The sequence below is a fragment of the Tachyglossus aculeatus genome, chromosome 4 (assembly GCF_015852505.1).
Source record: "Tachyglossus aculeatus isolate mTacAcu1 chromosome 4, mTacAcu1.pri, whole genome shotgun sequence".
Lineage (NCBI taxonomy): Eukaryota > Metazoa > Chordata > Mammalia > Monotremata > Tachyglossidae > Tachyglossus > Tachyglossus aculeatus.
The window spans coordinates 42,777,281-42,921,459 of record NC_052069.1 but is presented as its reverse complement, the minus strand read 5'-3'; the positions used below and the strand labels follow the sequence as shown (position 1 = coordinate 42,921,459).

General features: G+C 46.2%; 3 protein-coding genes across 6 annotated transcripts; all 3 read left to right on the top strand.

The window, feature by feature from the left end:
• Positions 1-6,649: 6,649 nt before the first annotated feature.
• LOC119926693 (guanylate-binding protein 1-like) lies at positions 6,650-35,134 on the top strand. The gene is made up of 11 exons (XM_038744990.1): positions 6,650-6,768; positions 13,418-13,629; positions 15,754-15,881; positions 16,954-17,063; positions 17,267-17,463; positions 17,806-18,048; positions 20,128-20,405; positions 25,570-25,782; positions 28,242-28,344; positions 34,528-34,721; positions 34,894-35,134. Exons 2-11 carry the CDS (start codon positions 13,437-13,439, stop codon positions 35,017-35,019), a joined length of 1,785 nt encoding a protein of 594 aa, XP_038600918.1. The 5' UTR covers positions 6,650-6,768; positions 13,418-13,436; the 3' UTR covers positions 35,020-35,134.
• Positions 35,135-52,031: 16,897 nt separating this feature from the next.
• LOC119927233 (testis-specific serine/threonine-protein kinase 6-like) lies at positions 52,032-53,256 on the top strand. The gene has a single exon (XM_038745772.1). It carries the CDS (start codon positions 52,172-52,174, stop codon positions 52,985-52,987), a length of 816 nt encoding a protein of 271 aa, XP_038601700.1. The 5' UTR covers positions 52,032-52,171; the 3' UTR covers positions 52,988-53,256.
• Positions 53,257-70,975: 17,719 nt separating this feature from the next.
• On the top strand, positions 70,976-132,843 carry KYAT3 (kynurenine aminotransferase 3). 4 transcript variants are annotated; one of them, XM_038745769.1, is made up of 14 exons: positions 70,976-71,173; positions 75,991-76,091; positions 83,538-83,596; positions 84,535-84,679; positions 89,360-89,509; positions 95,801-95,887; positions 96,669-96,794; positions 96,890-97,010; positions 113,564-113,640; positions 119,250-119,339; positions 124,677-124,863; positions 128,552-128,625; positions 129,098-129,159; positions 131,989-132,843. In XM_038745769.1, exons 2-14 carry the CDS (start codon positions 75,993-75,995, stop codon positions 132,059-132,061), a joined length of 1,350 nt encoding a protein of 449 aa, XP_038601697.1. In that variant the 5' UTR covers positions 70,976-71,173; positions 75,991-75,992; the 3' UTR covers positions 132,062-132,843. The 4 variants fall into 4 exon arrangements, with proteins under 4 accessions (XP_038601697.1, XP_038601695.1, XP_038601698.1 ...); XM_038745767.1 differs by having other exon boundaries at positions 129,073-129,159; XM_038745770.1 differs by lacking the exon at positions 75,991-76,091 and having other exon boundaries at positions 129,073-129,159.
• The last annotated feature ends 11,336 nt before the right edge of the window (positions 132,844-144,179 follow it).

Genomic DNA, 144,179 nt, shown 5'->3' with positions numbered 1-144,179 from the left:
AGAGCTAAGAGAGTCGCAAAATCTTTACTCTCTCTACAACCTCAAGATTAGGCTGTGGGGTTAAGCCGTGGTTGTTGGCAATCACCACTTTTTTATTCTAAGTGGCCCCTGCTGGGACGATATCTGCACTAAAAAAATTGAATGGAGATGTGAAATCATTATTTTGTAATTCAGGAGACACCCTGATTCACCCTCTTCTTCCTCTTCCTTCATCTTTGTGGCCTTTATTGAAAATCCCCTGGGATGTAAGACTTATTAAAGAGGAAAGTACAAAAGAAGCACAAGGCGTGTTGAGAGTAAGCAGCCTGAGGGATAAGAGGAGAACCGTGAAGCCGAGGTTGGATAATGTTTCCAGGAGAAGGGGGTGGGCGACAGTGCCGAAGGCAGCTGAGAGGTCGAGGAGGATTAGGATGGAGTAGAGGCCATTGGATTTGGCAAGAAGGAGGTCAGTGGGGGCCTTTGAGAGGGTGGTTTCTGTAGAGTGAAGGGGATGGGAGCCAGATTGGAAGGGGTCAAAGGAGAGAACTGGAGAAGAGGAACTTGAGACAGCGGGTGTCGACAACTGGCTCAAGGAGTTTGGACAGGAATAGTAGGAAGGAAATGGGGAGATCTGTTTTGTTGTCTGTCTCCCCCTCCTAGACCGTGAGCCCGTCGTTGGGTAGGGACCGCCTCTATCTGTTGCCGAATTGTACTTTCCAAGCATTTAGTACAGTGCTCTGCACACGGTATGTGCTCAATAAATACGATTGAATGAATGAACCAATGAAAGATAACTGGAGGGAGCCACGGAGTCAAGGGAGGTTTTTTTTTTTCTTAAGATAGGGGAGACATAATAATAACGATGACGTTTGTTAAGAGCTTACTATGTGCAAAGCACTGTTCTAAGCATTGGGGGGGATACAAGGTGATCAGGTATTGTTTCGTTGTCTGTCTCCCCCTTCTAGACGGTGAGCCCGTTGTTGGGTACGGACCATCTCTATACGTTGCCGACTTGTACTTCCCAAGCGCTTAGTCCAGTGCTCTGCACACAGTGCTCAATAAATACGATTGAATTAATTAATAAATATGAATCAATGAATCAGGTTGTCCCACGTGGGGCTCACGGTCTTAATCCCCATTTTACAGGTGAGGTAACTGAGGCTCAGAGAAGTTAAGTGACTCGACCAAGGTCACACAGCAGACATGTGGGGAAGTAGGGATTAGAACCCGTGACCTCGACTCCCAAGCCCGGGCTCTTTCCACTGAGCCGCGCTGACATGTTTGAGAGCAGTGGGGAAGAAGCCATTGGAAAGTGAACAGTTGAGAAGCAGCGTGACAATGGATACAGCACGGGATTGGGAGTCACAGGGTGGTGGGTTCTAATCCCGCCTCAGCCACTTGAAGCGGTGTGGCTTAATGGAATGAGCACGGGCTTGGGAGTCAGAGGACTTGGGTTCTAATCCCGGCTCTGCCACTTTCACTCATTCAGGGACTGGGAGTCACAAGGTGGTGGGTTCTAATCCCACTTAAGCCACTTGAAGCAGCGTGGCTCGGTGGAAAGAGCCCGGGCTTTGGAGTCAGAGTTCATGGGTTCAAATCCCGGCTCTGCCAATTGTCGGCTGTGTGACTTTGGGCAAGTCACTTCACTTCTCTGGGCCTCAGTTACCTCATCTGTAAAATGGGGATGAAGACTGTGAGCCCCCCGTGGGACAACCTGATCACCTTGCAACCTCTCCAGCACTTAGAACAGTGCTTTGCACATAGTAAGTGTTTAATAAATGTCATTATTATTATTGTTATTATTATTATGCAATTGTATATGTTGAGCACTTACTGTGCGCAGAGCACTGTACTAAGCATTTGGGAAGTACAATTCGGCAACATATAGAGACAGTCCCTACCCAACAACGGGCTCACAGTCTAGAAGGGGGAGGCAGACAACAAAACAAATAGGTGCTAATGCCATCAGAATAGGTAAATAGAATTATAGATATACACATCATTAATAGAGTAATAATTATGTACAAATATACACAAGTGCTGTGAGGAGGGAAAGGGGGTAGGGCAGGAGGGTGATGGGAAGGGGAGGAGGAGCAGAGGAAAAGGGGGCTCAGTCTGGGGAAGCCTCCTGGAGGAAGTGAGCTCTCAGTAGGGCTGTGAGGGGAGGAAGAGAGTTAGTTTGGCGAATGTGCGGAGGGAGGACATTCCAGGCCAGGGGAAGGAAGTGGGCCGGGGGTCGACGGCGGGACAGGAGAGAACGAGGCCCAGTGAGGAGGTTAGTGGCGGCAGAGGAGCGGAGGGAGTGGGCTGGGCTGGAGAAGGAGAGAAGGGAGGTGAGGTAGGAGAGGGCGAGGGGATGGAGACCTTAGAAGCTAATAGTGAGGAGTTCTTGTTTGATATTGAGGTTAATAGGTAACCACTGGAGATTTTTGAGGAGGGGAGTGACGTGCCCAGAGAATTTCTCTAGAAAGATCATCCAGGCAGAAGAGTGAAGTATAGATTGAAGTGGAGAGAGACCGGAGGATGGGAGATCAGAAAGGAGGCTGATGCAGTAATCCAGTCGGGATAGGATGAGAGATTGAACCAACGATGTAGTGGTTTGGTTGGAGAGGAAAGGGTGGATCTTGGTGATGTTGTGGAGGTGAGACCAGCAGGTTTTGGTGATGGATTGGATGTGAGGGGTGAATGAGAGAGCAGAGTCGAGCATGACACCAAGGTTGTGGGCTTGTGAGACGGGAAGGCTGGTAGTGCCTTCCACAGTGACGGGAAGGTCAGGGAGAGGACAGGGTTTGGGAGGGAAGATAAGGAGCTCAGTCTTGGACATCTTGATCTTTAGGTGGCGGGCAGACATCCAGATGGAGATGTCCTGAAGGCAGGAGGAGACACGAGCCTGAAGGGAGGGAGAGAGAGCAGGGGCGGAGATGTAGATTTGGGTGTCATCTGCGTAGAGGTGATAGTTGAAGCTGTGGGAGTAAATGACTTCACCAAGGGAGTGAGTATAGATGGAGAACAGAAGAGGACCAGTCTGCTGTGTGACCCTGGACAAGCCACTTTCATTCATTCAATCCTATTTATTGAGCACTTACTGTGTGCAGAGCACTGTACTAAGCGCTTGGGAAGTACAAGTTGGCAACATATAGAGACGGTCCCTACCCAACAACGGGCTCACAGTCTAGAAGGGGGAGACAGACAACAAAACAAAACATGTGGACAGGTGTCAAGTCGTCATAACAAATAGAATTAAAGCTAGATGCCCATCATTAACAAAATAAATAGAATCGTAAATATGTACAAGTAAAATAAATAGAGTAATAAATCTGTAAAAGCATATATACAGGTGCTGTGGGGAAGGGAAGGAGGTAGGGCCGGGGGTGGGGGGATGGTGAGGAGGAGAGGAAAAATGGGGCTCAGTCTGGGAAGGCCTCCTGGAGGAGGTGAGCTCTCAGTAGGGCTTCGAAGGGAGGAAGAGAGCTAGCTTGGCGGATGTGCGGAGGGAGGGCATTCCAGGCCAGGGGGAGGACGTGGGCCGGGGGTCGATGGCGGGACAGGCGAGAACGAGGCCTAACGGTGACAAGGTTAGTGGTGGCAGAGGAGCGGAGGGTGCGGGCTGGGCTGGGGAGAGAGAGAAGGGAGGGGAGGGAGGTGGGGGCGAGGTGATGGACAGCCTGGAAGCCGAGAGAGAGGAGTTTTTGCTTGGTGCATAGGTTGACTGGCAGCCACTGGAGATTTTCGAGGAGGGGAGTAACATGCCCAGAGCGTTTCTGCACAATGATGATCCGGGCAGCAGCGTGAAGTATAGACTGAAGTGGGGAGAGACAGAAGGATGGGAGATCAGAGAGGAGGCTGATGCAGTAACCACTTAACAACTCTGTGCCTCAGTTACCTCAACTGTAAAATGGGGGTGAAGACTGTGAGCCCCACGTGGGACAACCCGATTACCTTGCATCTACCCCATTGCTTAGAACAGTGCTTGGCACATAGTAAGCGCTTAACAAATACCATTATTATTATTCTCTGTGCCTCAGGTACTTCATCTGTAAAATGGGAGTTAAAGTTATGAGCCTGATGTGGGACAGGGACTGTCTCCAACCCAATTTGATTGTACCCCCACCCCCCCACCCCCACCCAGTGCTCAGTACAGTGCCTGGCACGTAGAAAGCACTTTCCAAATACCACAATTATTACAAACCGTAATCATTATTATTGTTACTGAGATGACTCCTTGGGGAAGATAACTGTCTTCATAATGGCCCAAAGCAATGTTTATGTTGGAAAGGTCAAGACAGAACATAATTTGGGGGTCGGTCAATGTCTCTGTAAACTTGAGGGCCTGGGCCCCTTTGCTTTAATCCACTCCTGCTCTTGGGACAAACAGGGTAAAAGTGGAGCAGATGAGACTGATGCATTTTGCTGCTGAGGATAAAAAGTCACTCCATCGAACCATAAGGATGCAGCATAAAAATTCCGTTTAGGGTCCCGCACTGTCCCCCTCATCTTTTTTTTTAAAAAAAATCATATTTGTAAAGCACTTACTGTGTGCCAGGCACTGTACTAGAACTGAGGGAAAAACAGGATAATCAGGTTGGACACAGTCCCAAACAGTCCATGGTATTTATTGAGAACTTACTATGTGCAGAGCATTCATTCATTCATTCAATCGTATTTATTGAGCGCTTACTGTGTGCAGAGCACGGTATTAAGCTCTTGGGAAGTACAAGTTGGCAACACATAGAGACGGTCCCTACCCAAAAACGGGCTCACAGTCTAGAAGGGGGAGACAGACAACAAGACCAAATATGTGGACAGGTGTCAAGTCATCAGTCATTATGTTGCCAACTTGTACTTCCCAAGCGCTTAGTGCAGTGCTCTGCACACAGTGAGCGCTCAATAAATACGATGGAATGAATGAGTGAATCAGAATAAATAGAAATAAAGCCAGATGCACATCATTAATACAATAAATAGAATAGTAAATATGTACAAGGTACAGAGCACTGTACTAAGCACTTGGGAGAGTACAGTACAATAGAATTAGTTGGCAGAGAACGTGTCTGCTAATTAGCTAATTAGCAGACACGTTCTCCGCCCATAGTGAACTCATAATGTAGAGGAGAGGCAGAATGTGTACACATATATATTTTTGAATGGTATTTTTGCTAGGTCCCGTACTAAGGGCTGGGGTAGATACAAGCTGATCAAGTTGAACACTGCAGTCCCTGTCCCACATCGGGCTCACGGTCATAATCCCCATTTTACAGATGAGGGAACTGAGGCACGGAGCGGGTGGGTGACAAGGTCACACAGCACGTATGTGCTGATGGTGGGATTAGAACCCAGGTCCTCTGACTCCTTCATTCATTCATTCAATCGTATTTATACTCCCAGGCCCGTGTTCTAAAGTGCTTAGCACAGTGCTCTGTACACAGTAAGTGCTCAATAAATATGACTGACTGACTGACTGACTTTCCACCAGGCCACAGGGCTTCTCGTCCAGGTAATTATTCCACAGAATTGGTGAGATAACTTCTCCCAGTCAAATCTAACAGACCACAGGCCTTGCCGTATTCGAAACCCTCCCAAAAGCCCATTATCTCCAACGTGCCTTCCCTGATTAATTCTCATTTTCTCAAGTCGTAGAAACTCATTAGCCGTCCCTAGTATTGATGTACTTATCCTCAGCACTCACCTACATCTTCTAGACTGTGAGCCCACTGTTGGGTAGGGACCGTCTCTATATGTTGCCAACTTGTACTTCCCAAGCGCTTAGTACAGTGCCCTGCACACAGTAAGCGCTCAATAAATACGATTGAATGAATGAATGAATGAATGACTCTACATATGTTTATTCAATTGTACATTCGATTATTGGACTGTGAGCCCACTGTTGGGTAGGGACTGTCTCTATATGTTGCCAATTTGTACTTCCCAAGCGCTTAGTACAGTGCTCTGCACACAGTGAGCGCTCAATAAATACGATTGGTGATGATTATTGGGTTTTAATCCCGGCTCTGCCGCTCGTCTGCTATATGACCTTGGGCAAGTCGTTTAACTTTTCCTCAGTTACCTCATCTGTAAAATGAGGATCAAGACTGTGGTCCCCACGTGGGATATGGACTGCGTCCAACCTGATTATCTTGTGTCTACCCCAGCCCTTAGTAGAGAAGCAGCGTGGCTCAGTGGAAAGAGCACGGGCTCTGGAGTCAGAGGTCATGGGTTCGAATCCCGGCTCTGCCATGTGACCTTGGGCAAGTCACTTAACTTCTCTGAGCCTCAGTTACCTCATCTGTAAAATGGGGATTAAGACCGTGAGCCCCACGTGGGACAACCTGATCACTTTGCATCCCCCCAAGCGCTTAGAACAGTGCTTTGCACATAGTAAGCGCTTAACAAATGCCAACATTATTATTATTATTATTATTACAGTGCCTGGCGCATAGTGAGTGCTTAACAAATAGCATTTACAACAAATCGAAACAAAAAAAGATTATTCTGTCTCCATTTTATCCCTTTATGTTTCCCTGCATGTTTCCGCAGCAAAGTGGTAGTCCTTGTACTGTTCTCTGACAGAGCACACGTCAATTTTGCTTTCAGTTTCCCTTTCCGTTCAAGTATAATTAGGGTTCAGATTAGAAATCTTGAAAGGACTCGCAACAGAGGAGCAGTCCAGCTGATAGAACGAATGCTCTCTAAGACCCAAAACAAAAAAACCCCATCAGCAGTGTAAAAGGAAGCAAGAGGAGCAAACACCCATTTTGGAAAAAGACCAGTGACAACGAACAGGTGGAGCGGGTAGGAATTGCTTTCAACTTTCTCTGAAAAACTTTCTAACCCTGAGGCTTTCCTTTCTCCTTCTGCCACCCAACTCCCCTATTTCCTCTCATCATCATCAATCGTATTTATTGAGCGCTTAATGTGTGCAGAGCACTGTACTAAGCGCTTGGGAAGTACAAGTTGGCAACAAGTTGCCACTCTCTTAGAGAGACTGGGGGTGTCTTGAGCACATGGAGCAGAGGGAGGGAAGGGACCCCAGTTCAGTAAAGAGAAGCAGCGTGGCTCGGTGGGACGAGCCCGGGCTTTGGGGTCAGAGGTCATGGGTTCGAATCCCGGCTCCGCCAACTGTCAGTTGTGTGACTTTGGGCAAGTCACTTCACTGCTCTGGGCCTCAGTGACCTCATCTGCCAAATGGGGATTGAGACTGTGAGCCCCCCCCGTGGGACAACCTGATCACCTTGTAACCTCCCCAGCGCTTAGAACAGTGCTTTGCACATAGTAAGCGCTTAATAAATGCCATTAATTCATTCATTCAATCGTATTTATTGAGCGCTTACTGTGTGCAGAGCACCGTACTAAGCGCTTGGGAAGTACAAGTTGGCAACATATAGAGACGGTCCCTACCCAACAGCGGCCTCACAGTCTAGAAGGGGGAGACAGGCAACAAAACGAAACATATTAACAAAATAAAATAAATAGAATAAATATGTACAAGTAAAATAAATAAATAGAGTAATAAATATATACCAACATATATACAGGTGCTGTGGGGAGGGGAAGGAGGTAAGGCGGGGGGGTGGGGATGGGGAGGAGGGGGAGAGGAATAATTTATTAATAAATAATAAATGATAATAAATAAAGAGTTGGGCTTTTAGGATTGATGCCATTAGCTCTTGGCTATGAGAATCATTGCGCAAATGGAAAAGGATAAGCCCAGTAAATGTACTTCCCTTTCTTTCCTCAGATCTGTAGCCTGACCTCTCTGTCTTTTCTGGTCGATTACTGTCCCACTTCCCAGTCTTTTTCGGGGAAACATCATAAATCACCATAAAAGGAACCTAAGAAACGATTGGTGGCCGATTTTTGTTAATCGCTTACTATGTGCTGGGCACTGTACTGAGCGCTGGGGTAGATACAAACTAATCAGATTGGATACAGTCCCTGTCCTACATAGGGTTTACAGTCTAAGTAGGAATGAGAACAGGTATTGAATTCCCATTTTACGGCTGAGGGAACTGGGGCACGGGAAATCAATCAGTCAATCAGTCAATGGTATTTATTAAGTGTTTACTGTGTGCAGAGCACTTGGGAGAGTACAATACAACAGAATCAGCAGACTTGTTCCCTTCATTCATTCAATCATGTTTATTGAGCGTTTACTGTGTGCAAACGGTACAATAATGGTGTTTGTTAAGCGCTTACCATGTGCCAAGCCCTGTTCTAAGAGCTGGGAGAGAAACAAGGTAATCAGGTTGTCCCACCTGGGACTCGCAGTCTTCATCCCCATTTTACAGATGAGGAACCAGAGGCACAGAGAATAATAATAATAATAATAACAATAATAATAATAATAATAATGATAATGGTGGTATTTGTTAAGCACTTACGAGCGAAGGAATGTTTTGTTCATACATATTTAATCTATTTTATTTTGTTAATATGTTTTGTTTTGTCATCTGTCTCCCCTTTCTAGACTGTGAGCCCGCTGTTGGGTAGGGACCGTCTCTAGATGTTGCCAACTTGGACTTCCCAAGCGCTTAGTCCAGTGCTCTGCACACAGTAAGCGCTCAATAAATTGAATGAATGAATGACCTTGGGCAAGTCACTTAATCTCTCTGGGCCTCATTTTCCTCAACTATAAAATGGGGATTCAATTCCTGTTCTCCCTCCTACAGGGATTATGTCCCACTCGATTAATTTGTTTCTACCGCAGTGCTTAGAACAGTGCTTGACACATAGTAAGTGTTTAACAAATACCATAGTTATTATTGCTTTAGAAGATATGTTCCTTCAAAACATAGAAAACCCAATGATATGTGAAGAGGTAGAGGCGGGATTAGATTCCCAGGCCTATGCTCCATCCATTAGGTGACACTGCTTCCCAGAAGAGTGGTACACACCTCCACCTTCTAGACTGTGAGCCCGTTGTTGGGTAGGGACTGCCTCTATATGTTGCCAACTTGTACTTCCCAAGCGCTTAGTACAGTTCTGTGCTCACAGTAAGCGCTCAATAAATGCGATTGAATGAATGAACGAATGCAAAGCACTGTACTAAGCACTTGTTCCTTGCCCCCAACAAAATAAGAGGTAGAGGCGGGAGAGACCATAACAACGATAATGGAAGAACCATTAGAAAAGTTGCGGACTATGGCAGAGAACAGGACGTTCTGGAGAAAGCATAACCATGGAGTCGCTATGAATTGGAAACGACTCGACGGCACTTAATAATAATAAAATGCACCTGAATCTGTTCCTCATGAACATGTTGATACCCACCCCATCCCCACCTCCACAGCACTCGAGTAGATTTCTGCTGCTCCCCAATCTAATTGTTTTTAATTCATTCAGTCGTATTTATTGAGCGCTTACTGTGTGCAGAGCACTGTACTAAGCGCTTGGGAAGTGACTGTCTCCTCCACCAGACTTTAGCTCTTTGAGAGCAGGGCTAGGGCCTTACCACTCTTCTGGGAAGCAGTGTCACCTAATGGATGGAGCATGGGCCTGGGAATCTCTACCTCTTCACATATCGTTGGGTTTTCTATGTTTTGAAGGAACATATCTTCTAAAGCAATAATAACTATGGTATTTGTTAAACACTTACTATGTGTCAAGCACTGTTCTAAGCACTGCGGTAGAAACAAATTAATCGAGTCGGACATAATCCCTGTAGGAGGGACAACAGGTATTGAATCCCCATTTTATAGTTGAGGAAACTGAGGCCCAGAGAGATTACGTGACTTGCTCAAGGTCACACAGCAGGCAAGAGGCATTGGTAGGATTAGAACCAGGTCCTCTGACCCAAGGCCCATGGTCTTTCCATTAAGCCATCCTGTTTAGTTGTCTTAAGTAGACTGCTGCAATTTTGCCCGTTCAGGAAATCTGTCATAAATCTAGAGCCATCTACCATCTGCAAAGGTGCTGTAATACCTGTCTCCTGCAATGTGCAGAATTTCTTGATTTCGTGGCAATCCGAATACACTTGGACATCTTCTTTGACAGAATTTGACAAGAGCTTGGAAAAGTGTGGTGGCAATGTGGATCGATCAGTCAATCAATCGCATTTATTGCGATTTTAGACTGTGAGCCCACTGTTGGGTAGGCACTGTCTCTATATGTTGCCAACTTGTACTTCCCAAGTGCTTAGTCCAGTGCTCTGCACACAGTAAGCGCTCAATAAATACGATTGACTGATTGATTGATTGATTGAGCACTTGCTTACTGTGTAACTTACTTACTGTGTGCCGAGCATTGTCCTGAGTCCTTGGAAGACTACAACAGAGTTGGTAGGCACAGTCCCTGCCCACAGTAAATTTACAATCTAGAGGGTGGAGAGAAGCAGGGGGATTGTACAGATATTGTGAAGGTAGAACCGACAGGGTTTGGTGACACAAGGAACGTTAGATTTAAATAAAAGAGATGGGTCAAGGATAATGCCAAGATTATGTGGGTTTGTGACATAGAGAGGATGGTGGGAATGTCTAGAGTAATGGGAAAGACAGAGGGAGAAGAGGATTTGGGTGGAAAGATGAGTTTTTTCTGGACACGTTAAGTTTAAGGTGTCTGTGGGACATCCAAGTAGAGAGATCCGGAAGGCAGGAGGAAATGCACGAAAAGGAGAGAAGACAAGTCTGGAGAGGTAAGTTTGGGAATCATCTGCTCAGAAATGTAGTTGAAGCCACGGGAGAGAATGAGTCCTCCAAAGCAAGATTCCTCCAAGACGCCTTCCCTAAATAAGCCCTCCTTTCCTCTTCTCCTTCTCCTTTCTGTGTCACCCTGACTTGCTCCCTTTCTTCATCACCCCCTCCCACAGCCCCACAGCACTTAGGAGTACATCTGTAATTTATTTATTTATATTAATGCCTGTCTCCCTTCTCTAGCCTGTAAGCTTGATGTGAGCAAGGAATATGTCTGTTCGTTCGTTTGTACTCTCCCAAACGCTTAGTACAGTGCTCTGCACAGAGTGAGTGCTCAATAAATACAATTGAATGAATGAAGGAAATGGAGTGGGTGTAGGTGGAGAGCAGAAGGTGTCTCAGAACTGAGACTGGAGGGATTCCCATTGTTAAAGGGTGGGAGACAGAGGAAGAGCCTCTGAAAGAGCGGCCAGAGAGATTGGAGGAGAAAAAGGAGAGGACAACGTCAGTGAAGCCGAGGTTTCCGGGAGAAGGGGTTGGTCACGGTGTCGAAGGCTGCTGAGATGTCGAGGAGGATTAGGATGGAGTAGAGGCCATTGGATTGGGCGAGAAAGAGATCACTGATGACCTTGGCGAGGGCCAGATTGGAGGGGGTCAAGGAGAAAATTGGAGGAGAGGACGTGGCGGCAGCAGGTATAGTCTTCTGGCTCAAGGGATCTGGAGAGGAATGGTAGGCGGGAGGCGGGGAGATAATCGGAGAGTGCAAAGGAAGTTTTAGGATAGGAGATACGTGGGCATGTTTGAAAGCAGAGGGGACGGAGCTACTGCAGAGTGTGTCTGAAGATGGTGTCAGGGATGGAAGAAAGGAGGGGGCAAAGGTTTTGAGGTGTGAAGGGATGAGGTTGGAGACACGACTGGAGGGCTGAACTCTAAGAGAAGGCAGGAGATCTCCTCAGTAGACTTTATTGAGTGCCTACTGAATGCTGTGAGCTCATCACTCTTTTATTGTTGCATTGTACTTTCCCAAACACTTAGTTCAGTGCTGTGCATATAGTAAGCGTTTAAAAAATATGATCGAATGGATGAATGAGTGCAGAGCAATGTACTAAGCACTCGAATAGAGTACACTATTACAGAGATGGTAGACGCGTTCCCTGCCCGCAACAAGCTTTCAGTCTAGAGAGGGAGGCAGACGATAATGGAAATAAATAAATCACAGATATGAACAGAGGTGCCGTGGGGCTGAGGGTGGAGTGAATAAAGGGTGGAAATCCAAGTGGGAGGGTGTCACAGAAGGGAATAGAGAACAGGAAGCAGCCTGGCACTGGCCTGGGAATCAATCAATCAATCAATCAATCAATTGTATTTATTGAGCGCTTACTATGTGCAGAGCACTGTACTAAGCGCTTGGGAAGTACAAGTTGGCAACACATAGAGATGGTCCCTACCCAACAGTGGGCTCACAGTCTAGAAGGGGGAGACAGAGAACAAAACAAAACATATTAACAAAATAAAATAAATAGAATAGATGTGTACAAGTAAAATAAATAAATAAATAGAGTAATAAATGCATACAAACATATATACATATATACAGGTGCTGTAGGGAAGGGAAGGAGGTAAGGTGGGGGGTGGAGAGGGGGAGGAGGGGCAAAGGAAGGAGGGGGCTCAGTGTGGGAAGGCCTCCTGGAGGAGGTGAGCTCTCAGTAGGGCCTTGAAGGGTCAAAAGGAACTGAGCTCTAATCCCACCTTTGTCACTTGTCTGCTGTGTGAATTTAGGCAAGTCACGTCTCTGGGCCTCAGTCACCTCATCTGTAAATCGGGCATTAAGATTGTAAGCTCCAGCTGGGACATGGACTGTGTCCAATCTGATTTATAATAATAATAATAATAATGGCATTTATTAAGCACTTACTATGTGCAAAGCACTGTTCTAAGCACTGGGTAGGTTACAAAGTGATCAGGTCGTCACAAGGGGGCACTCACAGTCTTAATCCCCATTTTTACAGATGAGGTAACGGAGGCACAGAGAAGTGAAGTGACTTGCCCAGAGTCACCCAGCCGACAATTGGCAGAGCTGGGATTTGAACCCATGACCTCTGACTCCAAAGCCGGTGCTCTTTCCACTAAGCCACGCTGCTTCTCCAATACAAGATTTATCTTGTATCTACCCCAGCAATTAGTACAGTTCCTGGCACGTAGTAAGCTCTTAACAAGTACCATTAAGAAAAGACAAAAAAAAAATCATGACCGCATCATCGCTGTGCACAGAAATGCATGGGGATCATAAAATAGAAATAAAGATGCAGCCACCCCCTAAAAGATCTAATTTAACAGAAAGTGACGAGGGAAGAGACTGTAGACTAACGTTGATGGAATAATATTTTGCATTTCCTACACAAAAAGCGACGCCTATTTTGACCCTTGCACTCTCAGAATTGAGAGGCATAAGGCACAGGAGGAATATAATAATAATAATAATGGTATTTTTAAGTGCTTACTGTGTGCAAAGCACTGTTCTAAGCACTGGGGAGGTTACAAGGTGATCATGTTGTCCCACGAGGGGCTCACAGTCTTAATCCCCATTTTACAGATGAGGTAACTGAGGCACAGAGAAGTGAAGTGACTTGCCCAAAGTAACACAGCTGACAGTTGGTGGAGCTGGGATTTGAACCCGTGACCTCTGACTCCAAAGCCCGGGCTCTTCCCACTGAGCCACGCTGCCAGAATATGGCCTGGGAATCAATCCCGATCAGCGGGGAATGAAGCGTTGGCAGTGTTTCCCAATCGGAGCATCTCCTTTGTGTTTCCAGGCGACACGTCCCATCAGTCATGGCCACCAAGCTGATCATGCCCGCCCCAATATGTCTAATCGAGAACTCCAGTAGTGGCCAGCTGGTGGTGAATCCGAAGGCCTTGGACATCCTGTCCGGCATTTCCCAGCCGGTGGTGGTGGTGGCCATCGTGGGCCTGTATCGCACTGGGAAATCCTATCTGATGAACAAACTGGCCGGGCAGAAGAAGGGTGAGTAGCCTGCTCGGAGCTACAGCTTTCTCCCACTCAGAGATCTCCCGAAGAGCCTCAGTGAGCAGGGAGACGAAGAGCGACAGGCAGTTTCTCCTTACCCTGGGTCTTCTGTCTTACGCCGTCGAGTCGTCTTCGACCCATGGCGACGCCATGGGCGCGTCTCTCCCAGGACGCCCCACTTCCATCTGCAATTGTTCTGGTCGTGGATCCCTAGAGTTTTCTTGGTAAAAATGCAGAAGTGGCTTATCACTTCGAGAAGCAGCGTGGCTCAGTGGAAAGAGCCCGGGCTTTGGAGTCAGAAGTCATGGGTTCAAACCCCGGCTCCGCCACTTGTCAGCTGTGTGACTTTGGGCAAGTCACTTAGCTTCTCTGTGCCTCAGTTACCTCATCTGTAAAATGAGGATTAAGACTGTGAGCCCCCCGAGGGACAACCTGATCACTTTATAACCTCCCCAGCGCTTAGAACAGTGCTTTGCACATAGTAAGCGCTTAATAAATGCCATCATTATTATTATTATTATTATCACTGCCTCTTTCTGAGTAGTAAACTTGAATCTTCACCCTTGATTCTCCGCCTTGCTGCTGCTGCCCAGGATAGGTGTGTTTTAACTTTAGCAGATTGCCTCCCCCTCGCCAGCCACTGCCCAAGCTAGGAATGGAATGGGTAGGCTTCTGCATGATTCTCCCTCCTGTAGCTAATAATAATAATAATAATAATAATAATAGTAATAATAATAATGGCATTTGTTAAGCACTTACTATGTGCAAAGCACTGTTCTAAGTGCTGGAGGGGATACAAGGTGATCAGGTTGTCCCACGTGGGGCTCACAGTCTTCATCCCCATTTTATTCATTCATTCAATCATATTTATTGAGCGCTTACTGTGCGCAGAGCGCTGTACTTAAGCGCTTGGGAAGTACAAGTTGGCAACATATAGAGACGGTCCCTACCCAACAGCAGGCTCAATTTTACAGATGAGGTCACTGAGGCTCCAAGATGTTAAGTGACTTCCCCAAGGTCACACAGCAGACATGTGGCGGAGCCGGGATTCGAACCCATGACTTCTGACTCCAAAGCCCATGCTCGTTCCACCGAGCCACGCTGCTTCTCTAGTTGAGACTGGTAGAGTAATGGGAACTCTCCAGAAGTGATTCTGAGAGGGGTCCCTTGGTCTCAATTTTCATTAATAATTATGGCATTTGTTAAGCACTGTATTAAGCACGGGGGTAGATTCAAGACAATCAGGTAGGATGCAGCCCCCGTCCCACATGGGACTCACAGTCTAAGTAGGAATAGGATTTAATCCCCATTTTACAGATGAGGAAACTGAGGCCCAGAAAAGTTAAGTGACTTGCCCAAGGTAATAGAGCTGGGATTAGACCCTGTGATTCCTAGGCCTGTGCTCTTTCCACCAGGCCGTGCTTCAGGAAGAGTCAAGGCTCTCTTCCACTGAAGAGAGGAGAAAATGAGGCAAAGACGAACTGGATAACTCTTGGGTAGCACTTGAAGAGCATTATGGGGGCGGGAGGGGTATTTTTCTAGAGAAAGAAGAGCGACAGGCAGTTTCTCCTTACCCTTGATCTTCAGTCTTATGCCGTCGAGTCGTCTTCGACCTGTGGCGACGCCATGGGCGCATCTCTCCCAGAACGGCCCACTTCCATCTGCAGTTGACAAAGTCATTGGGCAACTGTGCAGTTGGGCAAGTCACTGTCCTTTGAGTTGGCAACCAAAATTGTAGACAGAAGAATTTTTCCTCGTGGCCTCCAAGGTTCATTCCATTGTTCCAGTGGCAAATAAACTCCCCTGGCCCCATAGTACGTCTCAGATCTTATCTTACGATCAACCATATTTTTCTCCCCACCACAGGATGGGGTGTTTCTCGGGTACTATCAGCAAAGATTGACAACTCACAGTCACCCAACGCCCATGTGGCTTCATTATGCATGCAGCTTTCCATTTTCTATGGAAATTTTCCATTTTCCATTCCATTCCATTTTCCATTTCCATTTTCCATTCTCTATATGTTGCCAATTTGTTCTTCCCAAGCGCTTAGTACAGTGCTCTGCACATAGTAAGCGCTCAATAAATACGATTGATGATGATGATGATTTTCCTTTGCAGGCTTCTCTCTGGGCTCCACGGTGCAGTCTCACACCAAGGGAATCTGGATGTGGTGTGTTCCTCATCCCACAAGGAAAGACCTCACTCTGGTTCTGCTGGACACCGAGGGGCTGGGAGATGTGGAGAAGGTGAGGAAGCAGGAGGCCATCACTCCATTTCTGGCTAAACCCCTTCCTCTAAGCCGCAGCCCAGTCTGGACTCTGGTGAACTTCTTTAGATTTAGGCTTCCTTAGGAGTGACATTTTCTCGTGCTGGACATTGGATCTAGATGAACTTTTTTGCCCTAGTTATATTTTTTCATGATATTTAATAATGATAATAATAATAATGGTTACTGGAGAAGCAGCGTGGCTCAGTGGAAAGAGCCCGGGCTTTGGAGTCAGAGGTCATGGGTTCAAATCCACCAATCGTCAGGTGGGTGACTTGGGGCAAGTCACTTCACTTCTCTGGGCCTCAGTTACCTCATCTGGAAAATGGAGATTAAGACTGTGAGCCCCCCATGGGACAACCTGATGACCTTGTAACTCCCCAGCACTTAGAACAGTGCTTTGCACATAGTAAGCACTTAATAAATGTCATTATTATTATTATTATCATTATTAAATGCTTACTTTGTTCCAAGCACTGTTTCAGGAGCAAGCGTAGATACAAGGTAATCAGGTTGGACACAGTCCCTGTTCCACATTCATTCATTCAATCGTATTTATTGAGCGCTTACTGTGTGTAGAGCACTGTACTAAGCACTTGGGAAGTACAAGTTGGCAACATATAGAGACAGTCCCTACCCAACAGCGGGCTCACAGTCTACATGGGGCTCCCAGTCTTAATCCCCATTTTACAGATGAGGTCACTGAAGCACAGAGAAGCAAAGCGACTTGCTAAAGTCACACAGCAGATAGATGGTGAAGCCGGGATTAGAACCCAGGTCCTTCTGACTCCCGGCCCATGCTCTAACCATCAGAGAACGCTGCTTCAACATAAAGCAAACCAAATGGACATTACCCAGAGTTACTGACACAAATTTAGTACATTACCAGAAAAGGTCCATTCATTTTATTTCCCTCAATCGGAATCCCGGGCTTTTTACTCCTGACCCATCCTAGTCTAACAGACCATCACCCACAAGCATTTGTTCTAGGGGTCTGGGAAGTGCTTGGGCGTGGTATTTGGTCACATCCAAAGGTTTGTTCTGCTTTGCAGGAGGATCCCAAGAATGACACCTGGATCTTTGCCTTGGCCGTTCTGCTGAGCAGCACATTCGTATACAACAGCATGGGCACTATCAGTCAGCCGGCCATGGACCAGCTCCAGTATCCTTTCCGTGTTTTCTGGGAAATCACCGAGGCCGGAACGAAGGCTGACTCACTCTCCCCGCGTGTCCTTCTCCTGAGTCGCTTTAACTGAGAGCGAGAAGCGGAGTAGAGGTGGTGAGGGATACAGAGGGAGCAGAGGATGGAAAGAGGGATGACAGGACGTGGCTTTTTCTCTCCCTTTTCCTTAGCTGGGTCCCCAGCTACGTGTCAGAGCTGACAGAACACATCAGGACCAGAGCTGAGCCCAGTCTCGATGGGGTAGACGGCTCAGTGGAATTCGTGAGCTTCTTCCCAGACTTTGTGTGGACTGTGCGCGATTTCATCTTGGAGCTGAAACTGAACGGTCACCCCATCACTGAAGACCAGTACCTGGAGAACGCCCTTAAACTAAAGAAAGGTCCTCGGGTCGTGGGTGGGATTCTCAGATTCGGTAGCGAACCTCAGGAAAGGAATGAAGAGGGCTCAGCTGTGGCCACAGTGCTCTTTTATTCTGAGAAAGGAGTTTGTCTGATCTGGGAACGCTTATAGCCAGAAGTCTGGACTCCCCTATTACTATTTCGTGATCTGGGAATCATCCCAGTTCCACTGTTTCTGTTTTTCTCTGTCTCATAAACGTGCCCCGTAAGGGATGTGAAAGTATGTTGGATGAGACCTTAAGAAATGCAGGAAATGGACAGAGCTTGAATCCGGGCTCCCACCTTGCTTTAATTTTACAGGCTTCCTGTTTCTCCTCCCTCAGGGACCGACGAGAAAACCAAACTGTTTAATCTTCCCCGGAGGTGTATCCAGCAATTCTTTCCGACCAAGAAGTGCTTTGTCTTTCCCCAACCGGCAACTGGGAAAAATCTCCTTAAGCTTGAGGAGCTCCGGGAAAATGACCTGGAATCTGAGTTTGTGGAACAGGCAGAACGCTTCTGCTCCTACATCTTCCAACATGCCGAGGCCAAGACGATTCAGGGGGGCATAGTAATCAACGGCACTCGTAAGTGTCCCTAACCCCAAGGCTTTTTAATATCATTATTACTACTTCAACCTATTATGAAGCATTGGCATAGAGACGAGAGAGACCCAGTTGTACTCTTTCCTATTGGGTTTTAGGACTAGAAAAATCATGACCTAGCCCCTCTTTTCATCCTGCTGACTTCTTCTGAAATCTGTGTGAAGACAACTGATATCTCTTCTAAATTCATTCATTCATTCATTCTTTCCATCGTATTTATTGAGCGCTTACTGTGTGCACAGCACTGGACTAAGCGCTTGGAAAGTACAATTCGGTAACAGATAGAGAGGGTCCCTTCCCAACAATGGGCTCACGGTCTAGAAGGGGGAGACAGACAACAAAACAAAACCAGTAGACAGGTGTCGATACCATCCAAATGGATAGAATTATAAGATATATACACATCATTAGTAAAATAAATACTGTAATAAATACGTACAAATATACACAAGTGCTGTGGGGAGGGGAAAGGGGAGGGCAGAGGGAGGGAATGGAGGCGATGGGGAAGGGAGGAGGAGCAGAGGAAAAGCGGGGAGTTCAGTCTGGGAAGGCCTCCTGGAGGAGGTGAGTTCTCAGTAGGGCTTTGAAGGGAGGAAGAGAGCTAAATCAATGCCAGATTGGTAACTCTTCCAATCTTTTCTCCCACTCCCTTCTGTGTCACCCTGATTTGTTCCCTGTATCCATCCTTGTCCCTCAGCCCCACGGCACTTATGTACGTTATCAGTAATTCATTTATTTATATTAATGTCTGTTTTCCTCTCTAGACTGTAAGCTTGTTGATTGATTGACACTACTAAGCGCTGGGGCAGGTACAAGCTGAACAGGTTGGACACAATCCATGTCCTACATGGGGCTCACAGTCTTAACCCTTATTTTACAAATCGGGTAACTGAGGCACAGAGAAGCGAAGTGACTTGCCCGGGGTTACACAACAGACACCTGGCGGAGCTGGGATTGGAACCCAGGTCCTTCTGACTCCCAAGTCTATTCTCGGTCCCCTAGGCCCTGTCATGTGCAGAGCACTGTGCTAAGCACTTGGGAGAGTTCAGTACAATAGAGTTGGGAGACACGATCGCTTCCCTCCAGGAGCTCACAAACTTGTTGGGGAGATTAGGTATTTATGGCTTTTTTCGTCCTCCACCAAGTCTGAGAAATAATCATTACAACTGAGGTATTTACTACATGCTTATCAGTGGTATTTGTTTTATTTTGTTAGTTTGGTTTTGTTCCCTGTCTCCCCCCTTTTAGACTGTGAGCCCACTGTTGGGTAGGGACTGTCTCTATATGTTGCCAACTTGTACTTCCCAAGCGCTTAGTACAGTGCTCTGCACACAGTAAGCACTCAATAAATACGATTGATTGATTGATTGATTGGTATTTATCCAGTGCCTACTGTGGACAGAAGACTACGCTAAGCACGTGGGAGAGCACAGTATAACATTAAACGGACACATTCCCTGCCCACAGTGAGTTTACAGTCTAGAGAAGAGCTAAGCAGTGTTGTAAGCACTAGGAGATATACACGGTCATCCGACCAGACGCAGTCCCTGTCACAGTCTAAGCAGAGGGAGGACGGACGTTTAGTCCCCGTTTTACGGATGAAGAAACTGAATCACAGAGAAATTAAGTGACTTACCCAAGGTCACACGGCAGGGAAGAAGCGGAGCTGGGATTAGAACCCAAGACCTGCGTTCCTTCCACTAGACCACCCGGCCGTGCGTGCATCCCTCTTTACACGTACAGCTCCTCATATAGAGTCCCTGCACCTTGTAGGTCTTCAGTGAATATGAATCACTTGCCAACTTGTTGCCAACTTGTACTTTCCAGGCGCCTAGTCCAGTGCTCTGCACACAGTAAGCGCTCAATAAATACGATTGATTGATTAATCGAATATTTATATAAATCAGGGTTCCTGAGCATCGTGAAGATAATACTTTTTTCTCCGAGCGAACCTCTGAGGAACGTGAGCCGTGGGCCTTCTCTCTGAGGATGTCAGCCCTCCAGTCAGACCAGGGAAATTATACCCATCCCCCTGACTTTCTCGTTTATCTTCATCTGCAGGGCTGGAAAGCCTAGTGATGACGTACGTCGAGACCATCTCCAGTGGCGAGGTGCCCTGCATGGAGAACGCGGTGTTGGCCCTGGCAGAGATCGAGAACTCGGCCGCCGTTCAGAAGGCCATAGCCTGCTACGAGGAGCTGATGGGTCAAGTGAAGTTACCCACAAACACACTGCAGGAGCTGCTGGACTCGCACGAGGCCAACGAAAGGAAAGCCATCCAGCTCTTCATGCAGCATTCCTTCAAAGATGAAGGTCACAAATTCCAGAAGGAGCTAGGGGTAATTTTCCTCTTCCCGCGCAGATGATTAGGGTCTGTCCGGGGAGAAGGACGGGGTGGAGAGGGGAAAAGAAAACTCTTCTTGGGAAAGTAACTCTTCCGCGACTCCATACGGAGGCGTTGAGAGAAAGAGAGTTCGGGGATCACAGCTCTGGGCTAAGCTGCCCTCTCCACACTACGTGCGTGAAAAGATAAAAACCAAGCGCTTAGTACAGTGCTCTGCACACGGTAAGCGCTCAATAAATGCGATTGAATGAATATGGAGCATAAGGCCTTGGGGCTGGCCCGGGATCAAAAAAAGAGGGGGGAGAATCTGACGGTGAGTGGGTTTTTATTTAATAATAATAATGATAATGATGGCATTTATTAAGCACTTACTATGTGCAAAGCACTGTTCTAAGCGCTGGGGAGGTTACAAGGTGATCAGGTTGTCCCACGGGGCGCCCACAGTCTTCATCCCCATTTTACAGATGAGGGAACTGAGGCACAGAGAAGTTAAGTGACTTGCCCAAAGTCACCCAGCTGACAATTGACGGAGCTGGGATTTGAACCCATGACCTCTGAATCCAAAGCCTTTCCTCTTTCCACTGAGCCACGCTGCTTCTCTAATTTATTTGCTAAGTGTTTAGTATGTGTCAAAAACTGTTCTACGTACTACGGTAGATACAAGATGATCACGTTGGACACAGTCCCTGCCCGACATGGGGCTCATAGTCGAAGTAGGAGGGAGAACAGAGATTGAGTCCCCATTTTACAGATGAGGAAATTTTGAGGCTCAGAGAAGTTAAGTGACTTGTCCAAGGTCACACAGCAAGGAAGTGGCGGAGCTGGGATTAGAACCCAGGACTCCAAGGCCTGCGCTCCTGCTACTAGATCCCGCTGATCCTAGGTTAACTCTAGAAGTCCAAGTGGAGTCCTGATTCAGTTTTAGGGGTTCCAGCTCAGCCACATTTCTGGTATTTCTGAACGCAGATGAGGAATAGTTCATTCATTCATTCAGTCGTATTTATTGAGCACTTACTGTGTACAGAGCACTGTAGTAAGCGCTTGGGGAGTACAAGTTGGCAACATATAGAGATGGTCCCTACCCAACAGCGGGCGTAGGTGCACTGGGCTACGGGAGTTGAGGGAAAAGATAAAATGATGTTGTTGTGCAGAAGGGAGTGCTGGATTCTGGCAGGCAGGGTGAATTTGGGAGTGTCAGAAGTCAGCCCCAAATCTGGACTACTACCACAGATTCAATAGTATTTATTGAGCGCTTACTGTGTGCAGAGCACTGTACTAGGCACTTAGGAAGCACAAGTTAGAGCTTTGAAGGGAGGAAGATTAAGATTAAGTTGACTGCCGGGGCACAGATAATAATGTCAATTAATTATGGTCCTTCCTCTCCCCCTCCTCCCCCTGTCCATCCCCCCCGCCTTACCTCCTTCCCTTCCCCACAGCACCTGTATATATGTATATATGTTTGTACGTATTTATTACTCGATTTATTTTACTTGTACATAGTTATTCTACTTATTTTATTTTGTTAATATGTTTTGTTTTGTTCTCTGTCTTCCCCTCCTAGACCGTAAGCCCACTGTTGGTTAGGGACCGTCTCTAGATGTTGCCAACTTGTACTTCCCAAGCGCTTAGTACAGTGCTCTGCACACAGTAAGCGCTCAATAAACACGATTGAATGAATGAAAGAATATGGTCCTGGCTAAGGGCTTACTATATGCCAAACACTGTTCTAAATGCTAGATACAAGTCGATCGGGTTGGCTACGGTCGCCGTCCCATGTGGGGTTCACACTCTTAATCCCCATTTTACAGACGAGGGAGCTGAGGCCCAGAGAAGTGAAGTGACTTGCCCAAGGTCACACAGCAGACATGTGGTGGAGGTGGGAATAGAACCCAGGTCCTTCCGACTTTCAGGCTCGTGCTCTATCCGCTAAGCCATGCCGCTTCTTAGTCAGCTTATAATGTTAGGGACAGAAGAAGCTGACCTTAGGGGTGATTCAGTGCCATGGGGGTTGGGGGGAGTGGATAAGATGTGAGGAACAGGGAAAATTCAATAATCCTAAATGAGAAGCTACTCTCTGCTGTCAGCCAACCGATCCATCAGTGTTATTGATCAATCAATCAATCAATCATATTTATTTAGCGCTTACTGTTTGCAGAGCACTGTACTAAGCACTTGGGAAGTACAAGTTGGCAACATCTAGAGACGGTCCCACCCAACAGTGGGCTCACAGTCTAGAAGGGGGGATGGATATTGAAGCAGGGTGGCTATGAGAAGCAGCGTGGCTCAGTGGAAAGAGCCCGGGTTTGGAAGTCAGAGGTCATGGGTTCAAATCCTGGCTCCGCCACATGTCTGCTGTGTAACCTTCCCAGACTGAGCCCCCTCCTTCCTCTCCCCTTCCTCCCCCTCCCCATCCCCGCCTTACCTCCTTCCCTTCCCCACAGCACCTGTATGTATGTATATATGTTTGTACATATTTATTACTCTATTTATTTATTTATTTATTTTACTTGTACATATCTATTCTATTTATTTTATTTTGTTAGTATGTTTGGTTTTGTCTCCCCCTTTTAGACTGTGAGCCCACTGTTGGGTAGGGACTGTCTCTATATGTTGCCAATTTGTACTTCCCAAGCGCTTAGTACAATGCTCTGCACACAGTAAGCGCTCAATAAATATGATTGATGATGATGATGATGACCTTGGACAAGTCACTTCACTTCTCTGAGCCTCAGTTATCTCATCTGTAAAATCGGGATGAAGACTGTGAGCCCCCTGTGGGACAACCTGATCACCTTGTATCCCCCCCCCAGTGCTTAGAACAGTGCTTGGCACATAGTAAGTGCTTAACAAATGCCATTATTATTATTATTATTTATTGAGCGCTTTCCATGTGCAAAGCACTGTACTAAGTGATGGGGAGAGTACAGTACAATAGAGTTGGTAGACATGATCCCTACCTACAAGAAGCTCACTGTCTAGAGGGGGAGATGCACATTAAATATATTTCAATTAGGGGAAATGGGAGAGTATAAGGATATGTTTCCACTGAGCAGCGTGGCTCAGTGGAAATAGCAAGGGCTTTGGAGTTAGAGGTCATGGGTTCAAATCCCGGCTCTGGCAATTGTCAGCTGTGTGACTTTGGACAAGTCACTTATCATATCTTCTTATGAAATCTCTCGCTCCATCCCTTCTCCCCTCCTTAACTTCCATCTTCAACCGCTCACTCTCCACTGGTTCCTTCCCCTCTGCCTTCAAACATGCCCATGTCTCTCCCATCCTAAAAAAACCCTCTCTTGACCCCACCTCACCTTCTAGTTATCGTCCCATATCCCTCCTACCATTCCTTTCCAAACTCCTTGAACGAGTTGTCTACACGCGCTGCCTAGAATTCCTCAACAACAACTCTCTCCTCGACCCCCTCCAGTCTGGCTTCCGTCCCCTTCATTCCACGGAAACTGCCCTCTCAAAGGTCACCAATGACCTCCTGCTTGCCAAATCCAACGGCTCATATTCTGTCCTAATCCTCCTCGACCTCTCAGCTGCCTTTGACACTGTGACCTTCTCCTCAACACGCTATCTGACCTTGGCTTCACAGACTCCGTCCTCTCCTGGTTCTCCTCTTATCTCTCCGGTCGTTCTTTCTCAGTCTCTTTTGCAGGCTCCTCCTCCCCCTCCCACCCTCTTACTGTGGGGGTTCCCCAAGGTTCAGTGCTTGGTCCCCTTCTGTTCTCAATCTACACTCACTCCCTTGGTGACCTCATTCGCTCCCACGGCTTCAACTATCATCTCTACGCTGATGACACCCAGATCTACATCTCTGCCCCTGCTCTCTCCCCCTCCCTCCAGGCTCGCATCTCCTCCTGCCTTCAGGACATCTCCATCTGGATGTCCGCCCGCCACCTAAAGCTCAACATGTCGAAGACTGAGCTCCTTGTCTTCCCTCCCAAACCTTGCCCTCTCCCTGACTTTCCCATCTCTGTTGACGGCACTACCATCCTTCCCGTCTCACAAGCCCGCAAACTTGGTGTCATCCTCGACTCCGCTCTCTCATTCACCCCTCACATCCAAGCCGTCACCAAAACCTGCCGGTCTCAGCTCCGCAACATTGCCAAGATCCGCCCTTTCCTCTCCATCCAAACTGCTACCCTGCTCATTCAAGCTCTCATCCTATCCTGTCTGGACTACTGCACCAGCCTTCTCTCTGATCTCCCATCCTCGTGTCTCTCTCCACTTCAATCCATACTTCATGCTGCTGCCCGGATTATCTTTGTCCAGAAACGCTCTGGGCATGTTACTCCCCTCCTCAAAAATCTCCAGTGGCTACCAATCAATCTGCGCATCAGGCAGAAACTCCTCACCCTGGGCTTCAAGGCTGTCCATCCCCTCGCCCCCTCCTACCTCACCTCCCTTCTCTCCTTCTACTGCCCAGCCCGCAACCTCCGCTCCTCCACCGCTAATCTCCTCACTGTACCTCGTTCTCGCCTGTCCCGCCGTCGACCCCAGGCCCACGTCATCCCCCCGGGCCTGGAATGCCCTCCCTCTGCCCCTCCGCCAAGCTAGCTCTCTTCCTCCCTTCAAGGCCCTGCTGAGAGCTCACCTCCTCCAGGAGGCCTTCCCAGACTGAGCCCCTTCCCTCCTCTCCCCCTCGTCCCCCTCTCCATCCCCCCATCTTACCTCCTTCCCTTCCCCACAGCACCTGTATATATGTATATATGGTTGTACATATTTATTACTCTATTTATTTATTTATTTATTTATTTATTTTACTTGTACATTTCTATCCTATTTATTTTATTTTGTTGGTATGTTTGGTTCCGTTCTCTGTCTCCCCCTTTTAGACTGTGAGCCCACTGTTGGATAGGGACTGTCTCTATGTGTTGCCAATTTGTACTTCCCAAGCGCTTAGTACAGTGCTCTGCACATAGTAAGCGCTCAATAAATACGATTGATTGATTGATTGATTGATTCTCTGTGCCCCAGTTACCTCATCTGTAAAATGGGGATTAAGACTGTGAGCCCTCTGTGGGACAACCTGATCGCCTTGTAACCTCCCCAGAGCTTAGAACAGTGCTTTGCACATAGTAAGCGCTTAATAAATGTCATCATTATATGTCCTTATTGATGCCTACCCTCCCCTTCTGCCTTTGGTTTCACTACAGACCCATCTGTTAGGAAGACGGGATGACTTCGTGAAGCAGAATGAAAAAGAGTCAACCAAACGCTGCGAGACTTTGCTTCAGAATATTTTCAAGCCTCTGGAGGAGGAAATAAAGAATGGATCCTTCATCAAACCGGGAGGATATAACCTCTTTCTTCAGAAGAAACAAAAACTAAAGCAGCAATATGAGCGGGAGTCAAGAAAGGAACTACTGGTAAGCCCTTTCTTGAAATTGTGGAATTAAGGCCTTGGAACTATCATTCTTTAATCCGAGTTCCATAAGGGCCTGGCCTGTTTATAAGGATATAAACTTATCCTTATACTCTCCCATTTCCCCTAGTTGAAATATATTTAATGTGCATCTCCCCCTCTAGACAGTGAGCTTCTTGTGGGTAGGGATCATGTCTACCAACTCTATTGTACTGTACTGTCCCCATCACTTAGTACAGTGCTTTGCACATGGAAGGGTACTGGCCTTTTCCTAGCAAGTGCTCAGTTAAAAGTCCAATAAACCAAAGTATTGATTGTTTCTGGCCTGGTGGAGTAGCTGGGGATGGACAAAAAATGCTCATCCATAGCTGCCGGGGCCATGCTGATGCTGACAAATGGTTTATTGCGTGTGTGCTTTTTATTGATATTTATTAAGCACTTACTAATCAATCAATCGTATTTATTGAGTGCTTACCATGTGCAGAGCACTGTACTAAGTACCAGGTAGTAACACAATACAGCAGAATTAGAACAACAGAATTCTAGACTGTGAGCCCACTCTTCTAGACTGTGAGCCCACTGTTGGGTAGGGACCGTCTCTATAGGTTGCCAACTTGGACTTCCCAAGCGCTTAGTACAGTGCTGTGCACACAGTAAGCGCTCAATAAATACGATTGAATGAATGAATGAATTAGCAGAATTAGCTAATTAACCGAATTAGTAGTCATGTTCCCTGCCCATAATGAGCTTATTCATTCATTCAGTCATATTTTTTGAGCACTTACTGTGTGCTAAACACTGTCCTAAGTGCTTATTATTCACATGAATAAATTGATAATTTATAATATATAATTTAAAGATATGTACAAAAGTGCTATGGGTTTGGGGGTGGGGTGAAAACCAAATGTCACAAACCCATAACCTTGACGTTATTCTTGACTCCTCTCTCTCTCTCAGTCAGCCACATATCGGTCCCACCTTCACAACATAACTAAAATCCACCCTTTCCTCTCAATCCAAACTGCTACCACGATAATGCAATCACTCATCTAGATTACTACAGCAGCCTCCTTGCTGACCTCCCAGCCTCCTGTCTCTCCCCACTCCAGTCAATCAATCAATCAATCAATCGTATTTATTGAGCGCTTACTGTGTGCAGAGCACTGTACTAAGCACTTGGGAAGCACAAGTCGGCAACATATAGAGACAGTCCCTACCCAACAACGGGCTCACAGTAGAAGGGGGAGACGGACAACAAAACAAAACATGTAAAAAATCTTTTCAAGGTGGACTCTGAGGAAATCCCAGGTTTCTCTCTGTCACATTTCATTCAATCAATCGTATTTATTGAGCGCTTACTGTGTGCAGAGCACTGTACTAAGCGCTTGGGAAGTACAAATCAAAGTGAGGAAGGCAGATACAATACAGTCGGATGGGGCACCGGCCCTGTCCCACATGGGGCTCTCGCTCCTAATAGGGAGGGAGAACATTATCCTTTTTTGCAGATGAGGAAACAGAGGCTCAGAGAAGCCAAGTGACTTTCCCAAGGTTACATAATAATAATTATGGTATTGGTTAAGATCTTACTATGTGCCAGGCACTGTACTGAGCGCTGGATTATTCATTCATTCATTCATTCAATCATATTTATTGAGTCCCACATGGGGCTCACAGTTTTAATCCCCCTTTTACAGATGAGGTAACTGAGGCTCAGGGAAATTAAGTGATTTGCCCAAGGTCACACAGCAGACATGTGGCGGAGCCAGGATTCGAACCCATGACCTCTGACTCCAAAGCCCGTGCTCTTTCCACTGAGCCACGCTGTAGTGAATAGAGCAGGGCCTAGGAGTGAGAAGGTCTTGGGTTCTAATTCGGCTCCGCCACTTGTCTGCCGTGTGGCCATGGGCAAGTCATTTCACTTCTCTGGGCATCAGTTCCCTCATTTGTAAAATGGGGATTAAGACTGTGAGCCCCATGCAGGACAGGGACTGTGTCTAACCCGATTTGCTTGTATTCACCCCAGCGCTTAGTACAGTGCCCAGAACATAGTAAGTGTTTAACAAATCCTTTAGAGAAGCAGCGTGGCTCAGTGGAAAGAGCATGGGCTTTGGAGTCAGAGGTCATGGGTTCGAATCCTGGCTCCGCCACATGTCTGTGTGACCTTGGGCAAGTCACTTAACTTCTCTGAGCCTCAGTTACCTCATCTGTAAAATGAGGATTAAGACTGTGAGCCCCACGTGGGACAACTTGATCACCTTCTATCCCCCCCAGCGCTTAGAACAGTGCTTTGCACATAGTAAGCGCTTAACAAATACCATTAAAAAAAATTTAAAAATTTTAAAAAATCCCACAATTATTATCATTACTTGTTTAAGGGACACCTGAAAACCCAGTCGTGAAAGTCTTTTCTTTTACCCTACGTCACTATTTCTCATTTTTAACTGGCTGCTTTCCTGTCCCCAGGCTGAGGAGACTCTTCTAAAGTATCTGCAATCCACGGAAGATACGGCAAACGCAATATTACAGATGGATCAGTCACTCTCAGAAAAGGAAAAGATGATCAAAGGTAAAAAATACATAAAAGGCACGTAGGAAGCAGCATGACTAGTGGAAAGAGCCCAGTCCTTGGAGTCAGAGGACCTGGGTTCTAATCCTGTCTCCACCACCTGTCAGCTGTGTGACCTTGGACAAGTCACTCCACTTCTCTGTTACGCAGTTACCGCCATCTGTAAAATTCATTCATTCATTCAGTCGTATTTATTGAGCGCTTACTGTGTGCAGAGCACTGTACTAAGCGCTTGGAAAGTCCAAGTTGGCAACATCTAGAGAGGGTCCCTACCCAACATCGGGCTCACAGTCTAGAAGGGGGAGAATGAGGATTAAGACTGTGAGATGCATGTGGGACGGAGACTGTGTTCTCTCATATCTACCCCAGAGTTTAGTACAGTGCCTGGCGCATAGTAAGTGCTTAATGAATACCATAAAAAACGGCACTGGATCTAGGGAGGATGCAGGAATCCAGAGGGCTTATTCATTCAATCGTATTTATTGAGCGCTTACTGTGTGCAGAGCACTGTACTAAGCGTTTGGAAAGTCCAAGTTGGCAACATCTAGAGACAGTCCCTACCCAACAGCGGGCTCACAGTCTAGAAGGGGGAGACAGACAACGGAACAAAACATATTAACAAAATAAAATAGAATAAATATGTACAAGTCAAATAAATGGAGTACTAAATCTGTACCAACATATATACAGGTGCTGTGGTGAGGGGAAGGAGGTCAGGCGGTGGGGTGGTCTCTCACAAGGTACTTAAGTTTTCCGTACTTCACGTTCCACGGCTGTAAATTATAATGATCTCGTTGGCGGGGACTGTGTCTCTTTATTGTTGTACTCTCCCAGGTGCTTAGTACGATGTTCTGCACACAGTGAGCACTCAATAAATATGATTGAATGCATGAATGAATAAATGCCTGTCTCTCCCAACCTCACAGGAATGTTGTGAGGATAAACTGAGCTGACTAATGTGGGAGTGCTTTAGAAAATAATTACCATATTATTAGGAAAGGGGCAGTAGACGACTTTGTAGGTCCTAGGATTTTTGTTCACCGTGACTGGATACACTTGGGCACCTTTATAATTCTTCCCAGGGAAGACCTCTTAACATTCCCCCAAAACATGTGCATTCAGGTGTCTAAGAATGATGGTACTTCTTGTTGTATTGTACGCTCCCAAGTGCTGTGCACACGGTAAGCACTCAATAAATCCAACTGAATGAAAATGGTATCTGTTAAGCACCTATTAAGCTACCAGTGGTCACTCTGCTGTCCCGATCATATTTCTAAAAAAAGGGTCCATCCCAATCAATCAATCAATCAATCAATCATATTTATTGAGTGCTTACTGTGTGCAGAGCACTGTACTAAGCGCTTGGGAAGTACAAGTTGGCAACATATAGAGACAGTCCCTACCCAACAGTGGGCTCATAGTCTAAAAGGGGGAGACAGAGAACAAAACCAAACATACTAACAAAATAAAATAAATAGAACAGATATGTACAAGTAAAATAAATAAATAGAGTAATAAATGTGTACAAACATATACACATATATACAGGTGCTGTGGGGAAGGGAAGGAGGTAAGATGGGGGGATGGAGAGGGGGAAGAGGGGGAGAGGAAGGAAGGGGCTCAGTCTGGGAAGGCCTCCTGGAGGAGGTGAGCTCTCAGTAGGGCCTTGAAGGGAGGGAGAGAGCTAGCTTGGCGGATGGGCAGAGGGAGGGCATTCCAGGCCCGGGGGATGACGTGGGCCGGGGGTCGACGGCGGGACAGGCGAGAGCGAGGTACGGTGAGGAGATCAGCGGCGGAGGAGCGGAGGGGGCGGGCTGGGCTGGAGAAGGAGAGAGAGGAGGTGAGGTAGGAGGGGGCGAGGGGATGGACAGCCTTGAAGCCCAGGGTGAGGAGTTTCTGCCTGATGCGCAGATTGATTGGTAGCCACTGGAGATTTTTGAGGAGAGGAGTAACATGCCCAGAGAGTTTCTGGACAAAGACGATCCGGGCAGCAGCATGAAGTATGGATTGAAGTAGGGAGAGACACGAGCATGGGAGATCAGAGAGAAGGCTGATGCAGTAGTCCAGACGGGATAGGATGAGAGCTTGAACGAGCAGGGTAGCAGTATGGATGGAGAGGAAAGGGCGGATCTTGGCAATGTTGCGGAGCTGAGACCGGCAGGTTTTGGTGACGGCTTGGATGTGAGGGGTGAATGAGAGAGCGGAGTCGAGGATGACACCAAGGTTGCGGGTGTCATCCTCATCCCACCGCTCCTCACTGCTCAAGAATCTTCAGTGGTTGCCCACCGGCCTCCATACCTAACAGAAACTCTTTAAGTCACTGTATCGGCCCGGCCTCTCCTCCCTTACCTCACTGATCTCCTATTACAGCCCAACGAGCCCACTTCATTCCTGCAGTACCAACTTACTCACTGGGCCTCCATCTCCTCTATCTCGTCGCCAACCCTCTTTCCCACATCTTCCCTCCTCTTTCCCACATCTTCCCTCCTCTTTCCCACATCTTCCCTCTGGCCGGGAACTCCGTCCCCCTCCCTCTATGCCAGATCAGCCCTCTCCCCATCTTCAAAGCCTTATTAAAGTCACGTCTCCTCCAGGAGGGCTTCTCTGATTAAGTCCTCTTTTTCCCCAGCTCCCCTTCCCATCTGGGTCATCTCTGCACTTGGATCAGTGACCTTTGGGCTTTGGTATTTGCCCCACCCCAAACGCTACGGCACTTATGCACATATCTATAAATTATATTTTGTAAAATATGTGGTGTTCATTATAATAATATTAATATTTGTTCAGCACTTACTTTGTCCCAAGCCCTGTTCCGAGCACAAGATAATCATGCTGGACACAGTTCCTGTCTCACATGGGGCTCACAGTCTAGGTAAAGAGTAGTAGGATTAAGAGCTCAATAAATACGTTCGAATGAATGAATCAATATCAAAAGTGACTTGCCCAAGGATACGCAGCAGACAAGAGGAGGAGCGGGGATTAGAACCCAGGACCTTCTGAGTTCCAGCCCTGCTCTGTAATCACTAGGCCACGCCGATTTCCTCCTAACAATCCGTGGTCTGTTCCCTTCTAATACCCTGCGGTGTTTGCGAGTTTGCAGCGGTTGCCATTTCGCCTTTGAATATTGCATAGATGTGGTTCTGTTCTGCAGGCATTTTCTTCCTCTCCATCCCCCCCGTCTTACCTCCTTCCCTTCCCCACAGCACCTGTATATATGTATATATGTTTGTACAGATTTATTACTCTATTTATTTATTTATTTTACTTGTACATATCTATTCTATTTATTTTATTTTGTTAATATGTTTGGTTTTGTTCTCTGTCTCCACCTTCTAGGCTGTGAGCCCACTGTTGGGTAGGGACCGTCTCTAGATGTCGCCAACTTGTACTTCCCAAGCGCTTAGTACAGTGCTCGGCACACAGTAAGCGCTCAATAAATACGATTGATTGATTGATTGATTAGTCCCCATTTTATGGATGAGAAAACTGAGGCACAGAGAAGTTCATTCATTCATTCATTCAATCGTATTTATTGAGCACTTACTGTGTGCAGAGCACTGTACTAAGCGCTTGGGAAGCACAAGTTGGCAACATATAGGGACAGTCCCTACCCAACAGCGGGCTCACAGTCTAGAAGGGGGAGACAGACAGCAAAACAAAACATATTAACAAAATAAAATAAATATAATAGTAAATAATAATAATAATAATGGCATTTATTAAGCGCTTACTATGTGCAAAGCACTGTTCTAAGCGCTGGGGAGGTTACAGGGTGATCAGGTTGTCCCACGGGGGGCTCACAGTCTTAATCCTCATTTTACAGGTGAGGTAACTGAGGCACAGAGAAGTTAAGTGACTTGCCCAGAGTCACACAGCTGACAGTTGGCAGAGCCGGGATTTGAACCCCTGACCTCTGCCTCCAAAGCCCGGGCTCTTTCCACTGAGCCACGCTTCTTCCCACAATATGTCCAAGTAAAATAAATAGAGTAATAAATCTGTACAAACGTATATACAGGTGCTGTGGGGAGGGGAAGGAGGTAGGGCGGGGGGGGGATGGGGAGGAGGGGAGGGAGAAGTAAATGACTTGCCCAGGGACACACAGCAAGAGCAGGGATTCGAACCCAGGTCCTCTGATTCCCAGTGCTCTTTCCACTAGGCCATGTTGCTTCTCATGTTTATTACATTTATCATGGTAAATGTATCTATTATATATGTATATTATGTTTTCCTTGTTTATCATGGTAAATGTATCTATTATATATATATATTATGTTTTCCTTGTTTATCTTAATGTCTGTCTCCCCCTCTAGACGGTAAACTCATTGTGTGAGGGGAACATATCAGCCAATTCTGATATACTATACTCTCTACTGGGTTTTATCCCTGCTCTTGTTATCTCAAGTTCTCAGATTGCTTAGTACAGAGCTCTCTCAATAAATATCATTGTTGATGCTGATTATGTGGGGGTCAAGTAGCTCCGTAAGTACTAGGGTTTTTGTGTACTCCAACTGTGCACCGTGTGTACTGTGTGTACTGTGTGCTCTGCACACGGTAAGCGCTCAATAAGTACGATTGATTGATTGATTGATTGAACTTGATGTCTTTGGGCTCCTCAGAATTCTGTCAGGAAAAGACCTCTTCTTCAATCCTACCGCATTCCACTGTCTTCTAGTTCCCTATTTTCTAGAGAAGCAGCGTGGCTCAGTGGAAAGAGCCCGGGCTTTGGAGTCCGAGGCCATGGGTTCAAATCCCTGCTCTGCCAATTGTCAGCTGGGTGACTGTGGGCAAGTCACTTCACTTCTCCGGGCCTCAGTCACCTCATCTGTAAAATGGGGATTAAGACTGTGAGCCCCCCGTGGGACAACCTGATCTCCTTGTAACCTCCCCAGCGCTTAGAACGGTGCTTTGCACATAGTAAGTGCTGAATAAATGCCATTATTATTATTTTCTGAGGGAATTCCGTAAGGTCTGTCCAAAGAAGGCTCTTTCTTATTAGTACTTGTTAAGCGCTATGTGCCAGGCACTGTGCTAAGCACTGGGGTGGATGCAAGATGATGGGATAGGACACAGTTCCCGTCCTACAGAGGGTTCAGTCTGAATCCCCATTTGACAGATGAGGTAGCGGAGGCACAGAGAACTGAAGAGGCTTGCCCAAGTTCCCAAAGCAGACAAGCGGTGGAGCCAGGATTAGAACCCAGGTCCTCCGCGGGGAACATGTTTACCAGTTCTGTTGTACTGTACTCTCTCAAGCACTTAGTACAGTGCTCTGCACACAGTAAGCACTCAATAAATGCCATTTATTGATTGATTGGGCCTAGACTAGGCCCCCCTTTTCCTCTGCTCCTCCTCCCCTCCCCATCGCCCCAGCACCCTTCATCATCAATCGCATTTATTGAGCGCTTACTGTGTGCAGAGCACTACTAAGCGCTTGGGAAGTACAAGTTGGCAACATATAGAGACAGTCCCTACTCAACAGTGGGCTCACTTGTGTATATATGTACATATTTGTTATTCTAATTATTTTATTAATGATGTGCATGTATTTATAATTCTATTATTTGTATTGATGCTATGGATGATGATTTACTTGTACCTGTTTTGTTGTCTATCTCCCCCCTTCTAGACTGTGAGCCCGTTGTTGGGTAGGGACCGTCTCTGTTGCTGAATTGTACTTTCCAAGCGCTTAATACAGTGCTCTGCACATAGTAAGTGCTCAATAAATATGATTGAGCATTGAATGAATGTTTCCACCAGACCACGCTGTTTCTCGACAGATTGCTCCGTCCAAGGAGGAGCTATAGAAAAATGAAAAGGACGGGAGCCAGACAGGAACGAGTTTGTGTTTCTGATGAAGCTGTTGCATTTTTATTACTCTATTTATTTACTCTATTTATTACTCTATTACTCTATTTATTTATTACTCTATTTATTTATTATTACTCTATTTATTATTATTCTATGTATTTATTTTACTTGTGCATATCTATTCTATTTATTTTATTTTGTTACTGTTTGGTTTTGTTCTCTGTCTCCCGCTTCTAGCCTGTGAGCCCACTGTTGGGTAGGGACCGTCTCTATGCGTTGCCAACTTGGACTTCCCAAGCGCTTAGTACAGTGCTCTGCACACGGTAAGCGCTCCATAAATACGATTGATTGATTGATTTTTCTGCTTTCTCCCTTCAGCGGAGAAGACCAAAGCTGAGGCCGCAGAGCAGTCAGTCAAGCGGTTACAGGAAATGCAAGCGAGGAGTCAGCAACTGCTGGATCAGAAGGAGAGAAGTCACCAGGAGCATATGACACAACTGACCCAGAAGTTGGAAAGGGAGAGGGAGCAGATTCTGGCACAGCAAGAGAAGGCCTTAAATTTAAAATTAGAGGTAATCGCAGTCCATCCTCAACCCGGCGATTGGCCGAGAAAGGGGAGAAACCCGGTCCCGGTTGAGGGTGGTCGGACTCGGTTCGTGGTGAGAGACCAAAGGGCCATTCCGCTGGGCTTTTATCTCTGCTCTCCTTATCTCGGGGTCTCAGATTCCTTTCCTGTTCCCACAGGAGCAGGCGAGATTAATGCGGGATGGGTTCCAAAATGAAAGCCAGCGACTACAGGAACAGATTCAGCACCTCCGGATGCAGACCCAGAACAACAGTCGACCCAGATCAACTTGCATCATCATCTGAAGATCTTTGATCAATAGTACTCTCATGCGCGCGTCACTCTCTGTCATTGTCTGAAGGTGTTTTATCGATAGTACTCTTACATCTGTCGCGAGCCCTCGGTAATAATAATAATAATAATGGCATTTATTAAGTGCTTACTATGTGCAGAGCACTGTTCCAAGAGCTGGGAGGTTACGAGGTGATCAGGTTGTCCCACGGAGGGCTCACAGTCTTCATCCCCATTTTACAGATGAGGGAACTGAGGCCCAGAGAAGTGAAGTGACTTGCTCAAAGTCACACAGCTGACAAGTGGCAGAGCCGGGATTTGAACCCCTGACCTCTGACTGCAAAGCCCGGGCTCTTTAATAATAATAATAACAATGATGGCATTTATTAAGTGCTTACTATGTGCAAAGCACTGTTCTAAGCGCTGGGAGGTTACGAGGTGATCAGGTTGTCCCACGGGGGGCTCACAGTCTTCATCCCCATTTTACCGATGAGGTAACTGAGGCCCAGAGAAGTGAAGTGACTTGCCCAAAGTCACACAGCTGACAAGTGGCGGAGCCGGGATTTGAACCCCTGACCTCTGACTCCAAAACCCGGGATCTTTAATAATAATAAATAATGATGGTATTTGTTATGCGCTTACTATGTGCAAAGCACTCATCTGTCAAATGGGGATCCAGACTGAACCCTCTGTGGGACGGGAACTGTGTCCTATCCCATCATCTTGTATCCACCCCAGTGCTTAGCACACTGCCTGGCACATAGCGCTTAACAAGTACTAATAAGAAAGAGCCTTCTTTGGACAGACCTTATGGAATTCCCTCAGAAAATAATAATAATGGCATTTATTCAGCGCTTACTATGTGCAAAGCACTGTTCTAAGCGCTGGGAGGTTACAAGGTGATCAGGTTGTCCCACGGGGGGCTCAAAGTCTTCATCCCCATCTTACCGATGAGGGAACTGAGGCATAGAGAGGTTAAGTGGCTTGCCCAAAGTCACCCAGCTGACATGTGGCGGAGCTGGGATTTGAACCCATGACCTCTGACTCCGAAGCCCGGGCTCTTTCCACTGAGCACCTTCTTGGACCAGGGGAGCCACGGTGACACGCAGTAGACGTCCAACCGCACCTCCGATCACCAAGGTTACCGTGGAAAGTTTTTATTTAGTTTTACCAGCGTGCGAGGGAGCGACACATAGGCACACTCACTCCACCACCCAAGGGTCATCATCATCATCTTCAATCGTATTTATTGAGCGCTTACTATGTGCAGAGCACTGTACTAAGCGCTTGGGAAGTACAAATTGGCAACATATAGAGACAGTCCCAACCCAACAGTGGGCTCACAGTCTAAAAGGGGGAGACAGAGAACAAAACCAAACATACTAATACCAGTCAGTGGTCAAAGGAGCCCGTTGGGCCGACGCTTCTTCCTTCTGCTTCCGAGTGCTGCCATTTTCCACTGTTTCCGGGTGCTGCTCTCCCGCTACTCTCAGCGTGCTTCCTTCTCGCATCTCTGCGTGTCCCCGGGCTGCCTTCAGGCCCCCCTGCATCTCACCCTGCCTCCACCTACCCCTTTTTATCTGCCTTAGGCGTCGCCGTTGTGGCTCGACCCGGCAGCCACTGACTAGCCCGGATCCATCGCTGGATAGAAAGCAGCGTGCCTCAGTGGAAAGAGCCCGGGCTTTGGCGTCAGAGGTCACGGGTTCAAATCCCGGCTCCGCCGCTTGTCGGCTGTGGGACTTCGGGCAGGTCACTTCACTTCTCCGGGCCTCAGTTACCTCATCTGGAAAATGGGGATTAAGATTGTGAGCCCCACGTGGGACCACTTGATCACCTTGTATCCTTCCCGGTGCTTTGCACATAGTAAGCGCCTAATAAATGCCGTTGTATTATTATTATTATTATTGTATCCTCCCCAGTGCTTAGAACGGTGCTTTGCACATAGGAAGTGCTTAACAAATACAAAAATTAATTAATTAAAAGGGAGAGGAGGCCACGTCTCCCTCCATGCTCCGCCCCGACAGACCTGCAATCACCTGTCTTAGGTAGAGCCCAAAAGTGCCTTTGCCAGTCTCTTCCTTCTTGTCGTTGGCGGGATCACAGTCAGGGAGCTTGTGTAGGCTCACCACAACATTCACGTTACCCTGCGTCCTAGTGGGTAGAGTGTGGGCCCATGAGTCAGAAGGTCACGGGTTCTAATCCCCCCTCCGCCACTTTCATTCATTCAATCATATTTATTGAGCGCTTACTGCCTGCAGAGCACTGTACTAAGGGCTCTCTCTCTCTCTTTCTCTCGCTCAACCATGTAACCGCTAATAGCAAATAAACGGCAACCAAGCTTTGAACCTCTGGCTGACTCTTCCTGGTATGAACGCGCGGGCCGCGTCCGGAGACATCCGAAGACCCGGAGAGGTTGCTCTCTCCCGATTAACCGGCGGCGGAGCCCATAAAGGTGTCACAGAAGGCGAAGAAGCTGACCGAGTGACCGAGGCGACCGAGCCACCGGGCCCCACGTCCCCAGGAATCCAGCAGAATTGCCTCCTCACAACCTCATCTTCCGATCCAGCGTGCGGAGAGGCTTTGGCTGCGTTCTCAGGGTCTCCCCACACCCGGGGGCCTCCTTGGGCCGGGGTGTCCCGCCCCCACGGAGGGACCTCCTAGTGGGCTGGTGACCGGACAAGTGGCATCCGTCCTGAACCCAGCGCTCCCGGTTTGGTGTCCACGGTCTTCTCTGGAAAGACGAGGTCTCTGAGAAGTGAAGCGACTTGCCCAAGGACACACAGCTGACAAGTGGCAGCACCGAGCCGGTTCTGAAGAGAACAAATTTCCTTCTGACTCCCAAGCCCGGGCTCTATCTACTAGGCCTCGCCACATATAGACCGTCGACGGGCAGCCGAGAAATGTGTCGAATGTGTTCGGCCCACCTGTCCGGATTTCAGCACACCTGGTCAGGCACTGTTACCTGTAGGAATTTTTTGTGCTTACCATGTGCCAGGCACTCTACTAATCGCTGGGGTAGAAACCAGCTAATCACATTAGACTTAGTCCCGGTCCCATCTGGGGCCCACTGTCTTCATCGCCATTTCACAGATGAGGGAACTGAGGCCCAGAGAAGTGAAGTGACTTGCCCAAGGTCACCTACCGCCTACCTGTACTAAACACTGGAGTAGAACCAAGATCATCGGGATCCACATGGAGCTCACCTTCTACGTAGGTGTTGTGGGCGGTGAATGTGTTTGTTATACTGTATTCTCCCAAGCGCTTAGTACAGTGCTCTGCACTCCTCAAAAACCTCCAATGGCTACCGATCAATCTGCGCATCAGGCAGAAACTCCTCACCCTGGGCTTCAAGGCTGTCCATCACCTCGCCCCCCGCCTACCTCACCTCCCTTCTCTCCTTCTCCAGCCCAGCCCGCACCCTCCGCTCCTCCACCGCTGATCTCCTCACCGTACCTCGCTCTCGCCTGTCCCGCCATCGACCCCCGGCCCACGTCCTCCCCCGGGCCTGGAATGCCCTCCCTCTGCCCATCCGCCAAGCTAGCTCTCTTCCTCCCTTCAAGGCCCTGCTGAGAGCTCACCTCCTCCAGGAGGCCTTCCCAGACTGAGCCCCTTCTTTCCTCTCCCCCTCGTCCCCCTCTCCATCCCCCCGTCTTACCTCCTTCCCTTCCCCACAGCACCTGTATATATGTATATATGGTTGTACATATTTATTACTCTATTTATTTATTTATTTATTTATTTTACTTGTACATTTCTATCCTACTTATTTTATTTTGTTGGTATGTTTGGTTCTGTTCTCTGTCTCCCCCTTTTAGACTGTGAGCCCACTGTTGGGTAGGGACTGTCTCTATGTGATGCCAATTTGTGCTTCCCAAGCGCTTAGTACAGTGCTCTGCACATAGTAAGCGCTCAATAAATACGATTGATTGATTGATTGATTGATTGGAAAGCACAATTCAGCAATAGAGACAGTCCCTGCCCACACCGGGCTTGCTGGGTGACCTTGGATAAGTCACTTTACTTCTCTGGGCCTCAGTTACCTCATCTGTAAAATGGGGATTAAGACTGTGAGCCCCTTGGGACACGGACTCTGTCCGACCATATTACCTTGTATCTATCCATCTTCCCCCTCCTAGACTGTGAGCCTGTTGTTGGGTAGGGATCATCTCTATATGTCGCCAACTTGTACTTCCCAAGCGCTTAATACAGTGCTCTGCACACAGTAAGCGCTCAATAAATACGATTGAATGAATGAATGAATATCCCAGTGCTTTAAGACTGTGTGCCCCAGGTGGGACATGAACTGAGGCCAACCTGATTACTTCGCCTCTACTCCAGCACTTAGAACAGTGCCTGACACATAATAGGTGCTTAGCACATACCATAAAAAATACAGGAAAAAGTAAAAATTCCCCTCTCTTGGTACTGCAAGTGAATACTTGATGACACTCATCTCCACAATGTCCAGGGAGACCTTCCTCTATCAGTCAGTCAATCATTGGTATTTACTGAGCACTTACCATGTGCAGAGCACTGCACTAAGTTCTTTCATTCATTCATTCATTCAATCGTATTTATTGAGCGCTTACTGTGTGCAGAGCACTGTACTAAGCGCTTGGGAAGTACAAGCTGGCAACTTATGGAGATGGTCCCTACCCAACAGCGGGCTCACAGTCTAGAAGGGGGAGACAGAGAACAAAACAAAACATATTAACAAAATAAAATAAATAGAATAAATATGTACAAATAAAATAAATAGAGTAATAAATACATGCAAACATATATACAGGTGCTGTGGGGAAGGGAAGGAGGTAAGGCGGGGGGGATGGAGAGGGTGTGGAGGGGAAGAGGAAGAAGGGGGCTCAGTTTGGGAAGGCCTCCTGGAGGAGGTGAGCTCTCAGTAGGGCCTTGAAGGGAGGAAGAGAGCTAGCTTGGCGGATGGGCAGAGGGAGGGCATTCCAGGCCCGGGGGAGGACGTGGGCCGGGGGTCGACGGCGGGACAGGCGAGAATGAGGCCTAATGGTGAGGAGATTAGTGGCAGAGGAGCAGAGGGTGCGGGCTGGGCTGAAGAAGGAGAGAAGGGAGGTGAGGTAGGAGCGGGCAAAGTGATGGACAGCCTTGTAGCCCAGGGTGAGGAGTTTCTTGAGATAGTACTACATAAAACAATCCCCCTTCTAGACTGTGAGCCCACTGTTGGGTCGGGACCGTCTCTATATGTTGCCAACTTGTACTTCCCAAGCGCTTAGTACAGTGCTCTGCACACAGTAAGCGCTCAATAAATACGATTGAATGAATGAATGAACAATCTAACAGACACATTCCCTGCCCACCACGAGCTTCCCGTCTAGGGGCCTCTAGTTGTTGAGCTGATATGAAACAGCGGTGAGCTCCTGCAGCCGACCCACTTCTCCGGAACCGAGGACTTCAGGCGATGCTAAGCGAGCGTTCAGCGTGAGGACGCGCGACCATGGTGCCCCGTGGCACAGGATGGGCACTGAGGGGCTACGATCTCTCTGTGCCTCTCTGGATCATTCTGTGCCCGCAGGAGCTCCCTAGTAAAGATCTGTAGTATTTCCATATTGGTCTCCGTGTGGTTTGGGTTATTCTTGCGGGTGCCCATGGAACCCCAACCTAAATAATAATAATAACAATGATGGCATTTATTAAGCACTTACTATGTGCAAAGCACCGTTCTAAGCGCTGGGGAGGTTACAAGGTGATGAGGTTGTCCCCCGTGGGGCTCACAGTCTTCATCCCCATTTTACAGGTGAGGGAACTGAGGCCCAGAGAAGTGAAGTGACTTGCCCAAAGTCACACAGCTGACAAGCAGCGTGGCTCAGTGGCAAGAGCCCGGGCTTTGGAGTCAGAGGTCATGGGTTCAAATCCCAGCTCTGCCACTTGTCAGCTGGGTGACTTTGGGCAAGTCACTTCGCTTCTCTGGGCCTCAGTTACCTCACCTGTAAAATGGGGGGTGAAGACTGTGAGCCCCCCATGGGCCAACCTGATCACTTTGTAACCTCCCCAGCTCTTAGAACAGTGCTTTGCACATAGTAAGTGCTTAATAAATGCCATTATTATTGTTATTATAAGTGGTGGAGCAGGGATTTGAATCCATGACCTCTGACTCCAAAGCCCACGCTCTTTCCACTGAGCCACGCTGCTTCTCATTCTCACTGCTTCTAAACCCACCACCCCTGAGGTGAATGGGCAGTGGAGATTGGTGGGAGGTGGGGGGAACGATTAATACACTACCCAGCACTTAGCACAGTGCTTGGCTTCTCCCTGTAGACTGTAAGCTCGCTGTGGGCAAGGAACGTGTCTACCATTCTGTTATATCGTACTCTCCCAAGCACTTAGGACAGTGCTCTGCACATAGTAAACACTCAATAAATTTGATTGATTGATTGATATAGTAAGTGCTTAACAAATCCTGCAACAGTCTACAACAGTTAGAGAAGCAGCGTGGTTCAGTGGAAACAGCCCAGGCTTTGGAGTCAGAGGTCATGGGTTCAAATCCCAGCTCTGCCACTTGGCTGTGTGACTTTGGGCAAGTCACTTAACTTCTCTGTGCCTCAGTTCTCTCATCTCTTTCTCTGTCTCTGTTTCTCTGCCCCCCCATCTCTCTCTCTCTCTATTTCTTCCTCTGTCTCTCTGTTTCTCTGCCCCCTCTCTGTTTCTCTCTCTCTCCATTTCTATTTATTTTATTTTGTTAATATGTTTGGTTTTGTTCCCCGTCTCCCCCTTCTAGACTGTGAGCCCACTGTTGGGTAGGGACCGTCTCTAGATGTTGCCAACTTGTACTTCCCAAGCGCTTAGTACAGTGCTCTGCACACAGTAAGCGCTCAATAAATACGATTGATTGATTGATTGATTGATCTGTACAATGGGGATTAAGACTGTGAGCCCCACATGGGACAACCTGATCACCTTGTATCCCCCCAGCGCTTAGAACAGTGCTTGGCACCTAGTAAGCACTTAACAAATACCATCATTATTTGAGAAGCAGCGTGGCTCAGTGGAAACAGCACAGGCTTTGGAGTCAGAGGTCATGGGGTCAAGTCCCGGCTTTGCCACGTGTCAGCTGTGTGACCTTGGGCACTTAACTTCTCTGAGCCTCAGTTCTCTCATCTGTTAAATGGGGATTAAGACCGTGAGCCCCATGTGGGACTTGTGGGACAACTTGATCACCTTGTATCCCCCCCAGCACTTAGAACAGTGCTCTGCACATAGTAAGCACTTAACAAATGCCATTATTATTATTATTATTATTATTATTATTATTGAATGCCTATCATATGCAGAGCACTGTACTTGTCACTTGGGAGCATTCGATTAAAGGAGAAGCACTTTAATGCCTCATCTTCCTTCTTTGAACACCATTTTCAACTGCTCCCTCTCTGATCTCTTTTTCCCTCTGCCTTCAAACGTGGTCCAAAATCATAAGGAGGAGGGGGCCTTCTCCTCCCCATCCCCTCCACCCTACCTCCTTCCCCTCCCCACAGCACTTATACATATATTTGTACAGATTTATTACTCAATTTATTTTCCTTGTAAATATTTACTATTCTATTTATTTTGTTAATAATGTGCATATAGCTTTAATTCTATCTGTTCTGATTATTTTGACACCCGTCTACATGTTTTGTTTTGTTGCCTGTCTCCCCCTTCTAGACTGTGAGCCCGTTGTTGGGTAGGGACCGTCTCTATATGTTGCCGACTTGTACTTCCCAAGCGCTTAGTCCAGTGCTCTGCATGCAGTAAGCGCTCAATAAATGCGACTGAATGAATGAATGAACAATAATAATAATAATGGTGGCATTTGTTAAGCTCTTACTGTGTGCCGAGCACTGTACTAAGCATGGGAGTAGATGCAAGATAACTAGGTTGGACACAGTCCCCATCCACAAGTGGCTCAAAGTCTAAGTAGGTTTTAATCCCCATTTTACAGATGAAGAAACTGAGGCCCAGAGAAGTTGAATGACTTGCCCAAGGTCACACAGAGTGACCTTGAGAAGCAGCGTGGCTCAGTGGAAAAGAGCCCGGCTTTGGAGTCAGAAGTCATAGGTTCAAATCCCAGCTCCGCCAATTGTCAGCTGTGTGACTTTGGGCAAGCCACTTCACTTCTCTGGGCCTCAATTACCTCATCTGTAAAATGGGGATTAAGACTGTGACCTCCATGTGGGACACGAGAAGCAGCGTGGCTCAGTGGAAAGATCCCGGACTTTGGAGTCAGAGGTCATGGGTTCTAATCCTGGCTCTGCCAATTGTCAGATGTGTGACTTTGGGCAAGTCACTTCACTTCTCTGTGCCTCAGTTTCCTCATCTGTAAAATGGGGATTAAGATTGTGAGTCCCACGTGGGACAATCTGATGACCTTGTGTCCCCCGCAGCGCTTAGAACAGTGCTTTACACATAGTAAGTGCTTGACATTATTAATAATGCTATTATTATATTATAATAATTATATATTAATTATTATAATTATATAATATAATATATACTAATTATAATTATATTATTGTAATTGTTAATATTATTATTATGAACTATGTCCAGTCTGCCCAGTGCTCAGTATAGTGCCTGGCATTACAGTAAGTGCTTAACAAATGCCATTAAAAGAAATAAATAAGGTGGGGAATAGGCAGGGCGTACATATTAATGATAATAATAGTAATAACGGCATTTGTTAAGCGCTTACTATGTGCACTGTTCTAAGCACTGGGGGGGAATACAAGGTGGTGAGGTTGTCCCATGTGGGGCTCACAGTCTTCATCCCCATTTTCCAGATGAGGTAACTGAGGCTCCGAGAAGTTAAGTGACTTGCCCAAGGTCACACAGCAGACATGTGGTGGAGCTGGAATTCGAACCCATGACCTCTGACTCCAAAGCCCGGGCTCTTTCCACTGAGCCACGCTGCTTCTCTAGGCTGACCCACCTACTTTGGTAGAGAGATGGGCAATATCAGCAACTCGCCCAGCCTGACCTATGATTACATTCATTCATCCCGCCACCCAGTCCCACAGCTCTTTCATTCATTCATTCATTCAATCGTATTTATTGAGCGCTTACTGTGTGCAGAGCACTGTACTAAGCGCTTGGGAAGTACAAATTGGCAACATATAGAGACGTACATATGTACATATCTGCAATTTACGTATTTCTATCAATGTCTTTCTCCCCCTCTAGACTGAAAGGTCCTTGTGGGCAGGGAACGTGTCTGCTTATTGTTATATTGTATTCCCCCAAGCGCTTAGTAGAGTAAGTAGGTAGGTAGTACACAGTAGGTGCTCATATATGCAATTGAATGAATAAATGAGTGGGAAAGGAGGAATGAAGGATTAGGGCAGAGAAGGCCTCTTGGAGGAGATCTGCCTTCAATGAGGCTTTGAAGATGGGGAGTGTTGTTGTCAGTCCGATAATAATAATAATAATAACAATAATAATAATAATAATAATAATAATAGCATTTATTAAGCTTTTACTATGTGCAAAGCACTGTTCTAAGCGCTGCGATATGAAGAGGAAGGGCATTCCAGGCCAGAGGCAGGACGTGGGCAACAAGTCGGTGATGAGATGGACAAGATTGAGGTACAGTGAGAAGGTGAGCATTAGAGAAGCGAAGCCCGTGGTGAGGAGTTTCTGCTTGATGCGAAGCACTGTGGCCTAGAGGATGGAGTCGGAAAGACCTGGGTTCTAATCCTGGCTCCGCCACTTGTCTGCTGTGTGACCTTGGTCCAGTCACTTAACTTCTCTGTGCCCCAGTTACCATTCATTCATTCATTCAATCGTATTTATTGAGCGCTTACTGTGTGCAGAACACTGTACTAAGCGCTTGGGAAGTCCAAGTTGGCAACATATAGAGATGGTCCCTACCCAACAGTGGGCTCACAGTCTAGAAGGGGGAGACAGAGAACAAAACATATTAACAAATTAAAATAAATAGAATATGTACAAATAAAATAAATAAATAGAGTAATAAATACGTACGAACATATAGACTATGAGCCCTATGTGGGACAGGGGCTGGGTTCATCCTGATTGGCTTGAGCTTAGTACAGTGCCTGGCACTTAGTAAGCACTTAACAAATACCATTTAAAAAAAAAAGGTCAGTTGGGTAGCCATTGGAGGTTCTTGAGGAATGGGGAAATATGGACTGAATGTTTTTGTGGAAAAGTGATCCAGGCAGCAGAGTGAAGTAGGGACTGGAGTGAGGAGGGACAGGAAGCTGGGAGGTCAGCAAGGAGGCTGTCCAGGAATCCGGGGGGATAGATTAAATGCTTGGATTAACAAGGTAGCAGGAGTGGACTTTAGCTATGTTGAACCTACGGGATTTAATTGATTGAATATGTGGGTAAAAGGGGACCCAGAACTGAACCCTGAACAGTTAAGGGGTGGGAAGCAGAGGAGAAGCCCGCTAAATAGGCTGAGAATGAGCAGCCGGAGAGATAGGAGGAGAACCAGGAGAGGACAGTGGCAGTCAACAAGCAGGTAGAAGGAGCAGACTTTAGCTACGTTGAACCTACAGGATTTAATTGATTGAATATGTGGATAAAAGGGGACCCAGAACTGAACCCTGAACAGTTAGGGGGTGGGAAGCAGAGGAGAAGCCCGCAAAATAGGCTGAGAATGAGCAGCCGGAGAGATACGAGGAGGACCAGGAGAGGACAGTGGCAGTGAACAAGCAGTAGCAGGAGCGGACTTTAGCTACGTTGAACCTACAGGATTTAATTGATTGAATATGTGGATAAAATGGGACCCAGAACTGAACCCTGAACAGTTATGATGTGGGAAGCAGAGGAGAAGCCAGCAAAATAGGCTGAGAATGAGCAGCAGGAGAGATAGGAGGAGAACCAGGAGAGGACAGTGGCAGTGAACAAGCAGGTAGCAGGAGCGGACTTTAGCTACGTTGAACCTACAGGATTTAATTGATTGAATATGTGGATAAAAGGGGACCCAGAACTGAACGCTGAACAGTTAGGGGGTGGGAAGCAGAGGAGAAGCCCGCAAAGTAGGCTGAGAATGAGCAGCCGGAGAGATAGGAGGAGAACCAGGAGAGGACAGTGGCAGTGATGCCGAGGTTGGATAGCGTTTCCAGGAGAAGGGGGTGGTCAACATTTTGAAGGCAGCTGAGTAGGCGAGGAGGATTAAGATGGAGTAGAGGCCATTGGATTCGCCAAGAAGATCATTGGTGGCCTCTGAGAGGGCGGTTTTCCATGGAGTGAAGGGGAAGGAATAACCCAGCGAGAATGAGTGAGTGTGCTGATTCCAGGACAGAGCTGCCTGGAAATAGGTACCAGTCTCCTCCAGGATTACACCTGTTTTTTGGACAGAACAAAAAGAGCACATTAAAAAAAGAAGGAAATGGGAGCAGCGGCCGACTCACTGTATCCATGGTAGCCGTCTTAAGAAGTTCTGGCTTTTCTCCTTCCCTCTGTGTGTCAGCATGATGCAACAGGCCCTCAAGGGGAAGCCAGCTGGGTTTTTGTTAGTTAGTTTTTTCATTGTGTTTGTGAAGTACCTCATCTGTAAAACGGATATTAAGACTGTGAGGCCCATGTGGGACATGAGAAGCAGCGTGGCCCCTGCCCTCTTCCTGACTTTCCCATCTCTGTTGACGGCACTATCATCCTTCCCGTCTCACAAGCCCGCAACCTTGGTGTCATCCTCGACCCCGCTCTCTCGTTCACCCCTCACATCCAAGCCGTCACCAAAACCTGCCGGTCTCAGCTCCGCAACATTGCCAAGATCCGCCCTTTCCTCTCCATCCAAACCGCTACCCTGCTCATTCAAGCTCTCATCCTATCCCGTCTGGACTACTGCATCAGCCTTCTCTCTGATCTCCCATCCTCGTGTCTCTCCCCACTTCAATCCATACTTCACGCTGCTGCCCGGATTGTCTTTGTCCAGAAACGCTCTGGGCATGTTACTCCCCTCCTCAAAAATCTCCAGTGGCTACCAATCAATCTGCACATCAGGCAGAAACTCCTCACCCTTGACTTCAAGGCTGTCCATCACCTCACCCCCTCCTACCTCACCTCCCTTCTCTCCTTCTACAGCCCAGCCCGCACCCTCCACTCCTCCGCTGCTAATCTCCTCACCGTGCCTCGTTCTCACCTGTCCCGCTATCGACCCCCGGCCGACGTCCTCCCCCGGGCCCGGAATGCCCCCAATCCCTCTGCCCATCCGCCAAGCTAGCTCTCTTCCTCCCTTCAAGGCCCTACTGAGAGCTCACCTCCTCCAGGAGGCCTTCCCAGACTGAGCCCCTTCCTTCCTCTCCCCCTCGTCACCTCTCCATCTCCCCCATCTTACCTCCTTCCCTTCCCCACAGCACCTGTATATATGTATATATGTTTGTACATATTTATTACTCTATTTATTTATTTATTTATTTTACTTGTGCATATCTATTCTATTTATTTTATTTTGTTAGTATGTTTGGTTTTGTTCTCTGTCTCCCCCTTTTAGACTGTGAACCCACTGTTGGGTAGGGACTGTCTCTATATGTTGCCAACTTGTACTTCCCAAGCGCTTAGTACAGTGCTCTGCACACAGTAAGCGCTCAATAAATATGATTGATTGATTGATTGATTTAAAGCCCTCAATCACCTCGCCCCCTCCTACCTCACCTTGCTACTCTCCTGCTACAACTCTGCCATCACACTTTGCTCTTCTAATACTAAACTTCTCACTGTCCCTCGATTTCGTCTACCTCACCGCCCACCTCTCGCCCACGGCCTGCCTCCCTCCTCATATTCACTCATTCATTCACTTAATCGTATTTATTGAGCATTTACTGTGTGTGGAGCACCGTACTGAGTGCTTGGAAAAGCACAATACAATAATAAACGGTGACATTCCCTGTCCATAGAGAGCTCGCAGTCCAGCCGGGGGAGATAGATGTCAATACACACAAATGAATAAAATGACAGATAAGTTCAGTGGGGCTGGGAGAGGGGAAGAGGAAAGAGAGCAAGTCAGGGTGATGTGGAAGGGAGTGGGAGGCGAAGAAAAGTGGGGCTTAGTCTGGGAAGGCTTCTTGGAGGAAATGTGCCTTCAGTAAGGCTTTGAGGGGCAGGGGGCAGGGGAGTAATTGTCAGATTTGAGGAGAGAAGGCATTCCAGGCCAGAGACAGTGGTAAGCAGTGGGAGATGAGATGGAGACCCAGTGAGAAGATTTACACCACAGGAGAAGAATCGGCAGGCTGGGTTGTAGAAGGAGAGAAGGGAGGTGAGGTAGGAGGAGACGAGGTGATGGAGAGCTCTGAAGCCAAGGGTGAGGAGTGTTTGTTTGATATGGAGGTGGATGGCCAACCACTGGAGCTTTTTGAGAAAGGACGAGAGGCGTCCTGATCATTTTTGTAAAAAAATGAGCCAGGCAGCGGAGTGAAGTATGGACTGGAGAAGGGAGAGACAGGCGGCTGGGAGGCCAGCAAGGAGGCTGCTGCAGTAATCTAGGTGGGAGAGGGTGAGTGATTGTCTTAACATGGTAGCAGTCTAGATAGAGCGGAAAGGGTGGATTTTAGCCACGTTGTGAAGGTGGGACCGACAGGATTTGGTGACGGATTGAATATGTGGGTTGAATCATCATCATCATCATCATCAATCGTATTTATTGAGTGCTTACTGTGTGCAGAGCACTGTACTAAGCGCTTGGGAAGTACAAGTTGGCAACATATAGAGACAGTCCCTACCCAACAGTGGGCTCACAGTCTGAAAGGGGGAGACAGAGAACAAAACCAAACATACTAACAAAATAAAATAAATAGAATAGATATGTGCAAGTAAAATAAATAGAGTAATAAATATGTACAAACATATATACATATAACATATATACATATATAAAGGTGCTGTGGGGAAGGGAAGGAGGTAAGATGGGGGGGATGGAGAGGGGGATGAGGGGGAGAGGAAGGAAGGGGCTCAATCTGGGAAGGCCTCCTGGAGGAGGTGAGCTCTCAGTAGGCCCTTGAAGGGAGGAAGAGAGCTAGCTTGGCGGATGGGCAGAGGGAGGGCATTCCAGGCCAACGGACAATTACTCTCTCCACCTTCAAAGCTTTATTAAAGACACATCTCCTCCAAGAGGCCTTCCCTGACTAACCCCCCTTTCCTTTTCTTCCACACCTTTCTGCATCACCTTAACTTGCTCCGTTTATTAATCACCCCCCCACCCCAACCTCACAACACTTATGGACACATCCGTATTTATATTAATGTCTGTCTCCCCTTTAGACTGTAAGCTCACTGTGGGCAGGGGATGTGTCTGTTATATTGTACTCTACATCAAAGACAATGGCAGAGACTCGAATTTTTACTGCATGAAAGGCCACAATGGTAAGCCACTTCCTTATCTTGACCCAGAAAACGCTACGGTTACACACACCAGAAAGACTTTATGATGGAAGATGGGAGGTTCTGAAGAGGGTGTCCGTGGAGTCGTTATGGGTTGGAAATGACTGGATGGCATTTGAAGAAAAAGACTCTCCCAGTGACTTTGGGCAAGCCACTTCACTTCTCTGTGCCTCAGTTTCCTCATCTGTAAAATGGGGATTAAGATTGTGAACCCCATGTGGGACAACCTGATCACCTTGTATCCTCCCCAGCGCTTAGAACAGTGCTTTGCACATAGTAAGCGCTTAACAAATGCCAAAATTATTATTATTATTATTACAGTGCTCTGCACACAGTAAGCATTCAGTAAATAATAATGATAATAATAATAATGGCATTTATTAAGTGCTCACTATGTGCAAAGCACTATTCTAAGCGCTGGGGAGGATACAAGGTGATCAGGTTGTCCCACATGGGGCTCACAGTCTTCATCCCCATTTTACAAATGAGGTAACTGGGGCACAGAGAAGTGAAGTGACTTGCCCAAAGTCATACAGCTGACCAGTGGTGAAGCCGGGATTAGAACCCACGACCTCTGACTCCCAAGCCCAGTCTCTTTCCACTGAGCCCCGCTGCTTCTCAATACCAGTAAATACCAGTGATTGTTTGAATGATGGAGCTCACCTTCTCTGTGCAAGTTCCAACCATTCCAAAACATTCCCTGATTCCTGGTATATCCAAAGCTGTCTCCCTTCCTCCGGGCAGGCTGGTCATCCTGCCGGCCTCTGACATCACAGCAGTCATTATGCCTAATGATAGAATCTTCTCTTGCTTCCTTTAGACTGTCGGCTTGTTGAGGGCAGGGAACGTGTTTGTTATAGTGTGGTACTGTACTCTCCCAGGCACTTAGTTGAGTGCTCTGCCCACAGTAAGTGTTCGATAGATATGATTGATTGATTTAATAATAATAATAATAATAATAGCATTTATAAGTGCTTACTATGTGCAAAGCACTGTTCTAAGTGCAGGGGAGGTTACAAGGTGATCAGGTTGTCCCACGGGGGGCTCACAGTCTTCACCCCCATTTTACAGATGAGAGAACTGAGGCCCAGGGAAGTGAAGTGACTTGCCCAAAGTCGCACAGCTGACAATTGGTGGAGCCGGGATTCGAACCCATGCCCCCTGACTCCAAAGCCCGGGCTCTTTCCACTGGGCCACGCTGCTTCTCTGACTTGATTTGATTTGATTTGAGAAGCAGCATGGTGTAGTTAGAAGCAGCGCGGCTTTGTAGACAGAGCAAGAGCCTGCAAGTCAGAAGGTCGCAGGTTCTAATCCTGGCTCTGCCGCTTGCCTGCTGTGTGACCTTGGGTAAATCACTTCACTTTTCTGGCCTCAGTTCCCTCCACTGGAAAATGGGGATTAAGACTGTGAGGAGGAGGAGAAGAAGGGCAAGGGAGGAGGAGGAGGAATAATATTAATAACGATAATAATAATAATGGCACTTATTAAGTGCTTACTATGTGCAAAGCACTGTTCTAAGCGCTGGGGAGGTTACAAGGTGATCAGGTTGTCCCACGGGGGGCTCACAGTCTTCATCCCTATTTTACAGATGAAGTAACTGAGGCCCAGAGAAGTGAAGTGACTTGCCCAAAGTCACACAGCTGACAATTGGTGGAGTCAGAATTTGAACCCATGGCCTCTGACTCCAAAGCCCAGGCTCTTTCCACTGAGCCACGCTGCTTCTCTGATTTGATTTGATTTGATTTGATTTGATTTGATTTGATTTGAGAAGCAGCATGGTGTAGTGAGAAGCAGCGCGGCTTTGTAGATAGAGCAAGAGCCTGCAAGTCAGAAGGTTGCAGGTTCTAAACCTGGCTCTGCCGCTTGTCTGCTGTGCGACCTTGGGTAAGTCATTTCACTTTTGTGGGCCTCGGTTCCCTCCCCTGGAAAATGGGGATTAAGACTGTGAGGAGGAGGAGGAGAAGGAGGGCAAGGGAGGAGGAGAAGGAATAATAGAGTGTGGTACTGTACTCTCCCAGGCACTTAGTTGAATGCTCTGCCCACAGTAAGTGTTTGATAGATATGATTGATTAATAATAATAATAATGGCATTCATTAAGCTCTTGCTATGCACCAAGCACCGTTCTGTCTCCCCCTTCTAGCCTGTGAGTCCACTGTTGGGTAGGGACCATCTCTATATGTTGCCAACTTGTACTTCCCAAGCACTTAGTACAGTGCTCTGCACACAGCAAGCACTCAATAAATACGATTGATTGATTGGTTGATTAAGCACCAGGGTAGATACAAGCTAATCAGGTTGTCCCACGTGGGGCTCACAGTCTTCATCCCCATTTGACAGAAGAGGGAACTGAGGCCCGGAGAACTGAAGCGACTTGCTCAGAGTCACACAGCTGGTAAGTGGCGGGGCCGAGGTTTGAACCCACGACCTCAGCCTCCCAAGCCCCGGCTCTCGCCACTGAGCCACGGGGCTGCCGAGGAGGGGAAGGGGTAGGTGGAGGAGGAGTGGGAGCAATCCCAATCGTATCCCTCCCATTCCCCCCCTGGTTGGGAGTGGGGCTTCTGGCCTTGACGGGCCTCGCCCCCGTCGGCTGCTTCATAATCGGAAATTGTTACGTAAGCAATAGAGGGATGGTGGGCGAGGGGGTGGAGTGTCACAAGGGCACACCCCACGCCCATCCACACGTACCCACACGCGAGGGGCGAAGGACTGCCAGGGTGGGGAGGGAGGCTTGGCACTATGGGTTAAAACCCTCCAAACCGTCCCCTCAGAAACTCCGCGGGTGGGCCGGCGTCGTCCCCACCCCCTCCGCCCCCGCCATGTCCGGAGACAAGCTCCTGTCGCAGCTGGGCTACAAGCTGGGCAAGACCATCGGGGAGGGCAGCTACTCCAAGGTCAAGGTGGCCACTTCCCGGAAGTACAAGGGGGTGGTGGCCATCAAGATGGTGGACCGGCGGCGGGCCCCGCCGGACTTCGTGGCCAAGTTCCTGCCGCGGGAGCTGTCCATCCTGCGGGGGGTCCGCCACCCGCACATCGTCCACGTGTTCGAGTTCATCGAGGTGTGCGACGGCCAGCTCTACATCGTCATGGAGGCCGGGGGCGCCGACCTGCTCCGCGTGGTCCAGCGGTCGGGGCCCCTGGCCTGCGGCCGGGCCCGGGACCTGTTCGCCCAGATGGCGGGCGCCGTCCGTTACCTGCACGACCGCCACTTGGTCCACCGCGACCTCAAGTGCGAGAACGTGCTGCTCAGCCCCGACGAGCGGCGGGTCAAGCTGACCGACTTCGGCTTCGGCCGCCAGGCCCGCGGCTTCCCGGATCTGAGCACCACCTACTGCGGCTCGGCGGCCTACGCGGCGCCCGAGGTGCTGCTGGGCATCCCCTACGACCCCAAGAAGTACGACGTGTGGAGCCTGGGCGTCGTGCTGTACGTCATGGTCACCGGCTGCATGCCCTTCGACGACGCCGACTTGGCCCGCCTGCCCCGCCGGCAGCGGCGGGGCGTCGTTTACCCCCAGGGCCTGGAGCCCGTCGAGCCGTGCCGGGCCCTCATCGCCCACCTGCTCCAGTTCTGCCCCGCCGACCGGCCCTCGGCCGGACAGCTGGCACGCCATGCCTGGCTGCGCGGGGACTCCTGAGGCCGAGGCCTAGGGGTCACGGAGGTCACCGGTGAGAGCCCCGGCCCCCCAATCCCACCTCCGCCACCGCCTCCATCGCCACGGCCTCCCCTCCCGCTCCTCTCACCTCAAGGGCCCGGGAGAGGAGCCGGAGGGAAAATCCCGGGGGGATGCTCCACCCCGGCCACCCCAGCCGCCCCTCTTCCCCACCCCGCTCACCCAAGGACACAGACCGGACACCGCGTCTCTCCCCGAAGCTGCGCCCTACAATAAAACCGCTTTCTTCCCTCCTCGGGGAATCGGATCAGGCCTCCGGCTCTTCCCCCAGACGCTCACCCCGTAGAGCACAAGCCTGGGAGTCCCGGCTTCCGATCCCGGCTCCGCCACCGGGCCGCTGCGGGACCTGGGGCCCGTCACTTCCCTTCTCCGGGCCTCAGTTCCCCCATCGGGAAAATGGGGATCGAGATTGGGAGTCCCACATGGGGATCGAGATTGGGAGTCCCACACGGGGATCCAAATTGGGAGTCCCACGCGGGGCAGGGACTGTGCCCAACCGGACCGACTTGTATCTACCCCGGCGGTGCTTGGCGCATAGTAAGCACTTCATTCATTCAGTGGCATTTATTGAGCGCTTACTGTGTGAGGAGCACTGTACTAAGTGCTTGGAAAGTACAGTTTGGCAACAACAATAGACGACCCCTGCCCACAACGGGCTAGAATTTCGTCTTTCTCGCCCCTTCCCCGCCTCTCGATTCATTCATTCGATTGTATTTATTGAGCACTTACTGAGTGCAGAGCACTGTAGCGAGCACTTGGAACAGTACTATACAACAAGCAGTACAGTGCTGAGCGCTTAGTATGGTGCTAAGCTCTTGGTACAGTGCTAAGTGCTTAGTACAGTGCTCTGCACACAGTAAGCACTCAATAAATATGACAATGAATGAACAACAAAAAGACACATTCCCTGCCCACGACGAGCTCAATCTCAATCAATCAATCAATCGTATTTATTGAGCGCTTACTGTGTGCGGAGCACTGTACTAAGTGCTTGGAAAGTACAGTTTGGCAACAACAATAGACGACCCCTGCCCACAACAGGCTAGAATTTCGTCTTTCTCGCCCCTTCCCCGCCTCTCGATTCATTCATTCGATTGTATTTATTGAGAACTTACTGAGTGCAGAGCACTGTAGCGAGCACTTGAAACAGTACTATACAACAAGCAGTACAGTGCTGAGCGCTTAGTATGGTGCTAAGCTCTTGGTACAGTGCTAAGTGCTTAGTACAGTGCTCTGCACACAGTAAGCGCTCAATAAATACGACAATGAATGAACAACAAAAAGACACATTCCCTGCCCACGACGAGCTCAATCTCAATCAATCAATCAATCGTATTTATTGAGCGCTTACTGTGTGCGGAGCACTGTACTGAGTGCTTGGAAAGTACAGTTTGGCAACAACGAGAGACGACCCCTGCCCACAACGGGCTAGAATTTCGTCTCTCTCGCCCCTTCCCCGCCTCTCGATTCATTCATTCGATTGTATTTATTGAGCACTTACTGAGTGCAGAGCACTGTAGCGAGCACTTGGAACAGTACTATACAACAAGCAGTACAGTGCTGAGCGCTTAGTACGGTGCTAAGCACTTGGTACAGTGCTAAGTGCTTAGTACAGTGCTCTGCACACAGTAAGCACTCAATAAATACGACTGAATGAATGAACAACAAAAAGACACATTCCCTGCCCACAACGAGCTCAATCTCAATCAATCAATCAATCGTATTTATTGAGCGCTTACTGTGTGCGGAGCACTGTACTAAGTGCTTGGAAAGTACAGTTTGGCAACAACGAGAGACGACCCCTGCCCACAACGGGCTAGAATTTCGTCTCTCTCGCCCCTTCCCCGCCTCTTGATTCATTCATTTGATTGTATTTATTGAGAACTTACTGAGTGCAGAGCACTGTAGCGAGCACTTGAAACGGTACTATACAACAAGCAGTACAGTGCTAAGCGCTTAGTACGGTGCTAAGCGCTTGGTACAGTGCTAAGTGCTTAGTACAGTGCTCTGCGCACAGTAAGCGCTCAATAAATACGACTGAATGAATGAACAACAAAAAGACACATTCCCTGCCCACAACGAGCTCAATCTCAATCAATCAATCAATTGTATTTATTGAGCGCTTACTGTGTGCAGAGCCCTGTACTAAGCGCTTGGGAAGTACAAGTTGGCAACATATAGAGACAGTCCCTACCCAACAGTGGGCTCACAGTCTAGAAGGTGGAGACGGACAACAAAACCAAACATATTAACAAAATAAAATAAATAGATATGTACAAGTAAAACAACTAGAGTAATAAATACGTACAAACATATATACATAAATACAATATATATCATATATACCATATAATATAATATAATATAATATAATATAATATAATATAATATAATATAATATAATATAATATATATTATATGATATGATGAGATATATTATGATATAATATAATATAATATAATATAATATAATATAATATAATATAATATAATATAACGTTGCTCCCCATGGTTTCGGGGGCAACGCTCGGGTTCTTACCCTCTCCGGGTCTTCGGACGTCTCCGGACGCGGCCCGCGCGTTCATACCAGGAAGAGTCAGCCAGAGGTTCAAAGCTTGGTTGCCGTTTATTTGCTATCAGCGGTTACATGGTTGAAAGAGAGAGAGAGCGAGAGAGAGAGAGGGAGAGAGCGCACGTATGCGAGAGAGAGAGCCCCCCCTTTGTCTTGTTCGTCTCTTATACCCCCCATTGCCTGGGGGCAGGGTTTTCTCGGGGGATGGCGTATCGAGGCTTTGACCGGCCTCCAGCCACTAGCCTAACAACAGCTCTGTCCAGTCACGAAGGGTTTGCTCTGGCTCGCCCCCAGCCACCCATTGCCAACCATCGCTGGCTGTGGATATGGCCTTGAGGTTGCCTCCGAGCCTTGCAGGTGCAAGCTTGTTTTTCTTGCCCTGGTCTCTTTATCTCCTGTTGTTGAGTCTGTTTGGCCTTGAGCCGTTGGGTACGGTTTGTGTGCACATACTGCCTGTCTCATCGCCTTCCCCCCGCTCCCTACGTGTCCCCCTCCCGTTATGGCGGGGACCGCTAAGGGCGTCCGCGCAATGGGAGCATCTCGACCTTAATCTCGCGGACCACCCGGGCAACAATGGAGCAAAAGAGATGGAGGCACGGGAGGCACATGAGCAAAAGCAAAAACCACTTTTGATCCTTCCGAGGCCCATGGCCACCGGGAGGATCACATACGACCCTCCTCGGGATAACAAAGGTCTTCCGCAAAGCCGGCGCCTAAAGTAAAGGATAAGGAAAAGACAAAAACATCCAGGCAAAAAGAAAAGATAGAAAAATCCAACAGAAAAATTCAAGCACAACTGAGCACACACAACAATCCCCCTCCTCAGCGAAACACAGCGTCCAGACGGCGCTGCATGTCTGTGACTTCAGCTTTGGACAGGCGTGTGGTCGGGGTTTGTAGAAGCATCAGGGTAGATGAAGCACATCAGAGGCAGGCCTTCAGGAGCTGAAAAACACAGCACAGCAAAAAAACAAACCAGCGGCAAGACACACAAATAAGCAACCAGACAAAATCTCACAGGACTGAGGCCTATCCAGTAGACAGTGGATGGCTCGGAATCTTGAGAGTCAGCAGAAACCGACGGGGGAGTACAATCAGGAGGTGAAGCATCAAAAGCGGCTGGCTTCACCTGGGAGTGATGGATCCATGAGGGGCGCTCGGCAACATGAACTGCAGAAAAGGAAGACAAGAGAACCTGGTAGGGTCCCTCCCAGGATGGCTTAAGTGAACCGTTGCCGACCATGCGCTTAACCCAAACCCAATCTCCAGCGATGAACGGATGCAGATGATCGGTGAGAGGGGTGCGCTGACGGAGGATTCCAGCAGCCTGCAGCTCAGCTAGAATTCCCTGGAGAGACAAAACATAGGCTCGCAGGGCATCATCGCTCTGGTATGGTGCATGTAAAGAACATTCAATTCCAAGTGGTCGATTCATTCATTCAGTCATTCAATCGTATTTATTGAGCGCTGTGTGCAGAGCACTGTACTAAGCGCTTGGGAAGTCCAAGTTGGCAACATATAGAGACAGGTCGATAAATTCCAGATAGAACAGACTCAGTAAAATGTGATCCTTGATCAGAATCAATAACAGCAGGTGGTCCAAACCTGGGAATGATCTCCCCCAAGAGACATTTCACCACCGTAAGAGCAGTTGCTCGGGAGGAAGGGAAAGCCTCCATCCACCTAGTCGGGTGATCAACAATGACTAGTAAATATCGGAAATGACCAGCCCTCGGAAGTGTCACAAAATCAACCTGCAAACCCTCAAAAGGGGAATAGACCCAAGGGCGTCCCCCGCAAGGGAACCCGATAACCAGGGTGAGCACTGAAGCTCTGGCAAGTAGCACAACTGGCTGTGACACATTTGGCAACAGGACGGATACCTGGGGCAAACCAAACTCGAAGAACTGTGGCTGCCAAGGCATCTGCACCAAAGTGAGTCTCCTGGTGAAGACCCAGACAAACTGGTCGCAGTGCAGCAGCGGGCAAAATAGGGCGTCCATCAGGGACCCAAAAGAGTCCGTCCCGTTCCAGTGCCTCATATTGAAAGGCTTCTACAGTCTCGGGAGTCCAGTCCAGGGGCTCTGGGGAAGTAATTTTTAGGAGCTCAAAAAGGGGTCTGGTTAACAACCCAAATTCTGGAATCCAAGCTCGACAAAAACCAGCCGCACCAAAAAAACCTCTCAGGGCCTGCTTAGTAGTGGGGCGAGGCATGCATTGAATAAGGCTCACTCGCTTGGGGGCGATTGCTCTTTCTCCCGCCCGCAACATGAACCCAAGATATTTTACCTGGGGCTGACACCACTGCCGTTTCTCACGACTAACTTTAAGACCAAGCTGATGCAAACATGCTAGGACCTGGAGGGAACCTGACCGACACAGATCCTTCGTGTCCCCAGCAATAAGGATATCATCCATATACTGGAACATACTGATCCCTTCGGGTAATATGAGGGGAGAGAAGGCTCTGCACAATTCTCTTGAAAAGGTAGTTGGGGAGTGAACAAAACCCTGGGGAAGTCTCGTCCAGGTTAGTTGACGACATTCCCAGGTAAAGGCAAAAAGGTACTGGCTCTCCCAGGACACCAGGATAGTAAAGAAAGTACCAGGTAGATCAATACAAGTAAAACAGGTTGCTTTGGGGCTCATGGAGCTAACTACTGCCGTGGGACTAGGAATCACAGCATGCATAGGCAAAACGTAAGAGTTAATTGCACGCAAGTCCTGGACTAACCGATAAGACAGAGGGGAGCCCAGTTTTGGCACAGGCAACACAGGAGTATTACAGGAAGACTGACATTCGACTAAAATTCCCTCGTGTCTCTTCTCTTTCTCCTTCATACACACTTACTCTAACCTTCATACACATACAATTTCCTTCAGAGGCAATCTCTCCACCCATCATTCCCCCTTATGGGACACCTGCTTCGCAGGGTGTAGATGCCTGAGCAGACAATTTCCTTCAACTGCAATTGCTTCACCTTCTCTTTTCTTTCTCCTTTTCCCTCCTTCTTCCTTTATACACATACAATTCTTTTAACCATCGTCTCTTCTCTCTCACTAAGACGAGTGAAAAAGTCATCAGAGGTTTCCCTTTCCCTCTGGATCATCCCGTGGAAGGAGTCCCAATTAGGGGGTTTACGGCCCAATTCTTGGATGGCTGCTAGGAGTGTCTGCTGCCCTTGAAAGGCTGCACGGAGGATACCGTGTATAAGGAAGTCCACGTCCTTTAGCTCCCCCGGGTGGGAGTCTTCATAGGCCGTAATCTGTTCCCCAATAACGTCCCACCGCTCCTCCGTGATCCCGGAATCAAATATCCACGGGGAGGTCATAGTTATCTTCCCATAAATTCCCTTATTGTTTTCAGCTCAATCTGTACCCCCTTACTTCTCAAAATCTTGTAACAGTGCCGGGTGTACAATTCCTTATCTTCTGGCTTATATATGGGCAACGATCGTGCCGTCCCCATCTTCCCGCCTGACCTTTAGCTACCTGGCCTACGGGGCACTCTCCCTGGTCTTCCCAAATGGGGGTATCCGAGTCCACGTTGGGCGCCACTCGTTGCTCCCCATGGTTTCGGGGGCAACTCTCGGGTTCTTACCCTCTCCGGGTCTTCGGACGTCTCCGGACGCGGCCCGCGCGTTCATACCAGGAAGAGTCAGCCAGAGGTTCAAAGCTTGGTTGCCGTTTATTTGCTATCAGCGGTTACATGGTTGAAAGAGAGAGAGAGCGAGAGAGAGAGAGGGAGAGAGCGCACGTATGCGAGAGAGAGAGCCCCCCCCTTTGTCTTGTTCGTCTCTTATACCCCCCATTGCCCGGGGGCAGGGTTTTCTCGGGGGATGGCGTATCGAGGCTTTGACCGGCCTCCAGCCACTAGCCTAACAACAGCTCTGTCCAGTCACGAAGGGTTTGCTCTGGCTCGCCCCCAGCCACCCATTGCCAACCATCGCTGGCTGTGGATATGGCCTTGAGGTTGCCTCCGAGCCTTGCAGGTGCAAGCTTGTTTTTCTTGCCCTGGTCTCTTTATCTCCTGTTGTTGAGTCTGTTTGGCCTTGAGCCGTTGGGTACGGTTTGTGTGCACATACTGCCTGTCTCATCGCCTTTACGATATAACATAACATAATATAATATAATATAACATATATGATATGATATGATATAATATAATATAATACAATACAATATAATATAATATAATATAATGTAATGTAATATAATATATGATATAATATAATATATAATGTAATATAATATAATATAATATAATATATAGCGTAATAAATACATACAAACATATATACATATATACAATATAATATATATTATATATAATCTCCCCTACTCTCCCCCCGCCAATCACACATATAGATCGTGAGCCCTCTATAGTTCAGGCATCTGACCCCACCTAATAATCCCAATCAGAATCCTAAAGTCGTTTCTAGGGCAAAAATGATGATGACGTTGGTACTCGTTAAGCACCTCTCTGCGCCAAGCACTGCTCTGAGCGCCGGGGCGGACGCGAGCAAATCGGGTTGGACACCGTCCCTGTCCCACGTGGGGCTGACGGTCTCAATCTCCATTTTACCGACGACGAGGGAACTGAGGCTTAATACAGTGCTCTGCACACAGTAAGCGCTCAATAAATACGATTGATGATGATGATGATGAGGCCCAGCCCGCTCGGGATGGCAACTGGGGAGTTTCCAGTCCTCTACCGGTCTCGGCTACGGGGGGGGAGAGTCGAGCAGAGGCCTTCCCGTTCCATTCCTGGCTTGGCCAGTGGCTAGCGAGGGGAAAGAAATCCGCTACAAGGCAAAACTCCCCCGTGCTGGGCAGCAGCAATCAATAAATCAATCATCAATCGTATTTATTGAGCACTTACTATGTGCAGAGAACTGTACTAAGGGCTTGGGAAGTACAAATTGGCAACATATAGAGACAGTCCCTACCCAACAGTGGGCTCACAGTCTAAAAGGGGGTGACAGAGAACGAAACCAAACATACTAACCAAATCAAATAAATAGAATAGATATGTACAAGTAAAATAAATAAGTAAATAAATAAATAGAGTAATAAATACGTACAAACATATATACAGCAGCGCGGGAGAGCGGGGCCCAAGGGAGCATGAGGTGCAATGGCGTCATTGGGCGATGGGGACAAGGAGGGGAGGGCTGCTCAGGGGCCTGTTGGGGCAGGGATATATGTATATCTGTTTGTACGTATTTATTACTCTATTTTATGTTGTTAATATGTTTTGTTTTGTTGTCTGTCTCCCCCTTCTAAACTGTGAGCCCGCTGTTGGGTAGGGACCATCTCCATGTGTTGCCAACTTGGACTCTGGGGTAAGTGCTTAACAAATGCCATCATCCTTGTTATTATTATTGTGGCACAATCAATCATCATCATCATCATCAATCGTATTTATTGAGCGCTTACCGTGTGCAGAGCACTGTACTAAGCGCTTGGGAAGTACAAACTGGCAACATAGAGAGACAGTCCCTACCCAACAGTGGGCTCACAGTCTAAAAGGGGGAGATTGAGAACAAAAAAAAACATATTAACAAAATGAAATAAATACAATAAATATGTACAAGTAAAATAGAGTAATAAATATGTACAAACATACATATATATATATGGATATAGATATACAGGTGCTGTGGGGAAGGGAAGGAGGTAAGGCGGGGGGGATGGGGAGGGGGGTCCAGTCTGGGGTAAGGGCTTAACAAATGCCATCATCATTATTATTATTATTATTGTGGCTCAATCAATGTATTGTGTTTATCGAGCACTTAAAGCCAGCCCTGAAAAGATAGAAATAGTGCCATAAAAGTTGACAGTTGCCATCACTCCTAGCAGACTGAGCCTGTTGTTGGGTAGGGATCGTCTCTATCTGTCGCCAACTTGGACTTCCCAAGCGCTTAGTACAGTGTTCTGCGCCCAGTAAGGGCTCAATAAATATGATTGAATGAATGAATATGTACCTGTATATAGGTTTGTACGTATTTATTACTCTGTTTACTTCTTTTATTTGTACATATTTCTATTCATTTTATTTTGTTAATATGTTTTGTTGTCTGTCTCCCCCGTCTAGACTGTGAGCCCACTGTTGGGTAGGGACCGTCTCTAGATGTTGCCAACCTGTACTTCCCAAGCGCTTAGTACAGTGCTTTGCACACAGTAAGCGCTCAATAAATACGATTGAATGAATATGTGCCTGTATACATGTTTGTACGTATTTATTACTCTATTTTATTTGTACATATTTATTCTATTTGTTTTATTTTGTTAATATGTTTTGTTTTGTTGTCTGTCTTCCCTTTCTAGACGGTGAGCCCACTGTTGGGTAGGGACCGTCTCTAGATGTTGCCAACTTGTACTTCCCAAGCGCTTAGTACAGCGCTCTGCACACAGTAAGCGCTCAATAAATACGATTGAATGAATGAATACGTACCTGTATATATGTTTGTACGTATTTATTCTATTTATTTTATTTTGTTAATATGTTTTGTTGTCTGTCTCCCCTTTCTAGACTGTGAGCCCACTGTTGGGTAGGGACCGTCTCTAGATGTTGCCAACTTGTACTTCCCAAGCGCTTACAGTGCTCTGCACACAGTAAGCGCTCAATAAATACAACTGAATGAATGAATGAATGAGAGAGTGGAGACTGTGCGGAAGGAGGGGATGATAAACTACTTCTGGATTTTTATCGAGAAAATTCTATGGATCCACTACCAGAACGATTGCAGTTGGAGGTGGAGCGTTCCGGGAGAGACATGTCTGTGGGGTCTTTATGGGTCGGAGACGACTCAACAATATTAAGTTGGAACTGAGTCCCAAAGAAGGGAAGTGACTTGCTCAAGGTCATGCTGCAGACAAGCAGTGGAGCTGGGATTAGAACCCACGACCTTCCGACTCCCTCGCTCTAACCACTACGCCGTGCTGCTTCTCGGGTTCCCCTGTATTTTCCCCCAGTGCTTAGTCTAAATCTCTAGAATGGAGGCATCTAATCTGGGTAGGTGAGGAAAGGTTATTAGCCATACTCATTCATTCATTCATTCATTCATTCATTCATTCATTCAATCAATACGATTGATTGATTCATTCATTCATTCATTCAATCGTATTTATTGAGCGCTTACTGTGTGCAGAGCACTGTACTAAGCTCTTGGGAAGTCCAAGTTGGCAACATCTAGAGACGGTCCCTACCCAACAGTGGGCTCACAGTCTAGAAGGGGGAGACAGACAACAAATCAAAACATATTAACGAAATAAAATAAATAGAATAAATATGTACAAATAAAATAAATAAATAGAGTAATAAATATGTACAAACATATATACATATATACAGGTGCTGTGGGGAGGGGAAGGAGGTAAGGCGGGGGAGGTGGGGAGGGGATCCTGGGGATCCTCCCCAATCAATCAATCAACCAATCAATCGTATTTATTGAGTGCTTACTGTGTGCAGAGCACTGTACTAAGCGCTTGGGAAGTACAAGTTTGCAACATATAGAGACAGTAGGACTCACAGTCTAGAAGGGGGAGACAGGCAACAAAACAATACATATTAACAAAATCAAATAAATAGAATAAATATGTACAAATAAAATAGAGTAATAAATATGTACAAACATATATACATATATACAGGTGCTGTGGGGAGGGGAAGGAGGTAAGGCGGGGGGATGGGGAGCGGGAGGATGGATGACTATCAATTAATCGTATTTATTGAGTGCTTACTACGTGCAGAGCTCTGTACTAACTGCTTGGGAAAGCGCAATATAACAATGCAACAGAGTTGGTAGTCATGTTTCCTGCCCACAAAGAGCTTACAGTTTAGAGGGATCTCATAATATCCGCATGAAGTGTTGGGGGTGACTGATTCATTCGATCGGATTTATTGAGCGCTTACTGTGTGCAGAGCATCGCACTAAGCGCTTGACTGATGGGACGGGGGAGACAGGACCAGGGAAGTCCTGTATATATGTATATATGTTTGTATGCATTTATTACTCTATTTATTTATTTGTACATATTGATTCTATTTATTTTATTTTAATATGTTTCGTTTTGTCGTCTGTCTCCCCCTCCTAGACTGTGAGCCCTCTGTTGGGTAGGGACCATCTCTAGATGTTGCCAACTTGGGCTTCCCAAGCGCTTCGTCCAGTGCTCTGCACACAGTAAGCGCTCAATAAATACGATTGACTATCACCTGGAGGAGGTGACAGTCCTCCTTGGACCTCCTTGGGAAGTCCGAGTCGGCACCATTCATTCATTCATTCATTCATTCATATTTATTGAGCACTTACTGTGTGCAGAGCACTGTACTAAGCGCTTGGAAAGTCCAAGTTGGCAACATCTAGAGACGGTCCCTACCCGACAGCGGGCTCACAGTCTAGAAGTGGTTGGTTGAACGAGGGCATCCTGGCAGCTGGCTCGCCAACCCCCTAAGGCCACCAGCTTTCAATCTTCGTCGTTCATCATCATCATCCTCAATCGTATTTATTGAGCGCTTACTATGTGCAGAGCACTGTACTAAGCCCTTGGGAAGTACAAATCGGTCCCCTCCGGTGACCCTTTTTCGCCCCAGTGGCTCCAGTCTGATGACCTTTTGTGGGCCGAGAGCTATTCACTCATTCATTCAACCGTATTTATTGAGCGCCTACTGTGTGCAGAGCACTGTACTAAGCGCTTGGGAAGTACAAGTAGGCAATATCTAGAGACGGTCCCTACCCAACAGTGGGCTCACGGGCTAGAAAGGGGGGAGACGGGCAACAAGACAAGACATATTAACAAGATAAAATGAATAGAATAAATACGTCCAAGTAAAATAAACACATAAATAGAGTAATAAACATGTACAAACATAGATACAGGTGCTGTGGGGAGGGGAAGGGGGTAAGGCCAGGACAGGCCCTGTCCCTTCCCAGACTGAGCCCCTTCCTTCCTCTCCCCCTTCTCCCCCTCACCATCCCCCCGCCTTACCTCCTTCCCCTCCCCACAGCACCTGTATATATGTATATATGTTTGTACGTATTTATTACTCTATTTATTTATTTACTTATTTTATTTGTACATATCTTTCTCTTTATTTTATTTTGTTAATATGTTTTGTTTTGTTGTCTGTCTCCCCCTTCTAGACTGTGAGCCCGCTGTTGGGTAGGGACCGCCTCTCAATGTTGCCAACTTGGACTTCCCCAGTGCTTAGTCCAGTGCCCTGCAATCAATCAATCAATCAATCAATTGTATTTATTGAGCTCTTACTGTGTGCAGAGCACTGTACTAAGCGCTTGGGAAGTACAAGTTGGCAACATATAGAGACAGTCCCTACCCAACAGTGGGCTCACAGTCTAAAAGGGGGAGGAAACAGTTGTATTTATGGAGCGCTTACTGCAAACAGTAAGCGCTCCATAAATACGACTGAATGAATGAATGAATGAATGAATGAATGAATGTGGCAAGCACTGTTCTAAGCGCTCACCCTCATTATCACTTATACCTGTATATATGTGTATATGTTTGTACAGATTTATTACTCCATGTGTTTACTTTACTTGTACATATTTACATATTCTATTTATTTTATTTTGTTAATATGTTCTGTCTTGTTGTCTGTCTCCCCCTTCTAGACTGTGAGCCCGCTGTTGGGTAGGGACCGTCTCTAGATGTTGCCAACTTGTACTTCCCAAGCGCTTAGTACAGTGCTCTGCAAACAGTAAGCGCTCAATAAATACGACTGAATGCATGAATGAATGAATGAATGAATGTGGCAAGCACTGCTCTAAGCGCTCTCCCTCATTATCACATATACCTGTATATATGTGTGTACAGATTTCTTACTCTGTTTATTTTACTTGTACATATTTATATATTCTTTTTATTTTATTGTGTTGATATGTTTTGTTTTGTTGACTGTCTCCGCCTTCTAGACTGTGAGCCCACTGTTGGGCAGGGACCATCTCTAGATGTTGCCAACTTGGACTTCCGAAGTGCTTAGTACAGTGTTCTGCACACAGTAAGCGCTCAATAAATACGATTGACTGACTGAATGAATTAATATATGTTTGCACATATTTATTACTCTATTTATTCATTTTACTTGTACATATTTACTATTGTATTTATTTTATTTTGTTAATATGTTCTGTCTTGTTGCCCGTCTCGCCCTTCTAGCCTGTGAGCCCACTGTTGGGTAGGGACCGTCTCTAGATGTGGCCAACTTGGACTTCCCAAGCGCTTAGTCCAGTGCTCTGCACACAGTGAGCGCTCAATAAATACGATTGAATGAATGAATCTAGCTATAATTCTATTTGTTCTGACGACTTGACACCTGTCCACAAGTTTTGTTTTGTTGTCTGTCCCCCCCTTCTAGCCTGTGAGCCCGCTGTGGGGTAGGGACCGGCTCTAGATGTGGCCACCTTGTCCTTCCCAAGCCCTTAGTCCAGTACTCTGCACACAGTGAGCGCTCAAGAAATACGACTGAATGAATGAATCTAGCTATAATTCTATTTGTTCTGACGACTTGACACCTGTCCACAAGTTTTGTTTTGTTGTCCGTCTCCCCCTTCTAGGCTGTGAGCCCGCTGTGGGGTAGGGACCGGCTCTAGATGTGGCCGACTTGGACTTCCCAAGAGCTTAGTCCAGTGCTCTGTACACAGGGAGCGCTCCATAAATACGACTGAATGAATGCATGTATAATAATGATGACATTTTTTAAGCGCTTACTATGTGCAAAGCACTGTTCTAAGCACTGGGGAGGTTACAAGGTGATCAGGTTGTCCCACGGGGGGGCTCACAGTCTTCATCCCCATTTTCCAGATGAGGTAACTGAGGCCCAGGGAAGTGAAGTGACTTGCCCAAAGTCACACAGCTGACAATTGGGAGAGCAGGGATTTGAACCCATGACCTCTGACTCCAAAGCCCGGGCTCTTTCCCACTGAGCCATGCTGCTTCTCTATGAATGAATGAATGTGGCAAGCACTGTTCTAAGCGCTCACCTTCATTGTCATATATACCTGTATATATGTATATGTGTTTGTACATATTTATTACTCTGTTGATTTATTTTATTTGTACATATTAATTCTATTTAGTTTATTAAGATGTTTTGTTTTGTTGTCTGTCTCCCCCTTCTAGACTGCGAGCCCGCTGTTGGGTAGGGACCGGCGCTAGATGTGGCCGACTTGGACTTTCCAAGCGCTTAGTCCAGTGCTCTGCACACAGTGAGCGCTCAATAAATACGATTGAAGGAATGAATGAACTTGTCCTTCCCAAGCGCTTAGTCCAGGGCTCTGCGCACAGTGAGCGCTCAATAAATAGGATTGAAGGAATGAATGATACTTGTCCTTCCTAAGCGCTTAGTCCAGTGCTCTGCACATGGTAAGCGCTCAATAAATACGATTGAATGAATGAATAATAATAATAATAATGTTGGCATTTGTTAAGCGCTTACTATGTGCAAAGCACTGTTCTAAGCGCTGGGGGGGATGCAAAGTGATCAGGTTGTCCCATGTGGGGTTCACAGTCTTAATCCCCATTTTACAGATGAGGGAACTGAGGCTCAGAGAAGTGAAGTGACTTGCCCAAGGTCACACAGCAGACATGTGTCCATGTCTCCAAAGCCCGTGCTCTTTCCACTGAGCCACGCTGCTTCTCCTATGAATGATGAATGATATGATATGATATGATATTATATGAATGATACTTGTCCTTCCCAAGCGCTTAGTCCAGTGCTCTGCACACAGTAAGCGCTCAATAAATACAATTGAATGAATGAATAAATACAATTGAATGAATAAATACGATTGAATGAATGACTGAATGAAGTAGGCCCCGCCCCCCGCCCCCTGTCTCCACTCCGTCGTCTTTCTGCCCCCCCTCCCCCACCCGGTGACCCCGTATCAGCTCCATCTTCCTCCTCCTCCTGCCCCCCCGGTGACCTCTGACCTCTGACCTCTGACCCCGCGGGCCTTGCCCTGCCCTCCTCCGGCCTCAGGTACAAAGGGGCAACGGGGGCCCCGGCGGGACGGTTTCTTTGGACAAATTTACCATATTTTATTGATTTTGTTCATGATGGGCAGAAAGCTAGCGTTATTGTTTAATTTAATTATTTGATTTGATGATTAGACTGTGAAGTCCAAGTTGGAAGTCCAAGTTGGCAACATCTTCTAGACTGTGAGCCCACTGCTGGGTAGGGACCGTCTCTAGATGTTGCCAACCTGTACTTCCCAAGCGCCTAGTACAGTGCTCTGCACACAGTAAGCGCTCAATAAATACGATTGATGATGATTATTAAGAAAGCTATCATTCGACCATATTGAGTGACCGCTCACTGCCCATTTGTTCACACGGTTTGATCACCTGTCAACGTGTTTGATGATCTGTCTCCTTTTAGACTGCGAGCCTGTTGTTGGGGAGGGACCGTCTCTAGATAATAATGATGATGATGATGACATTTATTAAGTGCTTGCTATATTTATTTTACTTGTACATATCTATTGTATTTATTTTATTTTGTTAGTATGTTTGGTTTTGTTCTCTGTCTCCCCCTTTTAGACTGTGAGCCCACTGTTGGGCAGGGACCGTCTCTGTATGTTGCCAACCTGTACTTCCCAAGCGCCTAGTACAGTGCTCTGCACACAGTAAGCGCTCAATAAATACGATTGATGATGATGATGATGACGTGCAAAGCACCGTTCTAAGCACTGGAGAGGTTACAAGGTGATCGGGTTGTCTCACGGGGGGCTCACAGTCTTCATCCCCTTTTGACAGATGAGGGAGCTGAGGCCCAGAGAATAATAATAATGATGATGGCCTTTATTAAGCGCTTACTATGTACAAAGCACCGTTCTAAGCACTAGGGAGGTTACAAGGTGACCAGGTTGTTCCCCGGGGGGCTCACAGTCTTCATCCCCATTTTACAGATGAGGGAGCTGAGGCACAGAGAATAATAATGATGATGGCATTTATTAAGCGCTTACTATGTGCAAAGCACCATTCTAAGTGCTGGGGAGGTTACAAGGTGATCAGGTTGACCCACGGGGGGGCTCACAGTCTTCATCCCCATTTGACAGATGAGGGAGCTGAGGCCCAGAGAATAATCATCATCATCAATCGTATTTATTGAGCGCTTACTGTGTGCAGAGCACTGTACTAAGCGCTTGGGAAGTCCAAGTTGGCAACATATAGAGACAGTCCCTACCCAACAGTGGGCTCACAGTCTAATAGAAGAATAAAAGAATAATAATAATGATGGCATTTATTAAGCGCTTACTATGTGCAAAGCACCGTTCTAAGCGCTGGGGAGGTTACAAGGTGATCAGGTTGTCCCACGGGGGGCTCACAGTCTTCATCCCCATTTTACAGATGAGGGAGCTGAGGCCCAGAGAATAATAATAATGATGATGGCCTTTATTAAGCGCTTACTATGTGCAAAGCACCGTTCTAAGCGCTGGGGAGGTTACAAGGTGATCACGTTTGCCCACAGGGGGCTCAGAGTCTTCATCCCCATTTTACAGATGAGGGAACTGAGGCCCAGAGAACAATAATAATAATAATAATGATGGCATTTATTAAGTGCTTGCTATGTGCAAAGCACCGTTCTAAGCGCTGGGGAGGTTACAAGGTGATCAGGTTGTCCCACGGGGGGGCTCACAGTCTTCGTCTCCATTTTACAGATGAGGGAACTGAGGCCCAGAGAATAATAATAATAATAATAATGGCATTTATTAAGTGCTTGCTATGTGCAAAGCTCTGTTCTAAGCGCCCGGGAGGTTACAAGGTGATCGGGTTGTCCCACGGGGGGGCTCACAGTCTTCATCCCCATTTTACAGATGAGGGAACTGAGGCCCAGAGAAGTTAAGTGACTTGCCCAAGGTCCCACAGCAGACATGTGGGGGAGTCAGGATTAGAACCCATGACCTCTGACTCCCAAGCCCGTGCTCTTTCCACTGAGCCACGCTGCTTCTCTGGTGACACAGTAATAATAATAATGATGGTGGTATTTGTTAGGTGCTTACTATGTGCAAAGCACTGTTCTAAGCGCCAGAGCACTATTCATTCATTCAATTGCATTTATTGAGCGCTTACTGTGTGCAGAGCATTGCACTAAACGCTTGGAGAGTACAGGTTGGCAACATCTAGAGACGGTCCCTACCCAACAGCGGGCTCACAGTCTTGAAGGGGGAGACAGAGAACAGAACAAAACATATTAACAAAATAAAATAAATAGAATAAATATGTACAAATTAATGAATAAATAAATAGAGCCACAGTGCTTCTCGCCAAGTGGCAGAGGTGTAATTAGAACCCAGGACCTTCGACTGTCAAACCTGAGCTCCTTCCACTAAGCGGGGGGGGGGGGGGGGGGGGTCCACTGGGCATGCGCGGCATTGGAAGGGGGGCGAGGAAAGGATGGTGTGCGCATGCGTGTGCGGCTGGGAGTCAGTGCGCATGCGCAGATGTGGAAGGGGCAGGGGGAGGAGAGGGAGGCACGCGCGTGTGTGTGTCTGGGAGTCAGTGGGCATGCGCGGACGTGGAAGGGGCGGGGGGAGGAGAGGGAGGTGCGCTGGCGTGTGTGTGTGTGTGCGTGTGTCTGGGAGTCAGTGGGCATGCGCAGATGTGGGAGGGGGCGGGAGGAGGAGAGGGAGGCGCGCGCGCGGGCGTGTGTGGGCTGAGAATCAGTGGGCATGCGCAGATGTGGAAGGGGCGGGGGAGAAGAGGGAGGTGCGCGCGTGTGGGGGGTGTGTGTCGGTGTAACTGGGCATGCGCAGATGTGGAAGGGGCGGGGGGAGAAGAGGGAGGCGTGCGCGTGTGTGGGTGGGTGTGTCGGTGTCAGTGGGCATGCGCGGAGGTGGAAAGGGAGGGAGGTGCGCAGGCGCCTGTGTATCTGGGTGTCTGTGGGTATGCGCAGATGTGGAAGGGGTGGGGCGGAGAACGGGGTGGGGGGGGGGGGGTGGGTGTGTGTGTGTGTGTGTGTGTGTGTGTTATTGGGCATGCGCAGATGTGAAAGGGGCGGTGGGAGGAGAGGGGGGCGCGTGTGTGGCTGGGAGTCGTTGGGCATGCGCAGATGTGGAAGGGGCGGAGAGGGAGGTGCGCGGGAGCCTGTGTGTGGCTGGGAGTCAGTGGGCATGCGCAGAAGTGGAAGGGGCGGGGGGAGGAGAGGGAGGTGCGTGCGTGTGTGTGGCTGGGAGTCAGTGGGTATGCGCAGATGTGGCAGGGGCGGGTGGAGGAGAGGGAGGCGCGCGCGCGCGCGCGTGTGTGTGTGTGTGTGTGTGTGTGTGTGTGTGGCTGGGAGTCAGTGGGCATGCGCAGACGTGGGAGAGGCGGGGGGAGGAGAGGGAGGATGAGGAGACGAGGGGAGGGGCCCGCCCTCGCGCCCGCTCTCTCTCCCTCCCTCCCTTCCTGAGGGGAATTTGAAAACGGGACGGTCCGGTTTTCCAAGCCCAAGAAGATTCCTGCTCACCGGGAGAAGGAGAGGAGCCTGACTCTTCCACTCTGTTTTTTTTTTTTTTTTACCGTTACTGAGAAGCAGCGCGGCTGAGTGGCAGGAGCCCGGCCTTTGGGAGCCAGAGGTCGTGAGTTCCAATCCCGTCTCCCCCACGGGTCTGCTGTGTGACCCTGGGCAAGTCGCTTCACTTCTCTGGGCCTCAGTTCCCTCATCTGGAAAATGGGGATGAAGACTGGGAGCCCCCCCCCCCGTGGGACAACCCGATTGGCAGAGAAGCAGCGTGGCTCAGTGGCAAGAGCCCGGGCTTTGGAGTCAGAGGTCATGGGTTCAAATCCCGGCCCCGCCACTTGTCAGCTGTGGGACTTTGGGCCAGTCACTTCACTTCTCTGGGCCTCAGTGACCTCATCTGGAAAATGGGGATGAAGACTGTGAGCCCCCTGTGGGACAACCTCATCAGCTTGTATCTATCCCGGCGCTTAGAACAGTGCTTCACACATTCATTCATTCATTCCTTCATTCAATCGTATTTATTGAGCGCTTGCTGTGTGCAGAGCACTGTACTAAGCGCTTGGGAAGTCCAAGTTGGCAACATATAGAGACGGTCCCCACCCAACAGTGGGCTCACAGTCTAGAAGGGGGAGACAGACAACAAAACAAAAGATAGTAACAAAAGAAAATAAATAGAATAGTAAATATGTACAAGTAAAATAAATAGAGTAAAACTTTTGTACATATTAATAAATGCCATTATTATTATTATGTATATAAACAGGTGCTGTGGGGAGGTGAAGGAGGTAGAGAGGAAGGAGGGAGCTCAAATGTGTATATATATATATACACCTATATATATATACTTAATAATAATAATGTTGGTATTTGTTAAGCGCTTACTATGTGCCAAGCACTGTTCTAAGCACTGGGGGAGATACAAGGTCATCAGGTTGCCCCCCGGGGGGCTCACAGTCTTAATCCCCATTTTATAGGTGAGATAACTGAGTCACAGAGAAGTGAAGTGACTTGCCCAGAGTCACACAGCTGATAAATGGAGGAGGCGGGATTAGAACCCATGACCTCTGACTCCAAAGCCCGGGCTCTTTCCACTGAGCCACGCTGCTTCCCCTATATATATAGGGGTGTGGGGAGGGGAAGGAGGTAAGGCGTGGGGGATGGGGAGGGGGCCCACTCTGGGGTAAGTGCTTAAAAAATGCCATCATCATTGTTATTATTATTGTGGCGCAATGTATTGGATTTATTGAGCACTTAAAGCCAGCCCTGAAAAGATAGAAATAGTGCCATAAAAGTTGACGGTTGCCATCACTCCTAGCAGGCTGAGCCTGTTGTTGGGTAGGGACCGTCTCTATATGTTGCCAACTTGTGCTTCCCAAGCGCTTAGTACAGTGCTCTGCACACAGTAAGCGCTCAATAAATACGATTGAATGAATGAATGTGTCTGTTATAGTGTCACACTTTCTCCCAAGCGCTTTGTCCAGCGCTCTTCTAGGCAATGAGCCCGTTGCTCGTTTAGGGATTGTCTCCATCTGCTCCCGAATTGTACTTTCCAAGCACTTAGTACAGTGCTCTGCACACAATAAGCGCTCAATAAATACAATTGAATGGAAGAATTCTCTTCAAACAGTAAGCATTCAGTAGATACGATTGATTGGTTAATGGAGTCCTGGCCATATGGAAGGTTTTCCGCCCACCCCTTGCGTGTCTTCAGTTCTCAATCAATCAGTCGTATTGATTGCTTACTGCATGCAGAGCACTGCCCTAAGCGCTGGGGAGAGAGCAGTATAACAGAGTTGGCCGACGTTCCCTGCTCACAATAATAATAATAATAATAATAATAATAATAATAATAATGGCATTTAAGCAGCACTTACTATGTGCAAAGCACTGTTAGAAGCGCTGGGGAGGTTACAAAGTGATCAGGTTGTCCCACGGGGGGCTCACAGTCTTAATCCCCATTTTACAGATGAGGTAACTGAGGCCCAGAGAAGTGAAGTGACTTGCCCAAGGTCACACAGCTGACAATTGGCAGAGCCAGGATTTGAACCCATGACCTCTGACTCCAAAGTCCGTGCTCTTTCCACTGAGCCACACTGACCTTATGGGCCTAGAGGGAGGATAGACAGTAATATAAAATTTAATTATTGATCGGAAGTATTAATTACTTAAAATTAATTGCTATAAATAAAATAAGTGCATTAATATAAATACATTGAAATGAATATAAATACATTGAAATGAATATAAATACATTTTCCCATAACACGTGTTTCTGTGGTTTGGCAAGAACACTGTTGGAGCATTCTTTTGATAATGCACACCTATCTGGGTAGAATTTAGTGTCGGAAGGAACAGTTGTGCAAAAGTGCATGGCGTCAGTCAAATGGAACATGACTTTTCCTTAATCGAGGTTCTTCAGGAACATAAATTCCCTGTTATAGGAAAACTGACTGAGTATGTAAGAAGCAAAAGAAGCCAAAACTCCTCACTCTCGGCTTCAAGGCTGTCCATCCCCTCGCCCCCTCCTACCTCCCCTCCCTTCTCTGCTTCTCCAGCCCAGCCCGCACCCTCCGCTCCTCTGCCGCCGCTAACCTCCTCACTGGGCCTCGTGTTTTTTTTTTTTTATAATGGCATTTATTAAGCACTTACTATGTGCAAAGCACCGTTCTAAGCGCTGGGGACATTACAAAGTGATCAGGTTGTCCCACGGGGGGCTCACAGTTTTAATCCCAATTTTACAGATGAGGTAACTGAGGCACAGAGAAGTGACTTGCCCAAAGTCACACAGCTGACAGTTGGCGGAGCTGGGATTTGAACCCATGACCTCCGACTCCAAAGCCCAGGCTCTTTCCACTGAGAGACGCTGCTTCTCATGCTGCTGAGCCACGCTCGTTCTTGCCTGTCCCGCCGTCGACCCTCGGCCCACGTCCTTTCCCTGTCCCGGAGTGCCCTCCCTCCACAAATCCGCCAAACTAGCTCTCTTCCCCTCTTCAAAGCCCTACTGCGAGCTCACCTCCTCCAGGAGGCCTTCCCAGACTGAGTCCTCCCTGTCCCTCCTACTCCCTCCCTCTGTCCTACCCCCTTCCCCTCCCCGCAGCACTTGTGTATATTTGTACATATTAATAATAATAATAACAATAATAATAATGGCATTTATTAAGCGCTTACTATGTGCAAAGCACCGTTCTAAGCGCTGGGGAGGTTACAAGGTGATCAGGTTGTCCCACGGGGGGCTCACAGTCTTCATCCCCATTTGACAGATGAGGTCACTGAGGCCCAGAGAAGTGAAGTGACTCGCCCAAAGTCACACAGCTGACAATTGGCAGAGCTGGGATTTGAACCCGTGAACTCTGACTCCAAAGCCCGGGCTCTTTCCACTGAGCCACGCTGCTTCTCATATTGATTAGTCTATTTTATTGATGTGTATATAGCTATAATTCCATTTATTCTGATGGTGTTGACACCTGTCTACTTGTTTTGTTTTGTTGTCCGTCTCCCCCTTCTAGACTGTGAGCCCATTGTTGGGGAGGGATTGTCTCTATCTGTTTCCGAATTGTACTTTCCAAGTGCTTAGTACAGTGCTCTGCACACAGTAAGTGCTCAATAAATACAATTGATAGAATAAATATGGTTGAATGAACAATGGTAAGAGAGAAAGACTGTAGTAATTACCCAACTGCCATTTCTTCTGCAAGAACCTCTACCATTCAGTTAATTCTTACCTCTTAATAACTACTAGTTTCTCTTAGAGAAGAGAAACTAGGCCAGTGTGCATATGTGTAATAATAATTATAATGATGGCATTTATTAAGCGCTTACTATGTGCAAAGCAATGTTCTGAGCGCTGGGGAGGTTACAAGGTGATCAGGTTGTCCCACGGGGGGCTCACAGTCTTCCTCCCCATTTGACAGATGAGGTCACTGAAGCACAGAGAAGTTAAGTGATTTGTCCAAAGTCACACAGTATATTATGTTACTATTGGGATGAAGCCCACTGTTGGGTAGGGACCGTCTCTATATGTTGCTAACTTGTACTTCCCAAGCGCTTAGTACAGTGCTCTGCACACAGTAAGCGCTCAATAAATACGATCGAATGAATGAATAAATTCACCCTATAGCACGGATCCACTCAGAGCATGTCTCTGGAGGCTGCCCCTAATATTTTAGTTGTTGGAAGTACTTTTTAAAGAAAAGCCAAATAAAACCCTGAGGCTGTAGGGTCTTTTTAAATAAGCTTCTGAATAATCATTAACCTGAAGCAACTCTCATGCTGTGCTAACATGAATTGAATTTGTTCCAGTGACCTCTAAATGAAGAGCTTGAATCTTCGAACGGGTCCTTTGACTAAAATAGCTTTAATTTTGATAGTTCCCAGTAGAAGGAATTTTTATTTACTGTTCATTGGCCCTACTGAGAGCTCACCTCCTCCAGGAGGCCTTCCCAGACTGAGCCCCTTCCTTCCTCTCCCCCTCGTCCCCCTCTCCATCCCCCCATCTTACCTCCATCCCTTCCCCACAGCACCTGTATATATGTTTGTACATATTTATTACTCTATTTATTTATTTTACTTGTACATTATTCTATTTATTTTATTTTCTTAGTATGTTTGGTTTTATTCCCTGTCTCCCCCTTTTAGACTGTGAGCCCACTGTTGAGTAGGGACTGTCTCTATATGTTGCCAACGTGTACTTCCCAAGCGCTTAGTACAGTGCTCTGCACGCAGTAAGCGCTCAATAAATACGATTGATTGATTGATATTTGTGGAAGATACAGCAAAATGAACCTGTTAGAACGATTTTAGTCACAGAGGAGATTTCAGGCTCCATTTTTTTAGCAGTATCTAAAGTACCAGCTTCGTGTCTGTCATCGGCAAAGTATTAGATCGTGATATACCGTACTGACTGTTTTTTTCTTTTCTGTGATTATCATGCAGACATGTTTTTAGCACAGAAGAGCCTATGCTGCCTTGGCAATAAAGCACATCTGTTGAAGATGGTTTCTATTTCAAGATTCCTCACACTTTCTACGTGTGCAGTATGTATTGCTAATCACATGTAGAAAAACGACCGTGCGTTGTTACGTAGCCTTGCAGTGATGCACTCACGTTCTGGTGTCTCCTTTTTAAAAAAATGTTTTGGAGCAATAATGGAATAGAAATATTTTTGCTGTATTGAACTTAGTACTAGTACTAAGTTCTAAGTACTAGTACTTAGTACTTAGAACTTCGTACTACTGGTACTAAGCACTTACTCTGTGCAGAGCGATGTACTAAGCGCTGGGAAAGAGTGTAAAAGTGGGAATTAGACGCGGACCTCGTCCCCTAGAGGCTTACGGTCTCTGAGATCGAGCCGTCTCTGAAGCTGGATCAGCTACACAAAATATTTTCCCTTTTTCTCTTCAGATATGAATTCCTGACAGTACATTACTGGGAGACTTACCGTTTATTTTATCTAGAAAAGCAAATTTTAGAATATGGGGTATCCTAGGTAGGGATGTCAGGATCCGAAAACTAAGCATTAGCTTTCTTATTTTTGAAAGGAATTACTAGTATCTATTTTTTTTTTATTATTAAAGCATCAGATCATTTTTGCCCTAGAAACTACTTTGTGGGTGGGTTTGCATGTTTTGACAACCACACTATTTCATGGGGTAGGATGTAGCCTATCTACCGTCTGTTGTGGCCTATGATCTTCCTACTTTTGCGTGAAATACTACAGCTTAGCCTCCCTAACTCCAGTCTCTCTCAACTCTAGTCCATATTTTACTCTCCTTGCCGGATCTTAGCACTAAATAATTTTTCCACGTGTGTCTCCCCACTCCTCAGAAACCTCCAGTGATGGATTGATCATCCATCTCTACATCAAACAGAAGCAGCGTGTCTTCCAGCGCTTAGAACAGTGCCTGGCACATAGTAAGCGCCTAAGAAATGCCATCATTATCAATCGAAAGAGCAGGGGCTTGGGACTCAAAGGTCATTCATTCATTCAATTGTATTTATTGAGCGCTTACGGTGTGCAGAGCACTGTACTAAGCGCTTGGGAAGTACAAGGTCATGGGTTCTAATCCTGGCTCTACCACTTGTCAGCTTTGTGACTTCGGGCAGATCATTTAATTTCTCTGTGCCTCACTTACCCCATCTGGAAGATGGGGATTAAGACTGCGAGCCCCACCAGGGACAACTTGATAACCTTGTGTCTCGCCCAGCACTGAGAACAGTGCTTGGCATGTAGTAAGCACTTAACGAATACCAGCCCACTCCTGGGTAGGGACCGTCTCCATATGTTGTCAACTTGTACTTCCCAAGCGCTTAGTACAGTGCTCTGCACACAGTAAGCGCTCAATAAATACGATTGATTGATTACTATCATTGGTTTGGAGAAGCAGCGGGGCTCAGCGGAAAGAGCCCGGGCTTTGGAGTCAGAGGTTCAAATCCCGGCTCCGCCAGTTGTCAGCTGGGTGACTCTGGTCAAGTCATTTAACTTCTCTGGGCCTCAGTTCCCTCATCTGTAAAATGGGGGTGAAGACTGTGAGCCCCTCATGGGACAACTTGATCATCTTGTATCCTCCCCAGTGCTTAGAACGGTGCTTTGCATATAATAAGTGCTTAATAAATGCCATTATTATTATTATTATTATTATTATTATTATTATTATAAAGGCACTGCCAGCTCTCCCCACCTTACCTAACCTCTCTAATCTTTTACTTCAGTCCAAGCTGCACACTTTGCTCCTTTTAATCCAGTCTACTCAATATACCTCAGTCTCATCTCTCTCTCTTGCCGCCAACCCCTTGCTCCTGTTCTCCTCCTGGCCTGGGACTCCTTCCTCCATCATATTCAATAGACCACTGCTCTCCCTACCTTCAAAGCCCTACTAAAATCATATTTCCCCAGAGAGGCCTTCCCTGACTAACCCCTCATTTCCACCCTATTCATCTTCTCGAACGCATCACCTCTACCCTTCCGTCTGGGAGCAGCATGGCTCAGTGGAAAGAGCACGGGCTTTGGCGTCAGAGGTCATTCATTCATTCAGTTGTATTTATTGAGCGCTTCCTGTGTGCAGAGCACTGTACTAAGCGCTTGGGAAGTACAAGTTGGCGACATATAACAGTGCCCAGCGCTTAGAACAGTGCTTTGCACATAGTAAGCACTTAATAAATGCCATTATTATTATTATTATCATATAGAGACGGTCCCTACCCAACAGCGGGCTCACAGTCTAGAAGGGGGAGACAGACAACAAAACAAAAGATATTAACCAAATAAAATAAATAGAATAGTAAATATGTCTTTAAAAACTTTAGCTCAATCAATCAATCGTATTTATTGAGCACTTATTGTGTGCAGAGCACTGTACTAAGTGCTTGGGAAGTACAAGTTGGCAACATATAACAGTGCCCAGTGCTTAGAACAGTGCTTTGCACATAGTAATCACTTAATAAATGCCATTATTATTATTATTATCATATAGAGACGGTCCCTACCCAACAGCGGGCTCCCAGTCTAGAAGGGGGAGACAGACAACAAAACAAAACATATTAACCAAATAAAATAAATAGAATAGTAAATATGTCTTTAAAAACTTTAGATCAATCAATCAATCGTATTGAGTGCTTACTATGTGCAGAGCACTGTACTAAGCGCTTGGGAAGTACAAGTTGGCAACATATAGAGACAGTCCCTACCCAACAGTGGGCTCACAGTCTAAAAGGGGGAGACAGACAACGAAACCAAACATACTAACAAAATAAAATAAATAGAATAGATATGTACAAGTAAAATAAATAAATAAATAGAGTAATAAATATGTACAAACATACATACATATATACAGGTGCTGTGGGGAAGGGAAGGAGGTAAGATAGGGGAGATGGAGAGGGAGAGGAAGGAAGGGACTCAGTCTGGGAAGGCCTCCTGGAGGAGGTGAGCTCTCAGTAGGGCCTTGAAGGGATCTTTCTATTCTCTGCACTTACACAGTATTTACTGGATTATAAATCAAGCGGATTCTCTTTTTCATTCATTCAATAGTATTTATTGAGCGCTTACTGTGTGCAGGTCATGAGTTCAAATCCCGGCTCCGCCAATTGTCAGCTGGGTGACTTCGGGCTAGTCACTTCACTTCTCTGGGCCTCAGTGACCTCATCTGTAAAGCGGGGATTAAGACTGTGAGCCCCCCGTGGGACAACCTGATCACCTTGTAACCTCCCCAGCGCTTAGAACAGTGCTTTGCACATAGTAAGTACTTAATAAATGCCATTATTATTATTATTATTATTTAAGCATTTTAATACTTCAGGCCCACAGCTCTTAGGTACGTATCTTTTATACTCTGTTAGCTTCCTGAACTGCAATTTGCCATAATGTGTGTCTCTCCGCCACTCCTGTCACCTTTCCCCCTCACCCCCCACACACAAAATTGTGAGCTCCTTGACTCCGGGGATTGTGTCTCCGATTCTAGTCCACCCTCCCAAGCTCTTAGTACAGTGCTGTGCACATAGTACGCACTCAGTCGACACCACTGATTTGGTTGAGAAAAGCAAGTAGAAGTTCAGTGAGGAGCGTAATAAACTTTTATTTCTAGGAATGGAGATAGACCTGATTGAATCTCAATCAAGCAGTCCTATTTATTGGGCACCTTCCGTGTCTAGGGTGGCTACTGACCGCCCTCACCGATACCGGACAAGGAGGCACAGGTGACATTGCGTGGCTCAGTGGAAAGAGCCCGGGCTTTGGAGTCAGAGGTCATGGGTTCAAATCCCGGCTCCGCCAGCTGTCAGCTGGGTGACTTTGGGCAAGTCACTTCACTTCTCTGGGCCTCAGTTACCTCAGCTGTCAAATGGGGATTAAGATTGTGAGCCCCACGTGGGACAACCTGATCACCATGTATCCCCCCAGTGCTTCGAAGAGTGCTTTGCACATAGTAAGCGCTTAACAAATACCGTCATTATTATTATTCTCTGAGCCTCAGTTCCCTCATCTGTCAAATGGGGATGAAGACTGTGAGCCCCACCTAAGACAACCTGATGACCTTGTATCTCCCCCAGCGCTTAGAACAGTGCTTTGCACATAGTAAGCGCTTAATAAATGCCATTATTATTATTATTATTATTCTCTGAGCCTCAGTTCCCTCATCTGTCAAATGGGGATGTAGACTGTGAGCCCCCCGTGGGACAACCTGATCACCTTGTAACCTCCCCAGCGCTTAGAACAGTGCTTTGCACATAGTAAGCACTTAATAAATGCCATCATGATTGTTATTATTATTCTCTGAGCCTCAGTTCCCTCATCTGTCAAATGGGGATGAAGACTGTGAGCCCCACCTAAGACAACCTGATGACCTTGTATCTCCCCCAGCGCTTGGAACAGTGCTTTGCACATAGTAAGCGCTTAATAAATGCCATCATTATCATTATTATTCTCTGAGCCTCAGTTCCCTCATCTGTCAAATGGGGATGAAGACTGTAAGCCCCACCCAAGACAACCTGATGACCTTGTATCTCCCCCAGCGCTTAGAACAGTGCTTTGCACATAGTAAGCGCTTAATAAATGCCATCATCATTATTATTATTATTCTCTGAGCCTCAGTTCCCTCATCTGTCAAATGGGGATGAAGACTGTAAGCCCCACCCAAGACAACCTGATGACCTTGTATCTCCCCCAGCGCTTAGAACAGTGCTTTGCACATAGTAAGCCCTTAATAAATGCCATCATTATTGTTATTATTATTCTCTGAGCCTCAGTTCCCTCATCTGTCAAATGGGGATGAAGACTGTGAGCCCCACCTAAGACAACCTGATGACCTTGTATCTCCCCCAGCGCTTAGAACAGTGCTTGCCACATAGTAAGCGCTTAACAAATACCATCATCATTATTATCAATTTTGTTTTTGACTTTCGTAACAGAAATGTCAAGTCCAGGGATCCCAGGCTGAACAGCCAGACCTAAGCCCTTGCAGGCCCCAGCACCAATTATGCCCTGGACTGATCTGATGTAATAATAATAATAATAATAATAATAATAATAGTATTTGTAAAGCGGTTATTGGGTGGCAAGCACTATTTTAAGTGCTGGGGTAGATACAAGATAAGTTGGACATAGTCCTTCTCTAAATTAGAGAAGCAGCGTGGCTCAGTGGAAAAGAGCCCGGGCTCTGGAGTCAGAGGTCATGGGTTCTAATCCCGGCTCCACCAATTGTCAGCTGGGTGACTTTGGGTAAGTCACTTCACTTCTCTAGACTGTGAGCCCACCGTTGGGTAGGGACTGTCTCTGTATGTTGCCAACTTGTACTTCCCAAGCGCTTAGTACAGTGCTCTGCACACAGTAAGCGCTCAATAAATACGATTGATTGATTCTCTGTGCCTCAGTTACCTCATCTGTAAAATGGGGATTAAGACTGTGAGCCTCACGTGGGACACCTGATCACCTTGTAACCTCCCCAGCGCTTAGAACGGTGCTTTGCACATAATAAGCGCTTAATAAATGCCATCATTATTATTATTATTATTCCATGGGGCTCACAGCCTGAGTAGGGGAGAGCAGGATTGAAACCCCATTTTTCAGATGAGGAAACCGAGGCGCAGAGAAGTGACGCGACTTGCCCCAAGTGGCGGAGTTGGGGTTAGAACCCAGGTCTTCATCACCATCATCAATCGTATTTATTGAGCGCTTACTATGTGCAGAGCACTGTCTTCCGCCTGTCAGGCTCGTGTGCTCCTTCCATTGGGCCACGCTGCTTCGTGAGCCAGTCGCAAGCTAGGACCCGGGATAGGGAAGTGAGAAGCCTGAAACGTTCACTATCATCATCAATCGTATTTATTGAGCGCTTACTGTGTGCAGAGCACTGTACTAAGCGCTTGGGAAGTCCAAGTTGGCAACATAGACAGTCGCTACCCAACAGCGGGCTCACAGTCTAAAAGACAAATCCCGGAGACAGGAGATGAGGTAAATTTGGAGAGCAGAGTCTTTTAGACTGTGAGCCCGCTGTTGGGTAGGGACCGTCTCTAGATGTTGCCAACTTGGACTTCCCAAGCGCTTAGTACAGTGCTCTGCACACAGTAAGCGCTCAATAAATACGATTGATGATGATGACAGTGGCACACTTCAGCGCTGTCGTTGCTATTGTTGGTTTGGCCTACATTCTCAGTCACTAGGAACGTGCAGAGTTGGGGCCAAACAAAATTTTCTGCTCCGAAAAATTACCTCGTCGCACCAGGGAAGGCAAGTCCGGAAAGTGTCTAGTGGGAAAACCACATGGACCCGGGATTCGGGACACCTGGGCTCTACTCCCAGCTCTGCCACTGGTCAGCTGTGTAGTAATAATAATAATAATAATAATAATAATAATAATGGCATTTATTAAGCGCTTACAAAGTGCAAAGCACTGTACTAAGCGCTGGAACCCTGGGCCACGCATTTTCCTCATCTATAGTAATAATAATGGCATTGCACATATTTATTACTCTATCTTGTACATATCTATTCTATTTATTTTATTTTGTTAGTATGTTTGGTTTTGTTGTCTGTCTCCCCCTTCTAGACTGTGAGCCCACTGTTGGGTAGGGACCGTCTCTGTGTGTTGCCGACTTGTACTTCCCAAGCGCTTAGTACAGTGCTCTGCGCACAGTAAGCGCTCAATAAATATGATTGATTGATTGACTGATTAAGCGCTTACTATGCGCAAAGCACCGTTCTAAGCGCAGGGGAGGTTACGAGGTGATCAGGTTGTCCCACGGGGGGCTCACAGTCTTCATCCCCATTTTACAGAATATAAATGTAAAATGTAAAACTTTTTCATCTGTAAAACGGGGATAAGGAACCTGCTTTCCTTTAGCGCTTAGATTGTGACCCCGGTGACGGACAGGGGCTGTGGCCCATAGGATTATTTTTTTTAATCTACCCCAGCATGTAGACCAGAGTTTGGAAGGTCATTCATTAGTGCTTAGTAAATAATAATAATGATGGCATTTATTAAGCGCTTACTATGGGCAAAGCACTCTTCTAAGTGCTGGGGAGGTTACAAGGTGATCAGGTTGTCCCTCGTGGGGCTCACAGATTTAATCCCCATTTTCCAGATGAGGTAACTGAGGCCCAGAGAAGTGAAGTGACTTGCCCAAAGTCACACAGCTGACAATTGGCGGAGCCAGGATTTGAACCCATGACCTCTGACTCCAAAGCCCGGGCTCTTTCCTACTGAGCCACGCTGCTTCTCTGTAGTAGTAAATACTATTCCCACTGAAATGTCAAAGACATCAACAAGCAAGCAAAATGGGGATTAAGACTGTGAGCCCCATGTGGGACAACCTGATCACCTTGTATCCCCCCCCATAGTAAGCACATAGTAAACGCTTAATAAATGCCATTATTATTATTATTATTATCATTAAATCAAGGGTTAATTTAGATGCTAGAGCCGTAGGGCGATCTGTGCAGTTATAAAATCTGCAGTGTTTCATTAACTCTTTTGTCTGTTTACACCCTGCAGAAAATGTCTTCAAAGCTCAAGAATGCCAAAAGAATAGAAGGACTCGATAGTAATGTGTGGTGAGTATTGAGGAAAAAAAAAATGACTAATTTAAGTATTGTTTTCAGGTATCTGTTTTTTTTTTATGGTCTTTGCCACGGGGCCAGCACTGTACTAAGCCCTGGGGTAGATGGAAGGTAACGAGGTTAGACACAGTCCGTGTCCCACGTGGGACTCACAGCCTTAATCCCCATTTTACAGATGAGGTAACCGAGGCTCAGCGAAGTGAAGTGACTGGCCCAAGGTCACACATCTGACAAGCGGTGGAGCCAGGATTAAAACCCATGGAAATGGAATGTTTGTCGGTGTTTTTTAACTCATTAAATTTCGGGGGACTACAAGAGAGGAAATATTTCTCACGAACTCTGGGTTGTATGAAAAATTACCTCATTGCACCAGAAGTATACTAGTCCAGAAAGTGTGCTAGTCACAAAAAGCACAAGAACCTGGAACTAATCAATCCATCCATGGTACTCACTCTGTGCGGAGTCCAAAGCAGCAGAATTAGCAGGCGTGTTCCGTGCTCATAGTGAACTTACAGTCTGGAGGCGAGAAGCCGTTTATACTCATGTACTCTATTTGTTTATTTATTTATTTTATTTGTACATATCTATTCTATTTATTTTATTTTGTCAGTATGTTTGGTTTTGTTCTCTGTCTCCCCCTTCTAGACTGTGAGCCCACTGTTGGGTAGGGACTGTCTCTATATGTTGCCAATTTGTACTTCCCAAGCGCTTAGTACAGTGCTCTGCACATAGCAAGCGCTCAATAAATACGATTGATGATGATAAAAGAAATCGGGCTGTAGGTGAACATTTTGAGTGCATAATTTCTGGATTCGCAGGGGTCATCAAGAAGTAGTTCTTTCTGTTTAGTACGGTACTTTGAACACGCGGTGCGGGCAAGGCGATCTGGAATTGCGCCCAATTTTTAAAATGTTTCCCTGTCTTTATTTCAGGGTTGAATTTACACAATTGGCTGCGGACCCCTCCGTCGTGAATCTTGGCCAAGGTCTTCCGGATATATCTCCTCCTCCGTACGTTAAGGAAGAACTAGCCAAAGCGGCGGGAATTGATAGAATGAATCAATACACCCGGGGCTTTGTAAGTTATCACGCAACAAGTTGGAAGATTTGTTGTCTGTGAACATTTATTTTTTTAAACCTGGGCCTCTTTTACGTTCTTTAAATCGATTCTTTCCTTCTTTCTCCCGGAATACAGTTGCTCTAGTGGAGGTTGTAGCTGCTAATAATCTGTTTTTCTTCCCCTTTCTGTACTCTTTAGCCAAAATGTTTTCCTAGTAGCCAAATCTAAGCATGTAGGCGATGTGATGGGTGGATAAATTGGAAACTGTTTCAGCTTGGACTCCAATTTTCTGGATCAGTCATTGGTTTTTATCTTGTGCTTAGCTGTTTAACAGAAATAGTACCCCAGTGGTAGTAGTTTGACAAGGTGAGGTTATACAGGTGGATAAATTGGAAACTGTCTCAGCTTGGACTCCAATTTTCTGGATCAATCATTGGTTTTTATCTTGTGCTTAGCTGTCTAACAGAAATAGTATCCCAGTGGTAGTAGTTTGACAAGGTGAAGTTATACGGGTGGATAAATTGGAAACTGTTTCAGCTTGGACTCCAATTTTCTGGATCAATCATTGGTTTTTATCTTGCGCTTAGCTGTTTAACAGAAATAGTATCTCAGTGGTAGTAGTTTGATAAGGTGAGGTTATACGGGTGGATAAATTGGAAACTGTTTCAGCTTGGACTCCCAATTTTCTGGATCAATCATTGGTTTTTATCTAGTGCTTAGCTTTCTAGCAGAAATATTAGAGAAGCAGCGTGGCTCAGTGGACAGAGCCCGGGCTTTGGAGTCAGAGGTCATGGGTTCAAATTCCGGCTCCGCCACTTGTCAGCTGTGTGACTCTGGGCAAGTCGCTTCACTTCTCTGTGCCTCAGTTCCCTCATCTGGAAAATGGGGATTAAGATTGTGAGCTCCACATGGGACAACTTGATCACCTCGTATTCTCCCCAGCGCTTAGAACAGTGCTTTGCACATAGCAAGTGCTTAACAAATACCAAATATTATCCCAGCGGTAGTAGTTTGACAAGGTGAGGAGGAGGTGAGGCCTCCTCCAGGAGGCCTTCCCAGACTGAGCCCCTTCCTTCCTCTCCCCCTCGTCCCCCTCTCCATCCCCCCCATCTTACCTCCTTCCCTTCCCCACGACACCTGTATATACGTATGTTTGTACATATTTATTACTCTATTTATTTATTTTACTTGTACATATCTATTCTATTTATTTTATTTTGTTGGTAGGTTTGGTTTTGTTCTCTGTCTCCCCCTTTTACACTGCGAGCCCACTGTTGGGTAGGGACTGTCTCTATATGTTGCCAATTTGTACTTCCCAAGCGCTTAGTACAGTGCTCTGCACATAGTAAGTGCTCAATAAATATGATTGATTGATTGATTGATTATAACCCCTTGAGCCAACGCTTTCTACGTCTGTCTCCCCCTCTAGTCTGTAAACTCGTTGCGGGCAGGGAATGGGTCCGTTTATTGTTATAATAATAATAATAATAATAATAATAATAATGGCATTTGTTAAGCGCTTACTATGTGCAAAGCACTGTTCTAAGCGCTGGGGAGGATACAAGGTGATTAAGTTGTCCCACATGGGGCTCACAGTCAATCCCCATTTTACAGAGGAGGTAACTGAGGCTCAGAGAAGTTAAGTGAGTTGCCCAAGGTCACACAGCAGACATGTGGCGGAGCCGGGATTCGAACCCCTGACCAGTGTTATTTTGTACACTCCACAAGTGTTTCTAATGTGCTCTGCACACAGTAAGCGCTCAGTGAATACGATCGAATGTACAGTGCTCTGCACACAGTAAGCGCTCAGTAAATACAATCGAATGTACAGTGCTCGGCACACAGTAAGCGCTCAATAAATACGATCGAGTGAAAGAATGACTGGCCAGAGCTGGAGAAACGGGCGGCGGAGTTGAACACTTCCCCATTCCAAGCAGGAGCAAAGAGCTCAAGACCGTGGGCCCCTAATGCCGCCCCGCCGTGAGGCTGTGATGGCTGCTCCAGCTTTGGGTCCGGAGTTTCTAGGAAGTTGTGCGGCAAGGAGAAGCCAGCGGCAATCGCCAAAGCCCAGGCCAGAGCAGCCGGTAGGAGTGGAATCCCAACTCTGCCACTTGTCAGCTGGGTGACTTTGGCCAAGCCACTTCACTTCTCTGGGCCTCAACAACCTCATCTGTAAAATGGGGGTGAAGACTGGCAGCCCCGCGTGGGACAACGCAATAAACTTGTATCTCCCCCAGCGCTTAGAACGGTGCTGGGCACACAGTTAGCGCTTAACGAATACCATTATTATTATCCACCAGTCCCACACCCCGCTTCACCCAGATCGGGATTTCTGCGGCTGCCGCTGGCCTTCCCTGGACTCGGAGCATTTCCTAATAATAACAATGGCATTCGTTAAGCGCTTACGGTGTGCAGAGCACTGCACTGATCGCTGGGGTTGGGGGGGGGGGGGATACGAGGTGATCAGGTTGTCCCATGTGGGGCTCACAGTCTTAGTCCCCCTTTTCCAGATGAGGCCACCGAGGCTCAGAGAAGTGAAGTGACTTGCCCAAAGTCACACAGCAGACAAGTGGCAGAGTTGGGATTAGAACCCATGACCGTTGACAACCAAGCTCAGGCTCTTTCAATCAATCAATCAATCAATCAATCGTATTTATTGAGCGCTTACTGTGTGCAGAGCATCATCAATCATCAATCGTATTTATTGAGCGCTTACTGTGTGCAGAGCACTGTACTAAGCGCTTGGGAAGTACAAGTTGGTAACATATAGAGACGGTCCCCACCCAACAGCTTCCACTGAGCCACGCTGCTAACTAGCCTAACTAGTTGGAATGCACTCTGGAGAAAGTGGCAGACTGGAGCCAGCGCTGATTCCCTTACCCCAGCGCTTAGTACAGTGCCTGGCCCATAATAAGCACCTAACAAATACCAATTTAATAAAAAAAAATGGAGTCACTCGGGAGCATGCACGTGGTCAGTAAGAGAGGCCGGGCTAATAGCTGAAACCCCGGGAGTCCAGCTGGGGTGGAAGGATCCCAGAGGAGTAGTCATTTTCATTTCATTTATTTAATCGTATTTATTGTCATATTACTGAGCGCTTTGGAGCTTAGAATAAGCGCTTTTGGGAGAGTACAACAGAACAAGGCGAGGGTGGTTCCCAAAAAGGGAATAGCCAAGTCAAGTGCTGGCCTGGAAGCAGCGGTGGACACTGTGACTTTCTAGCTAGTTGGCTCCCACACCCCTCCGAAAGCCCCCTGGCCGGCCCCCCGGCCTGGTAAGCTCCAGTGACAGGGCCTCTCTTTCCTCCAGCCTCCTTAGGGAATTCATTCAATCGCATTTATTGCCTCTGGAAGGGAATTATTTTATGTACAATAAAGCAGAACTCTTTCAAATTTCAATAAAAGACAAGTTTGAGACCTAGGCATTCCATTTTCTCCTGCGTATGACCCTTCCAAAATCCTTCTCTGGGCCTTTTTATCACATATGCACAAAATGAGATAGCTGAAACCCCCGGGAGCTGTCCCGGTTCCTTAAAGACATCAATCAGTCAATCAATCAATTGTATTTATTGAGCGCTTACTGTGTGCAGAGCACTGTACTAAGCGCTTGGGAAGTACAAGTTGGCAACATATAGGGACGGCCCCTACCCAACAGTGGGCTCACAGTCTAGAAGATCGGGAAGACGTGGAAGTATTAATAATAACTATGGTATTTGTTGAGCACTGTACTAAGCGCTTGGGAAGTACAAGTTGGCAACATATAGAGACGGCCCCTACCCAACAGTGGGTTCACAGTCTAGAAGATCGGGAAGACGTGGAAGTATTAATAATAATTATGGTATTTGTTAAGCACTTACTCTGTGCCACACACTGTTCTAAGCGTTGGGGTAGATACAAGCCAATCAGGTTGTCCCACGTGAGGCTCGCAGTCTTAATCCCCATTTTCCAGATGAGGTAACTGAGGCATAGAGAAGTTAAGTGGCTTGCCCAAGGTCACACAGCTGACAAGTGGCGGAGCTGGGATTTGAGCCCACTGTTGGGTAAGGACTGTCTCTATATGTTGCCAACTTGTACTTCCCAAGCGCTTAGTACAGTGCTCTGCACACAGTAAGCGCTCAATAAATACGATTGATGATGATGATGACCTCGGACTCTCAAGCATGTGCTTTTTTCCCCTAAGCCACGCTGCTCAACTGAGGGGAAAGGATCCCAGAGGAGCAGTCAGTCAATTGTATTTATTTGTAATTCTAATTTTTTGAAAGCGTTGCTGAATATCGGTCCCATTGTAGAAAAGTTTTAAAAGTAGGACGCCATCATCCTTGCTTCTGAAGGTGGGAAAAGGCTACTTGTACTTCCCAAGCGCTTAGTACAGTGCTCTGCACACAGTAAGCGCTCAATAAATGCAATTGAATACAGTGATATTTAAAACGGTTTCGGTTTCCTTTTCAAGATTCTTTTACCACGGTATTTTCGAATGGTCTGTATTCAGTAGAAATTGTACGGTGGAGATGCTCACAATATTCTGCGAGGAAGAAAGTTGGATGTTCACTTTTGGAAACGTTTCAGCACAGGCAAGTCGCGTACGTAATCAAATGGTGTTTAGAAAGTTGGATGTTCACCTTTGGAAACGTTTCAGCACAGGCAAGTCGCGCGCGTAATCAAATGGTGTTTATTTCTTAAATCTCCTTGATCCGAGCAGGGTCATCCTCCTCTGGTGAAGGTCCTGGCCTACATATATGGAAGAGTTCACGGAAGACAGATCGATCCGCTCAGTGAAATTCTAGTGACAGTCGGAGGATACGGATCTCTGTTCAGCACAATGCAGGGGCTAGTTGAAGAGAAAGATGAAGTAAGTGTCTTTGGAAAACCTGACCAGGTGTCGCTTCATGGAGTAATCATCATCAATCGTATTTATTGAGCGCTTACTATGTGCAGAGCACTGTACTAAGCGCTTGGGAAGTACAAATTGGCAACATATAGAGACAGTCCCTACCCAACAGTGGGCTCACAGTCTAAAAGGGGGAGGCAGAGAACAAAACCAAACATACTAACAAAATAAAATAAATAGAATAGATATCTACAAATAAAATAAATAAATAAATAGAGTAAAAAATATGTACAAACATATATACATATATACAGGTGCTGTGGGGAAGGGAAGGAGGTAAGATGGGGGGATGGAGAGGGGGACGAGGGGGAGAGGAAGGAAGGGGCTCAGTCTGGGAAGGCCTCCTGGAGGAGGTGAGCTCTCAGCACGGCCTTGAAGGGAGGAAGAGAGCTAGCTTGGCGGATGGGCAGAGGGAGGGCATTCCAGGCCCGGGGGATGATGTGGACCGGGGGTCGACGGCGGGACAGACGGGAACGAGGCCCGGTGAGGAGATTAGCGGCGGAGGAGCGGAGGGTGCGGGCTGGGCTGGAGAGGGAGAGAAGGGAGGTGAGGTAGGAGGGGGCGAGGGGATGGACAGCCTGGAAGCCCAGGGTGATTAGTTTCTGCCTGATGTGCAGATTGATTGGTAGCCACTGAAGGTTTTTGAGGAGGGGAATAACATGCCCAGAGCATTTCTGGACAAAGACGATCCAGGCAGCGGCGTGAAGCTACCTTCCGGCTGAGCTAAACGCCGTCCTCCTTTCAGACATCTAGCGCAGCAACGTGCACAGCCCCTGGCTGACTGTTTTATCCGTTGGGCTCCCAGCAGAGTGACAATTACTCAGCAGCTGCTCTAAGAGGCTCTTTTGATCCCTTTTAGCAAAGGCAACCCACTGAAACAGGTGCCTCCTTTGACCACCTTAAAAAGAGTCAGCCGCTTAACCAAGCAGGGGCTTTTGGCCTTTCTTGGCTTTAGTTCTGTTCAGTCCTCGGATAGCAGCAAAAAGCCCTGCACCTGGCGTCCCTATTGTATTTACTTTTATTCATAAAGGAAAATAATGATAATAATAATAATGGCATTTGTTAAGCGCTTACTATGTGCAGAGCACTGTTCTAAGCACTGGGGGGGATACAAGGTGATCAAGTTGCCCCACGTGGGGCTCACATTCTTAATCCCCATTTTGCAGATGAGGGAACTGAGGCTCAGAGAAGTGAAGTGACTTGCCCAAGGCCACACAGCAGACATGTGGACGAGTCGGAATTCGAACCCGTGACCTCTGACTCCAAAGCCCATGCTCTTTCCACTGAGCCACGCTGCCTCTCTAAGAAAATGCGATTCTTATCATAATCTGCTGTCAATTACCTACCTGAAATGGAAGGTAACTCATCTGTAGATAACTGAAAGAGCCAATAATCCGCACGCATTCATTTCTGGAACTTCACTGATATTTGGGGTTTGGATCTCTCCAAATAAATGAATCCCTCGAATTCCATTCATTCATTCAATCGTATTTATTGAGCGCTTACTGTGTGCAGAGCACTGTACAGTGCTCTGCACACAGTAAGCGCTCAATAAATATGATTGATGATGATGATGATGACAAGTCGGGAACATATAGAGACGGTCCCTACCCAACAATAGGCTTACAGACAAGCAGCGTGGCTCAGTGGAAAGAGTCGGGGCTTTGGAGTCAGAGGTCATGGGTTCAAATCCCGGCTCCGCCACTTGTCCACTGTGTGACTTTGGGCAAGTTACTTCACTTCTCTGGGCCTCAGTGACCTCATCTGTAAAATGGGGATGAAGACTGTGAGCCCCCCGTGGGACAACCTGATCACCTTGTATTACCCCCCCCCCCCCAGCACTTAGAACAGTGCTGCACACATAGTAAGCACTTAATAAATGCCATTATTATTATTATTATTATTATTATTAGAATCTTAGCTTCAGGTCTCAAACTCCGGGATTGAACTCAGATTACTGCAAAATTGGTACGGATTTCGTGCAACCAAACAGAATAATAATAATGATAATGGCATTTGTTAAGCGCTTACTATGTTCCAAGCACTGTTCTAAGCGCTGAGGAGGATACAGGGTGATCAGGTTGTCCCATGTGGGGCTCCCAGTCTTCATCCCCATTTTCCAGATGAGGTACCTGAGGCCCAGAGAAGTGAAGTGACTTGCCCGAAGTCACACAGCTGACAAGCAGTGGAGCCGGGATCTGAACCCACGACCTCTGGCTCCCAAGCCTGGGCTTTTTCCACTGGGCCACGCTGCTTCTTTGTTGAGACCTTCTATTTGGTCGTTAAGGGAGGGTATGGAGGCTAAATGGGGCATGATGAGTTGAGAAAATTGGATGGGGTCCAGAGGGAAGAGGTCTCTGAGGGGGAATAGAAAAGACTAATGGGGAGGAGGTGTAGGGGAGAGGAGACCTCCAGGAGGCCTTTCACCTCCTCCAGGAGGCCTTCCCAGACTGAGTCCCTTCCTTCCTCTCCCCCTCGTCCCCCTCTCCATCCCCCCGCCTTACCTCCTTCCCTTCCCCACAGCACCTGTATATATGTATATATGGTTGTACATATTTATTACTCTATTTATTTTACTTGTACATGTCTATTCTATTTATTTTATTTTGTTAGTATGTTTGGTTTTGTTCTCCGTCTCCCCCGTTTAGACTGTGAGCCCACTGCGGGGTAGGGACCGTCTCTATATGTTGCCAACTTGTACTTCCCAAGCGCTTAGTACAGTGCTCTGCACACAGTAAGCGCTCAATAAATACGATTGATTGATTGATTGAGACAAGTGAGGAGGTTGTGGTCAGATAGAGGGATTTCCAAGTTGGTGAGGGTAGATTATCCCCGCTTAGTCCAGTGCTCTGCACACAGTAAGTGCTCAATAAATACGATTGATTGAGAAGCAGCGTGGTTTAGTGGAAAGAGCACAAGCTTAGGAGTCAGGGGACACAAGTTCTAATGGAGGCTCTGACTTGTGACCTTGGGCAAGCCACTTCACTTCTCTGTGCATCAGTTCCCTCATCTTTAAAATGGGAATTAAGACTGTGAGCCCCACGGGGGACAAGCTGATTACGTTGTCCCTACCCCAGCGCTTAGAACAGTGTTTGGCACATTAGCGCTTAGCAAATGCCATCGTCGTCCTCATCATCACTGAATTGAGCGCTTGCGAGAGTACAGCAGAATCGGTAGACAGGTTTCCTGCTTTACAATGAGCGAATTCAAGCTGAGTAATTCTGTTGATCTATTTTGATGCTATTGACGCTTAGAACAGCGTTTGGCACATAGCGCTTAGCAAATGCCATCGTCGTCCTCATCGTCACTGAATTTAGCTCTTGCGAGAGTACAGCAGAATCGGTAGACAGGTTTCCTGCTTTACAATGAGCGAATTCAAGCTGAGTAATTCTGTTGATCTATTTTGATGCTATTGACGCTTAGAACAGCGTTTGGCACATAGCGCTTAGCAAATGCCATCGTCGTCACTGAATTTAGCGCTTGCGAGAGTACAGCAGAACCGGTAGACAGGTTTCCTGCTTTACAATGCGTGAATTCGAGTTGAGTAATTCTGTTTTCAAGCGGTCAGCAAGTTGGAAGTTCCCTATGAAGCAAAATGGCTCTCCCCCTTCTAGACTATGAGCCCTCATCCCCCTCTCCATCCCCCCCACCTTACCTCCTTCCCTTCCCCACAGCACCTGTATATATGTAGATATGTTTGTACATATTTATTACTCTATTTATTTTACTTGTACATATCTATTCTATTTATTTTATTTTGTTAGTATGTTTGGTTTTGTTCTCTGTCTCCCCCTTTTAGACTGTGAGCCCACTGTTGGGTAGGGACCGTCTCTATATGTTGCCAATTTGTATTTCCCAAGCGCTTAGTACAGTGCTCTGCACATAGTAAGCGCTCAATAAATGCGATTGATGATGATGATGATGATGATGCCTGTCTACCTGTTTGGTTTTGTTGTCTGTCTCCCCCTTCTAGACTGTGAGCCCGTTATTGGGTAGGGATTGTCTCTATCTGTTGCCGACTTGTACTTCCCAAGCGCTTGGTCCAGTGCTCTGCACACAGTAAGTGCTCAATAAATACGATTGAATGAATGAATATATGTATATATGTTTGTACGTATTTATTACTCTATTTTATTTGTACATATTTATTCTATTTATTTTATTTTGTTAATATGTTTTGTTCTCTGTCTCCCCCTTCTAGACTGTGAGCCCGCTGTTGGGTAGGGACCGTCTCTATATGTTGCCAACTTGTACTTCCCAAGCGCTTAGTACAGTGCTCTGCACACAGTAAGCGCTCAATAAATACGATTGAATGAATGAATGAATAGGGACCGTCTCTATATGTTGCCAACTTGGACTTCCCAAGCACTTAGTACAGTGCTCTGCACACAGTAAGCGCTCAATAAATGCGGTTCAATGAATGAATGAATCGGAACCGTCTCTATATGTTACCAACTTGTATTTCCCAAGCGCTTAGTACTGTGCTGTGTACACAGTAAGCATTCAATAAATACGATTGAATGAATGAATAGGGACCGTCTCTATATGTTGCCAACTTGTACTTCCCAAGCATTGAGTACAGTGCTCTGTACACAGTAAGCACTCAATAAATACGATTGAATGAATGAATGAATAGGGACCGTCTCTATATGTTGGCAACTTGTACTTCCCAAGTGCTTAGTACAGCACTTTGCACACAGTAAGCGCTCAATAAATACAATTAAAAAAAAAGAAAATAATTATTATTATTACTCCTGCAGACATCTGAATTTAGAGGTGGAGGTTGAAAGCCAAAGTCAGGGCTGGGAAGAATGTGTTGTGTGAGTATGCTCTAGATCTGAGGTGGCAGTTAGTGAGGATGGAAGAAAAGAATACCCGAGCTACAATGATGCATAGGTAACTTAGCCTGATTCATTCATTCATTCAATCGTATTTATTGAGCGCTTACTGTGTGCAGAGCACTGTACTAAGCGCTTGGGAAGTCCAAGTTGGCAACATATAGAGGCGGTCCCTACCCAACAACGGGCTCACAGTCTAGAAGGAGGAGACAGACAACAACACAAAACATGTGGACGGGTGTCAAGTCATCAGAATAAATAGAATTAAAGCTAGATGCACCTCAGTAACAAAATAAATAGAATAGTAAATATGTACTAGTAAAATAAATAGAGTTATAAATCCGTACAAACATATATCCAGGTGCTGTGGGGAGGGGAAGGAGGTAGGGCGGGGGGGGATGGGGAGGAGGAGAGGAAAAAGGGGGCTCAGCCCGATACTATATGGTTGATAGAAGGTGGAAAGATAGTTTTCAAGTGGTTCATTAGAGCTATGAATTTTGATTATGGTATTGATTGAGCTCTTATTTTGTTCAGAGCACTGTACTAAGCGCTTGGGAAAGTACAGCAAGGTGGGTAGACCAGTCAGTCATTTATTGAGCGCTCACTGTGTGCAGAGCACTGTACTAAGCGCTTGGGAGAGTACAGTATAACAATAAACAGACACATTCCCTGCCCACAACGAGCTTACGGTCTAGTTGTTCATTCAATCGTACTTATTGAGTGCTTACTGTGTGCCGAGCACTGTACCAAGCGCTTGGGAAGTCCAAGTTGGCAACATATAGAGACGGTCCCTACCCAACAGTGGGCTCACAGTCTAGAAGTAAATATGTACAAGTAAAATAAATAGAGTTATAAATCCGTACAAACATATATACAGGTGCTGTGGGGAGGGGAAGGAGGTAGGGCGGGGGGGATGGGGAGGAGGAGAGGAAAAAGGGGGTTCAGCCCAATACTATATGGTTGATAGAAGGTGGAAAGATAGTTTTCAAGTGGATCATTAGAACTTGTACTTGTGCCAACTTGTACTTCCCAGGCACTTAGTACAGTGCTCTGCACATAGTAAGCGTTCAGTAAATACGATTGAATGAACGAATGAGTAGACAACCTAAACAAGTTCCCTTCCCACAAGGAGTCTACAGTCTAGAGGGGGAGATAGTCTAGGTGAAGATAATCAGTTCAGACACTGTCCCTGTCCCATCTGGGGCTCACAGTGGAGCACATATCCCTGTTTTACAGATGAGGAAATAGAGGCCCAGAGAGGTTAGGTGACTTGCTCATGATCACAGAGCAGGCTAATAGTCAAGATTGGGGGTTCCACTTCCTAGGCTCTGTTAATCTCCACTAGGTTTTGTGAGGCTTTGGGGGGTTTTTGTCCTGTGAATGAATCAAAACTGTGGAAATCTTTTCATTGTAGGTTATAATAATAGAGCCTTTTTATGATTGCTATGAGCCTATGGTAAGGATGGTAGGAGCGACGCCTGTTTTCATTCCATTGAGAACCGTGAGTAATTTGTCATTTTTTTCCCCCAGGTAGAGCAGTGCATTTTTCCCGAAACGTTGGGCAGCAAAAGTGATACAGTGTTGAAATTGTTTATGTACACTGAGTTGTGCAACAGCTCCAACAAGCAGTTTCCTTGTCACTCTTTTCGTTAATGCCGTTCCACTTGTAATCCAAAAAAGGGGCCGAATAGTGGTCTTCAAGAATTCCAAAGGCGTCATTGCATGATAATGCCCAAGTGCGTAAATAAAAAAAGGAAAAAGATGATCCTGCATACAGCATCTTTACATTTTGAGTCCTGTCATACCGTAGATGGTTTTAACCCAGCTGGTAGATATTTAGGTCGGGTTTTCCTGGTAGAAATTTAAAAACTCCCTGGGCTAGTCATTCAGTTGTATTCATTGAGTGCTTGCTAGTGCAGAGCACTGTACTTAGCGCTTGGGAGAGTTCAAAATAACAGTAAGCGGGTACATTCCCTGCCCACAAAAAGCTTACAGTCTAGAGGGGGAGATGCCATGCCACTCTACCCGCTATTCTGTGGCGGGTGTAAACTCTTAAAAGGGCCCCCGTGGAAATAGTGTCAGATGGGGTATATTACCAAAGTGACATCCAGTTCTTTCCTAGGCTAGCTACGATCACTGTAGGTGACCCTGTCTTAAGAGGCATCTAGATTTGACGTTGCCAAATTATTTCCCCGTTGGCCAGGGGTCAATCTAAACTTTGAGACGGAAGGGGATTTAGGCAGAAGATTGAAGTTAAACCACACCTTCGATTCTCTCCCTAGAAATCTCAGATCGGAAGCTCATGGTCAAGTGGTGACTGGAGGTTAGACCCTCAGGAACTGGCCAGTAAATTTAATTCAAAAACAAAAGCCATCATATTGAATACTCCACACAATCCTATTGGCAAGGTAATTCTTCTTTTTTTTTTAAAAAAAAAAAGTAAATTATTGTTCCTAGCTCAGGTTTGATGATTCATGGGCCGGTTCAACTTTTTGTGTTTCAGGTGTTCACCAAAGAAGAACTCCAAGTAATTGCCGAACTTTGTATTAAATACGATACCCTCTGCATCAGTGATGAGGTTTACGAATGGCTGGTGTACCCTGGAAATAAGCATATGAAAATAGGTAACGGTTCTCTTCTAGACGGACAGATGTCATGGATTTTCTGTTTTTGTGGAAAAGAATGGCCGACTACGTGGGCCCAGTTTAAAAGAGCTGTAAAAATAGGATCACAGACACGCACAGAGCTGTGTTTCATGCTCACCACTAATGGGGAAATTCACTTGTAGGGGCAAGTGTGACTGCAAAGACAAATACCAGTCCCATAACCCTGACTGCACAGCGTCTATAAAGTTGTCCTTGGTTGTCGTCGTTATTAATATTATTCTGACACTCGTTAAGCGCTTACTGTGCCAAACACTGTACTCAGAGTTGGCCCCCTGAACTGGAGTAACGGGGTAGGGAAGTGACTGGATGTGCCCAATTTCTTGCCCTGTTTCCGATAACCTTCTTTTTCCCCCTTGTAAAGAATGACCCGATTTGGGCTGGTGGAAAGTTCACCCTTTGGTGCCCCCCTACCCACTTCTGCTAATAATAATAATAATAATGACATTTGTTAAGCACTTACTATGCGTGAAGCACTCTTCTAAGCGCTGGGGGAGATACAAGGTGATCAGGTTGTCCCACGTGGGGCTCACAGTTTTAATCCCCATTTTACAGATGAGTTAACCGAGGCCCAGAGAAGTTGAGTGACTTGCCCAAAGCCACACAGCTGACAAGTGGCGCAGCCGGGATTAGAACCCATGACCTCTGGCTCCCAAGCCCAGGCGCTTTCCACAGCGATAAGCAGTGATAAGAGAGCTGATGGGGCCGGAATTGGGAGCGAGTCCCAGGAAGATCAGTCCGAGGTGACTGGAGGGTTTTTGTGTTGGAGCCAGGATTAAAGTTATTGCAGTTGGTGGAGAGGGGCTTGAAATTTCTGAAAAAATGAGTTTCACATCTTTTAGAAACTGTTTTCTTGTGTTTCCCCCACACCGTGGACTTCCCCCTCCAATGCAGAAGCCAAGTTGTCTTTCCATTGGAGCAGAAGCTACAGCAGGTAGCTTCCAGACGCTGAGCAAGGCAAATCTCCAGAATAATAATATAATAATAATGATGGCATTTATTAAGCACTTACTATGTGCAAAGCACTGTTCTAAGCGCTGGGGAGGTTACAAGGTGATCAGGTTGTCCCACTGGGGGCTCACAGTCTTAATCCCCATTTTACAGATGAGGGAACTGGAGGCACAGAGAAGTGAAGTGACTTGCCCAAAGTCACCCAGCTGACAATTGGCAGAGCTGGGATTCGAACCCGTGACCTCTGACTCCAAAGCCCGTGCTCTTTCTACTGAGCCATAATGCTAATAGTGATGGTATTTCATTCATTCTGTCGTATGTATTGAACGCTTACGGTGTGCAGAGCCCTGTACTAGGTGCTTGGAAAGTGCAGTTCAGCAACAGAGACAATCCCTGCCCACAACGGGCTCACAGTCTAAAAGGGGGGGGGACAGACAACAAAACGCAACAAGTAAACAGGCACCAATAGTATCATTATAAATAAATAGAATTACAGATATAATGCGCGTCATTAATAAAATAAAGAGAATAATAGATACAAACATATATACACAAATGATGTGAGGCGGGGAGGGGGGTAGAGCAGAGGGAGGGAGTCGGGCGATGAGGAGAGGAGGAGCAGAGGAAAAGGGGGGCTCAGTGTGGGAAGGCCTCCTGGAGGAGGTGAGCTTTCCGTAGGGCTTTGAAGGGAGGAAGAGAGCTAGCTTGGCGGATGTGTGGAGGGAGGGCATTCCGGGCCAGGGGGATGATGTGGACCGGGGGTTGACAGCGGGACAGGTGAGAACGAGGCACGGGGAGGAGATTAGCGGCAGAGGAGCGGAGGGTGCGGGCTGGGCTGGAGAAGGAGAGAAGGGAGGTGAGGTAGGAGGGGGCGAGGGGATGGTATTTGTTAAGCACTTACCGTGTGTCAGGTACCGCACTAAAAGCTGGGGTGGATACAAGAAAATGGAGTTGGACACAGTCCCTGTCCCACGTGGGGCTCACAGTCCCAATCCGTATTTCACAAAGGCACCGAGAAGTTAAGTGAGTTGCCCAAGGTCACACGACGGACGGGTGGCGGAGCCGGGATTAGAACCCATGACCTTCAGTCTCCCTTTGTGCTGTGTCCGTTATGCCGTGGTGCTTTATCATCATCTGCTCCTGCGCGCCGTGTTCTCGTCGGGCCTATCTGCCAAAATGGCTAAAAGTCCTCAACGGTTCAGACCTCACCAGGCATCTCCAGCACTTTGACCGCATCTAACATATCCTATAATCACGGTTCATCATCATCAATCGTATTTATTGAGCGCTTACTGTGTGCAGAGCACTGTACTAAGCGCTTGGGAAGTACAAGTTGGCAACATATAGAGACAGTCCCTACCCAGCAGTGGGCTCACAGTCTAAAAGGGGGGATCTATAGGGTTTTATGATTGATGCAGAGCGATCAATAGTGTGGAGTTTCACTTTAGACTTGGATGTGTTTTTCCAGAAATATAACTAAGTGAAACGTTGTTTTGAGCCCAGATTTTGCCTTGAGTACCAACTGTCTTGTCACACAGCTTTTTCATGTAAGTGTGGCTAGTTTGGTAAAAGCAGTGGCTGGAGAGAACTTTTGTTGAGCTTTATGGAGTTTCACTTAAGACTTGGATGTGTTTTTCCAGAAATATAGCTAAGTGAAACGTATTTTTGAGCCCAGATTTTGCCTTGAGTACCAAAGGCGTCTTGTCACACAGCTTTCTCATGGAAGTGCGGCTAGTTTGGTAAAAGCAGTGGCTGAAGAGAACTTTTGTTGAGCCTTATGGAGTTTCACTTAGACTTGGATGTGTTATTCCAGAAATATAACTAAGTGAAACGTATTTTTGAGCCTAGACCTTTGCCTTCAGTACCAAAAGCGTCTTGTCACACAGCTTTTTCATGTAAGTGTGACTAATTTGGTAAAAGCAGTGGCTGAAGAGAACTTTTGTTGAGCCTTATGGAGTTTCACTTAAGACTTGGATGTGTTTTTCCAGAAATATAACTAAGTGAAATGTATTTTTGAGCCCAGATTTTGCCTTGAGTACCAAAAGTATCTTGTCACACAGCTTTTTCATGTAAGTGTGGCTAGATTGGTAAAAGCAGTGGCTGAAGAGAACTTTTGTTGAGCCTTATGGAGTTTCACTTAAGACTTGGATGTGTTTTTCCAGAAATATAACTAAGTGAAACATATTTTTGAGCCTAGACTTTGCCTTGAATACCAAAAGTGTCTTGTCACACAGCTTTTTCATGTAAGTGCGGATGGTTTGGTAAAAGCAGTGGCTGAAGAGAACTTTTGTTGAGCCTTATGGAGTTTCACTTAAGACTTGGATGTGTTTTTCCAGAAATATAACTAAGTGAAATGTATTTTTGAGCCCAGATTTTGCCTTGAATACCAAAAGTATCTTGTCACACAGCTTTTTCATGTAAATGTGGCTTAGTGTGGTGAAAGCAGTGGCTGAAGAGAACTTTTGTTGAGCCTTATGGAGTTTCACTTAAGACTTGGATGTGTTTTTCCAGAAATATAACTAAGTGAAACGTATTTTTGAGCCCAGATTTTGCCTTGAGTACCAAAAGTATCTTGTCACACAGCTTTTTCATGTAAGTGTGGCTTAGTTTGGTGAAAGCAGTGGCTGACGAGAACTTTTGTTGAGCCTTAGCAGAGTAGGAATTTGCTCATTCTGGGTGAAGGATTATTTAAATGGGAGAAAAAGATTGTGGTAGAGAAATGAAGAGAAGTCTGTCTACTAGGAAAGGTGATTTTAAGATGAGAGATTAGCGTATATTGAGGTGCAAATATAGTGAGTGCAAGATAACTGGATCCTGTTGGAGACTGCTTATTTTTTTATTATTTTTAATTGTATTTATTGAACGCCTGCTATGTGCCGGGCACTTTATTGAGCACTTTGATAGTTACAAATTAATGAGATTGGACGCAGTCCGTGTCCCACATGGAGCTCACCGTCTTAATCCCCGTTTTACAGATGAAGTAACTGAGGAACAAAACAGTTAAGTGGTTTGCCCAAGGCCACACAGTGGACAGGTGGAGGACTGGGATTAGAAGCCAGATCCTTTTGACTTCCAAACCTACGTTCTCTCCACTTTGCCATGCAGAAGCAGAGCTTTGGGAGGCCCAAGTTCACATTCCAGATTAACACTCACTTTGGCCTTTATGTTCCCTCTTGTAAATTGGAAATACATAGTAATGTGGTTTTTTAGTAATGGTAATAAATTATGCCTCTGCAAACCTTTTTAATAATAATAATGATGGCATTTGTTAAGCACTTACTATGTGCAAAGCACTGTTGTAAGGGCTGGGGAGGTTACAAGGTGATCAGGTTGTCCCACGGGGGGCTCACACTCTTCATCCCCATTTTACAGATGAGGGAACTGAGGCCCAGAGAAGTGAAGTGACTTGCCCAAAGTCACACAGCAGACAATTGGCGGAGCTGGATTTGAACCCGTGACCTCTGACTCCGAAGCCCGGGCTCTGTCCACTGAGCCACACTGCTTCTCTTTTTGACTGTGAACGAGGTTTGAAGTTGGATTTTACGCGGTGATACAGTTTGAGGCATATTATGTTGCAAGTCTTAGGAGACAGCAGGTGTATTTTGCCTGAGGTAAGCAAATTTTTGAGGCGAAAAATCCGTTTTCAGCCAACCCGATGCCAGTAGAACAGTAATGAAGATGGGCAGGCTGACACGGTATTGCTTTTGGAGGAGTATGCCAGTAGTGTGGCCTTTGAACCTGCTCCGAGCAGCCTGATGATATAATAATGATATAATAATAACGGCATTTATTAAGTGCTTACTATGTGCAAAGCACTGTTCTAAGCGCTGAGGAGGTTACAAGGTGATCAGGTTGTCCCACGGGGGACTCACAGTCATAATCCCCATTTTACAGACGAGGGAACTGAGGTCCAGAGAAGCGAAGTGACTTGCCCAAAGTCACACAGCTGACAATTGGCTGAAGAAGCAGCGCGGCTCAGTGGAAAGAGCCCGGGCTTCGGAGTCAGAGTTCACGGGTTCAAATCCCGGCTCCGCCAACTGTCAGCTGTGTGACTTTGGGCAAGTCACTTCACTTCTCTGGGCCTCAGTTACCTCAACTGTAAAATGGGGATTAAAACTGTGAGCCCCCGTGGGACAGCCTAATCAACTTGTAACCTCCCCAGCGCTTAGAACAGTGCTTTGCACATAGTATGCGCTTAACAAATACCATCATTATTATTATTATTACTAATTGGCGGAGCCGAGATTTGAACCCATGACCTCTGACTCCAAAGCCCGGGCTCTTTCCACTGAGCCACGCTGCTTCCCGAAAGCACGCGAGCCTCAGAGCGAGACTATATTTCAGGCCTTTCCACCCACCCACCCACTCCTGTTCCCCCTTTTCTCCTGCCCCGATGTGTCGCATATCCATCTTCCGAATCTGCGCAGTCTGAACTCGGGGAGCGGGGAAGCACCGTATAGTAGAAAATACGGAAATAAGGAAATAGTAAAAGAAAATAAGAAAAAAGAAAATAATAATAAAAGAAAATAAGGAAATAGTAGAGGCGCTTGTGAAGAGGCCTTGAAATCTCCTCAGTCTGGAAGCGTTTATGAGACACAATCTCATGCCAGCCGTCACTGCCTGGACAACCTCCGCTCTTCAGCTCTTCATTCATTCATTCATTCAGTTCATTCAATCATTTATTGAGCGCTTACTGTGTGCAGAGCGCTGGGCTAAGCGCTTGGGAAGTACAAGTCGGCAACATATAGAGACGGTCCCTACCCAACAGCGGGCTCACAGTCTAGAAGGGGGAGACAGAGAACAAAACAGAACAAGTGGACGGGTGTCAAGACGTCAGAACAAATAGAATTAAAGCTAAGTGCACATCATTAACGAAATAAATAGAATAGTAAATATGTACAAGGAAAATAGAGTAATAAATCTGTACAAACATATATCCAGGTGCTGTGGGGAGGGGAAGGAGGTAGGGCCGGGGGGATGGGGAGGAGGAGAGGAAAAAGGGGGCTCAGTCTGGGAAGGCCTCCTGGAGGAGGTGGGCTCTCCAAACTGCTGCAGAAAGAACCTCTGAAGGCAAATTCTCCTATTATTAAGTAGCAAACGAATCAGGTACCATTAGTGCCGTGAACATTAATTTTAATTAATTATTTCAACTGTTTTAGCCTCCTGTTAGATTCGCCTGGTGCAGAAACAGCCTGCGGTAGGCTAGAACACAGAGCGATAATCGGCAATAGAGGTGGAAGCCGGAATGAGTTAGATGAAACTAACCAAGCGCTTAGTACATACCATACGAAGCGCTTAGTACAGTGCTCTGCACACAGTAAGCGCTCAATAAATGCGATTGATTGATTGATTGATTGATGAAATTTGCTTGCATTTCCCCTCTTCTTCCCCACTTTCCTCTCTCTCTTCAGGAAAGGGGAGTGATGATGGAGAATTCATTCACTCAGTCGTATTTATTGAGCGCCTACTGTGTGCAGAGCCCTGTACGAAGCGCTTGGGAAGTACAAGTCGGCAACGTATAGAGACGGTCCCCACCCAACAGCGGGCTCACAGGCTAGAAGGGGGAGACAGACAACAAAACAAAACGAGTGGACGGGTGTCAAGATGCCAGAACAAATAGAATTAAAGCTAAATGCACATCATTAGCGAAATAAGTAGAATAGTAAATATGTACAAGTAAAATAAATAGAGTAATAAATCTGTAGAAACATATATACAGGTACTGTGGGGAGGGGAAGGAGGTAGGGTGAGGGGGATGGGGAGGAGGAGAGGAAAAAGGGGGCTCAGTCTGGGCATAGAATAAAATGAGTCGTTAGAAAGAGGTCAAGCAGTTTTCGTTCTCCGTGCTGCTTTCCACTTTCCCCAGCCAGAAAGCTGTTTTTGTAATGGTATTTAATAATAATAATGATGGCATTTATTAAGCACTTACTATGTGCAAAGCACTGTTCTAAGCGCTGGGGAGGTTACCAGGTGATCAGGTTTTCCCACGGGGTGCTCACAGGTCTTCATCCCCATTTGACAGATGAGGGAACTGAGGCCCAGAGAAGTGAAGTGACTTGCCCAAAGTCACACAGCTGACAATCGGCAGAGCCGGGATTTGAACCCCGTGACCTCTGACTCCAAAGCCCGGGCTCTTTCCACCGAGCCACGCTGGTATTTGTTTCGCACTGACTATGTGCCAGGCACTGTATGGAGCGCTGGGGTGGATCTAAGAGAAATCAGTTTGGACACAGTCCGTGTCCCACGTGGGGCTCACGGTCTTATAATAATAATAAAGATGGTACTTGTTAAGCGCTTACTATGTGCAAAGCACTGTTCTAAGCGCTGTTATTCCCCATGTTACAGATGGGGTAGCTGAGGCACAGAGAAGTGAGGCAACTTGCCCGAGGTCATAGCACAGCAGACAAGGATTCGAACCCCGGGCCCTTGACACCTGTCTACATGTTTAGTTTTGTTGTCTGTCCCCCTCTTCTAGACTGTGAGCCCGTTGTTGGGTAGGGACCGTCTCTAGATGTTGCCGGCTTGTACTTCCCAAGCGCTTAGTACAGTGCTCTGTACACGGTAGGCGCTCAATAAATACGATTGAGTGAGTGAATTCTCCATCATCACTCCCCTTTCCTGAAGAGAGAGAGGAAAGTGGGGAAGAAGAGGGGAAGTGCAAGACAACTTTCTTCTAACTCATTCCGGCTTCCACCTCTAGATGTTGCCGCCTGGGACTTCCCAAGCGCTTCGTACAGTGCTCTGTACACGGTAGGCGCTCAATAAATACGATTGAGTGAATGAATTCTCCATCATCACTCCCCTTTCCTGAAGAGAGAGAGGAAAGTGGGGAAGAAGAGGGGAAGTGCAAGACAACTTTCGTCTAACTCATTCCGGCTTCCACCTCTAGATGTTGCCGACTTGGACTTCCCAAGCACTTCGTACAGTGCTCTGTACACGGTAGGCGCTCAGTAAATACAACTGAGTGAATGAATTCTCCATCATCACTCCCCTTTCCTGAAGAGAGAGAGGAAAGTGGGGAAGAAGAGGGGAAGTGCAAGACAACTTTCATCTAACTCATTCCGGCTTCCACCTCTAGATGTTGCCGCCTTGGACTTCCCAAGCGCTTAGTCCAGTGCTCTGTACACGGTAGGCGCTCAGTAAATACGATTGAGTGAATGAATTCTCCATCCTCACTCCCCTTTCCTGAAGAGAGAGAGGAAAGTGGGGAAGAAGAGGGGAAGTGCAAGACAACTTTCATCTAACTCATTCCGGCTTCCACCTCTAGATGTTGCCGACTTGGACTTCCCAAGCGCTTAGTCCAGTGCTCTGCACACAGGAAGCGCTCAATAAATACGACTGAATGAATGAACTCCCAGGCCCAAGCTCAGTCCATTAGGCCACGGTGCTTCAAATTGCTTCAAATTGTTGCCAAGTTGTACTTCCCAAGCGCTTAGTACAGTGCTCTGCACATAGTAAGCGCTCAATAAATACGACTGATTGATTGATTGATTGATTCAAAGCTGGTGGTGCGCCTTACAGAATCTCAATCTCCCACTGGGAAATTGCCTGGAAAGTCGGGGGCGGCGCGGAATACGGGGAGGCCGTCGATTTTTGCGATGGCAAGGTTATGAAGGGGATCACCCTTCCCCACAGCACCTGTATATATGTCTATATGTTTGTACATATTTGTTACTCTATTTATTGATTGATTTTACTTGTACATATCTGTTCCATTTATTTTATTTTGTTAGTATGTTTGGTTTTGTTCCCTGTCTCCCCCTTTTAGACTGTGAGCCCACCGTTGGGTAGGGACTGTCTCTAGATGTTGCCAACTTGGACTTCCCAAGCGCTTCGTACGGCGCTCTGCACACAGTAAGCGCTCAATAAATACGATTGATGACGATGATGATCAGAGGAGAGTCCCCACCAGTTGAAATTAGACAGTTGCCGCATTTCGGAGACCAGACGTAGAAAGGAAGGGAGCAGAGGCCGCGTGAGTTTGCCGCGTGCTGGCCCTCAAAATGGGCTCTTGTTGTTTTATTCAAAGGCCCGATAGTTCTGACCCTATTTCCGGTGGTGATTTTCTGTGTGGGTTTTTCTCTGTAGAAAATCACAGGGAAAAGAGGCACTTAAATCAGATTTAAGAGGCACTTAAATCAGATTTAAGAGGCACTTAAATCAGATTTAAAAGGCATGTAAATCAGATGAGAAGCAGTGTGGCTCAGTGGAAAGAGAGGTTGGGAGTCAGAGGTCATGGGTTTGAATCCCGTCTCCGCCACTTGTCAGCTGTGTGACTTTGGGGAAGTCACTTAATTTCTCTATGCCTCAGTGACCTCATCTGTCAAATGGGGATTAAGCTTGTGAGCCCCACATGGGACAACCTGATCACCTTGTATCCTCCCCAGCACTTAGAACGGTGCTTTGCACATAGTAAGTGCTTAACAAATGCCAAAATTATTATTATTATTATTTTAGGTTTTTAAAAGAAGTATCTAATAATAATAATAATGGCATAGCGGAGCTGGGATTTGAACCTCTGACTTTTAAGCATGTGCTTTTTCCCCGAAGCCACGCTGCTCGACTGAGGTGAAAGGATCCCAGAGGAGCAGTCGGTCAATTGTATTTATTTGTAATTCTAATTTTTTGAAAGGGTTGCTGAATATCTGTCCCACTGTAGAAAAGTTGTAAAAGTAGGATGCCATCATCCTTGCTTCTGAAGGTGGGAAAAGGATACTTGTACTTCCCAAGCATTTAGTACAGTGCTCTGTGCACAGTAAGAGCTCAATAAATATGATTGAATACACTTACTTTGTGCAAAGCACTGTTCTAAGCGCTGGGGAGGTTACAAGTTGATCAAGTTGTCCCACGGGGGGCTCACGGTCTTCATCCCCATTTCACAGATGAGGCAACTGAGGCCCAGAGAAGTGACGTGACTTGCCCAAAGTCCCACAGCTGACAATTGGCGGAGCCAAGATTTGAACCCATGACCTCCGACTCCAAAGTCCGGGCTCTTTCCACTGAGCCACGCTGCTTCTCTAATGTACAAACGGTATTTTATGCTCCATATAAAATGGGTATAGACGCTAATCTGATAACGCGTTAAGAGTTTTGGTTAATACAGTTTAGCAGTATTCGTTTTAATGGATCGTTCTGCACGTTCTTACAGTTTACTGCCTAACCCTACAAACCATAAAAACCTCTGTGGTAAAAATGTCCCTGATAAAGTCTTGTTACTGGAGAGAAGCAAGACGTTTTTTAACTCGGGTTTTTTCGTTTTGGTAACAGTCGGTGGAGATAAAATAAGAAAAGGAGACGCATCCACTATTTCAGTATTTAGAGAGTGCAGGCTTTCTCCATTTAACTTTACATATTCCACCAAGTGCTGTGATACTTGTTGCACGAAAGATGCAAACTGGCTGTTAACATCAATTTGCAGAGACTGGCCGTGGTTTTTTTAAAAAGTATATAGGGAAGATTGCCAGCCATATATCATGGGATTAGCACTGTCTTTTTACTTTCAGATGGGCAGCTTTCCTTAATGTAGAACTCTCCATCATATTTCCACCCTCTAGCTGACTTCTCTAAATGAGTAATCCTCTTATGAGTTAAAGCCACCTCAGGCTGTAACTACGAACGTTTATGGTTTCCAGCAAATCAATCAATCAATCAATCAATCAATCGTATTTATTGAGCGCTTACTATGTGCAGAGCACTGTACTAAGCGCTTGGGAAGTACAAATTGGCATCACATAGAGACAGTCCCTACCCAACAGTGGGCTCACAGTCTAAAAGGGGGAGACAGAGAACAGAACCAAACATACCAACAAAATAAAATAAGTAGGATAGAAATGTACAAGTAAAATAAATAAATAAATAAATAAATAAATAAATAGAGTAATAAATATGTACAACCATATATACAGGTGCTGTGGGGAAGGGAAGGAGGTAAGACGGGGGGATGGAGATCCAACGGACACGTTTGTCCGTAAGCCCCCCACTGAAAATAGTTCTCAAAATCTAAGCAGCATAGAAAGAGCAAGGGCCGGGAGTCAGAGGACCTGTGTTCTAATCCTGCCTCTGCCACATTTCAATCAATCAATCAATTGTATTTATTGATTATTGATTTATTAATACTCGTGAAATTCAATCAATCAATCGTATTTATTGAGCGCTTACTGTGTGCAGAGCACTGTACTAAGCACTTGGGAAGTACAAGTTGGCAACATATAGAGACAGGCCCTACCCAACAGCGGGCTCACAGTCTAAAAGGGGGAGACAGAGAACAAACCCGAACATACTAACAAAATAAATAGAATAGATATGTACAAGTAAAATAAACAAATAGAGTAATAATAAATAAATAAATAAATAGAGTAACTTCTCTGTGGCTCAACCCATCTGTAAATGGGAATTAAAGCCGTGAGTCCACGTGGAAGACGGACTGTGTCCGACCTGCCTAGCTTATATCCATTCATTCAATCGTATTTATTGAGCGCTTTCTGTGTGCAGAGCACTGTACTAAGCGCTTGGGAAGTACAAATCGGCAACACATAGAGACGGTCCCTACCCAACGGCGGGCTCACAGTCTAAAAGGGGGAGACAGAGAACAAACCCAAACATACTAACAAAATAAAATAAATAGAATAGATATGTACAGGTAAAATAAATAAATAAATAAATAGAGTAATAATAAATAAATAGAGTAACTCCTCTGTGGCTCAACCCATCTGTAAATGGGAATTAAAGCCGTGAGTCCACGTGGAAGACGGACTGAGTCCGACATGACTAGCTTATATCCATTCATTCAATTGTATTTATTGAGCGCTTTCTGTGTGCAGAGCACTGTACTAAGCGCTTGGGAAGTACAAATCGGCAACATCTAGAGACGGTCCCGACCCAACAGTGGGCTCACAGTCTAAAAGGGGGAGACAGAGAACAAACCCAAACATACTAACAAAATAAAATAAATAGAATAGATATGTACAAGTAAAATAAATAAATAAATAGAGTAATAATAAATAAATAGAGTAATAAATAGAGTAACTCCTCTGTGGCTCAACCCATCTGTAAATGGGAATTAAAGCCGTGAGTCCACGTGGAAGACAGACTGTGTCCGACCTGCCTAGCTTATATCCATTCATTCAATCGTATTTATTGAGCGCTTTCTGTGTGCAGAGCACTGTACTAAGCGCTTGGGAAGTACAAATCGGCAACATATAGAGACGGTCCCTACCCAACAACGGGCTCACAGTCTAGAAACGGGTTCACAGTCTAGAAACAGGCTCACAGTCTAGAAATAGTAAGTGCTTAACAGATACTTTTAATTTAAAAAAACCTCAGAAAAATCTCAGACCGTAAAGTTTTCTTGGGTTTCTCCCCATTTACCCAAGTTTCCCCTTCTTTACCCTTTCACTTCCCCATCTATTATACCCAGTCTCCCTATATACGGAGAGGTTAAGTCCTCTTCAAAACTCGAGGTAGATGGACGGGATGAATTTGTTGGTTCCTCAAATGAGGTCACTGCCTTCCAGAATTGGTGAGCAAGGAAACACCTCAATTAAAGGGAAAAAATATCTCCGGATTCCACGTGGGACTCTGTAGTTACCATTTCCTGAAAAGTGAAATTAGATTTCCGAAGCAGCGTGGCTCAGTGGGAAAAGCCCGGGCTTGGGAGTCAGCGGTCATGGGTTCTAATCCCGGCTCCGCCACTTGTCACCTGGGTGACTCTGGGCGAGTCACTTCACTTCTCTGGGCCTCAGTTACCTCATCTGTAAAATGGGGATTGACTGTGAGCCCCACGTGGGACAACCTGATCACCTGCTTCTCTAACTTCTCTTGAGAAGCAGCATGGCGGCTCAGTGGAAACAGCCCGGGCTTTGGAGTCAGAGGTCATGGGTTCAAATCCCAGCTCCGCCAGTTGTCAGCTGCGTGACTTTGGGCAAATCACTTCTCCGTGCCTCAATTACCTCAACTGTAAAATGGGGATTGACTGTGAGCCCCACGTGGGACAACCTGATCACCTTGCAATCTCCCCAGCCCCTAGAACGGTGCTTTGCACATAATGAGCGCTTAATAAATGCTATCATTATTATTCTCTGTGCCTCAGTGACCTCACCTGTAAAATGGGGATGAAGACTGTGAGCCCCACGTGGGACAACCTGATCGCCTTGTATCCCCCCCGGCGCTCAGAACGGTGCTTTGCACATAGTAAGCGCTTCACAAATGCCATTATTATGATTATTATTTATCTCATTTAATTTCCAGAGTAGTCATGAAGCAGTGTGCCTCATTTTCACCTCCTCCAGGAGGCCTTCCCAGACTGAGCCCCTTCTTTCCTCTCCCCCTCGTCCCCCTCTCCATCCCCCCGTCTTACCTCCTTCCCTTCCCCACAGCACCTGTATATATGTATATACGGTTGCACATATTTATTACTCTATTTATTTATTTATTTATTTATTTGTTTATTTATTTATTTTACTTGTACATTTCTATCCTACTTATTTTATTTTGTTGGTATGTTTGGTTCTGTTCTCTGTCTCCCCCTTTTAGACTGTGAGCCCACTGTTGGGTAGGGACTGTCTCTATGTGATGCCAATTTGTACTTCCCAAGCGCTTAGTACAGTGCTCTGCACATAGTAAGCGCTCAATAAATACGATTGATTGATTGATTGATTTTCAAACGTGGGTAGGTAGAGTTAACCTGTAGAATGAATGAAACCCGCTGGTAAATGAAGTCTTGCTTGTAGAATCTGGTGTTTCTAACTGCTTAGACTTTGCCACGCAAACAAAATGTTGGAGTTTAGTCTTTCTTGTGGTTGATTTCATTCAAGAATGCCAGAAAATGGTGAGGAAAGAGACGGCCTACATGGGTTACGCGGCGGGTTGTTGAAGAGAGCCCGTAATGGAGTCAGTGCAAGCCACCCACTGTTGGGTAGGGACTGTCTCTATATGTTGCCAACTTGTATTTCCCAAGCGCTTAGTACAGTGCTCTGCACACTGTAAGCGCTCAATAAATACGATTGATTGATTGATTGATTACTCAATCCATATGATTGATTGATACTTCGAGGCTGGCCTTACACTGCCGTGATCCGTACAAGTTCTGGTCGCCCGGCCAGGGCTCAGAAGTTGGTATTGCTTTCTCCGGGCTTCCTTGAATTTCAGATTCGGAATTCATTTCATTCAATCATATTTATTGAGCGCTTACTGTGTGCAGAGCACTGGACTAAACGCTTGGGAAGTCCAAGTCGGCAACATCTGGAGACGGCCCCTACCCAACAACGGGCTCACGGTCTAGGAGGGGGAGACAGACAATCAGTCAATCAATCAATCGTATTTATTGAGCGCTTACTGTGTGCAGAGCACTGTACTAAGCGCTTGGGAAGTACAAGCTGGCAACATATAGAGACGGTCTCTACCCAACAGTGGGCTCACAGTCTAGAAGGGGGAGACAGACAACAAAACCAAACATACTAACAAAATAAAATAAATAGAATAGATAGGTACAAGTAAAATAAATAAATAAATAGAGTAATAAATATGTACAGACATATAAAAATTGGAGGAATTGACCACCAGGAGAAAGCAACTTAAACCAAAGCTCAGAATCGATACGCTCCCATACCTCCTTTAAAATTTGAAATTTAGCATGAATTTCCTCTTCAACACCTTGGATTTTAGTCAGGGCAGCTTCGTGTTGAGGTAGTGTCTCCTCCTTTTCTATTAAAAATTCTTCTTTCTTTTGAAGCTGGAGTGCATACTCTTGCTGGGCTGCTGTTTCGTGCTGCAGCTTCTGATGCAACAAAACAAAACATGTAGACAGGTGTCAAAATTGTCCGAACAAATAGAATCAAAGCTGGATGTGCATCTATTATTACTCTATTTATTTATTCATTATACTTTATTTTACTTGTACATATTTATTCTATTTATTTCATTTTGTTAATATGTTTTGTTCTCTGTCTCCCCCTTCTAGACTGTGAGCCCACTGTTGGGTAGGGACCGTCTCTATATGTTACCAACTTGGACTTCCCAAGTGCTTAGTACAGTGCTCTGCACACAGTAAGCGCTCAATAAATATGATTGAATGAATCATTAACAAAATAAATGGAATAGCAGATATGTACAAGTAAAATAGAGTAATAAATCTGTACAAATATATATACAGGTGCTGTGGGGAGGGGAAGGAGGTAGGGCTGGGGGGGTGGGGAGGAGGAGAGGAAAAAGGGGCCTCAGTGTGGGAAGGCCTCCTGGAGGAGGTGAGCTCTCAGTAGGGCTTTGAAGGGAGGAAGATGTCCCCCAAACATCGAGGGGTTTATGGGGTGTTCAGGTTTTTGTGAATCATCATGGGCAAACTAATTACAACTAATTCACCTGTCCTCCCTGCTGCTTTGGAGAAATCTTATTCCCCTGCCCGTCCTTGAAGCGAAACTTGGGTTTGTTGCCTGGGTCAAGCTTAGACTTTCTTTGACCACCTAGAAAAACGTGACATGGGCCATGAGAAGCAGCGTGGCTCAGTGGAAAGAGCCCGGGCTTGGGAGTCAGAGGTCATGGGTTCAAATCCCGGCTCCGCCGCTTGTCAGCTGGGGGACTTTGGACACCTCCCTTCACTTCTCTGTGCCTCACTTCCCTCATCTCTAAAACATCTATATGTTGCCAATTTGTACTTCCCAAGCGCTTAGTACAGTGCTCTGCACACAGTAAGAGCTCAATAAATACGATTGATTGATTGATTAAAACGGGAATTAAGATTGTGAGCCCCACATGGGACGACCTGATCACCTCGTATCCTCCCCAGTGCTTAGAACAGTGCTTTGCACATAGTAAGCGCTTAACAAATACCAAAATTATTATTCATTCATTCACTCGTATGTATTGAGCACTTACTGTGTGCAGAGCAATGTACTAAGCGCTTGCGCGGTATTAAGTGCTTATTATTATTATCTAGTGGTATTTCTTTTAGTACACAAAAATTATGTGCCATAGCTAGAACTGTCTTAAAATTTTAAGGAAAATAATATTCCTTATCGATTGTATCCCCTCCCATCAATAGCAGTAATAAGAGCTAATCTCCCTATCAAGAACATAGTTTCTGGATTTTTTTTTTAATTTTCACTTATGATTCTGTCTCTGCCTGATGAGTCTCTCTGATTCAATCGGACCTTCTCCTTCTTGTTCATTCATGCCTAGACACTCATGGTGTACTTACGTTTTTTTAGGGTTTATTTATTTGTGCAATCTGCTTCAAATACTACTTTAAATACCTCATTTTTTAGACCTCGGGTTTATGACCGCATCATTTCAAACTAAACGTGCACTAAAACCATCCCAGTGTGTTTTCCCAAGCTCTGTAAATCCTTAGTTTTATTGAAGAACTTATTCGGATTAAAACCTTTAGTAGGCATATTTTATTTCCTTTAGAGTATCCCTGAAGGAAATAAGTACTGCCTCATTCAAAGACAGATTATTAATATTTTTGGTGCAATATCATGCATTTCAAACCTGGCGTAAGTTATGTTTCGAAATTGGACGGAATGTAGATTCGATAGCCGTGAATCTGATTAAATTTTCTTTTTCTCCAGCTTCTTTACCAGGTATGTGGGACAGAACAATAACCATAGGGAGCGCTGGAAAGACATTCAGTGTGACTGGCTGGAAGGTGAGAAGAATAAGAAAGCTCAATTGATTTAAAAAGTACAATCCTTTATATCTTAGTTGAATATTTTCTTTCTTCTATGTCATTTGAAGGCACATTGCTCATTGAAGCCCCCACGTAATTACAATTAGTATTTTCTCTCAGCTGCTACTACTCTTTTTGTCGCCCGTTGTCTTTATAAGTCATGATAATGGTCCATTTAGAAAGGGAAAATAATTAGGGCTTTTTTAATATATGAACAGATGACATCACTCGCCTTTGTGTTTTACACAACATGCCCAGGAGCTTTCATAGCATTATTTTGTGGCAAATGCAAACAGGAAAAAAAAAAAACCCAAAGATTTTATTTTCAGAGCTGAATTCAGCTCTGCTTAAGTTTCTGTAAGGATAACAACGAGTAGCGGGAAAATTTTTAAAAATCTTACCCGGGAAATATTAAGCTCGGGATAATAATCAGTGTGGCATTTGTTAAGCCCTTACTATGTGCTAAACGCTGGGGTCGACACAGGATAATCAGATCAGACAACGCGGCCCTGTCCCACCAGGGCTCACGGTTTCATTCATTCAGTCGTATTTATTGAGCGCTTACTGTGTGCAGAGCACTGTACTAAGCACTGTACTAAGGTTTCAGGACGAAGAAGAGCTATTTCTTTCCCATTTTACAAATGAGAAAACTGAGGCATAGAGAATTTGAACATATTTTAAAGGGTCCTTTCAGTGTGTCACCTCAGTGAGACATTTTTTCCCACACTAAATTTTTCTCTAATTTCATTGTGATAATCTTCGTTTCTTTAAAATAAAAGCAAAGGCATTTTCTTTGTTTCTTCTGTGGGCCTTCAGTACGTTGACATTCGACCCAGCGAAAAGACACGGGTCAGCAAAGGGCTAATTTCTCTAATTTCATTGTGATAATCTTAGTTTCTTTAAAATAAAAACAAAAGCATTTTCTTTGTTTCTTCTGTGGGTCTTCAGTACATTTACATTCGACCCAGCGAAAAGACACGGGTCGGCAAAGGGCTAGGAGGAAGCCAGCTCCAAATTGAACAATCAATCAATCAATCAATCGTATTTATTGAGCGCTTACTGTGTGCAGAGCACTGTACTAAGCGCTTGGGAAGTACAAGTTGATCAAATTAGAACACATGCCCAGTTTTGGTTAGATTTAATGTGCTATCGGTAAGGTATTCACATGGAGCTGGCCTAGGTTACGTACGGGAAGGGTCTGAGATTAGAGGTGCCAGTTTTTCATTTTGTGCAACGGTAGGGCTTTAGGAGGTGGGGTAGATGAAAAGAGGGGTAGGTGATAATAATAACAATAATAATAATGATGGCATTTATTAAGCGCTTACTATGTGCAAAGCACTGTTCTAAGCGCTGGGGAGGTTACAAGGTGATCAGGTTGTCCCTCTGCGGGCTCACAGTCTGAATCCCCATTTTCCAGACGAGGTAACCGAGGCCCAGAGCAGTTAAGTGACTTGCCCAAAGTCACACAGCTGACAATTGGTGGAGCCGGGGTTTGAACCCACTACCTCCGACTCCAAAGCCCGGGCTCTTTTCCGCTGAGCCAATAATAATTGATGACATTTATTAAGCGCTTACTATGTGCAAAGCACTGTTCTAAGCGCTGGGGAGGTTACAAGGTGATCAGGTTGTCCCTCTGGGGGCTCACAGTCTGAATCCCCATTTTCCAGACGAGGTAACTGAGGCCCAGAGAAGTGAGGTGACTTGCCCAAAGTCACACAGCTGACAATTGGTGGAGCCGGGGTTTGAACCCACGACCTCCGACTCCAAAGCCCGGGCTCTTTTCCACTGAGCCAGTAATACTTGATGACATTTATTAAGCGCTTACTATGTGCAAAGCACTGTTCTAAGCGCTGGGGAGGTTACAAGGTGATCAGGTCGTCCCACGGGGGGCTCACCGTCTTAATCCCCGTTTTCCAGACGAGGTAACTGAGGCCCAGAGAAGTGAAGTGACTTGCCCAAAGTCACACAGCTGACAATTGGTGGAGCCGGGGTTTGAACCCACGACCTCCGACTCCAAAGCCCGGGCTCTCTTCCGCTGAGCCACATACGCTGACTAAACCGCCACCATCAGCCCTGCACTAAGCCAATCCCTCTCAGGAGCTGTCATCCCAATCTAATAATAATAATAATAGTCGTTAAATATTATTTAGTATTAATATTAATTAAATATTAATATTTAATATTCATTAAACGCTCACTCTGTGCCGAGCACTGTACTGGAGTAGATGCTGAACCACCGGGCCGGACACAGTCCTTGTTCCACAGCGGGCTCACAAGTCTAAGGAGTAGGGAGGAAAGGGATTTAATCCTCATTTTACAGCTGAGGAACCCGAGGCCCAGAGAAGTGAAGTGATTTGCCCAAGGTCACGCGACAGGTGACACCCACTTTTCACTTTTCACTAGGCCATGCTGCTTCTTCCTTCTGATTTTATTTTGTTAATATGTTTGGTTTTGTTCTCTGTCTCCCCCTTCTATCATCATCATCATCATCAATCGTATTTATTGAGCGCTTACTGTGTGCAGAGCACTGTACTAAGCGCTTGGGAAGTACAAGTTGGCAACATATAGAGACGGTCCCTACCCAGCAGTGGGCTCACAGTCTAAAAGGGGGAGACAGAGAACAAAACCAAACATGCTAACAAAATAAAATAAATAGAATAGATATGTACAAGTAAAATAAATAAATTGAGTAATAAATATGTACAAACATCTATACATATATACAGGTGCTGTGGGGAAGGGAAGGAGGTAAGATGGGGGGGATGGAGAGGGGGACGAGGGGGAGAGGAAGGAAGGGGCTCAGTCTGGGAAGGCCTCCTGGAGGAGGTGAGCTCTCAGTAGGGCCTTGAAGGGAGGAAGAGAGCGAGCTTGGTGGAGGGGCAGAGGGAGGGCGTTCCAGGCCCGGGGGATGACGGGGGCCGGGGGTCGATGGCGGGACAGGCGAGAACGAGGTACAGTGAGGAGATTAGCGGTGGAGGAGCGGAGGGTATGGGCTGGGCAGTAGAAGGAGAGAAGGGAGGTGAGGTAGGAGGGGGCGAGGGGATGGACAGCCTTGAAGCCCAGGGTGAGGAGTTTCTGCCTGATGCGCAGATTGATTGGTAGCCACTGGAGATTTTTGAGGAGGGGACTAGACTGTGAGCCCACTGTTGTGTAGGGACCGTCTTTGTATGTTGCCAACTTGTACTTCCCAAGCGCTTAGTACAGCGCTCTGCACACAGTAAGCGCTCAGTAAATACGATTGATTGATTGATTGGTTCTGGAGAACCCCGCTGGCTCACAGTCTCCAGCCGTCGGACCGTTCTGCTCTCCGGACTGCGCGTTAAAGGGAAGGTGACCGGATTACAACCGAGGGCTGGTTCTGGGGTTCCTTCAGGCCCTGGGTGTTCACGCGCTGTTCCGGTCTCTGACTCGGTAGAGCCTACGTGGGCCATTTCTGGGAACATTTCCCTCGGGGAGATTTTTGACCGGTCTCCTCCCCCTCCACCAAAAAAAGGAAGTTCGGAGCCCCGATCGTTATGCTCCTTGGAAGGGTGGTGACAATTCCTTCTCCGTCTCCCCCTTCTAGACTGTGAGCCCACTGTTGGGTAGGGACCGTCTCTATAGGTTACCAACTTGTACTTCCCAAGCCCTTAGTACAGCGCTCTGCACACAGTAAGCGCTCAATCAATACGGTTGATTTGATTGATTGATTGATTCCTTCTAAGCGCTGGACTATGAACGCAAGTTCTGGGGGAAGGGTGAATAAAGAGTGAATAAAAGCGCTCCTAATCAAGCGCTTAGTACAGTGCTCTGCACATAGTAAGCGCTCAATAAATACGATTGATGATGATAAAGAGTGGAAGTCCAAGTGCAAGGCCTGCGCACTTCCCCCTTCTAATAATGGCATTTATTAAGCGCTTACTATGTGGAAAGCACTGTTCTAAGCGCTGGGGAAATTACAAGGTGATCGGGTTGTCCCACAGGGGGCTCACAGTCTTAATCCCCATTTTACAGATGAGATAACTGAGGCACAGAGAAGTTAAGTGACTTGCCCAAAGTCACGCAGCTGACAGTTGGCGGAGCCGGGATTTGAACCATGACCTCTGACTCCAAAGCCCGGGCTCTTTTCACTGAGCCACGCTCCTTCGTCTTCTAGACCGTGAGCCCGTTGTTGGGTAGGGACCGTCTCTAGATGTTGCCGACTTGTACTTCCCAAGCGCTTAGTACAGTGCTCTGCACACAGTAAGTGCTCAATAAATACGATCGAATGAATGAATGAATGTGGTTACATCATTTTATAGGGGCGTCAGGAAGCTTGTTGTGGGCAGGGAACGTGTCTACCAACTCTGTTGAATCGTACTCCCTCGTGAGCTTATTACGGCCTACAATAAACCCTCAGTAAATACCAGTGATTGATCAATTGATTAAAATGGTCTATTACTTGAATAGAGAAGCAGCGTGGCTCAATGGAAAGAGCCCGGGCTTTGGAGTCAGAGGTCATGGGTTCAAATCCCGGCTCCGCCAACTGTCAGCAGTGTGACTTTGGGCAAGTGACTTCACTTCTCTGGGCCTCAGTTACCTCATCTGTGAAATGGGGATTGAGACAGTGAGCCCCCCGTGGGACAACCTGATCACCTTGGAACCTCCCCAGCGCTTAGAACGGTGCTTTGCACATAGTAAGCGCTTAATAAATTCAATCGTATTTATTGAGCGCTTACTGTGTGTACAGCACTGTACTAAGCGCTTGGGAAGTACAAGTTAGACGGTTCCTACCCAACAGCGGGCTCACAGTCTAGAAGGGGGAGACAGACAACAAAATCAATCAATTGTATTTATTGAGCGCTTACTGTGTGCAGAGCACTGTACTAAGCGCTTGGGAAGTACAAGTTGGCAACATATAGAGACGGTCCCTACCCAACAGTGGGCTCACAGTCTAGAAGGGGGAGACAGACAACAAAATCAATCCATCAATCAATCAATCGTATTTATTGAGCGCTTACTGTGTGCAGAGCACTGTACTAAGCACTTGGGAAGTATACAAGTGGGCAACATATAGAGACGGTCCCTACCCATCAGTGGGCTCACAGTCTAGAAGGGGGAGACAGACAAACAAAATCAATCCATCAATCAATCAATCATATTTATTGAGCGCTTACTGTGTGCAGAGCACTGTACTAAGCGCTTGGGAAGTACAAGTTGGCAACATTTAGAGACGGTCCCTACCCATCAGTGGGCTCACAGTCTAGAAGGGGGAGACAGACAACAAAATCAATCCATCAATCAATCAATCGTATTTATTGAGCGCTTACTGTGTGCAGAGCACTGTACTAAGCGCTTGGGAAGTACAAGTTGGCAACATCTGGAGACAGTCCCTACCCAACAGCGGGCTGACAGTCTAGAAGGGGGAGACAGACAACAAAACAAAACATATTAACAAAATAAAATAAATAGAATATGTACAAGTAAAATAGAGTAATAAATACTTGCAAACATATAATAAATGCCATCATTATTGTTATTATTATTATTATTACTTGAAAATGCTCAACCCCTTTGTATTCAGGAGTAGATTTTACTTAAAAGGCCTCCCTTTGCTTGTCTTTTTTCAGCTTGGCTGGTCTATCGGTCCCAAGCACCTGATAAGACATTTGCAGACCGTTCAACAGAACACTCTGTACACTTGTGCCACGCCTTTACAAGTAAGTACCCCTGTATTCTGTAGGTTATCCTTTAACTTTTTCCAGATATTATTTTGTGTTTTTAGGTCTCGGAAGTGCCTGTGAATTGCTCCTGCCTCAAAATCGGGGTTTCCGCGTGCCAGAGTGATTTTGCCTGTTGAGGCAATTACCAGTGGCCAAGGGGAGAGAACAGCCTTTTAGACTGTGAGCCCACTATTGGGTAGGGACCGTCTCTATATGTTGCCAACTTGTACTTCCCAAGCGCTTAGTCCAGTGCTCTGCACACAGTAAGCGCTCAATAAATACGATTGATGATGATGATGATAGCCTGGCTGGGGACTTTTGTGCCCCTGGAAGGATTTAAGGTTTCACCTGGAATAGACCTTCCCATCTGTTCTTCTTCTTATCCAACGCCTTCCAACTCTCCTGCCCTCTCATAGTGTCTCACCCCGCTTCACAGAGACCATACTTAGAGGAGAGAATCCACTGAGAGATAATAATAATAGTGATAATGATGGCATTTATTAAGCGCTTACTATGTGCAAAGCACTGTTCTAAGCGCTGAGGAGGTTACAAGGTGATCAGGTTGTCCCACGGGGGGCTCACGGTCTTCTGACTCTGCCTCAGGAGGTAGTAACAACAGCAGACCCCGTCTCTACATTCACCTGCTGCGGATGCCGCTGCTGGCTTTTGGAGGTCTCCTCCCCACCCTATCCCTCCGGCTCCCCTTTTTTAATGGAATCCGTTAAACATTTACTATAATAATAATAATAATAATAATAATAATGGCATTTATTAAGCGCTTACTATGTGCAAAGCACTGTTCTAAGCGCTGGGGAGGATGCAGAGTGATTAGGTTGTCCCACGTGGGGCTCACAGACTTAATCCCCATTCTACAGATGAGAGAACTGAGGCCCAGAGAAGTCAAGTAACTTGCCCCAAGTCACACAGCTGACAAGTGGTGGAACCGGGATTTGAACCCATGACCCCTGACTCCAAAGCCCGGCATCTTTCCACTGAGCCACAACTGCTCACTATGTACCGGGCACTGAACTAAGCGCTACGCTGAGGTAGACGGCTGGACACAGTCCACGTCCCACGTGGGGCTCACAGTCTTAATCCCGATTTTACAGACGAGAAGCAGCGGGGCCCAGCGGAAAGAGCCCGGGCTTTGGAGTCGGGGGTCGTGGGTTCAAATCCTGTCAGCCTTGTGACTTTGGGCAAGTCGCTTCGCTTCTCTGGGCCTCAGTTCCCTCATCTGGAAAATGGGGGTTAGGACTGCGAGCCCCCCGTGGGACAACCTGATCACCTTGTAACCTCCCCAGTGCTTAGAACGGTGCTTTGCGCATGGTAAGCGCTTGATCAATGTCATCATTGTTATGATTATTATTATTATGAGGTGGCTGAGGAGTGGAGAAGTGAAGTGACTTGCCCCCAAGGTCTCCCAGCAGACAAGCATTGGACTCCCTTGGCGAGAAGTCCAGTACATAGCCACTCAGCCCCAACTGGAGCTGCTGCTTCTACCATTACTCCCAGTGGGCCAGAGCCATCCTCCTAAGCATTCCTCTGGGCATGAGCATTCATTCATTCATTCAATCGTATTTATTGAGCGCTTACTGCGTGCAGAGCACTGTACTAAGCGCTTGGGAAGTACAAGTTGGCAACAAATAGAGACGGTCCCTACCCGACAACGGGCTCACAGTCTAGAAGGGGGAGACAGGCAACAAAACAAAACACGGGGTCAGGCGTCAAGTCGTCAGAATAAAGTCGTCAGCATCCCACATTGGGGTGAACCCAGGGCCCTAATGACCCTGTTCAACTTTATAAATCAGCGTGTGTGATAAATGAATAAATAAGTGACATAAATAACCCAATAAATAAAGAAGTGCCAAGGATGGCAAACGGGATGAAATGATCTGGGCGGTGAGGTTAGTCGGGTAATGACTCCGAAAGGAGAAGTTATTTTCAGAAGGCTTTGAAGGTGGAGAGGCAAGTATAGTGTAGCGGGAACTTGGTGACTACAACAGGGAGTCAGAGAACCTGGGTTCTAATCCTGGCACCGCCCCTTGCCTGCTGTGTGACCGTTGGCAAGACATTGGACTTCTCTGGGCCTCAGTTTCTTTATCTGTAAAATGTTGAAGAAATATCTGCTCCCTCCTCGTTCTTAAACGTTGAGCCCACATTACCCCCTCCACGTGAAACGGAAACTCCTTACCGTCGGCTTTAAAGCACTCAGGTACCTTCCCCTTACCTCTCTGCTTTCATACTACATCCTAGTTTGCACACATTGCTCCTCTAATGCCAATTTACCTTGTCCCGCTGTTGGGTAGGGACCGTCTCTATATGTTGCCAACTTGTACTTCCCAAGTGCTTAGTACAGTGCTGTGCACACAGTAAGCGCTCAATAAATACGATCGAATGAATGAATTTACCTCATTATATCTCGATCTCGTCTGTCTTGCCCACGTCCTGCTTCTGGCCTGGACGCCCTCCCTCTTCACATCCAGCCGATGATCGCCGTCCCCCACCTTCAAAACCTTTCTAAAAGCACATCTCCAACAGGCCTTCCTTGACTAAGCCTTCATTTCCTGTGCTCCCTCTCCCTTCTGGGTCACCCTCGCAATTGGATTTGCCCCCTTTATTCACCCCTGTCGCAGCCCTGCCGCGCTTATGTACATATCTGTAATTTATTTATATTAATGTCTGTCTCCCCCTCTGGACTGTAAGCTTACTGTGGGCAAGGGAAGTGCCTGTCAATTATTTTGTATTCTCTCCCAGTGCTCAGTACAGTCTTCTTCACTCAGTGAACACTCAATAAATACGATTGTTTGAAGGCAGGTGAGAAAATGGGGCTGGTGAGGTAGATTTGGGAGTAGCCCATGTAGAAGTGCTGGTTGAAACAATGGGAGCAGATAAGTTCCCCAAGAGAATTACTGTAGACAAAGAGGAGGAAAGGATCCAGAACAGCCTCGCGGGACACCAAGAGGTAAATCAATCAATGTCGTATTTATTGAGCGCTTATTGTGTGCCGAGCACTGTACTAAGCGCTTGGGAAGTACAATTTGGCAACATCTAGAGACAGTCCCTACCCAACAGTGGGCTCACAGTCTAAAAGACAGTCAATAGGTAAAGGGGGAGATGATGCAGAAGAGCCAGAAGAGGACACCAAAAGGGCGTTTATAAAGACAGAAAGAGAACTAAGAGTAGTGTGTCGGAAATTGATGTCAGAGAGGGTCTCCAGTGTTTTTAGTAAAAAGACAATTTGACATATTCTTCCATTTCTGAGTGAAATATATTTGTATGAGAGTTCAGTATTTTTCTTCAGGGGGTTAATCTGTCATTTAGGTGAAAGGTAACTCAACATGTCCGAGACTGAGCTCCTTACCTTCCCTCCCAAATCCTGTTCTCTCCCTGACTTTCCCGTCACTGTGAACGGCACTACCATCCTTCCCGTCTCACAAGCCCGCAACCTTGGTGTCACTCTCGACTCTGCTCTCTCATTCACCCCACACATCCAATCCATCACCAAAACCTGCCGGTCTCACCTCCGCAACGTTGCCAAGATCCGCCCTTTCCTCTCCATCCAAACCGCTATCTTGCTGGTTCAATCTCTCATCCTATCCCGACTGGATTACTGCATCAGTCTCCTCTCTGATCTCCCATCCTCCGGTCTCTCCCCGCTTCAGTCTATACTAAACTCTGCTGCCTGGATTATCTTTGTACAGAAGGACTCTGGGCATGTCACTCCCCTCCTCAAAAATCTCCACTGGCTGCCTGTCAACCCACGAATCAAGCAAAAACTCCTCACTCTCAGCTTCCAGGCGTCCATCCCCTCGCCCCCTCCTACCTCCCCTCCCTTCTCTCCTTCTCCAGCCCAGCCCGCAACCTCCGCTCCTCCGCCGCTAATCTCCTCACCGTACCTCGTTCTCGCCTGTCCCGCCATCAACCCCCGGCCCACGTCATTCCCCGGGCCTGGAATGCCCTCCCTCCACACATCCGCCAAGCTAGCTCTCTTCCTCCCTTCAAAGCCCTACTGAGAGCTCACCTCCTCCAGGAGGTCCTCCCACACTGAGCTCCCCTTTCCTCTGCTCCTCCTCCCCTCCCCATCACTCCCTTCCTCTGCCCTACCCCAGTCCCCTCCCCACAGCTCTTGTATATATTTTGTACGTATTTATGCACACGAAGCAGCATGGCTCAGTGGAGAGACCCCAGGCTTGGGAGTCAGAGGTCTTGGGTTCTAATCTTGGCTCCACCGCTTGTCAGCTGTGTGACTTTGGGCAAGTCACTTCTCTGGGCCTCAGTCACCTCATCTGTAAAATGGGATTAAGACTGTGAGCCCCATGTGGGACAACCTGATTGCCTTGTATCCCCCCCAGTGCTTAGAACAGTGCTTGGCACATAGTAAGGGCTTTATAAATGCCATAATTATTATTATTACTCTATTTACTTAATTATGTATATATCACTACAATTCTATTTATTCAATGGTATTGACACAGTCTACTTAATAATAATAAAATAATGATGGCATTTGTTAAGCGCTTGCTCTGTGCGAAGCACTGTTCTAAGCGCTGGGTTGGGATACAAGGCGATCAGATTGTCCCGCATGGGGCTCACAGTCTTAATCCCCATTTTACAGATGAGGTAACTGAGGCACAGAGAAATGAAGTGACTTGCCCCGAGTCACACGGCGGACAAGCGGCGGAGCCGGGATTAGAACCCATGACCTCTGGCTCCCAAGCCCGGGCTCTTTCCACTGAGCCACGCTGCTACTTGTTTCGTTTTGTTGTCTGTCTCCCGCTTCTAGACTGTGAGCCTGTTGTTGCGTAGGGATTGTCTCTATCAGTTGCTGAATTGTTCTTTCCAAGCGCTTAGTACAGTGCTCTGCACACAGTAAGTGCTCAATAAATACAATCGAATGAATGATCGAACCTGTTCTTCAGAGTAAGGACGGTCTTATTTTGATTAACTTTGGTTGCATCTCTCCTAAACGTAGGCACATATCCCAGCTTTCTCACGGCTTGCATTGTTCTCCAGTTTAGAAAAATGATCTTTTCATTCCTATTACCATCGCTGGCATTTTGTTATAACGGCATCTCCTTCACAATCCTATCTAAAAATGAGCATGCAGTGGCTCTGTAATGAGAAGCAGAAAAATCGAGGTAGAACTCCCCAGCCCTCTCAACATGGTTCAGACGACTATTTCAGGATTTCTGGCGTTTGGTCCGCCTTTCACCGGAATCGTTAGAATGTCCCAGTTTAATTCCGACCTCGTAACATTCAACGTCGATTTTAAGGACGTGAGATGGACCGGTTGACGGCCCTTGTTTGTTTCTTGTTTTTGAATGTAACCTGCAGGAGGCTTTGGCTCAAGCCTTCTGGGTCGACGCGAAACGCATGGACGATCCCGAGTGCTATTTTAACTCTCTGCCGCGGGAGCTGGAAGGAAAGCGTGATCGGATGGCACGTTTGCTCCAGAGCATTGGCCTGAAGCCCATCGTCCCCGAAGGAGGGTACTTCATCATTGCGGATGTTTCCTCACTAAGTCAGTGACCGTTTTCTAGCTTTCTCAATACCAAAACGCAGACGCGGGGGCTTGTGATATTCCGTTAACCAAGCGGGAAGGTTTCCTACAAGCGTTAGGAGCATTTATTGGTGCGGCCCCCTTTCCTAGGGGCCGGAACAGTCCTTTGCACGTAGTAAGTGCTTAATAAATGCCGTCATCATTTATTTATTAATAATCAAGGGACACACTCCGTGCCAACGAGAAACTTACACGTTAACAGGGAGACAACAGATGGATACGTTCTCTGCCCTCAATGACCTTAGAGTAGAAGCAGAGACAGGCATTAATTCATTCATTCAGTCGTATTTATTGAGCACTTACTGTGTGCAGAGCACTGTACTAATATAAATAAATAAAACAAAAGTGCTGCGGGGCTGAGGGCAGAGTGAATACTAAGTGCTCAAAGGGTCCCACAACTGTCCCAACTGATACGGGGAAGCAGCGTGGCTCAGTGGAAAGAGCCCAGGCTTGGAGTCAGAGGTCAGGGGTTCAAATCCCGGCTCCGCCACTTGTCAGCTGGGTGACTTTGGGCAAGGCACTTCACTTCTCTGCGCCTCAGTGACCTCATCTGTAAAATGGGGAGGAAGACTGTGAGCCCCTCGTGGGACAACCTGATCCCCTTGTAACCTCCCCAGCGCTTAGAACAGTGCTTTGCACATAGTAAGCGCTTAATAAATGCGATTCTTATTATTATTATACGGGGGGCTAGGCTGGGCCGCTACCCACGTTGGGGCCGTGGGTGGCACGGGGTGGGAGGAGGGGAGAGGGAAGCGTTGCTTCAGAGGGGCCACGACGTTTTCTCAGATAATTCAAAGCAAATTCAATTCCCATAAACACTTCCTCATCAGCACCTCACCGGCTCCTCCCCTATTGACAACTGTCAATTAATGGCATTTGCGGAGCACTTACTCTGTGCTGAGCACTACACTAAGCACTTGGTAGACCGGTTGTGAGGCGTGTACTAGAAATAACAATGCCGTACACCAGTGGGAGATGCTGTAATCATCATCATCATCATCATCAATCGTGTTTATTGAGCGCTTACTGTGTGCAGAGCACTGTACTAAGCGCTTGGGAAGTACAAGTTGGCAACATATAGAGACGGTCCCTACCCAACAGTGGGCTCACAGTCTAGAAGGGGGAGACAGAGAACAAAACCAAACATACTAACAAAATAAAATAAATAGAATAGGTAGGTACAAGTAAAATAGAGTAATAAATATGTACAAACATATAAACATATATACAGGTGCTGTGGGGAAGGGAAGGAGGTAAGATGGGGGGGATGGAGAGGGGGACGAGGGGGAGAGGAAGGAAGGGGCTCAGTGTGGGAAGGCCTCCTGGAGGAGGTGAGCTCTCAGCAGGGCCTTGAAGGGAGGAAGAGAGCTAGCTTGGCGGATGGGCAGAGGGATTGGGGGCATTCCGGGCCCGGGGGAGGACGTGGGCCGGGGGTCGATGGCGGGACAGGCGAGAACGAAGACCCATTGAGTAGAGGTAAGCAAGGGTTCTCTCTCAAAAAAGGTAACAATCAATCACTCAATCAATCAATCGTATTTATTGAGCGCTTACTGCGTGCAGAGCACTGTACTAAGCGCTTGGGAAGTCCAAGTTGGCAACATATAGAGACGGTCCCGACCCAGCAGTGGGCTCACAGTCTAGAAGGTCCTTCATTGCTTTGTTGAACAGCTAACGTGAAGTGATTAGTACTGCATTCATTCATTCATTCACTCAATCGTATTTATAATCAATCAATCGTATTTATTGAGCGCTTACTGTGTGCAGAGCACTTCACTAAGCGCTTGGGAAGTACAAGTTGGCAACATCTAGAGACGGTCCCTACCCAACAGCGGGCTCACAGTCTAGAAGGGGGAGACAGACAACAAAACCAAACATACTAAGAAAATAAAATAAATAGAATAGATATGTACAAGTTAAATAAATAAATAAATAAATAGAGTAATGAATATGTACAAACATGTATACATATATACAGGTGCTGTGGGGAAGGGAAGGAGGTAAGATGGGGGGATGGAGATGGGGGCGAGGGGGAGAGGAATCAATCAATCAATCAATCGTATTTATAGAGCGCTTACTGTGTGCAGAGCACTGTACTAAGCGCTTGGGAAGTCCCAAGTTGGCAACATATAGAGACGGTCCCTACCCAACAGTGGGCTCACAGTCTAGAAGGTCCTTCATTGCTTTGTTGAGCAGCTAACGTGAAGTGATTAATACTACATTCATTCATTCAATCGTATTTATAGAGCACTTACTGTGTGCAGAGCACTGTACTAAGCGCTTGGGAAGTCCAAGTTGGCAACACATAGAGACGGTCCCTCCCCAACAGCGGGCTCACAGTCTTTCAAGGGCCGGTTCTTGAAGAACGATCCCTGGCAAGTTGAGGAGAAAAGCAGCGTGGCTCAGAGGAAAGAGCGCTTAGGACAGTGCTCGGCACACAGTAGGTGCTCAGTAGATATGAATGAATTTAAAGTAGGAGTTAAGTATGAGCGTGAGATGCTTCCTATGTATGTTATGCCAAATATTTTTTGATGAAAGTGAGTATTAATGCTTCACAGAGAATCAATCCAATCAGAAGTAGTATTTATTTTGTGCTTATTCTGCGCAGTTAGGAGACATAAACCCTGCCCTCAGAGAGCTTGCAGCTAGATGGGGGAACAGACACTAAAAAACAAATTATAGGTAGGAGGAAGCCACCTATTTCTGTTTCAACAGTGACATTAAAAGTAGACTTTTCATCCAAATGAGATGTTGGAGAACCATGGAGAGAGAAAGAGAGAGAGGGGGGTGTGTGTATTCATTCAGTCATTCATTCATTCATTCAATCGTATTTAGTGACCGCTTACTGCGTGCAGAGCACTGTACTAAGCGCTTGGGAAGTACATCGTCATATCTTTATCTTTATGTCTCCCCCTTTTAGACTGTGAGCCCACTGTTGGGTAGGGACTGTCTATATGTTGCCAATTTGTACTTCCCAAGCGCTTAGTACAGTGCTCTGCACATAGTAAGCGCTCAATAAATACGATTGATGATGATGATGATGATCTTTATATCTATACACATATATTTGGTATTTGTTAAGTGGTTACTCTGTGCCAAGCACTTTACTAAGCACTGGGGTAGATGCAGGATAATCAGGCTGTCCCACATGGGGCTCACAGTCTTAATCTTAATCTTAATGAGGAGCAGCATGGCTCAGTGGAAAGAGCCCAGGCTTTGGAGTCAGAGGTCATGGGTTTGAATCCCGGCTCCGCCGCATGTCTGCTGTGTGACCTTGGGCAAGTCACTTAACTTCTCGGAGCCTCAGTTGCCTCATCTGTAAAATGGGGATGATGACTGTGAACCCCACGCGGGACAACCTGATCACCTTGTATCCCCTCCCAGCGCTTAGAACAGTGCTTTGCACATAGTAAGCGCTTAACAAATGCCATTATTATTATTATCATTATTATTATTATTATTATTAATCCCCATTTTACAGATGAGGTAAATTATTATTATTATTAATCCCCATTTTACAGATGAGGTAAATTATTATTATTATTATTAATCCCCATTTTACAGATGAGGGAACTGAGGCACGGAGAAGTGAAGTGACTTGCCCAAGATCACACAGTAGGCGAATGATGTTGTGAACCTCTTGTAATTTTAGATGCAGATCTTTCTGACATGAAGGAAAACCAACCGTATGACTACAAATTTGTGAAATGGATGATTAAAAATAAGGTAATGTCCCCATCCCTGGTTGTTAATAATAATAATAATAATAATAATAATAATAATGTTGGCATTTGTTAAGCGCTTACTATGTGCAAAGCACTGTTCTAAGTGCTGGGGAGGATGCAAAGTGATCAGGTTGTCCCATGTGGGGCTCACAGTCTTCATCCCCATTTTACAGATGAGGGAACTGAGGCTCAGAGAAGTGAAGTGACTTGCCCAAGGTCACACAGCAGACACGTGGCGGAGCCGGGATTCGAACCCATGACCTCGGACTCCAAAGCCCGGGCTCTTTCCACCGAGCCACGCTGCTTCTCTGAAACACCTCCAACACATGTTATTGACAGCTGTTGCCTTTTTTACGTTAACCGGGAATAGTATCAAAAAAATTCATTTCTCACTTCAACTGAATTAAAAAATCGAAGTTGAGTAATCCTTTTGTATTTACCATTTCAGAAACTGGCTGCCATTCCTGTTTCAGCGTTTTGTAGCTCTGGGACCAGGCTGCAGTTTGAGAAGTTTATACGATTCTGCTTCATCAAAGTAAGCGTCTGCCCTTCTTTCGGTGTACGTTAACAGCCGTTCAACCCACTTTTTAAATTAAGGCGTTATTGAGGCACTTTCCCCCGGAGCAGTCTTTAAAGGGCGGCTGGGACAGATTGTTTATTTATTTATATTACTTGTACCTATCTATTCTATTTATTTTATTTTGTTAGTATGTTTGGTTTTGTTCTCCGTCTCCCCCTTTTAGACTGTGAGCCCAATGTTGGGTAAGGACTGTCTCTATATGTTGCCAATTTGTACTTCCCAAGCGCTTAGTACAGTGCTCTGCACATAGTAAGTGCTCAATAAATACGATTGATGATGATGATTGTTCATTGCCTTTAGTTTTCAACCGGTCAGCAAGTTGGAAGTTCCCTATGAAGCAAAATGGCTCTCCCCCTTCTAGACTGTGAGCCCTCGTCCCCCTCTCCATCCCCGCATCTTACCTCCTTCCCTTCTCCACAGCACCTGTATATACATATATATGTTTGTACATATTTATTACTCTATTTATTTATTTTAATTGTACATATCTATTCTATTTTATTTTGTTAGTATGTTTGGTTTTGTTCTCTGTCTCCCCCTTTTAGACTGTGAGCCCACTGTTGGGTAGGGACTGTCTCTATATGTTGCCAACTTGTACTTCCCAAGCGCTTAGTACAGTGCTCTGCACACAGTAAGCGCTCAATAAATACAATTGATGATGATGATGACTGTCTCTATATGTTGCCAGCTTGTACTTCCCAAGCGCTTAGTACAGTGCTGTGCACACAGTAAGTGCTCAATAAATACGATTGATGATGATGATGACTGTCTCTATATGTTGCCAGCTTGTACTTCCCAAGCGCTTAGTACAGTGCTCTGCACACAGTAAGCGCTCAATAAGTACGATTGAGATTGATTGATTGATTGATTACCAAGAAGCACACAGGGAACACAGGTAGCAAAGCTTGGAATAAACAAAGGTTTTCAGTTTTCTGTTGCAGTATTTTCTCTCCATTTCTCTACATAGTATTTTTGAGGTCTGTTGGCCTCAAATTGAAAAGGCCTGGGATATATCTGACTTTTCTCACCCCGGCTAATCCTAAGGAACTCTGAAGCACCGTTGATCCCACAGTTAAACTATTCATTCATTCATTCAGTCATATTTATTGAGCGCTTACTGTGTGCAGAGCACTGTACTAAGCGCTTGGGAAGTACAAGTTGGCAACATACAGAGATGGTCCCTACCCGAAGGTGGGCTCACAGTCTAGAAGGGGGAGATGGACAACAAAGCAACACATGGAGACGGGTGTCAAAGTCGTAAGAACAAATAGAATTAAAGCTATATTCAGTCATTCTTTCATTCAGTTGTATTTATTGAGCGCTTACTGTGTGCACAGCACTGGACCAAGCACGTGGGAAGCCCAAGTCGGCAACATCTAGAGATGGTCCCTACCCAACAGTGGGCTCACAGTCGAGAAGGGGGAGACAGGCAACAAAACAACACATGGAGACAGGTGTCAGAGTCGTCAGAACAAATAGAATTAAAGCTATATTCAGTCATTCATTCATTCAATCGTATTTATTGAGCACTTACTGTGTGCACAGCACTGGACCAAGCGCTTGGGAAGCCCAAGTCGGCAACATCTAGAGACGGTCCCTACCCAACAGCGGGCTCACAGTCGAGAAGGGGGAGACGGGCAACAAAACAACACATGGAGACAGGTGTCAGAGTCGTCAGAACAAATAGAATTAAAGCTATATTCGTTCATTCATTCAATCGTATTTATTGAGCGCTTACTGTGTGCACAGCACTGGACCAAGCGCTTGGGAAGCCCAAGTCGGCAACATCTAGAGACGGTCCTCTGTCCGTACAGTATAGAATCCTCACCCCCAGGAAAAGAAGATTTGGGTTTTTCTTACCTCTGATTTGGTTAAATCAATCAATCAATCGTCTTTATTGAGCGCTTACTGTGTGCAGAGCATTGTACTAAGCGCTTGGGAAGTACAAGCTGGCAACATATAGAGACAGTCCCTACCCAACAGTGGGCTCACAGTCTAGAAGACTAGAAACCATCTAGAAACAGGTGATTTACATTAAATCCCTGTCTCTCCTGTCTGCCCAGCTGCAAAGATTGATCTAAATCTCTTTCTTATGACTGCCCCATGGCTCTCAGAGAAGGTCGCTGTACTTGGGCAAAAAGGAGAGTGAAGAAGGGATTCCGGGGGAAATTCCCTTTTCCCTTTCATGTCCCGGGAGGAAAATTTCCCGGTGCAGACGTGAAAACATGAAATAATAATAATGATAATAATAATGGCATTTATTAAGCGCTTACTATGTGCCAAGCACTGTTCTAAGCGCTGGATGTGAGGTAATCAGGTTGTCCCACGTGGGGCTCACAGTCTTCATCCCCATTATACAGATGAGGGAACCGAGGCCCAGAGAAGTGAAGTGACTTGCCCAGAGTCACACAGCTAAGTGGAGGAACTGGGATTAGAACCCATGACCTCTGACTCCCAAGCCCGAGCTCTTTTAGACTGTGAGCCCACTGTTGGGTAGGGACCGTCTCTATATGTGGCCAACGTGTACTTCCCAAGCGCTTAGTACAGTGCTCTGCACATAGTAAGCGCTCAATAAATACGATTGATTGATTTCCACCGAGCCACGCTGCAGATGTGGAAATACCGAGACCCTTGGGTGTCGTAAAATGTAAGGTGGATATCTTTTGCTATCCGTTTCTCCTGCAGATGTGGAAATACCGAGACCCTTGGGTTTCATAAAATGTAATGATGTGGATATCTTTTGATATCCGTTTCTCCTGTAACAATCGTGTCCTTAATTTACAGCGAGACAGTACGTTGGATGCAGCCGAGGCAATCATCAAGGACTGGAGTATGCAGAAGTCTTGATGGACGCTAAAACTTTCAACCGTCCACTTTGAATTTATTCCTAACTTTATAGCAGGAACTAACAGCCGCCGTTCCCGGTACCCGGATATTAGTTAGCTAGTTCAGTCACCTAGTAGATATTGAAATCGAGCATCTCAGTGGCAACTAAGGAATCATTTCTGTTTTCCCAAAATATTTAAGTCCTTCTCCCTGGCGGAATATTCAGGGGACTTTAGAGTTTCTTCAATGACCACTTCCTAAAACTCTTCAAGCCCAATTTTTCCAGTGCCCAAAGTCATTCCCTAGTAGTAAATGATCGACTTTTGGGGAGCCCGTCAACTTCTTTAGCATTGCCCGGGGCAAGCGCCGTATATGCAGCCGTGTACTAAATTGGTCGCCTTCAATCCCTGCCAACCATCATTCACTGACAATTATTGGATGAAGAGCACGGAACTAAGTTCTTGGGCAAGTACGCGGACAGGGAGAGACACATGTCCTGCCCCGGGCGGTTCGCTTGGGCATCGAGAGGATTGAAAAAATGCCTATTTGTTCAACCAAAATGTAGAGACTTTAAAGGAAAATGAAGCGCCGGTAATTTATCGGTTGGGGTGGTCTAGGGGAAAATGTGAGAAACTGAAAAATTAGAAAACCGATCTAAATTACTAACAGAACTGAAAGTGTATTTCTTGTGAAAGACTGTTCCAAAAAACATTTTGGTTTCTAGCACTGCACCATTGCCCTAGTGAAATTTCTTCACTCTGCCCCTCAAATTTAATTTTTTCTGATAGTTTCATAATAAAGTGTTTAATCACAGTTGTGATCCTTGTGCTTTTGACAATATTTAATAATAATAATAATGATGATGGTATTTGTTAAGTGCTTAATACATGCCAAGCGCTGTTCTCAGCAGGTTGTCCCACGTGGGGCTCACAGTCTTAATCCTTCTTTTACAGATGAGGGAACTGAGGCCCAGAGAAGTGAAGTGACTTGTCCAAAGTCACACAGCTGACAATTGGCGGAACCGGGGTTTGAACTCATGACCTCTGACTCCCAAGCCCGGGCTCTTTCCACTGAGCCACGCTGCTTCTCTATATTTAATAATAATAATAATAATGATGATGATGGTATTTGTTAAGCGCTTAATACGTGCCAAGCACTGTTCTAAGTGCTGGGGTAGATACAGGTCAGCAGGTTGTCCCATGTGGGGCTCACAGTCTTCATCCCCATTTTACAGATGAGGTAACTGAGGCTCAGAGGAGTGAAGTGACTTGTCCAAAGTCACACAGCTGACAATTGGCGGAACCGGGGTTTGAACTCATGACCTCTGACTCCCAAGCCCGGGCTCTTTCCACTGAGCCACGCTGCTTCTCTATATTTAATAATAATAATAATGATGATGATGGTATTTGTTAAGCGCTTAATACGTGCCAAGCACTGTTCTAAGTGCTGGGGTAGTTACAGGTCAGCAGGTTGTCCCATGTGGGGCTCACAGTCTTCATCCCCATTTTACAGATGAGGTAACTGAGGCTCAGAGGAGTGAAGTGACTTGTCCAAAGTCACACAGCTGACAGTTGGCGGAACCGGGGTTTGAACTCATGACCTCTGACTCCCAAGCCCGGGCTCTTTCCACTGAGCCATGCTGCTTCTCTATATTTAATAAGAATAATAATAATGATGATGGTATTTGTTAAGCGCTTAATACGTGCCAAGCACTGTTCTAAGCGCTGGGGTAGTTACAGGTCATCAGGTTGTCCCATGTGGGGCTCACAGTCTTAATCCCCATTTTACAGATGAGGTAACTGAGGCTCAGAGGAGTGAAGTGACTTGTCCAAAGTCACACAGCTGATAAGTGGCAGAGCCGGGTTCAGAACCCACATTCTCTGGCTTCCAAGCCCGGGCTCTTTCCATATTTAATAATAATAACGATGGCATTTATTAAGCGCTTACTATGTGCAAAGCACTGTTCTAAGCGCTGGGGAGGTTACAAGGTGGTCAGGTTGTCCCACGGGGGGCTCACAGTCTTAATCCCCATTTTACAGATGAGGGAACTGAGGCCCAGAGAAGTGAAGTGACTTGCCCAAAGTAACACAGCTGACAATTGGCGGTGCTGGGATTTGAACCCGTGACCTCTGACTCCAAAGCCCGGGCTCTTTCCACTGAGCCACGCTGCTTCCCCATATTTCACTCGGGTTAGGAGTTCCTCAATTAAAAAAAACACCCAGCCTTAATTTATTGGGGTTTGATTTTTCGGTTTCCACTTTAGCATTAATACAATTTCTCATCTTGAAAAACAAAGTTAAGTGAATTTCACATTTTCTTACATTTTTGAAGAGAGGGCCGAACACCGTTTACTGATAGTAAATAATCCAATTTGATATCAATTAGGTTATCGGTAATGGAGTGCTTATTAAGTGCAGAGCTCTGTACTAAGCACTTAGGAGAGTGCAGTGCAACAGAGTTAGTAGACACTTTCCCTGCCCACAGCTTAAAGAATATCAAATTTAGAGAGCTGGGTACTTATGGAAACTGATTTCTCTTTACTCGAATTGTTCCATCAGTAGGAATAATTAGAAAATATGACGTTACACTCGGTTTTTTCTTTCTGTAGCACAGGTTTTCACTTATCCGTATTGTAGAAAAAACTGTTGGGAGAATTAGGGGAACGTTCTTCCAACAATACTTCTGCTACATTGTAAAATCCTCGAGGGCAGCCGCTGTGTCTTCTAATTCTGTTGTATACTCCCAAGCACTTAATCAATCCTATTTATTGAGCACTAACTGTGTGCAGAGCACTTAATCAATCAATCGTATTTATTGAGCACTTACTGTGTGCAGAGCACTGTACTAAGTGCTTGGGAAGTACAAGTTGGCAACATATAGAGACGGTCCCTACCCACAGTCACACTTAATCAATCAATCAATCGTATTTATTGAGCGCTTACTGTGTGCAGAGCACTGTAATAATAATAATGATAGCATTTATTAAGCGCTTACTATGTGCAAAGCACTGTTCTAAGTGCTGGAGGGCTTACAAGGTGATCAGGTTGTCCCACGTGGGGCTCACAATCTTAATCCCCATTTTACAGATGAGGGAACTGAGGTACAGAGAAGTTAAGTGACTTGCCCAAAGTCATGCAGCTGACAATTGGCGGAGCCTGGATTTCAACCCATATATATATATATATATATATATATGTATATATATATATAAAAACTATATATATATATATAAATATATAAATAAATAAAACTATATATATATGTATATATATGTATATATATATATAAAACTATAGCTGTTTTATTGTATTCTCCCAAGCACTTAGTACCGTGTGAAGCAGTTCAGCCTAGTGGGAGGCAGGACCTGAGTTCTAATCCCAGATCTGCCACTGGTTTGCCAGGTGACCTTGGGAAAGTCACTTCACAGTGCCTCAGTTACCTTAACTGTAAAATGGGGATTAAGACGAGCCTCACGTGGGACAGGCAGGGACTGTGTCCAACCTGATGAACTTGTATCTACTCCAGCACTTAGTACAGTGGCCGGCATAGAGCAGGCACATAAATACCATTTTAAAACAAAGCTACTCTGCACATAGTAAGGGCTCGATAAATACGTCAACTTGTACTTCCAAGCGCTTAGTACAGTGCTCTGCACACAGTAAGCACTCAATAAATACGACTGACTGAATGAATGAAAAATATTAGGATAAATACAAAATGACACCAATATTTTCTCTCAAGTACTTAAAATCCACATTTATAACAGATCACCTCCCCTGATGATACAAGTTATAAAAAGTGACTAAGCGCTTGGGAAGTACAAGTTGGCAACATATAGAGACAGTCCCTACCCGACAGTGGGCTCACAGTCTAAAAAGGGGGCTCACAATACATTGCTTAGTTGCTTCACTTCTCTGGGCCTCAGTGACCTCATCTGCAAAATGGGGATTAAGACCGTGAGCCCCACGTGGGACAACCTGATCACCTTGTATCCCCCCACAGCGCTTAGAACAGTGCCTAGCACATAGTAAGCACCTAAAAATGCCATTAAAAAGCAGTCCTTATCGAGCGCTCACTCAGTAATATGCATTTTTCTGGTTAGAATAATTTATTTATTTATTTTACTTGTACATATCTATTCTATGTATTTTATTTTGTTAATATGTTTGGTTTTGTTGTCCGTCTCCCCCTTCTAGACTGTGAGCCCGCTGTTGGGTAGGGACCGTCTCTAGACGTTGCCGACTTGGACTTCCCAAGCGCTTAGTACAGTGCTCTGCACACAGTAAGCGCTCAATAAATACGATTGATTGATTGGACGAAATAGTTGTCTGCGTGGTTCCGGTTATGCGTCGTAGAAGTGATGGTAGTGATAATAATAATTGTAGTATTTGTTAAGTGCTCACTATGGGCCAAGCACTGTGCTAAGCGCTGGGGTAGATACAGGGTGATCAGGTTGTCCCACGGGGGGCTCACAGTCTTCGTCTCCATTTTACAGATGCGTCCAACCCGACTTGCTTGTTGCCACCCCGGCGCTTAGCACACTGCCCGGCACATAGTAAGTGCTTAACCAATTCCATAATGAATAATCAATTCACAAATACCACTACAGTGCCTGGTACAGAGTAAGTTCTTAATGAATACCACAGCTATTATTATTTATAGTCAGGTCCAAATAAACATCACTTCACCAGCCTATGATCACAGTTATTATTATTTTTAGTCAGGGCCAAATGAACATCACTTCACCAGCCTATGACCACAGTTGTTATTATTTTTAATTAGGGCCAAATGAACATCACTTCACCAGCCTATGACCACAGTTGTTATTATTTTTAGTCAGGGCCAAATGAACATCACTTCACCAGCCTATGACCACAGTTGGTATTATTTTTAATCAGGGCCAAATGAACATCACTTCACCAGCCTATGACCACAGTTGGTATTATTTTTAATCAGGGCCAAATGAACATCACTTCACCAGCCTATGACTACAGTTGTTATTATTTTTCGTCAGGGCCAAATGAACATCACTTCACCAGCCTATGACCACAGTTGTTATTATTTTTAATCAGGGCCAAATGAACATCACTTCACCAGCCTATGACCACAGTTGTTATTATTTTTAGTCAGGGCCAAATGAACATCACTTCACCAGCCTATGACCACAGTTGTTATTATTTTTAATCAGGGCCAAATGAACATCACTTCACCAGCCTATGACCACAGTTGTTATTATTTTTCGTCAGGGCCAAATGAACATCACTTCACCAGCCTATGACCATAGTTGTTATTATTTTTCGTCAGGGCCAAATGAACATCACTTCACCAGCCTATGACCACAGTTGTTATTATTTTTAGTCAGGGCCAAATGAACATCACTTCACCAGCCTATGACCACAGTTGTTATTATTTTTAATCAGGTCCAAATAAACATCACCAGCCTATGATCACAGTTATTATTATTTTTAGTCAGGGCCAAATGAACATCACTTCACCAGCCTATGACCACAGTTGGTATTATTTTTAGTCAGGGCCAAATGAACATCACTTCACCAGCCTATGACCACAGTTGGTATTATTTTTCGTCAGGGCCAAATGAACATCACTTCACCAGCCTATGACCACAGTTGTTATTATTTTTAATCAGGGCCAAATGAACATCACTTCACCAGCCTATGACCACAGTTGTTGTTATTTTTAGTCAGGGCCAAATGAACATCACTTCACCAGCCTATGACCACAGTTGGTATTATTTTTAATCAGGGCCAAATGAACATCACTTCACCAGCCTATGACCACAGTTGGTATTATTTTTAGTCAGGGCCAAATGAACATCACTTCACCAGCCTATGACTAGAGTTGTTATTATTTTTCGTCAGGGCCAAATGAACATCACTTCACCAGCCTATGACCACAGTTGTTATTATTTTTAATCAGGGCCAAATGAACATCACTTCACCAGCCTATGACCACAGTTGTTGTTATTTTTAGTCAGGGCCAAATGAACATCACTTCACCAGCCTATGACTACAGTTGTTATTATTTTTCGTCAGGGCCAAATGAACATCACTTCACCAGCCTATGACCATAGTTGTTATTATTTTTCGTCAGGGCCAAATGAACATCACTTCACCAGCCTATGACCACAGTTGTTATTATTTTTAGTCAGGGCCAAATGAACATCACTTCACCAGCCTATGACCACAGTTGGTATTATTTTTAATCAGGTCCAAATAAACATCACCAGCCTATGATCACAGTTATTATTATTTTTAGTCAGGGCCAAATGAACATCACTTCACCAGCCTATGACCACAGTTGGTATTATTTTTCGTCAGGGCCAAATGAACATCACTTCACCAGCCTATGACCACAGTTGTTATTATTTTTAATCAGGGCCAAATGAACATCACTTCACCAGCCTATGACCACAGTTGGTATTATTTTTAGTCAGGGCCAAATGAACATCACTTCACCAGCCTATGACCACAGTTGGTATTATTTTTAATCAGGGCCAAATGAACATCACTTCACCAGCCTATGACCACAGTTGGTATTATTTTTAGTCAGGGCCAAATGAACATCACTTCACCAGCCTATGACTAGAGTTGTTATTATTTTTCGTCAGGGCCAAATGAACATCACTTCACCAGCCTATGACCACAGTTGTTATTATTTTTAATCAGGGCCAAATGAACATCACTTCACCAGCCTATGACCACAGTTGTTGTTATTTTTAGTCAGGGCCAAATGAACATCACTTCACCAGCCTATGACTACAGTTGTTATTATTTTTCGTCAGGGCCAAATGAACATCACTTCACCAGCCTATGACCACAGTTGTTATTATTTTTAGTCAGGGCCAAATGAACATCACTTCACCAGCCTATGACCACAGTTGTTATTATTTTTAATCAGGTCCAAATAAACATCACCAGCCTATGATCACAGTTATTATTATTTTTAGTCAGGGCCAAATGAACATCACTTCACCAGCCTATGACCACAGTTGGTATTATTTTTAGTCAGGGCCAAATGAACATCACTTCACCAGCCTATGACCACAGTTGGTATTATTTTTAATCAGGGCCAAATGAACATCACTTCACCAGCCTATGACTACAGTTGTTATTATTTTTCGTCAGGGCCAAATGAACATCACTTCACCAGCCTATGACCACAGTTACTATTATTTTTAGTCAGGGCCAAATGAACATCACTTCACCAGCCTATGACCACAGTTGGTATTATTTTTAGTCAGGGCCAAATGAACATCACTTCACCAGCCTATGACCACAGTTGTTATTATTTTTAGTCAGGGCCAAATGAACATCACTTCACCAGCCTATGACCACAGTTGGTATTATTTTTAGTCAGGGCCAAATGAACATCACTTCACCAGCCTATGACCACAGTTGTTATTATTTTTAATTAGGGCCAAATGAACATCACTTCACCAGCCTATGACTACAGTTGTTATTATTTTTCGTCAGGGCCAAATGAACATCACTTCACCAGCCTATGACCACAGTTGTTATTATTTTTAGTCAGGGCCAAATGAACATCACTTCACCAGCCTATGACTACAGTTGTTATTATTTTTCGTCAGGGCCAAATGAACATCACTTCACCAGCCTATGACCACAGTTACTATTATTTTTAGTCAGGGCCAAATGAACATCACTTCACCAGCCTATGACCACAGTTGGTATTATTTTTAATCAGGGCCAAATGAACATCACTTCACCAGCCTATGACCACAGTTGTTATTATTTTTAGTCAGGGCCAAATGAACATCACTTCACCAGCCTATGACCACAGTTGGTATTATTTTTAGTCAGGGCCAAATGAACATCACTTCACCAGCCTATGACCACAGTTGTTATTATTTTTAATTAGGGCCAAATGAACATCACTTCACCAGCCTATGACTACAGTTGTTATTATTTTTCGTCAGGGCCAAATGAACATCACTTCACCAGCCTATGACCACAGTTAAATGCCATTATTTATTAATTAATTAACATATAGAGACGGTGCCTACCCAACAGTGGGCTCACAGTCTCAATTGTATTTATTGAGCGCTTACTGAGTGCAGAGCACTGTAGTAAGTGCTTGGGAAGTACAAGTTGGCAACTTGTCAGAGAAGCGGCGTGGCGTGACTTGCCCCAAGTCACCCAGCTGACAAGTGGCGGAGCCGGGATTTGAACCCATGACCTCTGGCTCCAAAGCCCGGGCTCTTTCCACCGAGCCACGCTGCTTCTCAGCGTGAAAGAGAGATAAACTAGATTGTCAGTCCCATGGGGGACAGGGATTGCGTCCCGTCCGATAACTCCGTATCGACCTCAGCTCGGGGCTCACAGTAGGATCTTAATAAATGTCCGAATGAATTAATTAGAGTCTTCGTGGTCTGCCCAATGTTTTGGTTTCATGAAAGAAACCATCATCATCAATCGTATTTATTGAGCGCTTACTATGTGCAGAGCACTGTACTAAGCGCTTGGGAAGTACAAATTGGCAACATATAGAGACAGTCCCTACCCAACAGTGGGCTCACAGTCTAAAAGACTGTAGGGACACGGCATGGCCTAGTGGTTAGAGCACCTGCCTGGGAGTCAGAAGTATATAATAATAATAATAATAATAAAATGGCATTTATTAAGTGCTTACTATGTGCAAAGCACTGTTCTAAGCGCTGGGGAGGTTACAAGATGATCAGGTTGTCCCACGGGGGGCTCACAGTCTTCATCCCCATTTTACAGATGAGGAAACTGAGGCCCAGAGAAGTGAAGTGATTTGCCCCAAGTCACCCAGCTGACAAGTGGCGGAGCCGGGATTTGAACCCATGACCTCTGGCTCCAAAGCCTGGGCTCTTTCCACTGAGATAAGAGTGAAAGAGAGATAAACTAGATTGTCAGTCCCATGGGGGACAGGGATTGCGTCCCGTCCGATAACTCCGTATCGACCTCAGCTCGGGGCTCAGAGTAGGATCTTAATCAATGTCCTAATGAATTAATTAGAGTCTTCTTGGTCTGCCCAATGTTTTGGTTTCATGAAAGAAGCCATGTAGGGAAGCGGCATGGCCTAGTGGTTAGAGCACCTGCCTGGGAGTCAGAAGTATTTAATAATAATAATAATAATGGCATTTTTAAGCGCTTACTGTGTGCAAAGCACTGTTCAGGTTACAAGGTGATCAGGTTGTCCCACGTGGGGCTCCTGGTTTTAATCCCCATTTTCCAGATGAGGGAACTGAGGCCCAGAGAAGCGAAGTGACTTGCCCAAAGTCACCCAGCTGACAGTTGGTGGAGCCGGGATTTGAACCCATGACCTCTGTCTCCAAAGCCCGGGCACTTTCCACTGAGCCACGCTGTTTCTCTGTGCGTTCTAATCCCGGCTCCGCCGCTTGTCTGCTGGGTGACCTCGGGTAAGTCACTTCTCTGTGCCTCCGTCACCTCATCTGTAAAATGGGTTTTAAGAATGTGAGGCCCCATGTGGGACAGGGATTGTGTCCAACCTTCTAACCCAGTGCTTAGAACAGTGTGTGACGCTTAGTAAGAGCTTAACAAATACCATCCTCATCATTATTTGGTCAGGGATTGTGTCTAATCTGCTTATATTGTATTTATTCCAGCACTTTCATTCATTCAATCATATTTATTGAGCGCTTACTGTGTGCAGAGCACTGTACTAAGCGCTTGGGAAGTCCAAGTTGGCAACATATAGAGACGGTCCCTGCCCAACAGCACTTGGCCCATTGTGAGCACTTGACAAATACCACAATTAAAACCGGACAGTCTGGTTTTAATAATAATAATAATAATGATGCTGACGATGGCTTTACCCTTAATAAGAAGCTCAGTAGAAAGAGCCTGGGCTTGTGAGCCCGAGGTCATGGGTTCAAATGCCGACTCCGCCAACTGTCAGCTGGGTGACTTTGGGCAAGTCACTTCACTTCTCTGCCGACTTGTACTTCCCAAGCGCTTAGTACGGTGCTCTGCACACAGTAAGCGCTCAATAAATATGATTGATTCTCTGCGCCTCAGTTCCTTCATCTGTAAAATGGGGAATAAGACTGTGAGCCCCCCGTGGGACAACCTGATCACCTTTCTAGCCTGTGAGCCCGCTGGTGGGTAGGGACCGTCGCTATATGTTGCCAACTTGTACTTCCCAAGCGCTCAGTACAGTGCTCTGCACACAGTAAGCGCTCAATAAATACGATTGATTGATTCTCTGAGCCTCAGTTCCTTCACCTGTAAAATGGGGAATAAGGCTGTGAGCCCCCCGTGGGACAACCTGATCACCTTTCTAGCCTGTGAGCCCGCTGTTGGGTAGGGACCGTCACTATATGTTGCCAACTTGTACTTCCCAAGCGCTCAGTACAGTGCTCTGCACACAGTAAGCGCTCAATAAATACGATTGAATGAATGATAATTGTATTATGAAGCTCTTTGTATATATCATCCACCAGGCTAAACCCTGGGATTCATTATTGAGTGCTTACTGTGTGCAGAGCGCTGTACTAAGCGCTTGGGAAGTACAAGTCGGCAACATCTAGAGACGGTCCCTACCCAGCAGCGGGCTCACAGTCTAGAAGGGGGAGACAGACAACAAAATAAAACATATTAACAAAATAAAAGAAATAGAATAGTAAATATGTTCAATATGTGGGGATGGAGACAGTGAGCCCCACGAGGGACAGGGAAGCAGCGTGGCTCAGTGGAAAGCAGCCCGGGCTTTGGAGTCGGAGGTCGTGGGTTCAAATCCCGGCTCCGCCACTCGTCAGCTGTGTGACATTGGGGGAGTCGCCTCACCTCTCTGGGCCTCAGTGACCTCGTCTGCACAATGGGGATGAAGACCGTGAGCCTCGATCCAGGGTCGTGGAATCTGCAAGTTGGGGGGGCTGGAACTTGAACCTTTATCTTCTGACTCCCAAATCCTACACTTTTTCCACCAGGTCACAGCTGGGCTGCCCTCTGTCAAGTTCCAATTCAGCACTAATAATAATAATAATAATAATAATAATGGCATTTATTAAGCGCTTACTATGTGCAAAGCACTGTTCTAAGCGCTGGGGAGGTTACAAGGTGACGAGGTTGTCCCACATGGGGCTCACAGTCTTCATCCCCATTTTACAGATGAGGGAACTGAGGCCCAGAGAAGTGAAGTGACTTGCCCAAAGTCACACAGCTGACAAGTGGCGGAGCTGGGATTTGAACCCACGACCTCTGACTCCAAAGCCCGGGCTCTTTTCCACTGAGCCACGCTGCTTCTCTAGTGGCTCAGTGGAAAAGCCACTCACTAGTGGCTTTCATGTTTTGTTTGTTTCGTTTTGTTCATTCATTCATTCATTCATTCAATTGTATTTATTGAGCGCTTACTGTGTGCAGAGCACTGGACTGAGCGCTTGGGAAGTCCAAGTTGGCAACATCTAGAGACGGTCCCTACCCAAAAGCGGGCTTACAGTCTAGAAGGGGGAGGCAGACAACAGAACAAAACCTATTAACAAAATAAAAGAAATAGAATAAATATGTCCAGATAAAATAAAGAGTAATAAATAGGTACAAACATATATACATTCATTCATTTCATTCAATCTTATTTATTGAGCGCTTACTGTGTGCAGAGCACTGGACTAAGTGCTTGGGAAGTACAAGTTGGCAACATCTAGAGACGGTCCCTACCCAACAGCGGGCTCACAGGCTAGAAGGAGGAGACAGACAACAGAACAAAACATATTAACAAAATAAAAGAAATAGAAGAAATATGTCCAGATAAAATAAAGAGTAATAAATAGGTACAAACATATATACAGTCATTCATTTCATTCAGTTGTATTTATTGAGCGCTTACTGTGTGCAGAGCACTGTTCTAAGCGCTTGGGAAGTACAAGCTGGCAACATCTAGAGACGGTCCCTACCCAACAGCGGGCTCACAGTCTAGAAGGGGGAGACAGACAACAGAACAAAACATAGTAACAAAATCAATCAATCAATCGTATTTATTGAGCGCTTACTGTGTGCAGAGCACTGGACTAAGCGCTTGGGAAGTCCAAGTTGGCAACATCTAGAGACAGTCCCTACCCAACATTGGGCTCACAGTCTAAAAGGAAGAAAGGGGCTCGGTCTGGGAAGGCCTCCTGGAGGAGGTGA

Bases quoted from the DNA above. Each gene is read 5' to 3' on its own strand.
- LOC119926693 (XM_038744990.1), top strand. From the start codon at position 13,437: ATGGCCACCAAGCTGATCATGCCCGCCCCAATATGTCTAATCGAGAAC. The intron at 17,464-17,805 runs GTCCTCGGGTCG...CTCCTCCCTCAG, and splicing joins CGCCCTTAAACTAAAGAAAG to GGACCGACGAGAAAACCAAA. The intron at 25,783-28,241 runs GTAAGCCCTTTC...TCCTGTCCCCAG, and splicing joins AGTCAAGAAAGGAACTACTG to GCTGAGGAGACTCTTCTAAA.
- LOC119927233 (XM_038745772.1), top strand. From the start codon at position 52,172: ATGTCCGGAGACAAGCTCCTGTCGCAGCTGGGCTACAAGCTGGGCAAG.
- KYAT3 (XM_038745767.1), top strand. From the start codon at position 75,993: ATGTTTTTAGCACAGAAGAGCCTATGCTGCCTTGGCAATAAAGCACAT. The intron at 96,795-96,889 runs GTAATTCTTCTT...TTTGTGTTTCAG, and splicing joins CACACAATCCTATTGGCAAG to GTGTTCACCAAAGAAGAACT. The intron at 129,160-131,988 runs GTAAGCGTCTGC...CTTAATTTACAG, and splicing joins TACGATTCTGCTTCATCAAA to CGAGACAGTACGTTGGATGC.